Here is a 105,000-nt window from a genome sequence, read left to right on the forward strand (position 1 = left end):
CACTATTCTGGCTACATCATTCTCTCTTCTCAATTAACAAGCTGCAGTCATCTTCTATAAAGGACCACCTGCTTCACTTCTCAATTTCCATCCTTCCCACTTATCCAGTCTAAAATTTCCAAGGCAAATGGAGGAATATCTAATATCATAGTATATCCTAGTATTTGTCTACGTAGTTTAATTACATACCATTAGCCACTCTGAGTTATTTCTTGTAGCTCATTTCTGTTTCAATCATACTAAAATTTCCTTCTTGGCCAGGGTCAGTTCTGACTGAGCAGACTTATGGTAAAAGAATACAGACATTCAAACTAAACAACGAATACATCAGGATCTCAGAATGGAATGAAGTACTTATGACTTAATACAGCCATAGGAACATCCAGCCACAGAAACCATGCTAAAACAGACAATAAAGTTTGGCATAGTTTCCTGTCAAACTGTCCAACCCATGCCAGCAGGGAAAGTGGACGCTAAAACCTGTGAAATGTTTGCAACAGAGTGGATCCAAGGAGCCAGTGGTGTTAAACCAGGCAGTAACTTACGTCTGTCACACACGTAAGCCAGGTTTGAACTACAAGCTATCTGATCCGACATTCTTACAGTTCTACTAATCAATTGCCTTCGATAAGAACTTTTTTATCGACCCTGAAAGGCTAAAATAAAGTTGAGCCTGGCGGAATTTGAACCCTGAGCGCAGCGAGTCAGAAACCATCTGTCCGACGCTCTAACGACTTCGCCAATCCGCCGCCTACAAAGACCACAATGATAGTGGCTATGCAAATGTGGATGTTGCCTGTCTACGCTTAAAATAAACTTCAAAAATTGTTATTTCAGCCATTATTATAAGACCAAATTTACTGAAAGTAGTTATAATTCTGCGAGTGTCGAGAACAAGGTCCCACAGACTGCAGATTGTCCCTGTATAACCTAACACTGTTACCATCGTTCATCGATTCTATAACTTTTCTAAACGGGGTCGCCTCATTGCCAAGATATGCGGAGATTTTTAAAGGGCTGTATTATTCCAAAAGTATTTTATAAAGCTTTATAATTACTCCCTTAAAATGTCCCGTGTATTATGTTCTAAAGAGTTGTGTGGCCCATTTTTCTGATTAATACTTGACGGTAAAATATATTAGAGTCTAGAATCAGACGGACAGTGAACTGAACAAGTTTCGCAATCTGTAGTCAAGGGGTTTTCTTATAGAATAATTATGCTAGTTCGTAAAAACATTTCCACTGTCGTCCAAGAAGTCAGTAGTTATTGTAGAGAAGTTCGTTCTGCTGTGGAGTCACCCCGCTTGAAGTTACACTGTTCTGATCGATGTTTCGAAAACATAATACGTTAGCACCCATGTATGTATAATATATATATATATATATAGGGAAAGAGAGAGAGAGAGATGGAAGGATGTGTATATATTTGTTTGTAAATGCACACATATACATGTATTATACATGTGTACATATATAATATATATGTAGCCATACGTGTGTATATATACATACATATATATATTTATGTACATAATACACACACATATATATATATATTTATGTACATACATACACACACATACATATGTATATATGTATGTATTCGTGTATGCATGTATGTATATAAATATCTGCTTGTGTGTTTATATAAGAGTATAATGGATTTTTTTTTATATATAAAAGGCTCTTATAAAGGGAAATAATTTATCACATGCTGTAAGTACGGAAGTACCTATGTGATTCAAATCGATTATCCAACAAAGAAACTACATCACAAAGACAACAACAAAAGCAAGCAGTAACAAACCAATAACAAAACACCGACTACAAGAACACAAGTTCATATTCACAAAACTATTTAATTAGGTACAATTGAACGAAAGCAACGGCAACCAAGTGACACGACGATCCGTTTGACCGTTGTTCGTGGAGACGTGTCGTGTCTTCCATAGTGTGTTAATTTGCGCGCCTGTCTTCTCCCTCACATGACCTTTCAGTCTCTAATGTGTTGCTTCTCTCATTTCTCTCTCTCCGACTCCAGATGTAAACATCTCTTGTTTATTCGACATTAACCCCGTCACACAGCCACATTACATCATTGTTGCCCATCTTATTCGATTCCGACTCGATTCCAGAAGCGTTTGCTGCTTCTTTTGTGCTGTTCAAGGTAAGATCAACCTCGATTTATTTCGTCGAATCGTTTGTTTTCCTTGTGTCATGTCGATTTCAGAGATTCCCAGCTGCGTAGAAAGCGATGGCCTTCCCCGTCCTGTTTCTTTATTATCTCGACCAACCTGAGTCGACTCACCTATTTCTTCGTCTCCTCAGACATTCGCTCTATCGTCTATCCTATGTAATTACCCTCAAATTACAGACTTTTCCCAAAGAAAACCAACTTCCAGGCAGCATGCTGTCCACTGTTTCTAGGAATGTGTTTGCAACACAAAAGTCACAATTTATTTATTGTAGTTAAGGCAGAAGATATTCGTTGGCCTTTGCGAATCTGCACAAATTTTCTCCTCATTTTCGGCCACTATTACATGTATTAACATCATCGCAGCACAGACTACGAGAGATGGAACTGTCAAATATAAAAATAATTAGAAATAATTATAATTAATTAAAGATGAGGTAAAAGTCTTCGTCTTCGTTTTCCTCTCAGCAGAGATTCAAGAAAAAAACTGGTTCAATATTTTGTCTACAAATATGATTCCATCCTGATTTAACCTCTAAGGATATGTTAATCTTAACCCTGGCCCCGCTGTCCCCCATTTTAAACTCCCTAATTGTCAGTCTTTTATGGGGAGGTTGTACTCAGTCCAAGGGGCCGCAGGTGTTTTACTTTACCGACTTTACTCAGTTGTTTGACACCGAATTAGCTCTGATCGAGCAGACCTTGTAATCAAAAGACGTTCCATCTGTGACCATCCCGTCTTCCTTTCTGTGTATTTAGGACCACATTCAGTATGTCTTTCGTTTTTTGCAAGACAGTGGGGTGTGCAATTTGAGGGAGGTTTGGTTGCTGTTTCTAGCAAATGGACGAACTATATACAAGAGTCATCGTTGGCCTGCTCAGTGTTTGGTTTGTGTAGGTTGCATTGTTGTTTAACCCCAAATCAGGTTTGATCGAGCAGACAGACTATAATCAAAGACATTCCAACCGTGACCACTCTGTTTTATGGGGGATATCTTGGAGCACATTATCTGATATGTCTCTTTTAAAGACAAGAGTATAATTTCAAGTAAATTTGACTGCTATTTCTTGCAGGTCACCTAGATAGGAGCTCGGCCTTTAATCAGTGTTTCTTACACAACTTATGTGGTGGTGGTGGGGGGTTGTCATGTTAAATCATTAGTCATTAACCATGCGACTAAAGTATAAATGCTTTTTGTTTTGTTTAAGTGTGTGGTCTGTGAGACAGCATTTCTGGTGTCTTTCATAAAATATAAAATGATTTCTAACAAAAGAGTTGATCGTTTATCACTAATGTATTTTATCGGGTCCCAGCTGCACTGAAAAATGTCCAAGACTTTTGTTAATAGTAGAAGACACTGCAAAAACATTCGGTTTGGCGTTTCATAATAACAATCCTTTCTACTAAAGGCCCAAGGGCTGAAGAATTGGATGGATAAGGGGTCGTTCAGTCGATTACATCGAGCCCCTGTCCTGTGCTCAACTGCTTTTTAGTTTGTTTATCGACCCTGAAAGGATAAGTTCGATCTGGACGGAATTTGAACTCAGAACGTAAGACCGAATGAAATGTCGCGATGCATTTTGTCCGCAGAGCTAACGGTTCTGCCAGCTTGCAGCCGTAATAATAATAATAATAATAATAACAATAATAATAATTAATAATAATAATGATGATGAAAGCCAACTTTTGAAATGATTGGAGATCGATTGTATCGACTTGATTGGTATTTTATTTTATCGACCTTCGAAACGACTGAAAAGCAAAGTTGACCTCGGGCAGGAAAATGATAATCCTGGTATACGAAAAGAAAAAAAAAAGATAGGATGGTCACAGCTGGAACGCCTTTTGTAATTGGTCTGCTGATGGGTGTATATAGCTTTCCACCAGCACAGCCAGAATATTTGACCCTATTCACACACTGGAATAGAATGGTAACCAGGTTGGAAATGTGACAACAATTAATACTTATTACAAAATAATTGAAATTTCCAGTCTTCAACTGTGTCTGCCTGTTTCTAATGGTTACAGAGAATGTGGAGCGTTCAACAAAATACCTTGTGGTGTTTGCTTTACCACTCTTCACATTTCTACTTCGAATTCCGCCGAAGTTGAGACTTTTATCCGTCTGGGATCGATAAAATATAGTTACCATTTCAAATACTGCATCGAATTGATATTTGTACCTGACAGAAAGGTTAATTAATTGTTGGTTGTGATTTTTAATTGGACCTAACTCAATTACCGTACTTCGGACGTCGACAGTATTACTCTTTAAAAATGTGTCCCGAAAATTTTCCGTGGGTCCCAGAGCAGAGGTTCTCAAATTGTTAATATAAAGTATTCTCATTATCAGTGAAAAGCCTAGCTTTCCTTTATTAAAAGACATGTTTGAGTCTGTCTCCGCATGACTTCTCTTTCTGTGCCAAGACGTTGGACAATGCAAAACGTTGTTAACCTTAATTTTATTCAACAATGGGGTTGGCTGCCTCTACGGGAATCTTGAGGATAAAAGTTCGTTTTCAGAAGCCAGTTTTAACCCTAGGAGCAAAATAGATCATGGTGATCTATCTGTTGTCGTTAGGTCACTAGCAAAATATCCGTTGGTCAGTAGCAAGGCTTGGTTTTACGTTTACTTATTTATTTTTTTGTCAAAATTAAGGGCGAGGTATCTTGGGGTTTGGAGACAGGAAATATCCTAATGAACTTCAGCCTTCGAAAAGTTTATTAAATAATATTAAAGTAATTATTCTCATTATATTGGGATAAGGCCGCTGTGACGCCGGTGTCTGGTAAGCTATTTAACCGTAGGTCATCCACAGGTGATCAGTGATGTGCAAGACATCACTCTGAAATAATTTTGAGTGTCAATAATTTGATTTCAATTATGAATTAATTAATGACATGATGTCTGATTAATCCGGTCGGGTTGGTATTGTTTAGGCTCCAAGTCCAGCCTTCGTCATCATCCAAATCGTTCCAGTTTATGTCTATCTACGATTACTTTGTCCAGTGCATCCTTTATTTAAGACAGCAGGTGTAATTTGAAAGAAAGTTGGCTGCTATTTCTAGCTTATTGAATGACATCACTGGTTTGTGTCAAACAGGTAGGAATCGGATTACCTCCCTTTCAGACGTATCGATATATTTATATCTGTGTCACATTTAATACTTTCTCTCTCTCTTTCTCTCTCTCTCTCTCTCTCTCTCTCTCTCTCTCTCTCTCTCGTTTATACATATTATGGAAGTCTTATTAAAAGTATTGATCATTTATTGTTTCATTATCAAAAGATGTCAGCAGGAAAACAATTCAGTGCCTGCCAAGCAATGCGTGGGTGTTTAAACGAAACGGTGGCAACCAAACAACTTGTCTTGACGGGAGACCTTCATCAACTCGTGATGAATGCATCGCCGCGACGTGCGGCGGCGGCGTCTTGGGTCTATTTGAGACTCGGTGGGGTCCGTCTTTGTCCTGTCTCACCTCAGCCGATTTCGTGTGGAAGACTAGAGTGGGAACAGTGTTTTGGAATGAGTGTATCGATCTGATGGGGAGGGAAAAGAAGGCAGAAGATGGTGGTGGGATGGGGAAGGCAAAACTCAGGTGTTTCTGAATTGCAATTGCCGTTGGATGAAACACAGAAATATAGGAACAAAAAAAAAAATGAAGGGGAAAACCCATCCAATTCCGGCTTTTTTTTCTTCTTCTTACCCATGAGGTAATATTGACTTTTCCATTGGGTGAAGGAGGACTGACCCTAGTACTGGGTTAGTGCTTTATTTATCGACCCTGCAAGAATGAAAGGCAAAGTGATCTTGACTTTATTTGAACTCAAAAAGGTCAGAGAGCTTGAACATACCTTGAGGCATTGAAGTAAAACGTCTGACTATTAATAGGTTGGCACCTTATTCTATCGACGTTTTGGATTCTTTAGAGGAATGCTAAATAAAACCCAGTATATGACTGGTACTTCATTTTATTAACTAGGCGCAAGTGTGGTTCTGTGGTAAGAAGTTTGCTTCCCAACCACATGGTCCTAGGTTCAGTCCCACTGCAAGTGTCTTCTGCTATAGTCTCAAACTCACCAAAAGCCTTGTGAGGCCCCTCCCAGTGAAAGTGGTGAAGAATATATGTTCTGGTACCTCTGGGGAGGGGCTATGGACAATTTCGTTGTAGAAACGGAGTTGGATAGGCGGGTTCTGATGGACCCAACTTTTATTGACAGTCCAGAGTGGCCTCCGCAGGTGGCTGCTCTGGTACTGGAAAAAAAAATACGTAACTCATGTAAAAACAAGAAATATAGAAGGGATTTTTGTGACCCCGGATTGCGGTTGCAGGAAAGCCTACAGATCACAAGGGAACTGTTTGGGGAAGGGTTGTAGAGGTTGGTTGCCTCAAGTTGAATATGAATTGTATATTATATTTGTGTGAACTTTTTAAGTCCAAATATTGTATTTTAAAATTGTAAGAGGGTTAAGACCTCAGTTTATGTGTTTTGTAAAGAACAATGTTATAGAGAAGCAGAGGGTCGGCGGGCGCATTCTGGCTTCTCCCATCTTTTTCATTAGTGTATCATTATCATTCATCTCGTTAATGTTTGTGCCCAGCCTGCTACATTATCTGGGTTCTGCCTTTATGGCAATGTAAGAAATAAAGCCATGCGAATGGGTTTGGTAGACAGAAACTGAAAGAAGCTTGTTGTGTATATATATATATGTGTGTGTGTGTGTGTGTGTGTCCTATCACCACTTGACAACTGGTGTTGGTGTGTTTACGTCCCTGTATCTTTAGTGGTTCAGTAAAAGAAAGGGATAGAAGAAGTGTCAGGCTTAAAAGGATAAAAAGAGTATAAGGGGTTGATTCATTCTACTGAAAGTTCTTCAAAGCAATGCTCTAGCATGGTCGCAGTCTAATGACTGAACTGAGTGAAAGACCTGCTGACGGATGAAGATTGGTTTTGATGAGGTTTGAACCTAGAATACAAGACGAACAACAGACACTGACATAGATTTAATCTTTATTAATGTGACCCAATTTCATTTGGGAATTACCAGGTGTTTGTATGGAACTTACAGCACAAACTAATCCAGAGACCCAGTCTTCAGTGATGCTAATGATAATCCTTTTTACTCTAAGAAGCATAAAATCTGTAATTTTGGAGAAGGGACCAGTTGATGACATCAGACCCAATACTTGTTTTATTCACTTCAAAAGGATGAAAGGCAAAGTTGATCTTGGCAGCATTTGAACTCAGAATGCCACTGTGCATTCTGTCTGGTGTGCCAACGATTCAGGCAGCTCACCCCACCTTAATGTTAATAATAATAATAATAATAAAAATGATAATCCTTTCTACTATAGGCACAATGCCAGCAATGTTGGGGGAGGGGGATAGTCGATTACATTGACCCCAGTACTCAGCTGGTACTTGATTTATTGACCCTGAAAGGATGAGAGGCAAAGTCAGCCTCAGCGGAATTTGAACTCAGAATGCAGCAGCAGATGAAATAACACTAAGCATTTCACCCGGCATCCTAACAATTCTGCCAGCTCACCGCCTTTTTAATAATAATAATAATAATAATAATAATAATGTTTTCAGTGTTGGTAGAAGGCCATAAATTTTGTGAGGAAGGGATTAATCAATGAAATCAGAATGATACTTTATCACTTCTTCTGTAATAGGCTCTTGAATTGCTGTGAATCTGCTAGAGTTCCCAGAGTAGTTGGATAAGTTCAACTTCTGTGAAGAGTGAAGGATCTAATGTTTTAACTTGTCATTGATCTGAGCATGAAGGAGATAAAGACAAAATAGTGGTGGTGGTGGTGTAGGCAGCCGGCACAACAATAACACTGTTATCTTCATCATTGTTCAAAGCAATTGAAATGATCGAACTCTCTGGTGGACTGATTGTTACTCAACAAGTGCAACCCACCAATTCTTGTATGAGGTTCAGATCAGGTGTGTTTCCTGGCCAAGGAAGCCCATTGGTGAGATGGTCTGTAAGCCAGATAGTGGTTGTTTCGCATTGGGCGGAGATGATGTCTTGCAAACAACTTGCACATGCAAGTGCTACCTGTCAAAAGCTCCGTATACCAGAAGCCAGCAAGTGTATGGGGTCACCAGGAGAGAATGCGCGCCGTTTTGGGGCCTACCTCTCGACGGCATCAATGCGCACCGGCCCCCCTCACTGATATGAGGCCCTGCTAAATACTGATGCTGGAACAGAAATTCCATATCCATTAAGTAGCTTGTTGGTTGACAGACACATGAGGTGCTCTGAGATCCCTTAACCCTTTCATTACCAACCCGGCTGAAACTGGGTCTGGCTCTGAGTACAAATGTCTTGTTTTCGTAAGTTTTGAATTAAAATCATCCACCAAACCTTAGTCACAATTTATGTTCCTAACACTAGCTGAACGATAACTAAGTTATTTTATTAAATTCTTTGTTATATTTAAAGTAATTGAAAGAAACCCAGAGCACCGCAAAATAAATGTAGTAAAGAAAGGGTTAATAGAATGCCTGTAACCCTAATAAAATAAGGTGTGGTCCAACTGTTGTTACTCTAATGAAATAGAGTGGCCCAGACCCAGACCAGGTATGGAAAGGACTGGAGGTTGTGAAAATGGAAATATTTAAGAAACCTAAAGACAATTAAAAGTTGTGACATCATTGAATGTATGTGATGGGGAAAATGATGAGCAAGAAAATAATATCTGGAGTAAAGAGAGTCATAAGTACTGCACATCACTAGAAGTGACTAATTGGACGACAAGAGGCTGTTGAATTATGAAAATAGTTAAGTGTCTTATATCTTGTGGTAGCATACCAGTTGTGGCAGCTGACAATGTATGTCTCTTTTCAATTGATTAAACTGCACTGTCTTTATGACAACACTGTAATTAGTTCAAAAGTTATTAATCTGCCAATCAAAGTGTGGGGATAGCTTGACCAACAGACTCTCATTAATGTGATGCTGTGTATAAGGAGATTCAAGTATTTCCTAACCCTGACCTTTATCTCAACAAACTTAAGTCTTTGCTCTTAAAAAACTGTAGTAAACTAGTAGACAAGATTGTACAAATATTCATCAGAATTTAGAACAGCTAGAAACACCTGATACAGAACCACCCTATGAAAACACATATTTATCAGGCACCATCTGTCTACTCAATTTTAAAATCCCAACCAAAATGTAAATGAATTTCTTTTGAATTTAATGGGGTTTTTTGCTCATCATTGCAGTTTTAGAGTTATAAATCTGTTGATGAAAATATATCTTCATTTATAAGAAACATTCTTTCTTATGTGGAATAAATCAGACCAGATTACTAAAGAATGAAACCAAAACTTGGGACAATGGCTTTCAATGTTTGTCAGGCGTCTGTTTTGATGTTTAGTGGTTAATTTGGATAATCTGTAACAGTAAACCCTAAGACTACAGAAAGGCCTTTTTTTAGGTAGCAACTTGAAGATCATCATAATAATTATAATAAATTATAATTGTAATGAATATTATGATAATTGTTTCAGTTCTGTCAGTTGAAGTCATTAGTCTGTAAATCTGTTTAGAAGCATTTACTTTCTCATGGTTTATATTTAATAATAATAATAATGAAATTATTGTATACAGTGCTCAGGTGCACCACAACTGGTCAGAAAGTGCATATAAAGCATATGCAGTAATGTAAAAATGTCTGGAAAGTGAACAGTGTATGAGTCAGGTACATGCTTGCGTGTGTATGGAGGGGAGAAAATCAGGTGTAGTGTTGGCGAATCTCAGGAAGCATGGAAGTTTTGAAGGATGCAGTGCTCCGACAACTAACAACTGATGCCAGCAGTTTGTTCCACGCTTCAGCAACTCTCGTCGTGAAAAAATGTTATAAATTTGAAAACCCCTTAATTATGTAAAAAAAAAATTCAGCTTATAGAATAGAATGAAGAAATAAAGGCAAAGTAAGAAACTGTTGAATTTATGCCTGAAAAATGCATGTAGGTGTGTCTTTTATTAAAATACCAGTCGTGTATTGGGGCTGATGTAATTGACTAACTCCCTTCCCCAAATTTCTGTGGGAATATATTGCTTAAATTTGACTTTGGTTTGTTTTCATTTGTTGTAATTTTATACATCATGTCCGGCTAAAATTGATGTCTGTTGAATGTGTAAGTGTCGGAGACTGGGCGATTGACTTCTGGTTTGATGGTCATTCCTCTTCTGCCCTACTACAGGTCACTATTGATTGGATCCCTCTGCCAAAATGTCCAATATATATGAAATTATTGTGATATTTTGTTGTTAAGACTGTGTGCATAAATATAAATATGAGCCAAGACAAGTAAGTCAGGGTGGCCACTGACATAGAAAAATACAGGTATAGCAAATGCTGTACAACGTAAATTCTGGATTTGTTAAAATTATTTCTGCCCCTAGAAAATGTGTTGTGTGTGTGTGTGGTGACTAGAAGAAGCTTTCTTCCTAGCCACATGGTTCCAAGTTCAACCCTACTGTGTGGCACCTTGAGCAAGTGTCTTCTACTGTAGCCCCAGGATGACCAAAGCTTTTGTGAATGAATGTCATTGATGGAAGCTGAAAGAGGCTTTCATGTGTACGTGTGTTTATTTCCCCTCGTCTTGACATGATGTGATAATTGCAAATGAGTGTCGCTCATTTCCAATATTGTAGCAAGAGCATGTCTGGTCATGGGGAAATATTATCTTGCTTGGAAACAGGCAACAGAAAGGGCCTCTGGCCATAGAAAATCTGCCTTGATCAACTCTGTCCATTCCATGCAAGCCTGGAAAATTGGGCATTGTGATGACGATGTGTATGTTAATTACAGCACAATGTTTATGGCTAGTCTTGGTCTAATGATTTACAGATTGTGGCTGTATTGGTAAGAAGCTTGCTTCCCAACCACATGGTTCTGGGTTCAGTCCTGCTGAATGGCATCTTAGGAAACTCTCCCACTATAGACAAGCTTGGGGGATTTAGTTGATGGAAATTGAACGAAGCCCATCTGTATATGTGTCTTTGTGTTTGCCTGTTTCCTCCCTCCCTCCCTCCTCCTCCTCCTCCTGCACTTGACACTGGTGCTGGTTTGTTTGTTTATGTAACTTAGCAGTTCAGCAAATGAGACCAATAAAGTACTAGGATTAAAAAAAACAAGCCCTGGGGTTGACGTGTTTGACTAAAACCCTTCAAGATTGTGCCCTAGCATGGCCATAGTTTAACAAGTAAAAAGGTAAACCTATTTTTTGTCTTGGTTTTAAATAAAATTCCGTTTTCCAAATGATTTCATTTTCTCTCTTTGTTTTCCAGGTGACTGAGATGGTTTGACCCTGTCACTTTGATGTCCCGACAGAACTACAGAAAAAATTGCAAGATTTCAACACATCCTCCATTGTTCTACATACAATGAACATCCTGAAGTGAACCACATTTGTTTTCTATAATTAAATTAATTCTGTCCACTTTATTCACCCAGTCTGTTAATTACACTGACTTTAACCTTGTTATGTTCGGACATTCAAAGATTCCTTAAAAGAGAAAAAAAAATCAGCTTGTAAGATTTGCTACTTCCCTGTCTGTCTCGCTTTGTCATTGGAATGGTACAAAAATTGTGTGATTAGATAGTGGTGGTCATCTTATAGAAAATTATCAGACTGTTTCTATAGCAACAGTGCAGACAGCACTCTGCCAATACCCAGAATAGTTGTTTGTTTTGTAACTGGCATGTTGTCCTGGAAGTAGTTGAACATTGTAACAATGGACCTTTTCCCCATACCGAACCTCAGTGAAAGTGACGCTGGTGGGGCTGTTGCTGCTGCCAATGTGGATGCTATGATGCAGGGCTGCAAAAAGTCCAACAAGAACTTGCTCAACCCTGCGGCCACCAGCTCTCAGTCGTTTCAGAACAATATAAGCAACCAGCCATTTCAAGACAACAGCAACAGTCCACCGTTTCAAAGTAATACGACCAGTCAAGCATTTCAAGGTAATGCAAGCATTCAGCCATTTCAGAACAGTACGACCAGTCAGCCGTGTCAGAACAGCACCACCAGCCAAGCGTTTCAGAACAATAGGACCACAAGTCAGTCTTGTCAGAACAATATGGCCAATCAACCGTGTCAGAATAATATGACCAATCAACTGTGTCAGAATATTACCAGTCAGCTATGTCAGAACAGTATGACAAGTCAGTGTCAAAACAGGACCAGTAACCAACCATGTCGGAACAGTATGGCCAGTCATACATGCAGGAACAATATGGCCAGTCAGCCGTGTCGAAACAATATGACCAATCAGGCATGTCAAGACACCAGGACTAATCAACCATGTCGAAACAATATGACTAGTCAAGCATGCCAGGAAAGTAGCAGTCGACAACAATGTCAAAATAACATGGCCAACAGGCAAGCATGTCAAGACAGTTCAAGCACTCAGCCGTGTCGTGACAATATGACCAGTCAACCATGTCGTGACAATATGACCAGTCAGCCATGTCGTGACAATATGACCAGTCAGCCGTGTCGTGACAATATGACCAGTCAGCCGTGTCGTGACAATATGACCAGTCAGCCGTGTCGTGACAATATGACCAATCAGCCATGTCGTGACAATACGACCAGTCAGCCGTGTCAGGACAATATGACCAATCAACCATGTCAGGACAATAAAACCAGCCAATCAGGGGCTGTTAAAGTGAAGGTGGAGGGCGAAACAAGCAAACTGTACTTTTGTGACATCTGTCAGAATCTGTATTCTAAAGGCAACCATCTCCATACTCATAACCGGCCACATTCTGGTGAACGACGATTCAAGTGTGAGCAGTGTGATAAACGTTTTCTCCAGAATAGTCATTTGAAGGCTCACTTGCTAACGCATTCTTCGATTCGGCCATTTGTCTGTGATATTTGTGAGAAGAGCTTTAGAAAACGGTGTGATCTGACTCGTCACCACAGAAGCCACACGGGAGAGAAACCCCACGAATGCCCTATTTGTGGCTTCAGATTTGGTGAGATCAGTCATCTGAACTCCCATTATCGAGGTAGCCACACCGGCCTCAGACCTTACGAATGTGATGTCTGTGGGAAAAAGTTTGCTCGAGGCTTTGACCTTCGCAGGCACCAGCGGATCCATACCGGGGAGAAGCCGTATAGCTGTGACATTTGTGACAAGAAGTTCACAGATGGCAGCCACCTATTGAAACATAAGAAATCTCATGCGAAAATGAACACTTAAACCATATTTCATTACATCTTCCTAACGAGCCAGATGTTTTATCTTCTTGTAATAACACTTTCAATCTTATCTCGATCAATATCATCGCACAATCTCCATAAAACAACTCTTATATTAACATAATTTTCTTCTATAATGTGGTGTGTCTGTATGTCATATTGGTGCAGCAGTTAAACTGTTGGATTTGAGTCTTGACGCTGCCTTGAGCAAGGAGCAATGCATTCACAACGTCTGGCCAATAAAACAGGATTGTTGATTTCTGTATTTCACTGTGAAACCACCAGGCCCCTCTTAATCAAGAGAGGGTGAGGCTTATGTATACGAAGGGAGTTAACTGTAGCAGCAGCCCCAGCAACACACTGTAACTTGTCAAATCTCTCCAGATCCCTCTCTCCAGGTTAACTTTCAATTGAGTGACACTCAACTAAGTGGAGGAGTGGTAGTCACACTTACTCCCATTTTTGCTAGATGAAGCCAGTAATCAAACTCCCCATTTGAACTCACAAATGAACAACGCTGACAGCTTCTGTTGATGGCTGTTGTAACCATCAGCTTACGCATCAACCAACTCTCCGCACAGCAATACATTACCATTCAGTGGTCTTGAACAATGGCTGACGAATATTTAAGTTCCTGCTTCTCTTCTGGATGCAAAGCTTTCGGATAAAGGTTTATTTCACATCAGTTTCAAACCACCTTTCAAAGATAAAAAACAGAATCCAAGTTGGTGGTGGTGGTGATCTTCCCCCTGCGAAAATAGTTTCACAATGGAGTTTCTATTTTGAGGGGAGAAGAGAAAACTGATATTTCAAGGTTGTCCCTTTGTCTGAAATATTCCAGTATAAAAAGGCTCACTTAAAACTGCCCTAATTCATTCAACTGTTTGTTGGTTAAGTTTTTATCACTTGAGAAGTTTTCTTAAGGGAAACATTAAATGAAATTACGTATTTAGATGTAAAAATGATTTCTTTCCAAAATACACTCAGCCCAATTATTTCAATGAATTTTAAATGAAGAAGACAATGGTGATGGCAATATTTTGTGGATTCCATTCTCTACATCCACTAAATTATTATATAATATTTCTAGAAGGATCTTCATTTTGTTATGCAATGGAAAAAATGATTTAGAAATGGCAACAACTTGGGATTGGAAGACAATGAAAATGATATTTTTGTCAATCTGGTTTTAAAACATTTTATTTAGTTTTAAGAAAAAATGAGAGTAATTTATAGATCCCAGACATACAGTGGGGTCTTGCTTGCTTTCTCTCTCTCTCTCTCGTATCTGGGGCATTGCTGCTGTTACAAACAAATACACAGACAGCCTAGATTGCATCTGGAAACAAGCCAACACCTGACTGATTGGGCAGAAAAGTCATGACTCAAAGATTAAACTCCGGCCTCTGATCCATCGGCACATTTGTCTCTTCTCTCTCCACTTTTTTTTTTTCCACCACTGCTACTATTTTGGCCACTGCTCCTCAGAACTGGCTGGGCTCATGTCACTTCCATTTGGACATTCCTGTCCTCCTCCTTGTTGTGTCCCTACCCCCATCACTCTCACACAATCCTTCCTTTCCAGAACATCATCCCCTTGGAATTCCCTCCTTGTTGATGTCTTTCTTTGCAAAAACATTAATGACATCAACCTCACCAGCCTCCAACGGTCTGTACAGGTCCAAGGGCACTGTCCCTTCCTTCAGACCCAAGAAGTAAAAAAAAAAAAAAAAAAATTCATCATTTCAATTGAAGACATTTTTTAAAATAGAAGAAAGTTAATTACATTAATCACATAATTGTTCTTAATTTTGCTTTTTTATTTATGTCCATTATAACAAGAGTTTCACTTCACGGACTCAAACGAAGCTGTGAAGGTGTGTCAGTGTGTCTCCATAATATTTCTCTCTGTTACAATTATTGTTTACAACTGTGTGTGTGTGAATGGGAATCACCTGGATTGACGATGTTTTCTTGTCAACTGGTGGAAAGAATGGCAGTTTCAGTATAAAACTGCAGCTTTGGGAGTTCCACCGAGTTGTAGATGGAATCCCCTTTTTTTTTTTAGTTGAGAGAGCCAACAAACAGTTTTGGCTCTAACAAAATTTGAGGTCATATTATTCTGCAGGGGATCCCTTGTACAAAGAACTGCTTTGCTCCCGTTAAAGTTTCCCATTTTCAATTTGGACTGAGACAGAATCAGCAACTTTTAAAATTTCAAATTGTGTTTTGCTTTTCTCAAATGGAATCAGCTTGGAAAATGAAATGATTGCAAGTTTTATCAACATTTATTGACAATACGTTATTCAATGTATTGTTAAACAAAGTTAGAATTTTATGAGGGCAATTAATATTTTAGTGCAGAAAATTCCAAACATGTAAATTAAAGAGACTAATAAGCTAAAAAAATAGCTGCCTTTACCAAGAAGCTGTAAAGATATTTCTCATTTGTCCAACAATGTACAATTTTTCTTTAGTGTTGTTGAAATAAAAATATATTTTTTCTTCACATTTTTTTTCCTTTCTTTTACCAATTTGTTTTTCCTTTATTAATTAAATTAAGGTTGTTTGTGAAGTGGTAGATTATTCGTTAATGTGCTGGACAAAATGCCTAACTGTATTTTTTTCTAACTTCTTACCTTGTGCCAAATTAGAAGAAAGGACTTAATTCAAGACAAACTAATTATGTCTCTACGTGGTTGGTTAAGTCTTTGTATCTGGATGAGAGAGAACACCAGTGTCATAATAATGTCGCATTGTTGGTGACACATAAAAAGAACCCACTACACTCTAGGAGTGGTTGGCATCAGGAAGGGCATCCAGCTGTAGAAACCTTACCAAATCAGATCGAAACCTGGTACAGCTCTCTGACATACAAGTTTTCAATCAAACTGTCCGACCCATGCCAGCATAGAAAAACGGATGTTAAATGGTGATGAGGATAAAAGGTATGGCAGTGTACTTTGGAATTTAAAGTATGGACTTTTATGTAAATGAAGTACAATAGCTGTGAGGTTAAAATGTTGGGCTACTAACTACATGGTCTCAGGTTCAAATCTCAGTACAGCTATTATGATGTTGTAAAGTACTTAACTCTGCTTACTTCAGTTTTTCTGCCTTAACAATATCATTATAATATTTGTTATATGTTAAGTACAATGGCATTGATAAAGTACCAGTAATATATTGGTCTCATTCAAATAATGTTTCTCTTTTGATAGAACATTAGCTTTTGAATCTGCTGTGGTTAAAAAAAAACCCTGTCTCCTTACAAAGTTTTTATATTCTGTATAGTTCGTCAATGTATTTGATGTCCTAAATGGTATTAGTGTTTAATCCACAGGTCAGTTAGGGTTCAGCTGACATTTGGTTATAGGCGTTCCAGCCATGACCACCCTGTGTTTCAGTCAACAATTCGGTATCTCTGTTAGCATTCATTGTCCCCACTTCCTTCCAAAGTCAGAAAGGAGTAAGTTGAGGGAGAATCGGCTGAACAAACATTTTCTGATGGTTTTTTTTAGATATTGTGACACAAGGCAACACCAGCACCATTAGATTACACCAGTGTTTCTCAAACTTTTTTTAACTATTGCTTCCCCCCCCACTTTTTATTTGCTAACACTTTATAACAAAGTTCAATGCATCAGAAAAGAAGGATCACTTTGAAATGACTGCTTGTGCATAAATCATTTCACCATCATTGTTTAGCATCCACTTTCCATGCTGGCATGGATTGGACTGAGGACTGGCAAGCCAGGAGGCTGCACCAGGTTCCAATCCGATCTGGCAATGTTTCTACGGCTGGATGCCCTTCCTAACACCAACCACTCCGTGAGTATAGTGGGTGCCTTTTACGTGCCACCAGCATGGGAGTCAGTCACATGGCACTATCATTGACCATGCTTGAATGGTGCTTTTTACGTGCCACCAGCACAGGGGCCAGTCAGGTGGCACTGGCATTGGCCTCAACTATGATTTTGCTTGACTCAACAGGTCTTCTCAAGCACAGCATAAGCATATTGCCCGACGATTGAAGGGTGCTTTTAATCAGGCCTGTTGTACAACACTGGCATCGGCCATGGCTACGATCTCATTTGACTTGCCGAGTCTTCTCAATCACAGCATATCTCCAAAGGTTTCAGTTGCTTGTCATTGCCTCTGTGGGGCCCAACGTTCGAAGGTCGTACTTCACCACCTCATCCCATGTCTTCCTGGGTCTACTTCTTCCACTGATAGGGTGTGGAATTTCTATACACAGCACATGTCCATACCAGTGCAATTGTCTCTCTTGCCCACCACATCTGATGCTTCTTATGTCCGACTTTTCTTGCAAAGCACTTAAACTTTGTTGTGTATTATATTTCCTCAAAATATAATATGGAATGAAGAAATAACTCATTTTTACGTGATTCACACACACCTAAAAAAATTGAAAAATGTCAATCTGTCACCCCTGTTGTACCCAACTCTATACAATTCCCCACCCCACATTTTAAGAAGCAATGCTTTACATTTTGTTCTTCACTCACTGCAGCAATCACTGTCCTCCTTCACACTCCAAGCATCTTTGATCTCTTTCTCTCCTAAACTCAACCATTATCAAATCATCACTGCTCCTGTACCTATATAAAATTTGTCCAACATCATCATCATCATCACTCCATGCTGTCATGGGTTGGATAGTTTAACAGGGCCCAACACGCCAGCTGACTGCACCAAACTCCAATGTCTGTTGAGGCATGCTTTCTACAGCTGGATGCCCTTCCTAACACAAACCATTTCACAGAGTGTACTGGGTGCTTTTTATGTGGCACTCCTGAGGTCACCAAGTGACTAACAAGACCAGACACTACCTTTAAGGGTTTATTTGAGCAAATTGACCCCAATACTTATTTTTTTTAAAGTCTCTTTTACCAAACTGCTAATTTAGAGGCACATAAACGAACTAATACTGGTTGTCAAATGGTGATGAAGGGACACACACTACAGGCTTCCTCACAATTTCCATCTACCAAATTCACTTACAAAGCATTGGTCAACCTGGGGTAGAAAACACTTGGCCCCATAGTAAGACTGAAGCAGGAACCATTTGGTTGTAAAGCAAGCTTTTTAACCATACAGCCATGTCCAGAACAAAGGATGAACCCATGGCCCCAGTCAGTCCTTATTTTGAGATTTGGCTTTCCCAGACAAGTCAGGGAGATCACATCTCGTGTTTGGTGAAGTTTCTATGGCTGGAAATCTAGGAGAAACACCCCCACTCCATCTTGAAGTTGGAGGCAGACCCATTGGCCAATATCATTCTGCTGGATAGTCATGGTTGAGTTGGAAGACTATTGTGTATTTCTTTAATCAAAGAAGAATTGAAGGTAGAATAACCACTACACATTGAATGAACCAACAAGGGAGCTACTATGTGAGCTGTTTGATTTGCTAGAAATAGCATCCAATTGATATCTATCATGAAGGACATTGTAAGGAGGACGTTAACATGTTATGGCCACAGCTGTTGACTTCAAACTAACAGATATGCGGGAGGGTTGTCTACACAAATATGTGATTATGTGTAAATTCAAAGATGAGTATTGCGCAGTTTTGGGTGACAGAAATGGCATCTGGTCAAGAAAATTCTTCCTCAATGAAGTCACATCTGATGCATGAAAGCATGGAAATGGGGACAGCATTCCCCTACTTTTCATCCTACTGAGGGCAGGGGTGGTGGTAGCCTTCAGCAACTTACTCTAGCTCATAAAACCCATTTCTGTCCCTGAAAAGCAGACATTCAAATGAAGACAATGATGAGGAGCTGTCCGTTATCAATTGACAGTTACTTTATTCCCCAAATCACTGACCGAACGTAAAATACTAGAAGATATTTCGTCCCATTGTCCAAGGATTCAACAAAGCCACAGTTTCCCCCATCATCTAGTATTATTTTCGATACCGTCATCAGTTACTTCGCTTTGTGCTTTCCGTAGTCTAAGACACATTTCATCACTTAGCATCTTCCATATGCTTCATTTACGCGCCTCTAAGCTTCTCATTCATCCGTCTTATTCCTCCAAAACATCATTAATTCAGTCTTTAAATTGCTTTGTTTTTAATGGAAGGTAATATTATCCTTTATTCGTACATTATACACAGTTGTTTACCATATTTATACACATTTGTGTTGTTTTATTTCCAAGTTTTCTCATTCTATCTTTATTTCATCCCATTTAATCGTCTCCAACCTTATTGTCGTACAACTACAATATATATTTGCTTTGACAATCTCCTCCTCTCTCTGCTTTTATTAAAAACTGTCTCTTCTAAATTCACTAAATTTATTAACAAGTGATCGAAATTCAACAATGTCCAAGCATAGTTGTAGTTTAGCTGGTTAAATTCATAGCGAATCGACGAGGGTCTATTCCTGGTCGCCCAATCTACTCAAAATAGCAGCTAAATCCACTTCACTCTCTTGAGAAAAGAAATATCACTTCCAAAGATAATGTAATCCTCGGCATACTTCTGAAATGACAGGGTGGTCAAGACTGGATTGCTTTTGATCATAGATCTGCCACATCAAGACTCGCCTGGTTAAACAACCACGAACGGTACACTTTTACACTATGTAAAGAGACCATTCTTTACCTTTGTGCGAAGGTGTGTGTATATATATATATATATGTATATATATATATATATATATATATATATATACATACACACACTCTTACGGAAGAGCCATCACTACTTTATGGGGGAAAGAAAGTGTTAGGAAATGGGTTGGTTTCTTTTATTAAATTCATTTCTTTCTTTAATGTATTCCTCTCTTTCATTTATCGGGAATTATAATTCTGAAACGTGAGGCGCAGTTTGGGATTAGTTGAATTTTCTCCGTTTTTACAGGGAGTTTTTCACCATGGCCTTTAATGAGGGGAAACTTTTTATGAAGAACTTCCCCCTCCCATCCGGACCGTTTTGGCTAATTTGTTTAGCTCGACACACTTAAAAAAATCACAGCAGAAGCCTTTTCGGTTAAAAAAAAGTCTTTTGAGAATATTTCGGTCCCTATAAAGTTTAAGACCCGTTAACGAAAAGAGAAAAAAGCTTAGCCTACTAGATGTAAGAAAGTGTGTAGAAAACGAAATATGAAAAGAAAGAAAAAATGTGCAAACGAACATGGAGTGGGGAGAGGACTTTCGGAAAATTCACAAGATCCGATTTTCCCTCATAACTTTTAGGAAAATAGATATATATTTAAAAGGAAAAAAAAACAACAAAACCGACCCAGTAAGCGCTGCTGAAACAGTTGCAATATTGTTGCAGTGGGACACTTGGGTTTCTTGTGGGACAGTGGTTCCCATCTGGGACTCGAACTTTGATGGGTGAAGAGACCTTGTAAAGTATAATTACACACGAAGATATGAGCCATTATTCATTAATCATCTTTAATCTGATTGATACTAGGGTCCAGAAACTGATGATTAAAGGGCAGTGGATGAATGTAAAAGAAAAAAAATTAAGGTGATGACGGTGTGGGGTTTTCTTTGTCGTTGCATCAACTTTTAGGGGAGCAGGCAGATTTTGGGTGGAAAATACCTGAGCTCCGTTGGGAAGTAAATATATCAACCAAGAATTGGAATTTACTTAGCACATGACATGTCATCATTATCATCATCGTTTAACGTCCGTTTTCCATGCTAGCATGGGTTGGACGGTTCGACCAGGGTCTAGGAAGCCAGGAGGCTGACTCCAGTCTGATCTGGCAGTGTTTCTACAGCTGGATGCCCTTCCTAACGTCAACCACTCCGTGAGTGTAGTGGGTGCTTTTTACATGCCACCGGCACAGGGGCCAGAGGAGGCTGGCATTGGCCACGTCTGGATGGTGCTTTTTACATGCCACCAGCACGGGTATCACAACTACAATTTCCATTTGACTTTTATTTTGATGTTGATTTTTATTTTTATTTTGAGGTCTCCTCAAGCGCAGCAGGTCACCCTACAATGCAAGGCCATCCTGCAAGCCAAGGTAATTTGAATGGGCTGGGGCTGGTTGTGTCATGTATAAATGAATATTATATAGTCAGCACAAGATATTTAGTATGAATACTTTTCGTTGATATTAAACTAAATGCGAGGATGGGTTGTAAAGTTCCTAGGCTGACTCTGAAGGAGTGATGCTAGAGCTGTGAAACATTGCATGCCTTAATTTCAACACTTCTTATTAATAACGGTATTATTTCTTTCCAGGTAAAATGGACAAAATTTGGCATCGTGGTGTTATCAAGTACCTGCAGAAAAAGGGTTTAGCCCCCAAGGACATTCATGCTGACATGGTTGCTACATTAGGGGATGATGCTCCAGCTTTATCGACAGTGCAAAAGTGGGCAGCGGAATTTCGGAAGGGAAGGGAAAATCTTGAAGATGATCCAAGGTCTGGACGTCCTGCAACTGCCACCACCGAGGAAAACATTGATCGTGTTCACCACATGGTGATGGATGACAGGCAGTTGACTATAAATCAAATAGCCAATGCTATTAGGATATCCCGTGAGAGAGTTGAGAACATTCTGCATAAGGAACTTGGCATGTTGAAGGTTTCTGCTCGGTGGGTGCCACGTCTTCTGACATCTGATCAAAAAGACACCAGGTTGATCAGCTCACGGGAAAATCTGGCATTGTTTGAGGCAGATCCAGCTGATTTCCTTGAACGTTTCCTAACCCAGGGTGAGTGCTGGGTTCATCATTTTGAACCTGAGACAAAGGAACTTACCTCTCCACCTGCACCAAAGAAGGCCAAGAATATTTCACCTGCAGGGAAGGTGATGGCCTCAGTTTTTTGGGATGCAAAAGGCATTGTGTTTATTGACTATCTTCAAAAGAGGCATGCCATCAATGGAGAGTACTATGCCAACTTGCTGAGGCAGTTAAAAAGGGCTTTGAAGATCAAACGCCCAGGGAAACTGGCAAAAGGGGTCTTGTTTCATCAGGACGATGCTCCAGCACACAAGTCCTTGGTTTCAATGGCTGTTGTGCGTGATTGTGGCTTTGAAGTGGTTGATCACCCTCCTTGTTCTCCCGATTTGGCCCCATCTGACTATTATCTGTTCCCCAACATGAAAAAACACTTGGCTGGGAAGCAGCATCGCAGTGATGATGATGTCATGTGTGCAGTTGATGACTTTTTTAACCAACGGGATGAAAGTTTCTTCACCAATGGGATCCAAGCACTTCAACACCGATGGAAGAAGTGTGTGGACCGTGAGGGGGACTATGTTGAAAAATAAACCTCATTTGGTCACATTCCATGAGAGTGTGTTGGTCAGCCTATGAACTTTTCAGCTAACCCTTTTATTATATTCAGCTGACCATTTTATTATATTCAGCAGGAGTGGCTGTGTGGTAAGTAGCTTGCTAACCAACCACATGGTTCCGGGTTCAGTCCCACTGCGTGGCATCTTGGGCAAGTGTCTTCTACTATAGCCTCGGGCCAACCAATGCCTTGTGAGTGGATTTGGTAGACGGAAACTGAAAGAAGCCTGTCGTATATATGTATATATATATAAGTGTGTGTGTCTGTGTTTGTCCCCCTAGCATTGCTTGACAACCAATCCTGGTGTGTTTACGTCCCCGTTACTTAACGGTTCGGCAAAACAGACCGATAGAATAAGTACTGGGCTTACAAAGAATAAGTCCCGGGGTCAATTTGTTCGACTAAAGGCGGTGCTCCAGCATGGCCGCAGTCAAATGACTGAAACAAGTAAAAGAGAGTGAATATACAAAAATTCATTTCATGTTTCCATTTTGGTTTTTAAGTTTGTTTTCATAATTTACTCCTGAGTGAATTTTCCATTGATGTCCAAGATTATGGCCAGCAATTTTAGTGAATTTTAATTTGGAAACCCTGCTGCTTCTCGTTTGTTCAAACGAAAGGATTGTATGGTGGCATTGAATGCTCTTGATAATCTAGCAAAACGGAAAACAATAACTTGAGCCATGAAGTATGAAATCTTAAATGAACACAAAACCGGAGGAAGTGTTAAAGAATTAGCCTTAAAATTTCTTTTAGGATTTTAATGGATAAAGAAAAATATTTGAATGAAATTAGAAGGACATATTCATTAGAAATGATGAGGGTGTGTAAGAAAGAGGTGGTCAGCCTCATTGGTCACACAGAAGAGCTTTTATCAGTAACAATTAAATATGCCGAGAACAGAGTCTGTTATTTGTGTTAAGGCCTTGTCTGTTTTCAAGACACTTAAACATATGAAAGGAGGTCAATGTAAAGAAACTTCTTGTAAGCAATGGCTGGTTTCATTGATAAGAAAAAAACAAAACCAGTTGGTTGGCATCATGTAAAAATGCAAAGAGAAATTGCAAATTTTGATATTGAATCAATAGAGTTCTTCCCAAAGAAACGAGAAAATATGGTTATATTCCCTGAAATTTTTCAATGTAGATGAAACAAGTCAGTTTTGGAAACACATACCAAAAAAAAAATACTTCCATTGCAAAAGAAAATCTGCAAAGCAAGGTTTTAAAATAGATAATGACTGTTACTGCTGCTTGGAGGTAATGCAGTAGGGGACTATGTTAAAAGCATTGCAGGGGCCCTTAAAGGGCTCCATAAGAGCTACCTTTCTGGTCATTTAGAGAAGAAGAAAATAAAGATACTTGGATTACTTCACTGTTTCAAGACTGGTTTTCACATAATTTTGTATTGGAAGTTAAAATATTGTAAAGACAAAAATATTCCATTCCCTGCATTTCTGGTTGTTGATGATGCTCTTTGCCATCCACAATCTGTGCAGCGGAACCATCCAAATATTAGATCTATTTTTATGCCACCAAATATGTCACTTTTACAACCAGTGGATCAAGGTATTGCAATATTTAAGGCGTATTATATTTGGCACACATCTGATCACTTAATAAACACCATTGATAAGGAAAGGAGGTTCATCTTTAACCCTTTCGTTACCATATTTCTGCTGAGATGTTCTGTGTTTCTTTCAATTACTTTTAAATATAACAAAGAATTTAGTAAAATAACTTGGTTATCATTCAGCTAGTGTTAGGAATGTAAATTGTGACTAAGGTTTGGTGGAAGATTTTAATTCAAAATTTGTGAAAACAAGACATTTGTACTCAAAGCCAGAGCTGGTTTCAGCCAGGTTGGTAATGAAAGGGTTAAAAGAAGTTTAGGGATCATTCAATGTTTTGGATGCTGTTGAAATAATTAAAAATGCCTGGAACAGCATTGCAGAGAAAACTATGTGAATGGAACTCGTGTGGCTATCTGTCATTCGTTTGTGTCCTGCTGTTGTCTTGATGTTCTATGTCGCAATCTATATCAATGATTCTCAACTGGGGTCCACAGAAGATCTGCAAGAAATTGGTCATGCTTTTACAGTACACAAAACATTTTAACACCCTTTTTATGCAGTTCCTAATAATATAGTAAGATTTTTTATATACAGGAAATGGCCATGGAAGTCCATTGGAGTAAAATAGGAATGAAAGAGGTAAATAATGATTGAGAACCACTGGTTTGTCTGAAAATATGCTTCACCATTGAGCCATTCATTGTTGAAAGCCCTAGAGGCTGCCCCTTGGCCAATTCTATAATATTGACCAGGGTATTTTTAGGGTGGGCTGGAGGTTTTGTTATTATTTAATGAAACAAATTACAGAAAATGCAATCTTTTTATATCCTAATCATTTTATGTCTTCCATACTGGATGGTTCAACAAGACTTGATGTGTTGGAGGGCCACGTCTTGCTCAAATGTTTGTTTTGACCAGGTTTCCTAACATGAACCACTTTGCATAGAATTCTCAGTGTTGGTGCTGAGGGAAGAAAACAAGTGAAAGAGCAATTTGAGGGCTCAGGAGACAGGATAAGGATTGTGGGGTCAGTTGATCAGGGGTAGGGTTGATCCAGTGTTATCCCATAGCAGAGGTGACAATGAACTGGAGAAGCTAACGAGAGGGTCAATGGAAGAACGATAGTAAAACTGAGGAGTGGATAAGAGCATCTTGGCTGTCAACTTGTTTCGGTGTTCTCTCTGTCAGACTTGTTTGATGTAAGGTTTTCTCCTGCCCTGCATGTCTCTTGTGCTCCCTTGTCATTTCATCTGTGAAACTCAGTATTTTGAGACCAGTTTTCACTACTATGTCCCATGTCTTCCACAAGTCCTATTTGTTTGGAGCAGCCAACACTTTTTAATACAACTGTCGTTAACCAGGGTCATCTTAATGGCACACATGAAAAAACATTTGAGCTAGGTCGTTGCCAGTGCCACTGGACTGGCTCCTGTGCAGGTGGCACGTAAACAACATTTGAGCGTGGGTGTTGCCAGTACCACCTGACTGGCCCTCGTGCCAGTGGCATGTAAAAAGGACCCATTACACTCTCGGAGTGGTTGGCATTAGGAAGGGCATCCAGCTGTAGAAACTCTACCAGATCAAGATTGCAGCCATCTGGTTCACCAGTCCTCAGTCAAATTGTCCAACCCATGCTAGCATGGAAAGCGGAGGTTAAACAATGATGATTGATGATGTCATCTATGTGCATCCCATGGCTATCAATCAGTACATTCCTCTCTTCTACATAACTTCTGGTTCCCAGTTTCACTCTTGTATTCCCTCCTCCAGGCACACTAGCATCATCCTTCAGGTACAGCATCCTTGCTTTGTTTCTAGTCTTCACAATTTCCCTGCATTCAAGGTCCGTGTCTTATGATTGTGCAGCATTGCACTTAGCACACACCAGCGTCATACAATCTGCCCTTCACTCTAAAGGAGAGTCGCTGTTGGCAACTAAGGTCGAGGCTGACCTTAAGCCGATTCCTTCCAATCGGGCCCTGCGCTCAAGAGGTCCACATTCGATACTGCGACATTTCATAAAGGTAGTCTCCCTGAAGTCTTTTAAAAAAAAGAGAAAAAAACATATTTTCTAGACTTTAGTGACACCAGATATCAAAAGATAAACCCATTCATCCAAAACTGCTGGGGTCAGCCGCTGAGTTTGAAGAAATTTATTGAATTTTTAGTGTAAGGGTCAATGTGTTATGTTTGTTTGGGAGTATTTATGGGGATGTTTGGGTAAAATATTTGTGTGTCTGTGAGAGTATGTATGTGTGCGTATGTTCGTGTGTGTCAGTTTCTATAAATATGTTTAATTTTGGGGAAACTTTTATTTCATTAAAGTTTATTTTATATATAATAAATAAAAAATACACGTTAAGTACAGAACTTATCTCTCTGTGTTTATTCTTCATTCGTTGGTGATGTTTTGTTTATCTTTTTATTTTTATAATCAAATGCCATGCAGCCTTGTCCGCAGTATGTATGTATATATCGCCTTGACCTTCGAAACGTGGAGTAGATGAAACAAAGGGGAATTTTCCTTATTTTGTATGTCCTGTACTCTATTTTTTCGTTGTTTAAGAAAAATGTCCATTTCCTTGGTTTTGTGTTTATGTTTTCGTTTCTCATTGTGTTCAACGTTTTTTTGGTGTCCTGTACCCATATATGCATGTATATATATACATGTAGAGATAGGTACATACATATATGTATGTATATATGCATATGTTATATTTATTTATTAATTTGTTATATGACGGAACGCACGCATCCATTTCTAAGTAAGATTGTTCTTAGTATTTATATTTATGTGTTTGTATATGTTTAATTTTGTGGAAACTTTATTATTTCAATAAAGTGTATTTCATGTGTGTGTGTGTGTGTGGTAAGTAGCTTGTTTACCAACCAGATGGTTCCGGGTTCAGTCCCACTGCATGGCACCTTGGGCAAGTGTCTTCTACTATATTCTTGGGCCGACCAAAGCCATGAGTATATTTGGTAGATGGAAACTGAAAGAAGCCCGTCGTATATATATGTGTGTCTGTGTTTGTCCCCCCACTGATGTTGGTGTCTTTATGTCTCTGTAACTTAACGGTTTAGCAAAGGAGACCAATAGGATAAATACTAGGCTTACAAAGAATAAGAACTGGGGTCAATTTCTTTGACTAAAAGCAGTGCTCCAGCATGGCCACAGTCAAATGATTGAAACAAATAAAAGAGTATATATATATATATATATATATACATATATATGATGGGCTTCTTTCAGTTTCCGTCTACCAAATACACTCACAAGGCTTTGGTCAGCTTGAGGCTATAGCAGAAGACACTTGCTCAAGATGCCACACAGTGGGACTGAACCTAGAACCATGTGGTTGGTAAGCAAGCTACTTACCACACAGCCACTCCTGCACCTATGTCACACAGTATATATATGCATATTATAATCATCATTTAACGTCCGTTTTCCATGCTGGCATGGGTTGGATTGTCTGACAGGCCAACGAGCCAGGGGCTACGTCTGGTTTGGCATGTTTTTTCTTGTGGCCCTTCCTAACGCCACGGACTTTATACCATGGACTGAGTGCTTTGATGTGGCATCGCATGGTAGCATAGTTTCAACAGCTGGATTTTTATATTTTTACAATTCTATAGCCCTTGGTGCATGTTGACTGGGAACCCGGGGCCTGCCAAAGTTGTTCCCAATTGGGGCCCCGCACTGATTGAGGTAGTAGATTCCTGAACTTATTCCACCCTGTTCATACCCTGGATACAATGCTCTCAGAGCACCCACCTTGGTTATAGAAATCATTGGCTACTTCTAAGGATCCTTCTGGATTGTTGATAGGTTCTATTCCAAAGGAATATTCTAGTACACCTGCCACCTGTGAAGGTGTTAGCTTTGCTGTTAGTCCACCTGTGATCTCACTACACCTCTTGCTTACCCTGGGTATCCTGTATGGAATTCACACCTATTCCTTTTCTGCATATTAAGCACAGCCATTTCCCCGATGGTAGCAGTCTTGTCTTATAATTTTGATATATAAGTATTAAATATATATATATATTGTGTGTGTGCGTAACTGAGTTGTCTCATCATCGTTTAATGTCCGTTTTCCATGCTAGCATGGGTTGGACGGTTCAACCGGAGTCTGGGAAGCCAGAAGGCTGCGCCAGGCCCAGTCTGATCTGGCAGTGTTTCTACAGCTGGATGCCCTTCCTAACGCCAACCACTCCATGAGTGTAGTGGGTGCTTTTTACGTGCCACCGGCACAGGTGCCAGGGGAGTCTGGCAAACGGCCACGATCAGATGGTGATTTTTACATGCCACCGGCACGGGGGCCAGACAAGGCTGGCAACAGCCACAATCGGATGGTTCTTTTTACGTGCCACCGACACGGAGGCCAGTCGGGGTGGCGCTAGCAACGGCCACATTTGGATGGTTCTCTTATGTGCCACTGGCACTGGTCCACATGTACACACATCTTTATCACCATTTAATGAGTATTTTCCATGTTAGCATGGGTTGGACGATTTGACAGGAGCTGGCAATTTAGAAGACTGTGCCAGGCTCCATTGTTTTGGGTTGGTTTCTACAGCTGGATGCCCTTCCAATGCTAACCACTCCAAAGAGTGTACTCGGTGCTTTTAACATAGCACCAGTACAGATACTTTTTATGTAACATACACACACACACACATTGTCTGCTGAGGTTCAGTGTATTATATCTAACAGATTACAATATCATTAAATGTATTTCAGTTGAAGTAAATAGGAGTTGAGAATATCGACTTACTTGAACAAAGATCAACAACATCTTGTTCAGTTGACTTGACATTTATTTTTTCCAAACAGCATAATGTTATAGTTTGACCCCTCCCCCACAAATCTTTTATGAACTCTAGTTGAGAACCATTGTTGTAGAAGAAAGAAAGAGAAACCTATTTATGGCATAGTGACAGTTCACTCTGTAAGGGGGCTGGTGTTAACGAGGTCATCCAACGGTAGAAACTAGGCCAAAACAAACAATGGGGCAGTCCTCTGGTTTGCCAGCTCCTTTCGAATCATCCAACCCATCCATGCCAGCATGGAAAACGGACGTTAAACGACGATGATGATGTTTATCAAGACACATGAGTGAAAGCAGACTTCCACACTCAATAAATTCTGTTATTTAATTATATTAATTCTTATTGTATTCTAAGAAGATATGTTTCTGTACGTATGTAGGACTGCTGCTGTTGTTGTTGTTGTTAAGCAACAAGCCGGGTAAGGGTGATTAGGTGATGGTCTAGGACTTAGGGGCTGGAGACCCCAGACCTTGGAAGGAAAAAAAACTTCGGTCGTCTTGTTGTCGAGGGCTCTTCTTTGACGCCCGACACCACTAGGAGGTGGCCCGTGAAGTCACTGGAAATGGAGGTCTCCAGGTCCAAATTCTTGAACGGCTGCTGAACTGTTTGTCATAGTATTGACTGTTATTTTATTCCCCAATTCTTCGACGGAAACTCAGAACAATGCTTCAAAACATTTTGTCCATTCTCCAACGATTCAACAAATCATCCACTGCTTTTAATACCGTCTAATATTTTGTTTGTTTATCAGTTACTTCGCTTTGTGTCTTCCGTAATCGAGAGTACATTTAATCGCTTAGCGTCTTCCATATATTTCATCTACGCGCCTCAAAACTGTTTTTTCTTCCTCAAAACAAATATTTCCTCATTTGTCGACTTCGGTTCCAACCTTTGCTGTTCCGTTTTACATTTTTATTATAAATTCAAAGCCATTGAATTGCTTTGTTTTTAATTGAAGGTAAGACCATCCTTTCCTGGTTCATTATACACACTTGTTTACGATATTTCTGTGCTTTAATTTCCAATTTATTTCTGTTTATTTATTCCCATTCATTTCCAGTTTTATTGCCGTACAACTACGAAATATTTTTGGCTTGAAAATATCCTCAGCTTGCTTTTATTAAAACCTGTCTCTTCTAAATTTACTAAATTTATTAACAAGTGAAATGAATACAGCAATATTGGGGCCCCGCACTTCCTAAGGCCAGCTCTGATCGAGGTAGTAGATTCCTGAACTTATTCCACCCTGTTCATACCCTGGATACAATGCTCTCAGAGCACCCACCTTGGTTATAGAAACCATTGGCTACTTCGAAGGATCCGAATACTTCTATGCTGAATACAGCATAGTTGTAGTTTAGCTGGTTAAATTCTTCCCCGACGAGGGTCTGTCCCCTGGTCACCCAGTCTACTCAAAATAGCAGCTAAATCCACTTCACATCAAACTTACCACTTTAAAGATAATGTAGTCCTCGGCATATTTCTGAAATGACAGGGTGGTCAAGACTGGACCGCTTTTGATTGTAGATCTGCTCCATCAGGACTCGCTTGCTTAAACAGCTGATATTTACAACACGTGTTCCTTTACATTTATAGAAACAGTTATTTTTGCGTGTGTGTATTACTTCCTAAAAAATTAAAATTGTTATCTTTCTGTCCCCTAATCTGTCTGAGCTAGTGTTTTCGATATCCTTCGCTAGTTTCATGGTGAGTAGTTTTAAATGATTTTAATTAGATCCCCCAATGATTTTAATTAGATCTATCAATTATTTCTGAATAGCCATCACAGTGAAATGGTGTGCTCTGACCCTTGCAGGAGTCTTACTTAGTTTTGCTGTCGTAATGTAGAGCTATTTCTCGAGTAATATCGAACGTGGTGTGGTGGTGCTCAACTTTTCTCTCGAATCACAAAATTAAAAACAATTCATAAAGGTAAGCGAAGTCGAAATTGGTTGACCTTTTTGGTGTTATTTGCTCTTATTGCTATGTCTTAATTTATTGTTATGATAATATAGGTGTTTTTTATAGCTGTTTATTTAGTAAATTTGGGGACTGACTGTATATAATCAACTGTTTTCATTGGGATTGATGGAAATTTATAAAAGGTGTCACCAAAAAACAAAAACGAAATGTATTAGAATTACAGAAGTTACGTTCCGAGTTTTAGAAATTTCGTTCCAACGTTACAAGTAAAATGTTACCGAAACGAAGTCATAATGTTGTCGCTGTGAAACATTTAGATCTTTTATGGGACAGTGGTTCCCATCTGGGACTTGAACTCTGATGGGTGAAGTGTTTGTTTGATTTGAGACCTTGTAAAGTATAATTACACACGAAGATGTGAGCCATTATTCATTAATCATCTTTAATCTGATTGATACTGGGGTCCAGAAACTGATGATTAAAGGGCGGTGGATGAATGTTAAAGAAGAAAAATTAAGGTGATGACGGTGTGGGGTTTTCTTTGTCGTTGCATCAACTTTTAGGGGAGTAGGCAGAGGTCGGGTGAGAAACACCTGACCCCCGGGAAACACTCGGCCTCCGCTGGGAAGTAAATTATCAACCAAGAATTTACTTAGCACGTTTATAAAACAATTGAAGTTCAGTTTAAAGTTTATAAATAAATACATTTCATGTGTAATGTATACACATGTATGTATATATATATATATATATATATATATATTATATATGTATACACATGTATATATTATATATATATGTATACACATGTATAATATATATATATATGTATACACATGTATATTATATATATATATATGTATACACATGTATATATATATATATATGTATACACATGTATATATATATATATATGTATACACATGTATATATATATATATATGTATACACATGTATATATATATATATATGTATACACATGTATATATATATATATATGTATACACATGTAATATATATATATATGTATACACATGTATATATAATATATTGTATACACATGTATATATAATATATATATATATGTATACACATGTATATATATATATATGTATACACATGTATATATAATATATATATGTATACACATGTATATATAATATATATGTATACACATGTATAATATATATATATATGTATACACATGTATATATTATATATATATATATGTATACACATGTATATATATATATATGTATACACATGTATATATATATATGTATACACATGTATATATATAATATATGTATACACATGTATATATATATAATATATATATATATATTATAATATATATATATATATATATACATATATATATATTATAATATATATATATATATATACATGTATAGACACATCTTTAATTAAACTATTGACCGCCTTAAAACGGATTTCAACAGACAAATATTACTATAATGGATAATATAAGCATATAACTACTTACACACACATACAATACAGACACACACACATTAGTCAGACATATAGCCACATATACACACACACACACGTGTGTATGATTGGTGTATGTGATCGCGCTGGTGGTGGTCATTTGTGCAGATTTGGTGTGATTTCTTTTTTAAAAACAATAATGAATAATGCAAGAATATATTTATTTATAAAGTTTAAACAGAACATGGAATGAAATGTATTTATTTATAAACTTTAAACTGAACTTCAATTGTTTTATAAACCTAACAGCGTGGTGGTACGTAAATAAACGGCGTAAATTAACGAAGGTATAAACCTGACGGAAATACACGAAGTTGACTACTTTCACTTCTGACAACTAAAAGCATGACAGTGCCCTTAGCACACATGTATAAATGAATTCTATATCTTCAGAACAAGATATTCTGTGAAGGCGCATGGCTCAGTGGTTAGAGCGTCGAGCTCACGATCGTTAGGTTGTGAGTTCGATTCCCGGATCGAGCTGCGTGTTGTGTTCTTGAGCAAGACACTTTATTTCACATTGCTCCAGTTCACTCAGCGACATCACTGGTGCCAAGCTGTATCATGGCCTTTGCCTTTCCCTTGGATAACATCGGTGGTGTGGAGAAGCGAGACTTGTGCCTGGGAGGGTAACTTTCCAGGTGCAATCCCATGGTCATTCATGACCGAAGGGGGTCTCCTCCTCACCTTCATTGATATTAAACCAAATGAACACCTTAGAATCTATACTTATTATCATATTGTTGTAGTAGCGAATATACACAAACTTAAATTTGTGTTTCTGTATCAGTTTTTAAAATTTGTTTTCATAATTTACTTCAAAGTAAATAGCGTCAAAGAACGTAACTTCTGTCATTCTAATACATTTCGTTTTTGGTGAAACGTTTTATAAATTTCCCTCAATGAAAACAGTTGATTATACAGTCAGGAGTGGCTGTGTGGTAAGTAGCTTGCTAACCAACCACATGGTTCCGGGTTCAGTCCCACTGCGTGGCATCTTGGCAAGTGTCTTCTGTTATAGCCCCGGGCCGACCAATGCCTTGTGAGGGGATTTGGTAGACGGAAACTGAAAGAAGCCTGTCGTATATATTTATGTATATATATATGTGTGTGTGTCTGTGTTTGTCCGCCTAGCATTGCTTGACAACCGATGCTAGTGTGTTTACATCCCCGTCACCTACCAGTTCGGCAAAAGAGGCCGATAGAATAAGTACTGGGCTTACAAAGAATAAGTCCCGGGGTCGATTTGCTCGACTAAAGGCGGTGCTCCAGCTTGGCCGCAGTCAAATGACTGAAGCAAGTAAAAGAGTAAAAGAGTCAGTCCTCAAATTTACTAAATAAATTTTAGTGAATTTTGATTTGGAAAGTCTACTGCTTCCAGTAAGTTCATCATCATTTAGCGTCCGTTTTCCATGCTAGCATGGGTTGGACGGTTTAACTGGGGTCTGTGAAGCCGGAAGGCTTCATCAGGCCCAGTCAGATTTGGTAGTGTTTCTACGGCTGGATGCCCTTCCTAACGCCAACCACTCCGTGAGTGTAGTGGGTGCTTTTTACGTGCCACCTGCACAGGTGCCAGACAGAGCTGGCAAACGGCCACGAACGGATGGTGCTTTTACGTGCTACTGGCACGGGGGCCAGGCGAGGCTGGGTGGCGATGAATGCTCCTGATAGTAGAGTGTATTTGTATGTATATCTTCGTTGAGTCTCTATTGTCTTAGTAAAGAAGGCTCGTGGATTATGTTGATTAAGCAGACAGGATAGCCATGGTTGGCCTGTTAAATCAAGTGTCACATTTGACGAAACAACAACCAGCGTTGATTTATGTTCCTGGTTCCAGGATTTGTTTACATCTTGAAAAACTCTTGGAATTGGTTTGGATCTTGATAGAATTCCAGTAATTTGGAAGACAAGGGTTAGTCGAGTTGTTGTCAACCTTTATTTACCAATGGACTCTTTTGGTTCCTATTTGACCCCTACTCACCCTCAATGCTAGCCAAAGTCATCATCATCATCATAATTTAATGCCCTCCTTCCATGCTGGCATGGGTTGGATGCTTTGACAGGAGCCAACTAAGCAGAAGGCTACCTCAGACTTTTGTGTCTGTTTTGGCACTGTTTTTACGACTGGGTGCCCTTCCAGATGCCAACCACTCCATAGAGTGGACTGAGTGCTCTTTATGCAGCACCAGCACAGGTGAGGTCCAGTTTTGGCATGGTTCTTACAGCTGGCTGCCCTTCCAGATGCCAACCACTTCACAGTGTGGACTGGGTGCGTTTCATAGTGGCATCAGCACTGGTCAGGGTCACCAAGTAACTTTGCAAGACAAGGATTTTTTGAGAGGGGAGGGGGCATTGGAGGAGGTGATCTTGTGTCAGATGTTGAAAGGTTAGAGTGTGGCAGGGAAACAGGAACAGGTGACTTGCTGTAGGGGAAGTACAGGGTTACCCGGCCAGAGAGAGAGGGGGAGGGCAGAAACAGGTATGCTGCTGTAAAGGAGATACATGGCTACCCAGCCAGAGGGAAGTGCAAGGGAGAGTAAGAGAGAGAGCAGGGGAGAGATGGCTGCAAAGTGCCTGGGTATAGCTGCAAGGTATGTGGCAGGGTATTGCCGAGAAAGTGCAAGTAGGGGGTGGAGAATGCTGTGACTGGTGAGAATCTGGGTATATAGACAGGGTGGGGAAAGCAATGATACAATGAACAGGGTAGTGAGGAAGATGATCATAATGTATGAAGTGGAAATGTGAGTAAGAGGGGCAGTTTGTTGGGGGAGGGTGGGTGGAACACACAACACTTCTAGCACTCAGTTTCACTGATGTGGGTGGGTCTTCTCTAGAACCTCATATCAGCAGACATCATGGTCCATTGTCATTTCCTCTGTGAACCCCAACATCCTGAGATTGGTTCTCATCACTTCATCCTATATCTTCCTGGGTCTCCCTCTTCCACAGGAACCATCTACTCTCAGTGACTGGCACTTCTTTATTCAGCTGTCTGCATTCGCATCACGAAAATAATTTGAAGCCATATTCTTGTGTGTGTGTGTGTGTGTGTGTAACCATATATACGTTTATTTTCACTTCATCGTCACTGATTCTGGTTGTTGTTGTTGTTTTTGATTTCTCATAATTCATGGAAGAATTTTTGAAGCTGCTTTTGTTGACTCTTTACTCTTGTTAATCTTTTACTTGTTTCAGTCATTTGACTGCGGCCATGCTGGAGCACCGCCTTTAGTCGATCAAATCGACAGCAGGACTTATCCTTTGTAAGCCTAGTACTTATTCTATCGGTCTCTTTTGCCGAACCGCTAAGTTACGGGGACGTAGACATACCAGCATCAGTTGTCAAGCGATGTTGGAGGGCAAACACAGACACACAAGCATATACACACACGTGCATATATATATATATATATATACATATACACGACGGGCTTCTTTCAGTTTCCGTCTACCAAATCCACCCACAAGGCTTTGGTCAGCCCGAGGCTATAGTAGAAGACACTTGCCCAAGATGCCATGCAGTGGGACTGAACCTGGAACCATGTGGTTGGTAAGCAAGCTACTTACCACACAGCCGCTCCTATGTCTGTTTTATTTGTACTTTGAAAATTTATTTTCTTTCTCTGAGAACTTAGGATATTTTCTATGAAAGCAAACTTTTTTTTCATCAGCTCTTAAAATATTACAGTGGGACCCCAATTTACTATTTTTTGAGGGTTAACCCACCAGATTTTTATATGGACCCCAGTTGACCCTCAAACGATGAAAGTGAAGTTGATGTTAGTGGGGTTTGAACTCAGAACATAAAATAAAGACCACAAAGCATTTTGTTTGACATTCTCTAATTTCTGCCGGTTGACCACCATTGCTGTTCTCTTGTTTAATGAAATATTTCCGTTGGCTTTCAGCTGCAGCAGAAGAGAAATTTTCAAATAGGGATGCAGGCCTCCACAGCAACTGGAAATGAGGAACCAGTAACAGTTAAGAAGAAAATAATCGAAAATGGTTTTTATTGTGATGTGTGTGAGAAGGTGTTTTCATCTAGGGCCCATGCGAGGACCCATAAACCGGCGCACTTGTTCCTTCGAAAGTTGAAGTGTAGTCATTGTGCAAAACGTTTCTATCAAACGCATCACCTGAAAAAGCACGAAGCGACCCATTCGTCTGCCCGTCCATATGCTTGTGAGATTTGTAAGAGAGCCTTCAAGGTGGAGTCGAATATGAAGCTTCATATGGCTGTACATACGAGGGAGGCCAGCCACGAGTGCCCTGACTGTGGTTTTAAGTTCCATCAAGCTGGAGCTTTGACGCGTCATTATAGGAGCATTCACCTACGTCAACAGTTTTACGAATGTAATGTCTGTAAAACGAAGTTCAATCGGAAAGAAACACTTCGTTCCCATTTGGATTCTCATAGGATAGATAATCCATTTAGCTGCAAGCCGTGTGGCATGTTGTTCCCCGATAACAGTCAGTTGGTGAAACACACGAAAGCCCATCACCTCGTCATCAAAGTTCCGAAATCATCTCAGTCACAACAAAGCTAGTCAGTTGCCAGTTTTGGCATTTAGAAAACCCAAAACGTTTATAAAGTGGAATAAATTGGTGTATTTTACAGAAATTTGTGATCTTAGAGTATCTTGTTCATTTTTATAAAGATTTGAAATCATAACGACATTCTTTAGGCCCAACTCTGGACTAAAACCACATTCTGGTTGCCTTTCGCAACAACATCCTGTTCTGAAATCAAGTTTACATGGAACAATTTCTGTGATATAGTTTTTATTTTTTAAGATTACAACAAAATCTGTGTAAGGCTGGAATAATGTGAGGTGGTATATTAACCGTAAAGGATTACAGGCTCCCACTTCCTGATGGATATAACAAAACCAACACAAACCATCATAATACTAAAGACTACGTTCATTCTGTTTTTAATCTAAACTTTATTAATTTAGATTCCCCGGTTGTCTCCCTTGCCTTTGTTCATCAGAATTGATTTATTTCTCTTCACTGCAAAATGTTCATCCTCTCCACTTAACATGTTTTCCATGGGTTGAATGATTCGACAGGAGCTGGCAAGCCAGAGGACTGCACCAGGTTCCGATGTCTTCTTTGGCATGGTTCCCATGCTTGAATATGCTTTTTAATGCTGGTCAATTTAGAGAGTGTGGACTGGGTGCTTTTTTATGTAGCACCAGCACCAACAGGGTGACCAAGTGACTTGCAAGACAAAGATCTCTTGATTAGGAGAGGGGCTGGTCTTGAGGCAACTTTGTGCTGGTTGAAAGATTAAAGTATAAAAGAGGTGTCTTACTCTAGGGGTGATACTTGGTTACCCTTGTAGGAAAGAGAGAGAGAAATATGTGGTGGAAGAAATGTCTTGGGACATACCTACGAGGTAGAGTGGGGGTGAGTGTATGTGGCAGAGAAGGAACACAGGAGTATGTTCCATAAGAGTGTGAAGGGAGATAGGGAAGAGGTGACCAGGATGTGTTGGTGGGAGAAATTGTAGTGGTGGGTGGTGTCTATAGTAGATATGTGAGGGCATGGAGGGTGTGTGCAAATAGGCACATGAGGGAGAGTTGAGGGACACGCAGCAGGTGGAAGAAGATGGGTTGTAGGGGATTTTTGATAGGGGACATTGTGTGCGTGTGTCTGAAGGCTGGGGTGGAGAGTGTAGCCTGTATGGCCTCGATGTTCCTTATTTTGACGTGTCTTTACAAGCACATCAAATTATCAGTTGTCTTGGTTACTCGTCTCCTTTCTGAAGTTCAACATCTGAAGATCATTTCTCACCACTTCATCTATCTTCCTGGGGCCACCTCTTCCACATGTAGTGATTGGCTCTTCTTTTGCAGCTCTCTTCATCCATCTGCATCACATGATCATAGCAGCATAGTCTTCCCTCTTGCACACCACATCTGATGCCTCTGCTTTTTTCTATTTTTCTCTCAACACATTTTGGTGCCATTCTTTCAAGTCTTCACACGCCCTCTGCAGTCACAGCCCAAGTTTCACTACCATGTGGTATAGCTGTTCACACGCAGGCATCATACAATCTGCCTTTGAATCTGAGGGAGAGAGGCCCTCTCTTACCATCAAAGGTAATAGCTTCCTAAACTTTGCCCAGCCTAGCAGCTACGCTTTCAGATCAACATCCTCCATTGCTAGTGGAGTTACATGGCCTAGTGGTTAGAGCAGCGGACTCGCAGTCGAGGGATCGTGGGTTTGAATCTCAGACCAGGCAATGTGTGTGTTTATGAGAGAAACACCTAAGCTCCACGTGACTCCGGCAGAAGGTAATGGCGAAACTTCTGCTGACTCTTTCGCCACAACTTTCTCTCACTCTTTCCTTCTGCATCTTGCAGCTCACCTGCGACGGACCAGCGTTCCGTCCAGGTGGGGAACCTATACACCAAGGAAACCCTTATGAGCCAGGCATGGCTTGAGAAGGAACAAAATCCTCCATTGCTAATTTGGTTGCCTAGATAACAGAAGCTATCTATTCTAAGGATCCCCTTGGACATTTGAGGAAGATTCCTTGCTCTGTTAATCTTCCTGTGGTTTCTATTGCACCTTATATGTGTCCATAGCTTGCATCAGTGCTGGGTTGACCATTAAGCAATATAAGCATGTGCTTAGGACATCATGGAAATGGTAAATAGTTTATGGCACAAAAGAAATCATTTTAACCTCATTAAAATAAACCTTATTAAGTGTGTCTTCCCAAATGTGGACATTGCTTTTCATATATTTTGAACATTGGTGGTCACAAATTGCTCAGTTGAAGTTTATTAAAAATCCCATCAGATCAACTCCTCAACAAGGCAAGCTGAATGCCTTAGTAGAGATGTGAGACACAAAATTAATTTTGAGGATCTGATCAGATAAATAAAGTTAAAGTTTACAAAAATGAACACTGTTTTATGGTTTATTGCAGTTGATATTTTGAATTACATACAGGGTGCGTAAGGTATTTGAGGACAGCTTTTTTGGGGTCATTGATGCATTTTTTGCTAACTCTGTAGAATCTTTATTTCAGAAAATAATAATGGCAGACACTCAGCTTTCTCAAGAAATGAAGAGGCATACGGTTATTGTGGTTATAAAGGCTGAGCATAGCAATTTAGAAATATCTCGATTTTTAAAAGTTGCCTGATCTTTCCTCTACAAAGTTTGTAAGGAGCTAGAGACTGAAGATGGAAACGTATCACCAGTATCAAAGCATAAAAGACATTCTAAACACTTTGAAATCATCAGAACACCTGAATTTATCCAGTAAGCTCAACAGACCATTGATGACAATCCCAGAAAGTCTATGAGGTCAATTGCAAAAGATCTCCATGGGTCAGAAGGAACAGTCAGAAATGTTGTCCACAAAGACATCAGGTATAAGTCTTATATGATGAGGAAAGGTCAATTGGTCAGAAAAAGCAAAAGAAAATCACTACATCAGATCTAAAAGGCTCTTAAATAAACTGAAAAATTTAGCAGAAGATTTAATTTGGTTTTTCTCAAACAAGAAAAACTTTGACAAAGATCAAAATGAAATGACAGATGCTTATGTGCAGATCCTTCTGAAGTCCCAAGTGTTATGCATACAGAATTTCCTGCAACTGTCATGGTTTTAGGGGTTGTCAGCAATGAAGGACATGTGATGCCTCCTTACTTTATCCCACAAGGCCTTAGAGTTAACTCTGCCCCCTACATTGAGGTCTTGGAAATAATTGTTAAACCCTGGATAGACAGTGTATACAATGGAAAGCCACATGTGTTTCAGTAAGACTCTGCACTATCACACATGGCTCCAGTAACAGAATGGATGGCTGAAAATGTTCATGATTACGTAACCCCTAACATTTGGCCTCTTAATTCCCCAGATCTCAGTCCATTGGACTATTACATGTGGAGTGTTGTTGAGAGAGAGAGGTCAATGAATACACCCATAACACCAAAGATTCTATGAAAGCTGCCATAGTCAGAGTAATGTCCAAAAGGAACCAGGACCACTTGAATCGAATATGTAGGTGATTTAGAAGCAGTTGTTGAAGCTGAAGGTGGCTTTATTGAATAACATAGAAAAGAAGGTTTATTTTTACCCTCATAGAATTTTTTGATAAATATTCTTTATTATACAGTTTTCTTATAAACATAAATCTGTCCTCAAATATCTTACCCATCCTGTATATATGGGCCCACCAGAATCTTTTAAGCACCCAGGATCTTTATGGGTCTTAATCTGGCCCTTGTTTGTACTGAGTACACTGTACAGAATTTCTAGATGTCAAAGCTGACGGGAGAGTTTAGTATCTCCCGTCAAACCATCCAACCCAGAGGAGAAATGTTGCTGCTGCTGATGACAATATATATATCAATCATGTGACCGACCAGGCTATCAGATGTTGCTACACATCGCTGGTCACAATGCACTTTGCATTGTTTTAGCCTTCAAATGACGCCACTCCATTGGCTAAGCGAGCAGGCCAATAGAAGAAAGAGTGAGAAAAAATTGTGGCGAAAGAGAACAGCAGGGATCGCCACCATCCCCTGCCGGAGCCGCGTCAAGATTTAGGTGTTTTTGCTCAATAAACACTCACAATGCCTGGTCTGGGAATTGAAACCGCGAGTCCGCTGCCCTAACCACTGGGCCATTGCGCCTCGACACACACACATTATATATATATATGTGTGTGTGTGTATATGTATGAGTGGAGAGACAAAATTATTCTGGCTGTGGTCATGACTTTTAGGTACAGGGAAAGGGACCCAAGTTTTACTTCACAGCTGTATTCGATTAGACATTTTATAGTCTACCACAACATCACAGTTATATCAGCAGTGTGTAATTTGTCATAGCAGTGAGAAAACCATTGATAATCAGATCTACTTTATCCAGGGCAGCTCTGGACCTAAACAATATGGCTGTGATCACGTGATTTTAGCCCATGTTAAAACCTCGAAGGGAAGCAACTCCTACTCAAAGTAGCTTTCTTTTCCCAGTTACGGTGTGTGATTACCTTTTCCTTCTGGTTGAATGTGCAGCGATGTACAGCTACCTTGCATTTTGTAACATACAGGTGTATTTTTCATCAAAATATTGGTCGCAGAGGCTGTGGAAATGGAGGGCTGAAACACTTTGTAGGCTAATTTTACCTGACTTTGGTGACTAATCAAAAGTGCAACAAAAGATTGGATGATCACGACTGGAATGGAATAGATTTACTAGTCTATTTGGTAGCCACCACCTCAGCATGGGTAGCCAGGACACCTGTGAATGGCCTACATTTTAGTAGAGGTGCGATGGAAACCGGTCCATAATCTGCACTTCAGTTAGGCTTCACCTCATCAGAAGTAACAGGGATAGGGGGGTTGGTTGCCTACAACTCAGCTGAGTCAGTTGTCTCCACTTAGCTGGGTAGCTTAGCCTCATCAGAGGTTAAGTGGGGTATTTGTTGGTAGCCTATGCTTCTGAAGGGTTAACTGGGACACCTCTTGGTAACCTACACCCTAGCGAGGACACCTGTCAACAGCCTACATCTAAGAAAAGGCTTTGGGGTCAACTATAAATATCCCACAACCCAGCAGAGATGGTTGTAATACCTGTGGGAAGCAATCACTTCAGCAGAGGAAGCTGGGACACCTGTTAATAACCTATAATTCAGTGAAGGTACTTAGTACACCTGTGGGTAGGCTAAACCTCAAGAGATATGGTGGATACAACTGTAGTTAGCCATTACCTTCCTGGTTGATCAAATGAAGTACCAGTCACATTTTGGGGTTGATGTCATTTACTAACTTCTCTCCTTGAAACTCTTGGTTTTAAACCCCTGTTGGCTTGGATTAGATCACCCATGGGTAGCCTACTGCAGGACAAAGACTTCAGCAAGTTCTCTCCACCAGAGAATGGCTTGAGGTCATCTGACACTGCCACACTGGCCTGGCAGAAGGGTGCAGTTCTGATGCTCAGTACCCAGTTGTAGCTATAGCAAAGTCAATGTCAGTGGAATTTGAACTCAAAACATAACGACAGAGAAAATACTGCTAAGCATTTCGCCAAACATGTTAATGATTCTATGAGCTTGCTGCCTGTGATTGAAATAAAACCTAAAATTGCAATGAACAGGTGAGAATCTGAACTGGCAACAATATAAGAAGATATGTGAGAGCAAAAGATAAATGGAAGTTATTGAGGGGTGAAGGAACTTATCTGAGGTTTGGGGATGAAGAAATTCATCGCGGGGGGTAAGAGACAGTCGTGTTGTAGTCTTGGAGTGATCCAAGTTTGTCCTCATTAATTTGGTGTTTGGAGTTTTTTTCATGAAATCATAACGAGTTTCAAAGTAAAGGATTTGTATCATAGAGCAGGAGTTATTAGTCAGGTGATTGAAAAGGTGTTAAATAAAACATGAAGACATCTTAAAGACAAAAGAATGGTTAGCTTTTATTGCTAGATACCCCATTAATAAATGGGGGATGTTACAGAGTCAGGAAATTGCTCCATCTTACAATATTCAGATTGAAATTTTGGCTTTATTTGTGGATTACATAAACAGCAAACATCCTTGGCACAAGCAACTAATTTAGACACTTTTTTTTACAAGACTAATTAGAATAAATGAGAAGATGGTGGAGTTGGAAACAGGGTGGTTCGACCAAATCTCGGAGGATTTCCATTAAAGCACTTTTTGTTACTAAATTTTGAAAATCCTTTCAATACGAATAGGGTTTTCATAACCCTTTTAAAAACATATCTGACAGCAATCTGATTCAGTAAGTTCATGTATGATAGAGAAATCCGCTGGAGCCCTCCACTGCCCACAGATATTTTATTTTGCACCTGTCATTGTCTTGCTTGTTCCAATTTGAAGAACATTCTGCTATTGAAGTATCTTAACGTGTTCAGGTGTTGAACTGGAAACTAGTTTAACTACCATGGTACTCCATATTAGCAAGTTCTACTCTTGCAACTGTTACTCACTGTTTTTCAGTTGTTCAGGGTCAATAAGGTATGTACTAGATAAATATTGTCAATTCAGTCACCTGGATTCCAGGACAAAAGACGATTATAGCTCAACGGATCTCAAATGTGCACACACACACACACACATTGTTTAATAGTTGAGTGCTGATAGTATGCTACCAATGGTTTCATGCAATTGCTACCACACTTAACAGCACTTGACTATTCAAAGAAATTCTTCAGCCACCAATGTAGTGTGGAGTGCTCACTTTCTTGTTTGTTATTTATGTATGTAGATATAAATATACATAATTGAATGGCAATGGGACAAGAATTATGTAGCTGCTTATCAATATTAGTCTGCCTATGCAAAATCCTAAAATATAATTATGTGTAATGATACACACACTGCTTATTGATAAGTGGTTGGTTCTATGTTTGGTTAATTATGAAACCAGTGGAACACTGATTAAATGATTACTCAAGCCATTTCAGTAGGGTGACATTATTTTATTTCTTTTAGAAAAAGGTAGGCAGTGGATTCAAAGTTTCAGGTTAATTGCCTCCATCAGTCTGATGAAGACAACTAAGAGGGAACTTTGAAGTCACTGTCAACATTTTTCTTGCAAAAGTAAAATAAGCACACCTGAGGTTATTCTTGGAGAGAGAAAATATAATGAAAATGCTAGTTAGGTTCTCACTTCTGTCATCTTTGGAACCCTAGTTGCATGTATTGCAGTTTTCACTCTTGCCCGTTATGGCTGAACACCACTACACAGCAGCAGCAGAGAAAGAAATGATAGATCACAGAACAACAGGGACGTGGTCACTCTAAAACACATTTCCCAAAAGTATATAAATGCACCCCCCACCTTGTCCTGGTTCCTGTTGTTGGAGTGTAACCATATTAGGGTAATGCTTTCATGGGTTTTAACCTATAATACTGACCCTGGTACTTATTTCACTCAAATAATTACCATTGAAAAAGGGTTTTGACATGAAGGGACATGGCCCAAAACACCACAAACTATATTTGTTCGTTATTGTGTGCTTTCATGTTAGCATGGGTTAGACAGGTAAATAATTAAGGTATTGTTTTACAGCCAGATGATGGCCCCCACCTTTTTTTTAAGGATTTCATGTTCTGCACACCTTCAAAGGCAGGAAGCAAGAAGATGCTTTACTGCAAGAACACCAAAGCTTGAACAATTTCCAACTAAGTGAGCAACATATGTAAACACACACACACACACGTGTGGGTTTCTTTCTAGTTTCTGACTACCAAATCAACCGAGAAGACTTTCGCCTGTCCACACTGGCACCATTGTGTGTCTTGACCGAATGAAGTCCAGGACATTGAGCTGAGGGAAGCCATTGATACAATATATACCATCCAACAGCTGTTGCCATGACAACAACAATATCGTTAGGAAAATTAGCAAAGCCAGCTCGTTAGGCAATGCAGTTGTTTAGCCTTAAGTCAACTCTCTCAGCAGAAGTGCTCCAGCAAGGGCCAACCTGACTAAATATATATATATACATATATCACATGGTAGACCTAATCCATTATTTGTCAATAAGAAGCTATTCCGAACAACACTGTCAAGCGTTCCTTTTTTTTCATTTCTATTGACTGGATGTAATTTGGTTGCTATTTCTAACGGGCCAGACAACCACCAAAAGGATCCCACTTTGTTCCAAGAGATGATACATTACTTGCATGTCTGATTAGATTGTGTGTGTAAAGCTACAAATAACATAAATATTAGGTAAAAAACAAACCCTTTTGGAGAGGAAAAGTGAAAGGGCAGCCTCCAAATGTTTCTCTCCAGAGTTTTCTAAACCCAATGTTTATGTTTATGTTATTTGTAGCTTTATTTCCTTTAAGTGCCACCATTAAAGGCAAATTATATATATGTGTGGAGGCACATGGCCTAGTGGTTAGAGCAGCGGACTTGCGGGTTCGAGTCTCAGACCGGGCGATGTGTGTGTTTATGAGCGAAACACCTAAAATCCACACGGCTCTGGCAGAAGGTAATGGTGAACTGCTGACTCTTTCACTCTTTCCTCCTGCATCTTGCAGCTCACTTGTGACAGACTGGAGTCCTATCCAGGTGGGGAACCTTTATGCCAAGGAAACTAGGAAGCCGGCCCTTATGAGACAGGCATGGCTTGAGAAGGAACAAACAAACAAACATATATATATAAAATCATCATTTAACATCTGTTTTCCATGCTAGCATAGGTTGGACGATTTGACTGAGGTCTGGCAAACCAGACTCCAATCTGATCTGGATGCCCTTCCTAATGCCAACCACTCCGAGAGTGTAATGGGTGCTTTTACGTGCCACCGGCACGAGGGCCAGTTAGGTGGTACTGGCAACGGCCACGCCCAAATGGTGCTTTTTATGTGCCACCTGCACAGGAGCCAGTCCAGCAGCACTGGCGACGACCTTGCTCGAATGTTTCACATGCCACTAGCACAAGTGCTAGTAAAGCGATGCCGTAACAATCACACTTGAGTGGTGTGCTTAACGTGCCATCGGCACGAAGGCCAGCTTGTTATTCTGGCAATGATCTCACTCGTATGGCACTCTTAGCGCTCCACTAGCAACAGATGCCAGTCACCGAACTTGATTTCGACTTCGATTTCACTTGCCTCAACTGGTCTTCGCAAGCAGAGTTTAGTGTCCAATGAAGAAAAGGCACGCACAAGTGGACTGGTTACACCCCTAGCATAGGCCACAAGGTTATGGTCACACTTGCACTTGCCGAGTCTTCTGCAGCACAGTATATTTCCAGAGGTCCCCTGTCACTAGTCATTGCCTCTGTGAGGCACAACATTCGAAGGTCATGCTTCACCACCTCATCCCAGGTCTTCCTCCCTTCCACAGGTTCCCTCAACTGCTAGGGTGTGGAACTTTTTCACACAACAATCTTCATCCATTCTCGCTACATGACCATACCAGCGCAGTCGTCTCTCTTGCACACCACAACTGATGCTTCTTAGGTCCAACATTTCTCTCAAGGTACTTACACTCTGCCGAGTATGAGTACTGACATTACACATCCATCGGAGCATACTGGCTTCATTTCTTGCGAGCTTATGCATATCCTCAGCAGTCACGGCCCATGTTTCACTGCCATGTAGCATGGCTGTACATACACATGTATCATACAGTCTGCCTTTTACTCTGAGCGAGAGGCCCTTTGTCACCAGTAGAGGTAGGAGCTCTCTGAACTTAGCCCAGGCTATTCTTATTCTAGCAGTTACACTATCAGAGCATCCACCCCTGCTACTGACTTGGCCACCTAGGTAACAGAAGCTATCAACTACTTCTAGTTTTTCTCCCTGGAATGTGGCGGAAGTTGTTCTTTGGACATTTTCAGTGATATTTATAGAGCCCGATGTATATATATATGTATGTATTCTAATAAGAACTTATTTCGACCCTGAAGAACTGTCTAACCCATTCAAGCATAGCAAACAGATCAACCCACCCCATCGCTGGACCCATTAACTGAATCCCTTACTATCAGCACGTTAACCCCCCTCCCCTCACTCTCCTCCTAAAATTTCTCTTCCCCTTCTCCAACAGTGTTGCTTCCTTTGGTATTCCCCACCCACCTACATTCTCTCAATGCTCTCTCTTGTCTATAACCTACAAGGCAACCCCCACCTGGTGTCATGAAAAATGTATTCAGGACACTATAAAATGGTTCATTCTAGGAAGGGGGTCTCTGACCCCTAGAAGCCTTGCCAAAGCAAACACAGGAGCAACAAGTGGTCTTGGATACGTTAGATCTTGTTCAACTGTCCAACCCATGCCAGCATGGAAAGTGGACATGAAATGATGATCTTATATATATATATATATATATATATATAAGGTAGGCATGTAAGTAATGATAATGCATCTTATCAAGTTTGTTCGTGTTTTATACCTGTGAGTTATAAATGAACATGGTAATTATTTTTATAAGTATTATATAAGCATTGGTGCTTATGGTTTAAATGTTTGAATGTGTGCACACATGCATGTATGTATTGTATATATACACACACACAGACGTATGTATATGTATGAATGTGAGTTACAGATAAAAAAGTTATGGAGTAAACACAGATGGAAAGCTCTGTTCTTTCTATTATTTGCATGTAAAAGTTGCTTGTATGTCTGTCTTGATTGAGTGTGATACAAAACGTTAGCCATTTGTGTTTCTCTCCAACACAGATTTATATTTAAAAAAAAAACAGAATTGAAACAATAAAAGTGTGAGGTGGATGAGGATGCTGTAACACCTGACCAAAGTAATTAATGACAGGATGGAATAAAGGTAATGAAATAGCATGGTGGTACAGACATGACGGTGACACTTTCAGTTTTGTATTTTTTGTCATTTGAGGAAATTGGAAAAACTGTTTCTGCTTCCCTTTTCAACAAGGGGCATCGGGAAAGGACTAGGCTCCAGGAAGAATCTTCTCGTCAAAACACAAAAACCAAATTACACTTTCCATCTAAAGGCTTCCGAGTACAAGCTGATATCAGCAACAGACAAAACGGTTATTAGTGGTGGTTCCTAGATGGTAATTCTATGGGAGAGGAGAGTGGGGGGCGGGGGAATGGTAAAAATTGATGGAGAATAAAGTCACTCACTTTGATGCGGTGCTTTCATCTGTTCCAGCTTGCTACATCTCTGCCATGGGGAAATCCCCATCAGACAGGCCGGATACAGTGGAACTGACCCTAATAGTGCCAATTGGATGCAATTTCATTTTTAAAATGTATAAATTCTTTAAGGAAGCAATGAGACACCGTAAGAGTGAAAAAAAAATCCCAAATAATAGACAAAAACGAGTCAGACTCCTCTTGTTTCAGTTTGTCATGCGACAATAAGGAGCTGTTTCCTATATAACATATTATATATATATATATATAGATGTATGTATGTATATACATTGTATGAATGTATGTATGAGAGAGAGAGAGAGAGAGGAGTTACATTTTGATAGAATACATAAATATACTGCAACTGCTGTCCAAAAGGTCTGGTGGCAGTTATAATGCGATGGTTGACTGTTTGAATTGTAAGACTGACATTAAGACAAGAGAATCTGCTGCACAACATTTTAGGTTGACTCACAAAAAATCCAGTCCCCAAACTTCTAGATTTCAGCTTGTGTTGATACAGCTCAATGATTTCAATCAAAAATGATTATTTGTTTGCATATTACAGGGCTGACAGCCAATACTTTTTGTTGTTTTAAATTAAAAGGTTCAAATTTCCTCCACTTTATCGCCTCCGTGTTTGCATATTTTACAAGAGTTTTTTTTTGTTTCATTTCTTCTCAACGAAATCAACTCCTGATACAACTGGGTAATTTCATTCACCACATCAAATTCGGTAACATTATCCATACACAAAGTGTAAAATATAAACTGCTTTACAAAACAGCAAAAACGTCCACTGGCTGTTGATCAATTCACACTTTCACCGGCATCTTGAAATAAAACTGTAAGATAGCCATCATCACATTACAACTAGGATTGAAAAATATATTTAATAATTGGCTGCACTAATTCACGTTTCTAGGTGATGCTTACTTCTGTAACTAGAATTTTTAACCAAATTTCAATGATGTTACGTAGCTGCTACGACCAACCGGCCGGGCAACTTGCAGCAGACAGCACAACCCCGTTGAGAGTGTTACACAGTTGTCAAGTTGATCGATTGAGGTTGTATTGAATTATTGAAAATGTATTGATCAGTTTGGTTGAAATAAGGTAACCTTCCACCAAATATAGACACTTGAAAATATTTAGTGAGAAAGGAGGGGAAATGGTTGACTGTGGGAACATTTGTGTGAGTGAGAGAGAAGAGAGATGAAGAAGGCCTTGTGATACAACCTAGAAATTGTAGTGAAATGACTGTTTGAAAAATCAGGTGAACCTGTCATCAAAGCTGCAGCTGACGTGAGATAGAGTTGCGATTGAAAAGAAAAGGTAAGAGTCTTAGAAGACAACTGTTTGAGTAGATCTGTCGTAGGCTGAGGTGGAAAGGTAATTTCATAAACTACAGGTGTGAATGAATGTCCGTTCTCATGTGATTTTTGTGGGTTGAAAGTAAAGCCGAATATCTAGGTCAACTCTTTTTGTCGTACAGATGGGATAGGGTTAGGGGGTTTAGGCCACGTAGGGCTCCATCCTGAAGACACTGGGAAACCCCTGGGCCAACTGTAACTGTTGTCCCAGTGGGATGACATTTGATGGATGTAAGAGGATGACATCTGCATTGGTGTGTTGGAGGTTAAGTGGGACTGAGTCTGCTGATGGGACCCGCTGGATCGCGGAGAAAGGGATGATGATGGATGGCTGTTGGGGTCCCTGTGGTGCTTGTCCGCATTATTAGAAGAGGCAGATTGATTCGTGGAGTTGGTGTTGCTGCTGCTGCCTCGATTATGAGATGAATGGGAGTTAGACTTGGAAGGTGGAGTATCGGAGTCATGCTGAGTCAAGGACGTGGCAGAGTAGGTCTTGTCTCCTGGGGTGTTGCTGCCGCTGCCACCACCACCGCCGCCGCCGCCACCTGCCCCGGCGCCAGGTGAAACAGAAGACCCAGACGGTGGCTGAATGCTACTGGAGGAAGTACCATCATAGCTGTAGAGCTTTTCATTATTATTACTGTTGCCAACAGAAGAGACATGACTTCGTTCATGGCTCTTCAAATCTGCTTGGTGAGAGAAAGACTTCCTACAAATGGTGCAGTGGAATATGTTCGATGATGACCCTGAAGTGCGGGACACCATTCCGGGGGTGTTCTCCGACATTGAGACTGGTGGAACCACGACCTCTCCAACGTGAGTCTTCTCATGATTCAGCAATGTAGTTTGGTGTGTGAAAGATTTCTGACATATTGAGCACGTGAAGGGCTTCTCGCCCGTGTGGGTCCGTTCGTGGTTCTTCAGTGTGGTTTGATGTGCAAATGTCTTCAAGCAGGTTGTGCAATGATAAGGTTTCTCCCCTGTGTGAACACGTTCGTGATTCAACAGAGATGTTTGATGGGCAAATGATTTCATGCAGATCGAACATTTGTAAGCCTTTTCAGGTGAATGGCATTGCTCATGGTTTTTCAAGGTGGTTTGATGGGTGAAGCTTTTCTCGCACTGGCTGCATTTGTACAAACGTTCGCCCGTGTGGATTCGTTCATGAATTGTCAGTGTTGTCTGATGGGAAAAAATTTTGTCACAAACTGAACACTTATAAGGTTTTTCGCCAGTGTGTACCCGCTGATGGTTAATAAGGGTGGTTTGATGAGCGAACGTCTTCAGACACGTCGGGCAATGATAGGTTTTCTCCCCGGTGTGAATACGTTGATGGTTGATCAGCGTGGTCTGGTGAGCGAACGCTTTCATACAGATCGAACACTTGAATGGTTTCTCCCCGGTGTGTGTTCTCGCATGGTTTATAAGCGTAGTCTGATGAGCAAAATTTTTATTGCAGATCGAACACCGATACGGTTTCTCACCAGTATGAATGCGCTGGTGGTTGACCAGCGTTGTCTGGTGAGCAAACGTCTTGCTGCAGATTGCACAGTTGTAGGGTTTCGCACCAGTATGAACTCGTTCATGGTTTTGTAGAATGGTCTGATGGCTGAAAGACCTTTCACACATTGAACACTTGAAGGGTTTCTCTCCAGTGTGAACGCGTTCGTGTATCCGCAGATAATCTCGCTGGCTGAATGCCTTTGTACAATATTCACAACTGAAGTGGGTCTGACTCAAACCTGCAGCAGACGCACGTTCGTGGTTCGTTAAATTAGCCATTCTTGAAAACCCCTTCCGACAAATATCACATCGATATGGTTTCTTATGGGCCAAACTATGCTGAATGGTCATCTGTCTGTGATGATGATGCTGGTAGGAATTGTTCATAAAACTTATACTGTTGGTAATTCCTGTATTGGTTGATGATGTAATCCCTGTATTGGATGATGGCGTACTGGTAGGTGGGGTCTCTGTCTCGGGCTCCGAAGTGGGAGGGTAATTTTTACCACCATTGAAATCAAAGGTTCCAAAAAACTGTTTCCCCATTGGGGTGTATACAGACTGTACGGAATACATGTTTATGGTTTAGAAGAGTTATGTAGCGGCAGGTTTGGTTGAGGAGAGCAGAATTGTAGCGTTATAACAAGAAGAAGAACTGAAGAAACCACCCTGCCAAGTCTAGCATCTGTTATCAACTGGTTCCACAGGCTGAAAGTACTTTGGTCAAAGGATTACTTTGCTCCAGCATGGCTTTGGCTGCAGACACTAAAATAAACTAAAGAACCAAACAGTTGGATTTTACGTCAACACACATTTTCAAACACACGCACACACACACATACATACATATGTTCCTTAATTACAGGTACATAGTTGACAGGTAATTAATTATCAAAAGATTTCATCAATTCTTTGACATTTTGATTTCAGGAGATTCTCTGTCAATTGACAGTGTGTTTGGTGGTGGTGGGATCGAAGGGGTATCTCTGGGATGTCAACACCGTCACATTGGCAGAAGAGTTTATTCAAAGATCCCCTATTGACATACAGAGCAGCTTCTGCAGGGGTTTGTTAGGTGCTCGGTTTAATCCGGTGAATTACATCTGGGAACCATCTGACAGGTATCTGTTAGCAACAGAGAGAGAAGAGACCTGGAAGAATGGAAAAAAACACAAAATGAATTAATTATTAAAAATTAATGCAGATAATTTAATGAAGACATTTTTCATTGCTAAAGTAACAAGACAAAAACAAAATTTTAAATAAAAGAAAATAAAAGGGGCTAATCTTAAGATTTGTTAAGATCTGATTCTTTCTTATAATCCAAAGTGGATTAAAGAATGGTCAGCTATTTGATGGAAGTGTAAACAACCTGCTGTGCTTACCTTGGATCGTAGGGTGACCTGCTGTGCTTGAGGAGACCTATTGAGTCAAGTACATCAACATTAAAAAATCAAATGGAAATTGTGGTTGTGATACCTGTGCTGGTGGCACATAAAAAGCACCATCTGAACATGGCCGATGCCAGCATTGCCTTGACTGGCATCCATGCTGGTGACACGTAAAAGGCACCAACCGATTGTGGCCGTTTGCCAGCCTCCTCTGGCCCCTGTGTCAGTGGCACATAGAAAACACCCACTACACTCACAGAGTGGTTGGCGTTAGGAGGGGCATCCAGCTGTAGAAACACTGCCAGATCAGACTGGAGCCTGGTGCAGCCTCCTGGCTTCCCAGACCCCAGTTGAACCGTCCAACCCATGCTAGCATGGAAAACGGACGTTAAATGATGATGATGATGATGGGACTGCATGGACAGTTTCCTTGCCTCTAGAAGGATGACTGGCATCATTGTTTCTTTTTAACTGAAATTTAATTATTACTAACCCTTTAGCATTTAGTCCAGCCAGATCTAGTCCAAGTATTCTACCTGTTTTGTATTCAAACTGGATAGATCCATTCTCTCACACATACCCTACAATGCCATTGTAAAAATAAACAATCACATCATTAAAATCTCCAAGTTGCGAGATAAAGCATGATTAATTCAAAACAATGTGAATAAATAAGCATGAGTCGCCTGAACTAGTAAAAAAGATGTCACTTCCCAGAGCACAGCTGCCATCAAAGTGCTTATAGATGTATTGTGGTCCATCATTTTGTTTTTCAGCAGAAAGCATTTATGCACATTTGTGAAATATTGGCTGTCAATTTTTATGAGTTTGCTCAAAAAATATTTTAATATCAAAAAAACCTGATTTCACTGGATGCCCCATCCTCTGTATCTATTAAGACTGTTTTCAGTTTTGATGATATGGGTATACTAGTAATATGATATTAATGATTTCAAATTTTGGTACAAGGCCAGCAATTTTGGGAGGGGTCAAGTTGATTGCATTGACCCCAGTACACAACTGGTACTTATTTTATTAACCCTAAAAGGATGAAAGGCAAAATCAACCTCAGCAGAATTTGAACTCAGAACATGAGGACAGACAAAATGCCGATTAAGCATTTTTTGCTCAGACTGCGAACAATTCTGCCAGCTTGCTGCCTTAATAATAATAATAATAATAATAATAATCCTTTCTACTACAGGCACACGGTCCAAAATTTTGGGAGAGGGGTTAAGTTGATTACATCAACCTCAGGACTAAACTGGTCCTCATCAACTCCAAGAGGATGAAAGGCAAAGTCGACCTTGGCAGAATTTGAACTCAGAACATAAAGATGGACAAAATACCAATTTCTTTACTACCCACAAGGGGCTAAACACAGAGAGGACAAACAAGGACAGACAAACGGATTAAGTTGATTATATTGACCCCAGAGCGTAACTGGTACTTATTTAATCGAGCCCAAAAGGATGAAAGGCAAAGTCGACCTCGGTGGAATTTGAACTCAGAACGTAACGGCAGACAAAATACCACTAAGCATTTTGCCTGGTGTGCTCACGATTCCAATAGTTCATTGCCATAAATAATAATAATAATAAAATGCCCTGATGCAGTACCAGGCAGTGGTTCTCATGGCTTCTGATCTTAACTGATTGGAAGTGTTATCATGTACATTGTTTTGTCTTGGTATAAAAGATGGGACTACAGCAAATATTCTGCTCAATACCACAGATTTGCTTGTCGGTTGTTTGACCGTAACCAGTTGAACATGTCCCTTAGTGGCTGACGATATTTGCATCTCTGATCATGAGCAGAAGTAGTGGGGGAGCATCATAGCCACGTGTTGAGAGGAATTCTTTGGGTTTGAATAATTCACCTCTGGACACCTCTGTTCAACATCCTTAAACAACCCTTACTCAGGAACCTTTTGAGTGGGATGGGCTACTCAACTTGAAGAAACATCCTAACTGGGTGCCACCTGCAAGGTCAATGTGCTGTTTATCTTGATATGAGAGCATTATGTTCCACACACTTGGTTGTGATGTATGTGCCTGGTGTACCCTTATCAGATAGGTATACTGGGCTTCATATATTTATGCCCCAATGTGACTCTGATGGCACACACTGCTCTTTCACTCAATAATAATAACAATTATGGCCTCTCCCACTGAAGACGACGTATGAATATTCAGCTTTTGCCAAACGATTGGTAAAAATGATTTGTTTCTAGAGATAAAATGCTTGTGCCACACATCAGCTCATCCCTTCTATCAAACCAATGTTACCTGAACAGGTGCACAAGTGTACCCCACATCACGTGTTGAAGTGATCGCGGAACAACACGAAACGAAGTGATTTGCTCAAGAACACAACACACCACCTGGCCTAGGAACTGAAACCACAATCTTGTGGTCGTGAGTACAACACCCTAACCACTGAGCCATGCGCCCCATACCACCACCACTACTACTACTACTAATAATAATAATAGCTTCCAATTTTGAGACACGCCATCGATTTTAGAATCGAGGTCAGTCAGTTACACTGATTCCATCCATCACCCTGGGACTAAACTAGTATTCATTTCATCAACCCCAAAATGATGAAAAGCAAAGTCAACTTCAGTGGAATTTGAACTCAGGAGCCAGAAGAGATTCCACGAAGCATTTTTACCCAATTCACTAAGGATTCTTCAAGTTCCTTACCTAAACTATAATAATATGCATGACAAACACACACATTCGATATGTATATTATTGATCATCATCATCATTTTAATGTCCACTTTTCCATGGGTCAGACAGAATCTGCTGAGGTAGATTTTCTACAGCCAGATGACCTCCCAGCCATATTAACCCATACTTGTATCACATTCTTCCCCCCACCCCTAATACCCTTATGATACAACATTGCACTCCAGACTACAGTATCGCGTAATTTGCCCTTCACTCAGGGAAAGAGAATGCAACTAGTAAAGACAATATTTCCCTGATCCTTTCCCACAGTATCCTTGCGCTGGAAAATATACTTTCAGAACACATTTCTCTGATTATTTGGTCCCCTAGGTAACAAGCTACCAACTACTCTTAGGGAGCCATCCTGACTTCTGTACAACTGCTACACATGCAGTTCTTGCCTGTGTGTCAGTCTGCCACTGGTCCTTCTATGTCTTGTGCACCCCTAGTTTACTGTGGGTATCTACACACACACACACATTTTCGTAACCTAGATTATCCATATTAACCAGTGTCAAGGCTGCCAACATAAAGAACATGATCACTCTTGCAGAAACAGCAAAGAAGAAGATAAAACTGCCAACATCAAACAGTTTTCGAAAGAGACGTGGAACAGTTACTCGGCCTATTGATGCAGGTTAAGTTTACACTGTACCAGATTCTGTAAATGGTTGTTGTGATATGTAGGGCTGGAACATATACCACCTGACCAGTAATGGACACAGGTCAGTTAACCCTTTCGTTACCAACCCAGCTGAAACCTGCTCTGGCAAATGTCTTGTTTTCAAAAGTTCTGAATTAAAATCTTCCACCAAACCTTAGTCACAATTTATGTTCCTAACATTAGCTGAATGATACTCTTTACTCTCTTTTACTTGTTTCAGTCAATTTGACTGCGGCCATGCTGGAGCACCGCCTTTTAGTCGAGCAAATCGACCCCAGGACTTATTCTTTGTAAGCCTAGTACTTATTCTATCGGTCTCTTTTGCCGAACCACTAAGTGACGGGGACATAAACACACCAGCATCGGTTGTCAAGCAATGCTAGGGGGACAAACACAGACACACAAACAAATATATATATATATATACATATATACGACAGGCTTCTTTCAGTTTCTGTCTACCAAATCCACTCACAAGGCATTGGTCGGCCCGGGGCTATAGCAGAAGACACTTGCCCAAGATGCCACGCAGTGGGACTGAACCCGGAACCATGTGGTTGGTTAGCAAGCTACTTACCACACAGCCACTCCTGCGCCTAAGTTATTTTATTAAATTCTCTGTTATATTTAAAATTAATTGAAAGAAACACAGATCATCTGAACAGAAATATGGTAACGAAAATGTTAGCCTGCTCCATGTCTGGTGAAGAATACAGACTGTCTTAGATGCTGGTCTGTGAATTAAAAGGTTTGATTTTCCCCAACAAATACCATTCCAGGTATTTATTGATCTCTGGTCATTTTGTGTTATAGACTTTGCTCATTGACTCCTTATTGATAGGGATTACAATGGGCCTTAACCATTCTGTAGCCATGCATCCCTTTGCTCCCCTTTTTACTCTACTGAGCCCTCATATTCTTTTATTCTTTTGTTTCACTTGCCTGACTGTGGCCATGCTAAAGCACCACCTTAAAGGGTTTTCTTTAGTCAAAGGAATTGACCCCAGGATTTATTCTTTGTAAACCTAGTACTTATTCTATCAGTCTCTCTAGTTGAACTGCTAAGTTACGAGGATGTAAACACACCAACATCAGTTGTCAAGCAATGGTAGTGAGACACAAAGGCACACACACACAATGGGCTTCTTTCAGTTTCCGTCTACCAAATCCACTCACAAGGCTTTGGTTGGCCTAAGGCTATAGTAGAAGACACTTGCAAAATAGTAAATTAGGGAGCCACAGCAGTATTTAAAAGATACATTACAAAAATATTTGCTTTAGATATATTTATTTCTTTATTGCCCACAGGGGGCTAAACATAGAGGGGACAAACAAGGACAGACAAAGGGATTAAGTCGATTACATCGACCCCAGTGTGTAACTGGTACTTATTTAATCGGCCCCGAAAAGATGAAAGGCAAAGTTGACCTTGGCGGAATTTGAACTCAGAACGTAATGACAGATGAAATACCACCAAGCATTTCGCCCGGTGTGCTAACGATTCTGCCAGCTTGCTGCCTTTTTAGATGTATTTATTGGAAGAAAGAGCTTGGTCTTTTCATTAATGTTCCTACAGAGTTCAAACTGCAGGAATAGCAAAATAGGGATTTAAAAAGAAGTCTCTACAAAACTAGTTTTTCAATATCAAATGGCTATAGGGGTCCACCAGAGTAAAATAACAAACAAAGGGGTCCAGAGGCGAAAAAATGGTTGGGAACTCTTGGTTTAACCCTCGGTCACATATTCAACTGATGCTGCCAATACAGAGGTGTACAACAACTCAACAGAGATGACTAAAAAGGAGACAGAATGCTGCTGCAAGAAAAGGAACAGAGGAAGAAGAGCCAAAGGAAGAGGAAGAGTGCAGAGGATAAATGGTAAGAATTGAAAATAAAGGTTGAACTGAGAAAATGGTTTGGTGGCTTGTTTCATGCTTCTGCTGTTTTTAGCTGTCTATATGGTTGTGAGTGGACACAAACCCTGTGTTATAGACTTCCTACCTTGGATTCAATAGAACATTGAAGATGTGACAGCTGGAAGGAGAAAGGGTTGCATTGGGAGGGGGTTGTTATTCAATTTCAGCTGAGCAATGTGAAACGAAGTGCCTTGCTCAAAGACACAATGTGTCGCCTAGTTTAGAAATTGGACCCTTCAACCCATGACAGACCTTATAACCCTTAGTCCAACCCCCATAAATACTACGCTACGCTTCTTTTTAGATAAGAACTGTAAGAAAGCCATAAAGAGGAGAAGAGCATGAAAGAGATTAAGGGATTAAGCTTGGAACTTTTGAAGGCCACGAGAGATCATCCTCATAATTTTACTCATCATTTTGATATGGGTTGCACAGGTCCACCATCACATTTCTTGAAACTTTGTCACCTCAACTATAAATCTCAAACACTTCAACCTACATCATCCTTTGTTCTTTGACCACGACCACCTCCTCTTCTTCTACTGCCCCCCCCCCACTATCAACCCTCACCAGGGGTCTGTACCAGCACCATTACCTCTCCTATATACATTAGTTGACATCTTTGACCCTTTCACACCAACCCACGTTGAGACCGCTCTTGGTTCCTTGTTACTACCTTCCTGTCTTAAAGCGATCGAAATTAAAATCTTCCACCAAAATTGCCCGTCCATCCGTGCCAAACACCAGCTAAATAACGACAAAAGTATTTTACAAAACTTTTCATTCATTTCAAAAATTAATTGAAATAAAGGCAGTGTATTTCACCATGGCAACGAAAGGGGTTTCATATCCCACCACACTCTCAGCTTACTTCAATCTTGTCTTTCATATCAGTCAGCATCCACTCTGGCCTCATCTTCTCTCTTCTACATCCTACATCCATCAACACTCATCTCTTACATCACATTGTCCTGCCATCTGTACAGACGAGGTGGAACATTGCAGTGTAAGGGGACTGTACTCTTGATTACACTAGAGGTGCTGGAGAAAGACGTCTACCACTTGTGTTTGATAATCGCCAGGTGCTGGAGAAAGACGTCTACCACTTGTGTTTGATAATCGCCAGGTGCTGGAGAAAGACGTCTACCACTTGTGTTTGATAATCGCCAGGTCCTTCTCGAACGAGCGACGTAATAGAAAGGAAGTGATCCCCCAAACCCTCATCTGTTATCCAGAAATAGAACAGAACACCCTGATATGCAGATAGTAAACACTGACGCAATACAGTGGAGCGAGATGGCAGTCTTGTAAATTGTTGCCCGTTGTAGGTCCTCAAATCTCTAACCAACTTTCTTCTCTATTCACACAAGACATGAATCACGGTGCCTGAGAGACAGAAACCTCTTATCTTTTCCGACGGCAATTAGTGACTGATATCGTTTCCATAGTGAAATCACCCCTGCAACTCAATTTTTTTTTTTAAAGTCTGCAAATAAAGACCTCAAAGCCTGAAATGTTTTTAAGGGTTAGCCCTGAGCTCCGTTTTCGTGGTGTCAAGTAGAAGCGAGATCAATTTCAGGGGTTCACATATACCTTAGTGCCTCGAACTAAAAGCAAATGGAACTGGGAAGTATATAGAAAATGTTTCGTTCAGAAAAATTTTCGGTGGATTTGAACTCACAATTATAGTGTAGAAAGTCCAGAGTATAGACATGGCTGCGAGGTTAAGAGCTTTACAACTTTGTGGTTTCAGGTTTGATCCCAATCAGTGGGACTTTGAATAAGTGTTCCCTTTTAGGGTGCAGAGTAGAACGACAATATCCTCACCACCTTCATCATTATGTTCATTTTACATCTGCTTTCTATGCTGGCATAGGTTGAAGGGATCCACAAGATTTAATAAGCTAGACGACCACATCTTGTTCCAGTGTATCAGATTCAGCATGGTTTCTATAACTGAATGCTCTCCCTAACACCAACCACTTTATAGAGAGTCCTGGGTGCATTTGCTTTTTGTGGCAACAGCACAGAGGGGTCGTCACAGCTCTTCACAAGACTAAAGTGTTCTCTCAACATTGCACGTTATATCTGCTCAATTCATCAACTACTTTATAGTGTAGTAAGAACGTTTTTTTTTCTTTTCCCACAGCATCAATAGTAGCGATGTTACCTTGTCTAAAAATCCCCGCTGACTGGAAGTATGAATAAGAGAGTGATGGCTTGAGGTGAGATGTTGAAAGAAATTAAAATAGGATGAAAAGGACAAATCATTGATATGGGATGGTGGACGATGGTGAGAATGAGAAAGGAAACTGTGTCAGGAGGAGAGAGAAAGGGAGAGTAATGGAAGGGATGGAGAAAAGAGGAAGGAAACGAGATGCATTTAGAGTTAGAGAGGAACAAGGTGACTGGAATTTTGGCAGTCTATTAGTGGAACCACCCCTGTTGTTGAGAAGTAGACCTAATCTATTGCACCCAGTTTAAGCCCTTTTACTTGGCATTGAGGTGAGATTAACACAGTCCACTCCGCTACAGTTGAACCAAGTCTCTGGTCTACAGACATCTTCCTCCCGCCAGTCATGGAGCCCCTCCCCCCCCCCAAAAAGGGGGGGGTCATGAGCACCATTCTTCCTCACCTGGTTACAGGCTTAAATATAAAAACCTCATCATGGTCTGGTCAGTGGAAGAAGTGTGCAAGTATGACTGGCCAGATTATTTGAAAAAGTGCCATGCATGAAAGACACCAAAAAAGCCAGGTTAAACAGGGCAACATATTATTTCTAAACACATAAAAAAAAAAAGAAAAAAATCCTTGTGATGGATTTCTGCCCAGTTTATGTTCACTAAGAGTCAAAACTATTGAAAAGGTTGCAAGATGCAACGAAAATTTTAGGACAATAAAAATAAGAAAAAAGTGGAAATTTTACTGGTGAGTGTGTTACATTATAAGGCACAAAAAGAAAATGACTCTCCCCAGACACAACAGAATATGCTTCAACACACAAACTCATATAAAGAATCTTGCAAACCAAATCCAAAAACGAAATATGTTCACTAAATTTCACTGATATGGTTTTGGTTGATCAATAACTAGAGTAGAAAACACTTCTTTAAGATACTGTTCAGGAGGATCAAACCTTGAAATTGTGTGATTATCAGGTAGATTTCTTGACCCCATGGCCTAAGCTTGCATCCACTTCACCTCAGTCTAACCTAAATGGATGTTCAATAGGTTAATGCATTGACTATTGGACTACCAACTACTGCACCACAAGTTCAAATTCACTTTCATTCTCGCTCACAACATCATAAGCGGAAAGTGTAACTTCTCGAAGGAGCTGGTCTTCACTCCTGCTCCAGAGCGTCAGCTGCAGGGTCACTCCGAAAAGCTCTATCTGCGACGATTTCATCTCAATCGAAGGAGAGGAGCTTTCTCCGTCCGGGTTGCGGATCCGTGGAACAAGCTGCCAGACGAGATGGTGAAGATGCCAACGACCGCTTTGTTCAAAGTCTCCCTTGACCTCAAGTGGCCTGAACTCTTTACATGAACACCACCCTGTACTTAACTCCATGTCCCCCTACATGGCCTTGCTTTTTGCTTTTGAGCCAAAAAATTAACTAACTAACTAACTTCAGGAATGTGTAAGTTTCTGGATGTTTGGGGGACTTGGTACCAGAAATTCTGGGATTATCACCTGCAATAAACTGGAATCTTTTATTGGGAGATTTATCTCTCATTTACTGCTCAGACTAAATTTGATGATTTTTTAAAAAATGTCTCCTTGTTTTTGGGAAGAGCTTGATGTATCAATGAACAATCAATGGCATTGGAAAGAATCAATATTGAAGTCGTAGTTCAGAAAAAGTTAGCTGATATGGAAGACTGGAAGCCATTTGAATATCGGAAGAGGTTTACCTGTATCAGGAAGATTTGTGTCAGGTGTCAAAATGCCAACATCATTACTGCTGCTCAAGGCTTTGTGTACATTGTAAAAGTTGTAAGACGTGACATGGACAACTGCAGTGAAGACTACAAAGCTGTGGCTAGCAGGTCTTTGAGTGTGTCCCCAGTGAGAGTGAAGTTATGCTGCCCCACATCTTTGAAAAGGGTCTTAAGATAACTATGGGAAGCTACTGGAAGGCCATGTCTGGAAGCAGGATTTGGCTCCTTGCCATACCACTGGAAAGAGTCAGAAGTGGTTGTCATGAGAATTTCTAGGATTTCACAAGCCCCAATTTCTGGTATAATTTCATGGATTACTGTGTAGGGTCTGTGGTTGAGAAAGACACCAACTGTAATAGCAAAACTGAGACGGTGGCCAAGATCAAGGAGGTGTTCCAAAATCTTCCTAAGAACCTATGCACCAGGTTCTGGAGCCATCTTAAAGCCATGCTGAAAGCCAAGGGAAACATACTTCTCATCCTTGATCTGATATTTTTTTATGTTTTTTAAATACTTTTATCTTTTGGTTGGGGTATTGTGTTTCCCTTCCCTTTTATGTGAACTGTCAAATTTAGCCCAAACACTCTGTAATGTCTTAAAACTGAAACCCCTGCCCTTTATAAGAAATATTTTTAAGACACACTCACTGAATCATTTAAATTTTGTTTCTCCAACAAAACTTTGTTTTCTGTTGATGATATTCTCAACAGCTGAGATAATTAAATGACTCTTAAGTAGCTTGATTGCTCATAAAACAATCACAATTGTTCAGATTATTAACCTTGTCATAAGAGACTGAAAGATTTTTTAATATTTACACATACACTAAAGCAGTGAGCCGGTAGATCATTTGCATGCCAGGCACAATGCTTAGCAACATTTCGTCTAAGTTCAAATGCCACTGGGATCATCTTTGCTTTTCATCCTTTCAAGGTCGATAAAATAAGTACTAGTTGAGCACTAGGGTCAATGCAATTGACTAACCCCAACCCCAGAAACTGCTGGCCTTGTGCCAAAATTTGAAACCAATATTTACACTCACACACTATCATCATCATTTAACGTCCATGTTCCATACTGGCATGGGCTGGGCAGTATGACCTGGAGCTGGCCAGCCGTGGAGCTATCCAGACTACATTTGTCTGTTGTGACATGGTTTCTACGGGCGGATGCCCTTCCTGATGCCATGTTTTGATCAATCTGATCACTGATCGACATCAGGTGCCTTCTGGTGCTGGTGCTACACACGAAAATCCCCCAGTGCACTTTGTGAATGAGTTGGTGTTAGAAAGGGCCTCCAGCTGCAGATACCAAGCTAAAACAGACTCTGGACCCTAGCGTGGCACCTTGTCCTGCCAGCACCTGTCTGCATGGGAAATAGATATTAAATGATGACAGTTGGAGATCAAATGGATCAGTGGGCTACATGTAAATATTTAAAAAAACGCTTCATCTGTAAAGACGAGGTCATTAGTTTATCAGGAATAAAATTCCAGAACGTGATTCTCATCATCATCATCGTTTAACGTCCGCTTCCCATGCTAGCATGGGTTGGACAATTTGACTGAGGACTGGTGACCCAGATGGCTGTACCAGGCTCCAATCTTGATCTGGCAGAGTTTCTACAGCTGGATGCCTTTCCTAACGCCAACCACTCAGAGTGTAGTGGGTGCTTTTATGTGCCACTGGTACGAGGGCCAATCTGGCGGTACTGGGAACAGCCACACTCAAATGGTGCTTTTTATGTGCCATCTGCACAGGAGCAAGTCCAGCAGTACTAACATGGACCTTGCTCGAATGTCTTTTCATGTGCCACCAGCACAAGTGCCAATAAGGTGACGCAGGTAATGTTTCACGTGCCACCAGCACAAGTGCCAGTAAGGCGGAGTTCAATTGTTGAATGAATGAGAACAACAACATTAAAGTCACTCCATGAAGAATATGGTTTGAACATTGGAGGATTATTGCAGGAGATGGTTGTGTCTGTGGCACGACTGGCACTCCATCAGTTACAGTAACAAGAGTTCCAATGGATCCAATCAACAGAACAGCTTGCTTGTGATATTAATGTGCAAGTGGCTGAGTGTTCCACAGACACACATGCCCTTGACGTAGAGATTCAGCACAACACAGAATGTGACAGGGCTGGCCTTTTAAATTACAGGCACTGATCATTTTTGTCAACTGGGACAACGTGAAATAAAGTGTCTTGCTCAAGGACTCAATGTGTGCCTGGATATCAAACTCACAGCCTTACATTTGTAAGCTGAATACCCTAACCATTAGGCTAAGTGCCTTCGCTAATGGTAGAGACATCACAGACAGGCAGACAGCTATAGTATGTTAACATCATGGCTTGATGCATCCACTAACCATGAAATCAGTCTTAATCCTTCAGCATTTAAACTGGTCAGATCCAGCCAAAATATTCTGCCAGTTTTATGTTCAAACCAACCTGATCTGGCCTCTCACACCTACCCTAACATGTCACTGAAATCTCAAAAGAAGAAGATAATTGAAAACAATGTAAATAAATAGGCATTACATTTATTTACAGAATAATCTGAACGTTAAAGGGTTCAACTACAACAAATAAGGTGTTGCTGCTTAGCCCTGACCCCATCCTGTCTCAGCTGAACCATGGTTAAGTATTCCAGGCATGACCGTCCCATCATCTTTAGGGTTAATATACCTAGCACTCAGGGCTGTCTTAACAGCATCATAGCCATACCCCCCCCCCCCGTCAAGTAAGACACTAAAGCCTGTAGTATTTGACAAATTACAACATTCATGGATTTACAGTGGGCCCCTAGTATCTGTCCACTGTGTCCATGCCTTAAGACAGTACAGCCAGGAGTACATTATCTGATGCCCTACCATGTTTAGAATGGTAGAATATGATTTGAGGGAGATTCAGTTGATATTTCTAGCAAGAAGAGCAACCTTTTAAAAGCTTCCTTCTTATAAGATGTTCATGAAAGGTCAGCATTATTGATGAAGCTTGCAAGATACAAGATTTTGGTTTGGAAGAGCCTGTGAAGGCCCTGAATATGCCTTCCTCAACCAACCACCCAGATTACACCAACAAAACATCAGCACCTGATTCAACTTTTTGTCCCACCAAAAGCTGAAGTTTAAGAAAAGAGAAGGGTGTGGGTTGGGGTGGAGTAGACTGGGGGTAGACAAAGATTCCCAGAAGAGACTTCAATGATTGGCTGAGACTTTCTAATCAATAGACAAAAACTTAATGATCTTCTGTTTCCATCAACAATAATCAGTTTTCCATTTCAGAAAGGAATATATTGTTGCTTGTCTCAAGATCAACTCTGATCCAGCCACTCGCTGATCAAAGAGGTTCCAGCTGTGACCATCCTGCCTTTCTTCAGATATAGTCTATTTAGGGAGTGGGTTATGATTTTCTTCACTACTTCAGAGAGTGACAACCCTGCCTGACACGAGTCCCAGGCTCAGCTGGCTCTGGCTGACAGGCCCCTATCCAGGGTTACAGAAAGGAGACAGCCTTCAAAGAAATCCAGAGTGGAGCCCCATTGGTGGTTTAGTGTTCGACTTGACACTCTTTCAGCAGCTCCTGCAACCAAGCTGGTGCCAAACATGCTCTGCACTCCTTTGGACTATGTCAGCAAAGTCGAGAGAGGAATCGTGACAATTGGGCTACCCAGGATTTTCTTACATCTAGCCCAGGCCTGCGCAAAACTGGAGGACACTTCAGTGCAGCTGTAAAAAGTGGCAGATGTGCAACTCCATTGTCTCCCGATACAAAAGGATGTCAACAGGAGCACATCATTCAATGGTGATGTCATTATTTAGGTTCAAAGCAGACAATCTGTGACCATGTAATGTATTTGGCTACTATTTCTAGCTAGTTAAGCAACCACTGAGGCTCCTTGCTCAACAGCAGCTAGTTGTTGTTTAGCCCCAGGCCAACCTCAATGAAGCAACCCTATGATCAAAGACATTCCAGCCATGATCATCTCTTCTTTTTATCTAAGTCTCAGTTCATCCCACTTCTACTGGAGCACCAAGTGACTGGAGATCTTCACCCAGCAACGGTCAAACTCTGTCATGAGCTTTCTACCAAACTAGCCCTGTATCTGCCAAGCTCTCCTCCACACATCTCAACCAGGTCCTGACAAGCCTGCCTTCCATTCAAGAGAGACTCTCACAGCTCTCTTCAGGAGGATGCAAAGTAATTCCCTCCATCTGACACTGACAGAATCCCAGAGCCAACTCAATCCTCGGTTTTTCCACAACTTAATTTGTGATGAAGTTGCACCAAGAAATTCTTAGTACACTCCTAAGACAATGCCTGCAAGAGACCTCTGTAGTTTTATAGAATTTGTTGTTTGTTTCAAAATTCACAGGCATAAATCATATAAGAACGGATGTATACGGGTGAGGTTTGGCGCATTGGTTGATGGGGGAGTTGGACCATACATCATCAGACTAGAGAACTGTCTGAAATACTTCGAACAGAATGGATCCTGCTAAAAGGCCAGGTGTGGGTGGATAGATCCCAAATCATCTTACCTCCTGTCATGGTCTCTAGTCCCTAGTCATCTACAACAATAGAATAAGTTGGAAACTTACTTTCTGCCATAGATTTTTTTACAGTTGGACGCCCATACATATAGATGATCATTGCCAGGTCTGCCTGACTGCCTCTCGTGCTGGTGGCACGTAAAAAGTACCAACCAAACATGGCCAATGCCAGCACTCCCCGACAGACTCTTGTGCTGGTGGCACATAAAAAGCACCATCCGAATGTGGCCGATGCCACTGACTGGCCCCCATGCTGGTGGCACATAAAAAGCATTCTCTGAAGTGCCTGACTGGATCCTGTGTAGGTGGCCTGTATAAAGCACCTACTACACTCTTGGAGTGCTTGGCATTAGGAAAGGCATCCAGCTGTAGAAACATTGCCAGATCAGATTGGAGCCCGGTGCAGCCACCTGGCTCTCCAGACGTCAGTCAAACCGTCCAACCTATGCCAGCACGGAAAACAGACATTAAATGATGATGATGATTTTATATATATAACCATCATCATTAGTTGTCCCCTTTTTCATCCTTGCATGCGTTAAATGAAATTAAATGAGGCCTGTTTCCCACAGCCAAGTGCTCATTCTCTCACCTATTTCCAAGCAAGGTAATATTTCCCGTGGCCAGGCCTGTTCCTCACAAACACTGAAAACAGCAGCAGCTTCGGTGAATCTCTTCTCTACATCACTCTCTGAGTGTCCATCATTACTGATGTGTTACTGTCCAGGTACAACTGGACGTGCTGTTGTCTCATTACTAGGGTCATATAATCAGATGCAGTGGTTGTCAACCAGGGGCCATACGGCCCTCAGGAGTCCAGATAAGATTTTTTTTTGCTAAAATTTACAATCAATAAATTGCTTATACATCTATATTACACAAAATATTTTAAGTTTTTTTATGTAATTCTTAATAATATTTAATCATAAAAATACAAGAGGATTTTTTTATATACATCGAATGGCCATGGAGATAAGATAAAGTGAAACAGGAATCAAATGGTCAACAACCACTGAAATGTCTTACCTTATTTAAGAGAGCTCTGGCTACTATTTCTAATGAGTTGGTTGGTTATGTAGAGGTTCCTTCAAGAGGTATACCCATAGGACTGAAGACTGATTGTAAACTGTTAAGATACAGAAAAAGCATTGCTACCTGTAATGGCTGTGAAGTTAAGGTACTGGACTACAGGCAACATAGCTATTAGAAGTTCAAATCATAGATATATGATAGATAAAGATATATACATATTCAAGGCAGCGAGCTGGCAGAAACGTTAGCATGCCGGGCGAAATGCTAAGGGGTATTTCGTCTGCTGTTACATTCTGAGTTTAAATTCTGCCGAGGTCGACTTTGGCTTTCATACTTTCGGGGTCGATAAATTAAGTACCAGTTATGCACTGGGGTCAATGTAATAGACTTAATCCCTTTGTCTGTCCTTGTTTGTCCCCTCTATGTTTAGCCCCTTGTGGACAATGAAGAAATAAAAGATATATACATATGTAGGAGATGTGTGTGTGTGAGTTTACATCAATGTTGGGGTGAGAATCTCCTTTATGCAAAAGTCTGCATTTTGTGCCTTAAGAAAACAATGAAATAAATAGAAAATACCAGGGTCAATATAAGCTAAAACCCTTGAAGGTATTGCCCCAACATGGCAATAACTAAAACTAATAAAAAATGGAATTTTAGCCATGATAACAAACACAAACAAAAAATGGTTGTAAAACTGTAAAAGACAAAACACCAACAACAAAAGATGGAGTTGAAGTTGTTGGTGAAAGATTAATGAACGGAAGATGAGATGGAGAGGAGTCAGTGTTTGGGTCTGTGGAGTAGGTTTTTTAGGGTCCAGAACACAGACCTGAAGGGAGGGGCTCTATCTAAAGCCTACACAGGCACCCAGAGATGAGGGAGATGGATGCAGCCCCACACTGAATAATTATAAATAAATTGACAACTGGGGGAAAGAATTTCAGTGGGATGGCATTCTGGAGAGGAAGGACTGGGTAAAGTGGTTAGGGCAGGGTGTGGAAGAGTGGATAAAATATGGAGGATGAATGAAGGGTGAGAGACAGGTGAGTCAGGAGTGTCTAAGGGGTGGTGACACAAGGCCAGCATCTCTGAGTAACCGGGGAGAGGGAAGGGGAAGGAGATGGTAGGTATGTGAGTGAGAGGTCAGAGGGTGTTGGAGAGGAAATTCTTGCTAATCAGCGAATAGTCCCCTGATTTGGCAATAACACTCCATAGTGGGTCTGACCTGAGCTCTACAGTAGGGTGTCAGCACTTGCTGAAATATTTTCTGTCCTCAAGAGGAAGGCCTGTCTATGGCTGTGTTGAGGATGACAGATCCGAAGCGGAATGTGAATAGGATTAAGGAAACAACTGGACATCATACTACATAAACAATCTTTTGTAGCAATCAATCACTCTGCCTCTCTTTAGCTTCAACTAATGACAATCAGCTGTGTAAACTACTTAATGTGGATGCACAGCAAGCAACCAGTTGTTGATTAAAAAGCCACTCAAATCCTCTAACCTTGACATCGTTTCTACAGCCATTTTTCAATGCCTTCAGGTTTTGTTTTTCCTAATGGCATAGTTAGAGCAAAGTCCATGACCTATTTCAAGGAGAACGTCATCATTAGGTGGAGGATGCTCTGAAAGTATTCTTTTTTAGAATACGAATAGGATGGAGAAAGTTCAGAGAGCTATTACCTCTGCTGGCAACAAAAGGACTCTTTCACAGAGTGAAGGGTAAATTGTATGATGCTTGTGTACGAATGGTTATATTCCATGGCAGCGAGACATGGGCCCTGAATGCAGAGGACAGGCGTGGACTGGAGAGAAATGAAGGCAGTATGCTCCATTGGATGTGCATGTACAACAAAGTGCAAACATATTGAGAGAAAAGTCACGCATAAGAGGCACCAAATGCAGCATGCAAGAGAGAGGACTATGATGGTTTGGACATGTGATGTGCATGAATGAGGACAGCTGCATAAAGAAGTACCAATCACCGAAAGTGGATGGTACCTGTGGAAGATGGAGAGCCAGGAAGACACGGGATGAAATGGTAAGAACTGATCTCAGGGTGCTGGAACTCACAGAGGAAATGACAATAGACTGAGATGTATGGTGATATGAGGTTCTTGAGAAGACCTGCCCATGTCAGCAAAACTGAGTTCTACAAGTGCTTGTGTTCCATCCACACATAATAACAAAACTTTTCCCACATCCTACCCCCAACAAACCTAACTCCATCTTTTCTCTTTCTCACATCCCTTCTTTCATGCACTGTGCTTACCTCTCATTCCCCAATCCTGTCCTCATGGCCCTGTTCACTGTTTGATTGCTATTTCTTCTTTTACTCAACTATCTCATTTATATTCTGATCCCCATCCCCCAATGAGTATGCCTGGCACTCTGCTACCATCTCTCTCCTGCTCTTCCCTCTGCCTGGGTAACCATGTCTCTCCGTTACAGCAGCACACCTGTTTCGGTCTTAATCCCTTATCACTCTCTCTGGCCGGGTAACCATGTATCTCCTCTACAACAAGACACCTGCTTCTGTCTCTCTGGCACAATCCAACCTTTCATCATCTGACACAAGATCACCTCCTCCAATGCCCCCTCCCTCCTCAAAAGATCTTTGTCTTGCAGGTTATTTGGTAACCCTGCCAGTGCTGGTGCCACATAAAAAGCATCCAGCAGTAAAAACCTTGCCAAAACTGACCTTGCTTGTGCTGGTGCCATGTAAAAAGCACTCGGTCCACTCTGCTGGGTGGTTGGTGATAGGAAGGGCATCCAGCTGTAAAAATCCTGCCTAAACAAACATGGAAGACTGGTGCAGGCTCCTGTCAAACCGTCCAATCCAGGCCAGTATGGGAAGCAGATGTTAAACAATGATGATGTTGATATTCTTCCATCCTTGCATGGGTCGGATGAAATTTGTCAAGGCATATCTTCTATGGCTACATGCTCATTCTGTTACCAATTCTCACCAGTTTCTAAGCTAATATCTCCCATGGCCAGACATGTTTTTCACAGAAGACTTTGAACAAACATCATTGCTTGTAAGATGGTGACATTCGCTTACATCCACCATGTGATATCAAGACAAAGATACATGCGCAAACACACACATACATATGGGATTCTTTCAGTTTCTGTCTACCAAATTCACTCACAAGGTTTTGGTTGGCCCAGGGTTATAGTAGAAGACACTTGCCTAAGGTGCCATGCAGTGGGACTGAACCTAAGCTTCTTGACCACACAGTTACATCATCATCATCATTTAACATCCGCTTTCCATGCTAGCATGGGTTGGACGATTTGACTGAGGTCTGGCGAACCAGACTCCAATCTGATCTGGCAGAGTTTCTACAGCTGGATGCCCTTCCTAACGCCAACCACTCCGAGAGTGTAATGGGTGCTTTTACTTGCCATCGGCACGAGGGCCAGTTTGGTGGTACTGGCAACAGCCACGCCCAAATGGTGCTTTATACGTGCCACCTGCACAGGAGCCAGTCCAGCAGCACTGGCGACGACCTTGCTTGAATATTTCACATGCCACCAGCACAAGTGCTAGTAAGGCGACGCGGTAACAATCACACTTGAATGGTGTGTTTAACGTGCCATCGGCACGAAGGCGAGCTTGTTGCTCTGGCAACGATCTCACTCGTAGGGTACTCTGAACGCTCCACTAGCAACGGATGCCAGTCACCGAATTTGATTTCGACTTCACTTGCCTCAACTGGTCTTCGCAAGCAGAGTTTAGTGTCCAATAAAGAAAAGGCACGCACAAGTGGACTGGTTACACCCCTAGCATAGGCCACAAGGTTATGGTCACACTTGCGCTTGCCGAGTCTTCTGCAACACAGCATATTTCCAGAGGTTCTGGTCAAAATCATTTTAATGTCCATTTTTCCATGCTTGCATGGGTCAGTTACCAACAGGTAAGGGTTACCAACCCTTACCTGTTCCCAAATACAAGATATTTCCCATGGCCAGATAAATGTTTCACAGAAGACTGAAAATGAGCAGCCTTGCTTATATGACGATGATGATGCTTGCTTACGACCACCATGTAATGTCCAGGCATGGGTGCACACACACACATGAGCTTCTACCAAATCCACTCACAAGTCTTTTGTTAGTCTAGGGCTACAGGAGAAAACACTTGCCCCAGCACCCCTACAGTTCTAAGAAGAAAGAATAAAGGTTCAGTGTGTGAAGTGTAAATTGCTGTTGACATATATCCAACATACCCCATCACAGATACAGGCTGTGTCAATTTATGGATCCAATGCCCCAGTCCATCTTGCTGTGACTATCAACTGTGGGGCCTCCATCCTACAGAAGATAGTCACAGATAAAACTTACTGCCACAAGTAGCAGGTGCACTTGAAGTGCAGGTTTTGACTCCTACTGTGATTGTTGCATGAAATGTGTGAATGAGAGCCAGGCCCAGGGTCCTACAATATTCACCACCTTCCAGTTACTCAAGAGTGCACAAATAAGGGAAACCTATATGGGATAACCAACCTGCAAGAAATATCTGCTAAATTCTATTCTTTCAGATTGTACATTACTGTCTTGCAAAAGAAATAAAATAAAAAGAACCCATTTAGTTTTGGATTTAGACACAGTGAGGCCCTCGAGTATATAAAACTTGAAGGTCTCTTGTTAAAATAAACGACAACAGGAGGTTCCTCAAATATTGAAAACATTTCTTATAATTACTTTGCTGTCCTTGTGGAGGGTGAAGCCACTAAACAGGAGTTTGTTTATACTTGAATCCACAATGGACAGTGTAGACATAGATGTACAGAGGACGGGATGATCAAGGCTGGAATGCCTTCGATCATAAATCTGTTTGATTAGGACTGACTTCGGCCTAAACTGTAGTCGGGTTTAACTCCACCACCTGACGAATGGGGTCTATTTAACGGAGTCTGCTGTAAGCATTTCAGTTGGAGTATATCTTCTTCCTTCTCTTCACGCACCACTCTGGGAGGTTCTGTCTGGAAAGGGGTATGGGCATAGCCTCTGCCCACGACTACAAGACAAAAAAAAAGTGGACGAGCCAATGACGAAGCCTCTACGTGGTTACTCAATATTTTAGAAATAGCAGCTAATCTCTCTCAAACCACACCCTACAGCCGTATAAAAGTATATATCGTTGCCCTTGGCATGCACTACAGAAGAAAAGGCGATATCTCTGTGACCGGAATGGTCTGTCTATTCTTATCGGAGCGGACCTCAACCACAACCCAAAGCCGTCGATCGCTAAAAGTTGCTGAGAAATAAACATCACCTTCGTATCTGTGGGTAAAACACAGCTTTTGTTATTTGTAATGAGCTCATTATACACAAGCAACAAACGGTCGCGTGAAAAGGCTCTCTAATTAATATAATTAATAAAATCTAGGAAAATCTCAAAGAAAAAAAAACATCAACTTGCACCGTTGGGGAAAATAATGAAAAATATGAATGGTTAAAAAAACTAAAAGAATTATCCTCCAGTGATTCTACAACTGCAACACCCCCAGAATTTGTTCCATTTAAACGAAATTCAACGAAACGAGTTATTCTTTTCAAGTGAATTCTGTAGGAAACATTAAGCGAAAACAAAATGTTTTCTTCCTGGGTAATTGTCCAGGAGAAATGTTTATTTAAAGGGCGAACCATACTAATAAGGTTTCCACGCACTCACAGATAGATAGATCGACAGAGAAGCAGGCAGACACACATGTACTCATCATGGGAACCTCTTCTTGTCGGTATATTGTGCAAGTAGGTCTGTTCTCTCTTATAGGCCTTAATTTGCTGTAGTTATAATAAACGTCAGAGAGGCGACTATAGACACGCAAGGAGTAGAAGGAGATCACTTCAACAGTAGCAGTTCATTTTAAATATCACCAAACTCAGTTATTATTACAACGAAGCACACATTCTCTCAGCCATAATAGAATCGTCAATTATATGTGAGTGTGTGTATATATATACATATATATACACACACATATATGCAGTAATGAAGTATGTAGCCAAAGTGCAATAGTAGCGGCCAGACAAAACGTATCGCTAGATGTATTAAAACTTAGTAATATGTGAGGGGGTAAATACACAGACAAGCATATATACACATAGATACACACATATTTATGTCAGTGAATGTGGATGTACGGAAGTGTTCGGATACTAAACGGTAATAATAGGGCAAGCAGAGAGGTTCAGCGGGTATATAGAGGAGGAGGTGTCGAGAGGAGGATAAAACAGGCCTAGTGGGATATACGAGGGAGAGTGGAAGGGAAAATTGGTGTTAATTGTTTCATACGATTATCTTAAAGCATAACCTTCCAACTTACCTGGGTCTGTGATCGAAATTAAAGCTGGATAAATCGGCACTTGATAGATAAACAGAGGAAATGAAGGGTGTTTGTGGTAGGGTGGTTATTAATGGAAGAAGAAGAAGGAGGAGGAGAGAGAGAGATACGGAAACGGGCACCTGGTTAGGTCTGTTACAGGCGCCTATTTAGAATCTAGGAAATTGGGGGAAGTTTCCCCCACATCATCCAAGCCCAATAAAACTGCAGAATTCAGGCAGGAAGACATTGGTCCAATGATTCAATTAAACAATGGTAAACGGTGGTAATAAATTGTGAAGAGTAAGATACAAAAACACACATATATATATCTGAAACACACACAAAGCTCTGCTCATAAGTATTTCTCTCTCTCTCTATTTCCAGCTGGCCATAATAAGTATTATTAATTTATAAGAAATACTTACATTTCTCTTCAAAGTTACTTGGCTGGGTTCTTTTTTTTTTTTTCGTTTCTCGCCAATGATCAGTTTTTAGGTACCGTTCACTTCTTTGTGTTTGTGTCAATATTGTGGTAAAGCTGAGAGTCGGGCGAGCAGCGAAAGCCCTTCTAGACTAAGGACCCCTCTCTTACAGTTTACCATATTATGAAGAAGAAAAAACAACAAAAACCGAGAGAGAAGGAGGGGGGTCAGCCAAGGGAAGTAACCGCGACAGAGAGAGAGAGAGAGGAAGAGAGAGAGGGTGAGGAAGAAGAAGGAGACTTGACAGGTTTTTCTCATTTCCCTGACGGAAGTTGCTACGTCACACGCACCTCCAGTCTTCAGACTTCACCACAATCATTACAAATGTTTTAATTTACCTCTTATCAAAACAAATGACTTTCATCAAGTCAACTTCAATTCTTCTCATATATTTATTTAATCCCCTCCATCTCTCTCTTTTAAAAAATTTTTTTTTTTAAATAATTGTTTTGAATTCCGAAATATAAATCAGTCTATATAGGGAGTTAAGATGGAGAAAGAAAAAAAAAAAAAAGGAAGTAGAATAAAACAAAAAAACAAAAAAAGCAATAAAAAACTGCAGTAAAATATGTGGAGGACGGGTTGTGTTTTATATGTTAGTGGTGGCTGCTACTACAATAATTAACAGTGCCATGTTTTTTATGACGTTCAGAAATACATCTTGCTCGAGATATAATTACTTGTGTCAAGAATTTATCTCATTCGGAGAAATACACAACAGAACCATATTAAAAATGAATTTATTCACATATATACATACATATATATATATATAATATAATATAATATAATATAAAAGCATTGTACAAAGAAATGGTTTCTATTAAAACGTTAGTATTTAGTTTAATATATAAAACGCCAGTAATTAAATAACGTTTTTTTTTTACCGTTATATAGAAAGTGGGGGGTGGGAGTAGTATCATTAAATAATCGGTGTTATTTTTATCTACCATCCTTCACCTTATTTCTCGATACCAATTTATTATATTTATTTATAACTAGAGAAATTCAAATATAAAATGGCAACTGATGCGATGGGGGTGTCGATTAAAGTTTGGGAGGGGCCGAAATTTGGTCAGTGTGTGCTGGAACCGAATTATTTCTTTGGATAGTTTCGTACCCCTTCCTGCACTTCGGTTACCTGTTAATTTCCTCCTTTTGCTTGCTTCCTCTATTCTATCTAAGTTTTGGGTTTAATTTTGCGCCTTTGCTAAAAACAAATGGGAACAGCTATTTAACGATCAGATTCAATAGATATGAAAACACAACGTTGAAATTCTTTGCAATGCTTGCTTTTAATTTTGGAAATGTCATAGGTCAAGCAAAAGAATAACAATACAATAGTTTAATTCATATACTGTTGCTATGAGGAACTGGAAAAAGAAAACGCAGACGAACGTTTAATCATTAAAGCTTCTTCTAGAGATAAATTAACTGTGAGAAAGTTTGTGATTCAATCATACAGCAAGCTTTCCGACATTTGTAGGTAGGGAATTGCTTTCCACCGTTGTCAAGAAACTAGAAGCGCTTAAGTGCCGAAATACAACTATGTCACATGGCTCATTTTCCGAGAAAATTTAGGCCATACTCTCTCTCTCTCTCTCTCTCTTTCTTTCTCTCTCTCTCTCTTTTTCCTTCCTCCTTCCCTCTCTGTCTTTTTCTCGCTCTTTCTCCTTTCCTCCATCTCAGGTCTCTCTCTCTCTTTCTCTCTCCAATTAAAATAATGTTAGCCTGCTAGAAGCATTGATTTCATTTACTGATAAATACAGTTATTGAAATAAAATATATCTGCTATTAAAATACCCACCTAACATTGCAGCAAAGCTACATTCTTCATACTAATTTGACAATTCTCTTTATTTTTCGCCTTTAGAATGAAGAAAAAAGTCTTGATTTTTTTCTCTTTCATTACAGTAATAGATGTTATAAACGAAATCATTTCTGAAATGAAAATATACATCAAGCAACTAATACTGCCAAAAAAATACGGCAAATTTCTAAAAATAAGATATTTAATCAATTGTATGGCTTTTTTTTACTAAAAGAAATATATTTTGAAATAAGACAAGGAATGTATTTAGAAAGAGTTTGTTGACTAACACATGACTACAAACTGGCTATATATATACATATATATATACATACATACATACATATATATATCTATCTATATATATATATATATATATATATATATATATATATATATATATATATAGGGTGTGTATATGTGGATATATTTCTCTGCTGTTTGGGGCGACTGGAGATGCTAATTGGGAAACCATACATAGATCTGAAAATAGAATGGTAACTGAATTGTCGTATAGTTAGAAGTTCGGAGTAAAAAAAAAGAAAAAATGATTTCAATGGAATAAATTCCGTAATGAGATCGACTTTGCATCTATTAATTTCTCTTCAAACAAGTTCTTTCCTTTTTAATTAGATCTTTCTCTCTAAATTCCATTTCCGAGCCTCTAATTTTGACGTTAACTACTCATGCCAACCTAAGTTAGTTAGCAAGCTATTTAATCACCACAATCTCTTTCGCTCGCCCCTACACACGGTTTCATACGATATTGGTCTGCTCTGAATTAGGCTGAAAATTTAATGATGCATACTAATAAAATATTTTTGTAGGTGGGGAAAGTGACATATATATCTACAGATCTCATTTGTATTATTTTCATTGAATTGTTTTCGGCTCTGAAAAAAAAAACTGTGGGGAACGGCATGCGTGCCACAACTTTGCCATTCAGTTACCATAAAAATCTCAGGCTCCGTGCCAATATCAGAAACCATTAATATTGTAGAAACATCTTTATTAAAAATAAAAATCAATTTTTCTGACTCGCTTTCCCTCCTCTCACCAGATCATCTCTCGTTCCACACCCTCTTTTCTAAAACAGTTGATGTTTAATAAATAATTCACTTGTGATGATGGCGGTGGTGGAGGTGCTGCCAGCGCTGGTGGTTAGTGGCGGTGTCTGATTACCAGAAAACCAGAATTTGTTCAAAGAGGTCAGGCATTCTCTGGCTGACGACGGAGGTAATTCTCTTTATTGTACTATTTATACTTGCCTCCTTTTTACTTCCAGTCTTACCTTTGCTCCACGCCCATTCTTGCCTGCACACCAAACAGACATTACATATATATATATATATATGCATATACATATATATATGTGTGTGTATGTGTGCGCGAGCGCGTGTAGTCGATAGGTAAGGAGGTGAGCTACGGCACAGGGGGAAGTTTGTGGACGGAATGTTGTAGGCTAACATTTTTTTTTTCTTCTTTCTAACCAACAATGTTCCTGCAATGGGAGGTCGGCTGAAGCTAATTAAACTCTGTAGCGATGAAGTAGAGGGAAGTCTGGCAGGAGGAGGAGGAGGAGAAAGAGGGGAAAGATAGAGAGACAAGTAGGGAGGGGAAGAAATGACGGAACACTTCTCCTCTTCCTTCTCCCTTTTTCTTTTATGTTCCCTTTCCTTCTCCTTAGTTCTTCCACTTTGCCTTCTTTCATATCCTCATCCTTCCATCTCATTCTCATTCGCCTCCCCTTCCCCCTTCTCTGTTCCCATTTCTCTCTCTCTCTCTCTCTCTCTCTCCTTTCTGTTCCCTATTCATCTTACATCTGTATTGTGTTTCCTAGCCTCTCCTCTCACCATTCCCCTTCGACTTTAATCTCTATTCATAACGTCTTTCTTTCAATCGTTTCTTTTTATCCTCTCCTCCTCCTCCTCCTCCCACCATTCAATCTACTCTGCCATCACCTCCATCTCCCTCCCTCCCTTCCCCCCACACACACAGCCACACTATCCTCTCACCTCTCTCCCTCTATCTTCCCATCCTCTTTCTCTCTCGTCCCCCCCACTCCTCCCCCTCCTCGTCCCCCTCTATTATCTACACTTCTCTCACCCCTCACCCCCTCCCCTCAACCCCCCCCCTGCTGTCACTATTTGATAAATTATCTGATCTTAGTAAGTACTTTTCTGCTTACTAGTCTCCCCTCCACCTCTCTCTCTCACTTCCTACTCCTCCTCTCCCTCTCTTTACTTTTGTCTTCTGGGGAAGGGAGGGAGGGAGAGAGAGAGAGAGAGAGAAAGATAAAAAGAAAGAAGAAAGAATAACAGGAGAAAGGGGGGAGGGTGAAAAAAAGCCATTATAACAAATTACAAACACTTGCTACAGTAGTCAGCGAGTTGTTTTATTTTTAGATAGAGATACCAGCTCAAAATATGGACTGTATGTCTTAAGATGACACATCTCCTTCCCATACGTTACTGGGGAGGTTCTTGTGACTTTAGTCCATGGATGGATGGATGAGAATAGAAAAATCAACACCACGTCGATAATGATGATAACGATGACGATGATGATGATGATGATACGATGACGACGATGTTACGGCAAGTGTAGACCGAATGCAGATGCTTCCATCAGTCGGAATTGATGAGGTAAGCCAGAGTTTGTGATGTCTCTTACCTCTCTCTCCGTAAGTCTTATGCCTATATGCAAGGGAGGGTGTCCTGGAAACGAACCTTATATCTATCGAATCGAATCCAAATATCATAAAACTGGCGACGCTCCACACCAACTTACTTTCCTCTCTATCAAAAGCTTTCCGCAAGCCAACTCCCCCCCTCTTCTCTTCTCTTTTATATCTTTCTTTCTAAACTATAGTCTCTTTCGTTCACTGTTCCCTAAGCAGACCTCTCTCGGTGTGTTTCCCCTCTACGCCTTATTTAGCTACAAACAACTAAATCGTACTCGAGTGGCAAGAACTTATATAAATTTGCTGCAAACTGACTAAAACAAAACATGTTTTGGTTAAAACTGAAAAGAAGAAAAAAGAAGCTTCTCTCCTCTCCTCGCCCCCCCCCCTCCATGCGCGCCTGTTCTCCACATACCTACCTACCTACCTACCTACCTCGGTTCTCTGACATCTACTAATTTGACCATCTTCTTCCACACACACCAATAACTATACTGAGCGACATGTTACTTTTTTCGAAAAAGAAAAAAGGGAAGAGAGAAAAAAAAAAAAGACCATTCTCACAGGACAAACCATTCAACTTGGCGCTTTGAATTCTGACCTTTGCTTATTAGTAATTTTGCTTTATCACTATTTTGTCCTGATTGTCGACCAACAAGGGATCGACCAGGAGGAGATGGTGAGGGGGGGGGGGACAGAGAAAAGGAAAGGCCACCATCACCACCACCACCTCCACCACCTCAACTATCACCAATTAAGACATCATTATCACTCGATGCTGACTAACTAAACAGATTTCAGACACCATCCCTCACCATCAACCTACCGCTACGTTGTTTTTTTTTTTTTAAATATGTTTTTTTCTTACCTCCAATGTTTCATCATCGTTTTCCGTACTAAGTTTATATGTATATTATTGGTGTATTTCACTGCCTCCATCAAGACTTGTAAACCGTGCTGGGCCTGGACATTTTCAGAGGAGGGGTGGTGGGTAGGAGGGTTTGTATTGGAACTGACTAAACACAGGGGGGGTAGGGTGAGAGAGACTATTGAACAGAGACTGATGTGTGTGTGTTTTATTTGATTGGTAAGACGCATTTAAATGGAGTACAAAGCATCGCTGTAAAAAATATATGTAGGTATGTGTGTGTACGTGTATAAATATATGCATGCGTATATATATATACATATATATGTGTGTGTGTGCGTCTGTCTGTGTGTATATATGGGTAACAGGGGTATCGCTTTTCGTCCCGTCAGCAGAACTTAAGTAGAAATTCAAGTCGAAGCAACCAAAAGTATTTCAGATACTGTATTGTATGGAAAATAAATTATAATACGGAGTGGTGGATTTTTTTTTTTCCCCCTTTCTTCTTTCTTTTATTCTCAGTTCAATCTGTGTCATTTCCCGTCACCAGAAAATCTCATTACACACACCACACTCACTCGCAGATCATTTGTTAAGGTTTAGTGGAAATGCCTTCTCGGCGGACATTAATTATATAATTAATAGATATAAGTTGCACATAAAAACGAATATTGTTATAAGGGGGGGGAAAGAGAATAATTTTGACTTTTATCAAGTTTGTACTGGAAACAGGTACAACAGAGTTGCAAATTGACATGATTTCCTTGCCATCTGTCCTGGCTTGCTTTAAATAACTCTGACCCAACCGTAACTTATTCCTTTCCCATCGTCACATACGTTAAACAATCTGTTTTGACAATTATAGCCGACTGTAGATAGCTTTCAAGGAATAAGTAAATGTTTATCTGGAATTTCCGCTGACTTAATTAAATCAGCTTGACATGTAGTTTTGTTGATAGCGCAGTTTGAAGCTTCAGTTACCATGTGGTTAAGGTATGCTATACTTTGCTGAAGCTAGAGAAATCTTACATATACCAACAATTAGTAAGTACCTTTGCAGAAGTTAGTGGAGCTGTGGGGTTACTACTTATGTTATGCAATTAGAGTTGCTGTATTCTGTTAGATTTTATCAAGAATAGATCGTGATATTTAGCAAATATTCAGTGTCCTTAAAAATGTTGGTTAGAAGGGGATAGGTTAAGCGTTAAGGGAGTTTATGAAGGAGCTTATAACTTCTTTCAATTGAATATTTCGTACCATAGTGCAGTGTTTCAAGTCACAGACGATCTTTTCACTGACTGAAGCTCTGTGGTAACGTCTTAAGGCATGGACACACGGAGCATTTATCCGGAGACCCCACGGTTTACGCTTATAGAAATCCGTGGGGTCCCTAGGGAAATACTCAGCTTATTTACGTATGTTGTAGGTTGTAATCTAAGCAGTTTTGTAATACTGTTAAAGACATCCCTAGAGATACGGACGAGGTCAATTAATTCTGAGCTGGTTTACTGTTTGGGACTGGCACATAGGTAGCTTTTAGCTATAGATCATCCTCAATCAAGCAGATGATCTATGACCAAAACGATTCCATCCATGACCACCCTTTACTATCCGTTTTCATAAATTTTTGTTAACATTATGCAGGACTACATTATATAATGTGTCCTTGTACGATTTGAGGGAGATTCTGCGACTATTTCTTGGTGGGCGATCAAACATGATAGGCTCCGTCGTTAGTTCGTAGAGTGGTTTAGTCCTGTATCAGCCCTGATTGAGCAGATTTTATGATTAAAGCCAATCCAACTGTGAGCACCGCGCCATTTTAGAGGAGTAGTACTGTATTAAACCAATGTCTCCTTTCCTTATTTAAGACACTTGAATACGATTCCAGGGAGATTTGCTTGTTACTTCTAATAAGTCGAGTAAAAGCTAACTTCTGTATTTAGTATTTTGCTGTTGTACACTGTTTGTAAATAACTCCTGGATGGTGAATTCAATAGAAGAGCCGGCTATCTTTTCTGGTCCACTAATTGTATCCATCCGTAACAGTGGACTGGCGGGCGATGTGGAATTGGATACCTCGTTCAATATCTCTTGGGGTAATATCTGTTTTGTCTGGTTTTGCATTGGCCGGATTGGGGTTTGTGGAGTTGTTTTGTAGAGATTGAGGTTGTGTCGAAAGAGCGAGGATAGTATTTGATGTTGCGTCTGTCGCTCTTATTGAATAAACCTAGATCAAGGCTGATCCATTCCCTCCATGACTACTCCACGTGTTGTTGTTTTTTTTCACACAGTGCATATAAAACTACATTATCCACTATGTTATTTTTTTTCTAAAACGGGAGGATGTGATTTGAGGGCAATTCAGCTGTTATATCAGGCAAGTTAAACGCTTATGTGGAGGCTTCTTCGTAGGTCCGCGAGTGGGTTAGGATAGTGTTTGCCGCCTATGGATGTTGTGTGAGTTGGGACAGTGTTTATCAATGGCTCAGGACAATATCTAATATATGTAGACAACATCAAACATTGTATGGTTGCATCTGTTGAGTTCTCTCGGCTTTCAAACTGGAGATGATATAAGTGTTATGTTTTTCTTACTTTCGGTTAGCAGACTGTAACCATGCTGGAGCAATACCACCAGGGTTTCCTTTTTACCATATCAACCCTAGTACTTATTTCAACCTGGTATTTATATTAGCAGTTTTATTTACCAAACTACTAAGTCCCAATTTTTCCACACAGTATTGCTTTTACAAAGACAAATGTATATTCTCTCACCCCCTCTCTCTCTCTCTTTAATATATATATATATCAACAGGCTTCTATATAGTTTCTGACGACCAAATTCCAGCCTTAAGAATTGGTGAATCTGAGGCTACTGTAAAAGACACTTGTTTGAAGAAGTAGCTATTATTATTATTATTATTATTATTATTATTAAACGATGAACTAAAAATACCGGTGTCAGTGTAACCGACTCACCCCTTCTCTCACAATTTCAGGCCTTGTGCCTATAATGGAAAGGATTATTATTATTATTGCACGCTTCTATTTCTCCAACCCCCACATTGTACCGTTCCCAATGTATTTTTGTGAACCCTTAGTAGTAAACAAAGAAAGCGTTATTGACTCAGGCGGTGAGCGGGTAGAATCGCCAGCAGACCGGACAAAGTGCTGAGTGGCATTTCGTCCGTCCTTACGTTCCGAGTTGTTCAAATTCCGCCGAGGTCAACTTCCTCTTTCATCCTTTCGCGGTCGATGAAATAACAACCAGTTGAGGAGTCGGGGGTCGGTGTAATCGGCAATCCACCTACCCACCCATCCCAAATTTCAGGCTTTGTGCTTATAGTAGAAAAGACTACTATATATAATAAAAGACCACTATATAATATAAAAGACTACTATATAATAGAAAGAGTTGTCCAGGTATATAAATACGTATTCCAGTATACAAACATATACATTCACAAATATATAGTTTGCTTCTAAGAAACCATTCTATTTAAAATTGTTTTTAGAAAAATGGCGGCGGGGTGGTTACAAAAAGAATGTGTGTTGTGTGTGTGTGCAAGCATCTGACCGGGTGTATATTGTCTAAATGTGTATGCACGTCTGTGATTTATATTTTAATAGTTTGGTGTGAAGGCAGGGGCTGTTTCTTTAGCTTTTGCGAAGACTTTTAAGATCATCCAGCTGTAAATAACTGAGATCATTGTAGTTGCAATGAAGTAAAGACTGAATGAAGAGATGTGTGGACCAGCGGTTGTTGTTGTCGTTAAGTAAGGGTGATTAGGTGATGGTCTAGGGCTTAGGGGCAGGAGACCCCAGACCTTGGAAAGAAAAAACTTTGGTCGTCTTGTAGTCAAGGGCTCTTCGTTGACGCCCGACACCACTGGGAGGTGGCCCTCGAAGTCGCTGGAAATGGAGATCTCCAGGTCCAAATTCTTGAACGACTGGACCAGAGGTTGGAGTGTGAGGGCAAACAACTTTATGCCAAACAACCAGGTGAACCTCTTTTTGAGTTCACTGTTTGATGTGTGTATGAGTATTAGCCTCAGCGTCTCAGATGTAGGGTCTCGCTTGAACTTGGTAATAGGTTAAAAGTTGTTAGAAGCTGAAGTACTTTCCCAACTTCGAAGAAGCCGGTCGGTAATAAATCTAATGAGACCTTTTTTGTGATTTTGTGGGTTTCAGTAGTATGTTGTTCATGTTTAAACCTTCAGCATTTTAAAGTGGCCATATCTAACCTACTTTATGTTGGAACTGGTCAGATCTGGTCTCTCATACCTATTCTACAATGTCATTCTAAAAATATATAATCACATGACCAAAATTTCAAAGCTATGACATAATGTATAATTAATTCAAAACAATTTGAATAAATAAGCCAGTGCTGGTGGCACGTAAAAAGCACCATCTGAACGTGGCCATTGTCAGCACCGCCTCGACTGGCTTCTGTGCCGGTGGCACATAAAAAGCACCATCCGAACGTGGCCATTGCCAGCCTTTCCTGGCACCTGTGCCGGTGGCATGTAAAAAGCACCCACTACACTCACGGAGTGGTTGGCATTAGGAAGGGCATCCAGCTGTAGAAACACTGCCAGATCAGATTGGAGCCTGGTGCAGCCTCCTGGCTTCCCAGACCCCGGTCGAACCATCCAACCCATGCTAGCACGGAAAACAGACATTAAACGATGATGATGATGATTTGATAGAGTAATGTTTAGAGTTTTATGGAGTGTTGTATTGTTTTTTTTTTTGATGTTTGTGTATCAAACTTTTGTCTAACGAATGTGTGTTTTGTCTTTATTACAGATCCGTAACTATGTGAATGTCCAGTGTCCAACCGGACTCTAAGAAATGTCCAACTCTGACATAACATCTCAACACATCCACAGGAATTATTTCTCACTGACGTCGATATAAAACTGATCCCCACCAAACCATAAAGCTGGAGAAGTTTCCATCAGTATCCTTGACCCCCTTTCTCACCACTCCCTCCTTGCCCCAACTCATTATGGAGACCCCTATGAGCAATGAAAAACTGATGCATGCTGATTTCTATGGTAAACAGTTTTCACCAGCCCCAACTTTGCAAACGCAAAGAATAAGCCACATTTGTGACAAATTGATTCATACTGATATGTACGGGGTCAAAGACTTCCCACAAAGGCATAATCTTTCCATGCAAAGTATTCCTCACATTCTGGATAAACCTCTCTACCATCCAGAATTCGTGCCAAGGCATCATGGCTTCCAAATGCAGACCATTCCCTCCCACATCCCTGATAAATCGTTCCATCACAGCATGGTTACATATGCGAAAGAGTTCAGTCCAACACAGAACACTCTACCTTCGCCCAAACTGTTGACCCACATGGTTGACAAGTCCCCTGTTCATTCCACCAGCCCCCTACAGTCTAACAAACAGTTCCTCAGTCCCACACATTCTTCAGTACCACTACAGTCTCCTAAAATGCCTACAATGATGGACAAGATCTTTCCAGATGGTGGCCTTCTTGACAGTAGTGTGAGTGATGGTAAACAGTATTCTCACCCTCACAGATTGCAGTCGCCTATGGAGAAGAGTTACCATAGCAACGAGTCACATAGGAACAGCCCGTTGCCATGTGACAAGCAGCTGTCACACCAACTTGACCTGCAGTCTTCATCAAAGCTGAGCCCAGTGATGGCGAAACAATACTCTGACCCGATGCTTTACCACAAGTCTTTCTTGACGGAGAGTAGCCATCTTTCAGAGGCAAGCCGTAACCAATGCCAGGAGAACTGCCATGGCCACACTGTTGCCGGGGGTAACAACAGTGGGGGCAGCCATGGGTTACACACTCATAAAACTACTTCCGGTATGTCTGACAAAGCATACCACCATCAACAACAACATCATCATCATAGCAGTGGCAGAAGCAGCAGCAGCAGCAGTAGTAGTAACAGTGGTAACACCCCCTCGTATATTCCGTCAGATCACACCAACCCCTCTACACCGAAGCCCCCGGACAAGATGTACCCCCAGCACGGATCAGTGAGCATGTCTCCGAAGCTTTACTCTCCGAACCACCACAGCAATATGCAGCCACAGAAAAGCTACCTTCACAATATCATCACCAGCAGCAGTAGTAGTGGTAGTGGTAGTAGTAGTAGCAATAGTAGTAGTGGTGGTGGTGGTGGTGGTGGTGGCGGTGGTGGTGGCGATGGTGGTGGTGGTAGGGGTATGAACTGCAGTAATTCCATAACTCCTCCGACCATTACCTCTCCTAGTAGTGCCAGTGTCCCCAGCAGCAGTCCGGCCCCTTTGAGGACCGACAGCATTGTTGCTAAGCAACCCTACGAAAGCAGCATCCATGATGAACAACAGCAACAACAACAACAGCAGCAGAAACATCACAAGCAACATCAGCATAAGCAACACCAACACAAACAACATCGACACAAGCATCACAACAAGCATCATCATCAACAACAACAGCCTCAGCTACAACAACAACAACAAATACATGTACAACAGCAACAGCAACAACAGATTCAGGCACAACAACAAATACATGTACAACAGCAACTGCAACAACAGCAACAGCTTCAGACGCAGCAACAACTCCAGGTGCAGCAGCTGCAAATGCAACAACAACAACAGCTGCAAGCACAACAAATACAACAACAACAGCAACTTCAAGTTCAACAACAACTCCAAACACAACAGCAGCAGCAGCAGCAACAACAACTACAAGCACAGCAACAACAACAGTTGCAGGCTCAGCAGCAGCAACAACAATTGCAAGCACAACAACAACAACAGAGGCAGCTGCAAGCGCAGCAACAACAGCTGCAAGATGAACAACATTCACCACAGCAAACACAGAAAGCGCATGATCGCCATCAACACAAGCATCATCATCACCATCCACAACAACAACAACAACAGAAATCTCAGCAGGATCTACAAGAACAACAACAAGAACCGCAACCACAACAACAACAATACAGCAGTCTACAGAACGAAACCTCAAAATGTTACTCGCAGAACAGCGATTCCCAAGAACAAAGGGAAGACAGCAGCCCTCCAAAACAATCTCCCCACTTGCACCACCATCACCACCACCACCATCATCAACAGCACCATCACATTCATCATCACCATCATCATCACCATCTTCAAAACCTATCTGGGGGCTCCCTCCAGTCGGTAGGAGACACAAACCTAGATCTGAAAGATGTTACCAAAGAAGACCCTTGTGAGAAACCCTATGATTCTTTAACCTGTCAAATGACGAACCCCCAGAATTGTTCCGAATCTCTTGAGAAGCTCTACAACATGGATAACGAAGTCAATGAGAAGCCTTCGTTGACGTTACTCGAAGGTACCGACCAGATGTTGATGGTAGACGACAAGAAGCCGCTGCAGTCTATGTTGAACAATGAGATGGCTGGTACTGACAGGCCATCTTCATCCTCAGTGAATGCGCAGCGTTATCACTGTGACTTTTGTGGAAAACAGTTTGCACAAAAGTATGTGCTGCAGATGCACAGACGAACGCATACAGGGGAGAAACCGTTCCAATGCGATTTCTGCATTCAGCGGTTTGCTCGTAAGGACACGTTACAAATCCATCGAAGAATCCACACCGGTGAGACACCGTTCCAGTGTGACAAGTGCCCTAAACAATTTGCTCAGGCAGGGAAACTTCAGAAACACAAAAAGCGTTGCCATAACGGCCAGGCCAATTCTGTGACGGGCAACACTCAGAAGTCATTAACGCCTCGGTCACAGAATCCAAAGAAAAGAATCTCCGTCACATGTGACATTTGTTTGAAACAGTTTGCTCATCGAGATTACTTAACGATCCATAAAAGGTCACACACTGGAGAGCGACCGTTTGGGTGTGAATTCTGCCCACAGCGGTTCACTCGCAGGGACATGTTGCAAGTCCACCGTCGGACTCACACTGGAGAGAAGCCTTTTGAGTGTCCCATTTGTTTCAAGCGTTTTGCACAGAGAGATAAGCTGCACATACACTCGAGGGTGCATTCAGGGGAGAAACCTTATAAATGTCAGTTGTGTTCGAAACAGTTTTCTCAGCGTAACACCCTGGTTGGCCACTTAAGGTCGCACTCGGGAGATCGGCCATATCAGTGTGAAGTATGTTTGCGGAGGTTTGCCCAAAGGGATTACTTACGGGTACACACACGATCCCACACTGGGGAGAAACCCTACGGATGTGATTTCTGCATCCAGCGCTTCTCTCGCAGGGACACATTGCAAATTCACCGCCGTATTCACACCGGGGAGAAGCCATTCCGTTGTAACTTCTGTGGCAAAGAGTTTGCTCAGACAGACAAGTTGCGACGACACAAACGAACTCATCCCGAGTTGAAACAAGAGATCAATGCTGGTAACAACAACAACAAAGCCAACAATGGCAACACTGCAGCTGCAACTGGCAACTACGATAGCGCGGCAGCAGCTGCAGTCGCTGCAATTACAAGTGGCGTAGACAGCGACGGCAGTAAACCTATGTTGGTCCCAGTAAAGACTATTGATGAGTATTTACCTGTAAATAACTATTTGTGGCTGTTGTAAGACACCAGCCAGCGCATGGGAACTGCTAACACGCATACAGGACATATATACGTACATATATGTACACACACATACACACCTTGAACGACAGTAGAACTGTATACACTTTAATATTTTTCACAAGTGTTTATATAGATAATCTATAAGCAATCCTATGTTTTATTCTCGCCCCCCTCCCTCTCTCTCTCTCTCTCCTTCCCCTCTCCCCCCTCCCTTCCTTTCTGCCATCAGTGTGTATCAGACATGACATATCTTTGGATAAATATCCTCTCATTTTAGTAATTCCTGCTTCAAGATGCGGTCTATGGCCAGACTAGTTCCACCTCCACCACCACCGCCACCGCCATTCTTGTAGTCTTCTAGTCAAGGGAAGACAACTCAGATCGAGTGACCAAAATTTTATTTAAATCTCTGTTTATTTTGTTTGAGATTTGAAATAAGCTAAAAACGGTGGCTGAGCTAGTAATATCGTCATACGCCTTAGCAATAACACACATTGCTTTCTATGACATCTTTGTACGCCTGACTAATTCTCAATGCATACTTTATATATATATATATCATGTGTGTATACATACATCTCTATCTATCTTTTTACCTACCTGTCTGTCTATCTACCTATGTATGTATATACATAAATATAAGAGAGTAACCACCATGTGGTCTACTCTAGCACTAAAAATAGATCCGCCAGGTTTCAGCGGATCTATTTTTAGTGCTAGAGTAGACCACATGGTGGTTACTCTCTTATATTTATGTATAAAATGTATCGTAATCCGGTTTTTTTTATGCACTAAGCCACTTGGTGTTAAATGGATGTACTATTAAATTAGTATCCAACTTTCTCACCCTCATTAGTTGATATATATGTATGTATATATATATATATATATATGTATGTATATATATATATATATATATGTATGTATATATATATATATATATATATATATATATATATATATATATGCGCATACACAAACACACATGCATACATATATATATACTCTCTGTCTCATACACACACATCTATATAGATAAATACTTCCAAAGCTGTTTTTATTTTCTCATTTCTACCCATAAATTCTCCCACTAAAACCTGTCCAATAAGTTCTGGTAATATCAAACAGTTCAATATTCTTCTTATTGATTTTCATTAAACCAAATACCCTACCCCACCCTACCCTATTCCACCTACTGCTTCTTTTCCCCTCGTTATAAAATTATCCAATTTCTTTAAACATTAATTACAAAAGTGAAAAAAGATCCACCTGTTCGTTAGAGTTGCTTATTAGCTTATCTGTTGCTTTCATTGCTGACATCTTGCAACTATGACGTGACCACCACAGAAGAAACCAAGTGGATTGTGCCATGCCAAGTGCATAGAATGGTGTTTTTTTTTCCTCCTTTTTTTTTCAACTCTGTCTCTTTCTTTGTTTTCCTTCCCTGCCTATATTTCCCAAAATGAGAGAGATCTTTGAAAATAGGTTCGTTTTGTCTGTCCGTAAGCAATATGACTCTCTAAAGTTTTAACTGAATTTTTAAAAATTATGTCTTTTGTTTATTTTTTCCAATATTTTGCTCTGGTGGGAAAAAAATGTCCTAAGTCTTCTTGGATTGTTGAAGACTGTGTTTTGTGTACCATGTGAAAGCTAAGCCATTTTGATGGAATCCGTCTCTTCTCAGAATGCTCTCTGTCACCAAAACTCATTGATTATAATGTGCAACTACAGTTGATATGGATATGTCTTGAGTGGAATGGATTTAGCTTTTGAAAATTTGGATATTTTGCAAGTCAGTTGTTGAGGTAACTATTTTCTTGGTTGACTGTCCATTTTACAGTAATTATTTAGTTGTGAAAAATGGCTGACCTCTATTTTTATCTGGGACTATTTGGAGCAAGCAGAGTAATATCTAGTGAACCATTTCCTATTTATTTTTGTTGTAGCAAGAATCCCTTGCTACTCCCCTCCATCCCCATCGTTCTTTATAAGTTATTATGTCACTCAGTGTTTGTCTACAAAAATCTTTTATATATCAGTAACAGTTAAATTATGCTGCACTGGTGAGGTCCAATAAGAGTGAAACATGTCTGGAGTTATCACTACATTGCCAAAGATTAGACTCACTCCTTATTCCACAACATATGTTTTATTTAAAGTTCACAATTGTGTTCTCTGTCTCTCTTGACTTAAGCTAATCATTAAAATAATGGCTTTTTTCCCCTCGTTAAGTCTGTAATTTTAATTAATTAACATTTCTTAGCCCACTAATAGTATATTAATAAGTATATTAGTTACTCTTTTACTTGTTTCAGTCATTTGACTGCGGCTATGCTGGAGCACCGCCTTTAGTTGAGCAAATCGACCCCGGAACTTATTCTTTGTAAGCCCAGTACTTATTCTATCGGTCTCTTTTGCCGAACCGCTAAGTGACGGGGACGTAAATACATCAGCATCGGTTGTCAAGCAATGCTAGGGGGACAAACACAGACACACACACACATACATATATATATACATATATACGACAGGCTTCTTTCAGTTTCCGTCTACCAAATCCACACACAAGGCTTTGGTCGGCCCGGGGCTATAGCAGAAGACACTTGCCCAAGATGCCACGCAGTGGGACTGAACCCGGAACCATGTGGTTGGTAAGCAAGCTACTTACCACACAGCCGCTCCTGCGCCTAGTTCCCAATTTACTATTTATTTTTACATAAGGCTCACATCCCTGAGGATTTACCCCCATTGAAGCTTTGTACATCAGATTTGACCTCTTGACTTTGATACCTCCTGATTCTCGTCAGTATAAATTAGAAGATACAACATTGAAAATAAACAAGTTTAGGGCTTAATTGAGAATGTATATATATATATATATATATGTGTGTGTGCATATTACTTATGTCATTCAATGCAAATAATAATGGTGAGAGTGTTTAGACAGACTTCTTAATGCTTTTACTCCAACATCGTCCACACACAAATCGCTCATTGACAAAGTAAAATATGATATTTTAGGATCATCGTTCCTTTACTAGTCCTTTAAATCTGGGTCTATTCCTTCTACTGGTCCCCTACAACTGAGTCTATCCCACTCCCATGCAATTTCCTGACATCTTTCATCCTTAACACAGAGAGATTCTCCTCTGCTGATGGCTAGCTCTGTCTCCTTGGTTACCATCACTAAGTCATACAGCTTTATCAATGAAGATGATTTAACAGATTATTGATATTTCTACAGAGACAAACTGTGTTCTAGAAACACTGTAGCAGAGAACTGAGAGTGAATGTAAATTATTTCTGTGGATCTGATATAGTAACAAGCCCATAGATATCACAATGATCACACCCAGACCAAATTCTGTTCACACACTTATTATATACACACGCATACTTCAAGATCCACATCATGATCAATGCCACAACACCAGAGAACCTTTGTTTATTAATTGTGTGTGTGTTGAATGCTGTATCACCAACGTACCCAAGTACGGGTTTTGAAACTTCACCAGAAGTACCTTTGATGTACTCATTATCACATGTGACTTTGATGCCACAGAATGGTGCCTACCTGACATTTCTGCAATGAAAATGGCACCAAGTTCCATGTAAACTGAAGTCTCGTGATTCAATGTTTAGAATGTGTGTGTAATTTATATCTGCGTGTATATATGTATTTATGTATGTAGAAATGGTTGATATGTACATATAATTTAATTTTTAAGTGCATGCTTATACACCCATATATACAAATATGTGTGTGTGTGTTTGCATATGTGTATGTATATATGTGTGTCTAAAGGAAAGCGTGTTCAAACCCTTGCTTCTTGGCTGAGTTTAGATCCTGAATCTTTTGTTTCATAGAATCTTTTTTGAAGTTTTTTTAATGCTACACGGGTCAAATGAATATTTGGAGAGAATAATATTGCTTATGTTTTCATATATATATGTGTATATATAAATATAAATATATATGTGTATATATAAATATATATATATATATATATATACACACACATATACATACAGGTACACCATTGATCTTCAGGAACCTTTGATACCAGAGCCATTCCAGATTACTACTGAAATCTGTGAACCAATGGTGGTCACACTCTGAATTAAATAAAATAAATAATATATGTTTCCTTCTCAAGCCATGCCAGGCTCCTGAGGGCTGGTTTCAATGGCGTAGAAATTCCCCTCCTGGACGGGACGATGGTCTGTCGCAGAATTACTAATTTTTGCCAGCTGAGTGGACTGGAGCAATGTGAAATGAAGTGTTTCACTCAAGAACACAACACATCACCTGGTCCAGGAATGGAAACCACAATCTTACAATCATGAGTCCAACACTCGAACCCCTAAGCCACGTACCTCCACTTCTAAATTAAACACTAATTTACTTACATAATTAAAATCAAATACAACCACCTGTTCATTAGCAGAAGCGATACAAGTTTTTTAACACTACTGTGTGTGGCAGTGGTCAACTATTCTGGTGGACATTGGAGTTTGAAGTTGCTGCTTTGATATTGATGCAGATCATAAAAGGCATCCGGAAAATCAGTGGTATACCTGTATGGACTCATATACACTGCATTGTACGTGTAATATATATATATATATATGTATGTATACACACACACACACACACTTTCATTCATGGACATATACTATATGAATTATTATATGTAGCACACACTCCTCTTTCTCTCCCCCATCTCTCTCTCTCTCTCAATATATATATATATACACACACACACACACGTATATACATGTATGTGCTGCATAGACACACTAAATTTTATTTTATGTGCTCCATATATTCATTGTGTGTGTATATATTGCATACATTTATGTATCTGCTGTGTAATATACAAGATATGTTTTTATAAATATATATATACCCAACATGTTTGTGTTGTGTGTGTGTGTGTGTGTCACATGCCATCAAATGATATCTCAGGGGTCATAATGCTATATTCATATATACGCATACATTAAACACACAAAACTTTTACATATACACCCACTCGCATCCACACACTCTTAGTTTCACACAAACACACACACACAATTTAATACTGTTTACAGCTTTTTGTTTGTTTGTTTTTTTCTTTCTTCTACTAAAGCTGATATCTCCCTAAGGGATTTTATAGTAACTAACCCCTGCCTGCCTCTGGTAGACAAGGATGTTATCAGCTTGCATTATGGGTAATTTTCAGACCTTGATATAAATCAGTTTCTAAAAATTACATAACCCTACATTCTAAGGTTATCCTATAGTAGTAGTAGTAATAATAATAATAATAATAATAATCATTTAAGGCACAAGGCCTGCAATTTTGGCTGGTACCTTATTTTATCAACCCAGGAGGTATGAAAGGTAAAGTTGACCTTGGCAGAATTTGAACTTGAGCAAAATGCTGGAACAAATAGCTCAAGGTGTTTTTTTTCTAATGTTCCAGTGATTCTGTTTGCATGCTGCCATTATATAATAATAATAATATAATAATAATAATGGTAATGATTATACTATGTTATCACAAATATTTGATGTTTGATAAGTTTACTGAAAGGAGTTAAATGAAAGCCTAAACCTTGGGCTTCACTCAAGGCAAAAAAATATATTATTTGAAGAAATTGATTAATAAAAGAAGAATAATGAAATCACACCTCCACCTGCCCACCCCCCTTGATTACCCCCTCCCCCACTACCTTGAAATTACATCTGAAAAATCTCAAAATAAAATCCTGGGGAAAATGAAAAACAAAATTCCAGGGAAAAAAAAAACCCCCACAAAAAAACAAAGCAAAACTTGTAAATTGATAAAATAAAAGTAACAGTTGATTATATTTCATGTATGTAAACGAATCCCTTCTCATTTCTGTCCCCTCTTCTAAAACTCATTAATTACTAGTCATCTTTGTGACACTTTTAAAATTCTCAGGATACATCTGTCAAAAAAAAACATTAAAAGAAACCATCCAAGCGACGGTATTTGACCGGTCAAAACTGGTTTTTATAATGGCTGAACTCAAAAGTTTTGCACTTTGAAGCAATTTTCAGTGATTTTTTTTTCTTTTAAAACTTTTCTTCTTTTTAATTTTTACTGTTTTATTTGTTAATTTTTTAATTATTTATTTATATATTATTTATTTTTATTTTTGCCTCTTTTTAGAAAAAAACAACTTTTTGTTTATTAACAAAATATTTTATGTAACCAATTTTTATTCTCTCTATCTCTCTCTCTCAATCTTTCAATATCACAACAACAGCAAAAATGATTTCACTCTGATCTGCTCTACAGAAAAACAAAAACATTTCCTCTCCCCAACTTCCTCCAAACCTATTAAACCAGCCTTAATTCAAATACTAAGTCCCTCTCTCCTTTTCTCCTCTCCCTCTGTACAATGTCTCACAGCAGCAAATTGGTAGCTGTATGTTAGTGAACTCTCAACGCTACTGTACACTCGTATCTGTTTGACAATTCAATGTATAACCAACCACTGTATGGTGTGTCATTATATACAGTCATCACTGTATAACATCTTGTAACCCTAAAACACTTTGTTATACCATGGGAGCCATCATTTGGGAGTTGATGGGCTTGGTTTCATATACACACACATATACACACACTGGATATAGGGTGTCCATAAAATACCTTTACAATTTGAAATATTCAGAAACAAACATTGGAAAAGTATAACTCAGCGGAGTTTATTGGAGAAGATAATAAGGCAAATAAAGTTTTATTAGAAACATCAGGAAATTTCCACAGTTGCACGTGACACATACGTTTAAGAAATTAGGAAAGTTGTAACGATAATTTATGAACACCCTATACACACACACATGCATATGAATGTGTATGTATGTATATATATATATATATGTATGCATGTGTGTGTGTGTATATATATATATATATATATATATATCAAAGAAGGTAAAAAGAGAGAAAATAGAAAGTTGTTGACAATGCGGAAAATTTAATAAAACCTTTGTATTTTGGGTTCAAAATGCCATCTTCAGAAGAACAACAGTCTGGGAAATATCCATTTATGTAGGTTCCAATAACCCATTCAAATATGTTTTTGAATGGGTTTAACAGAAACTACATAACTGGACTTTTCTCAGACTGTTCTTTCCTTCTGAAGACGGGGCTTTGAACCCAAAATACAATGGTTCCATTAGACTTTCCACATTGTCAGAAGCTTTCCTTTACCTTCTTTGATGTCACAATGCTTCGAGCGAACTACATTACACATACACACACATTTATATATATATATATTTATCTAACATCCAACACATGCCAGCATGGAAAATGGATGTTAAATGGTGATGATGTATATCCATGTACACATGTGTTTATATAAAAAATGTGCATGTGCATATATATATATATACACACACAGAGAGAAAATACATGTGTGTGTAGTATATGTTTATCTGAGAGTGTATATATAGAGACATGTATGTAAGTGTGTGTCACTGTCATCACGTTGGTATGTGCTTCTGTAAATTTGTATATATATATATGTGTGTGTGTGTGTACATAGGTGTATACATGCTGTGGTTACATGTTTTCTTTACATACAGAAAAATATTTTATATATTTTATGTGCTTCTCTATATATATATATGTATAGATTATTTGTGCATGTTTGTGTGGGTGTGTGTATATATATATATACACACACACGCACACACATACTCTCGTGTGTGTGTGTGTATATATATATACATATATATATTTGCATACAGTACTATGCATACATCTGCATTTTTGTATTATATAATCAATGTCCATACATAATGAACAAGTGTATATACAAAGATCATTTCTGTACAATTTCTATCAACACACATGCAAGCATGTTTGTCTGTAGAAAATGTTCATGTGTATGTATGTATGTATGTATGTATCTAGGAAGACTGACGAATCTGTAAAGCATAAGACTACCTACCCAGAGGTCGTGAGTTGTAATTCACTGCAGGTGTGTCTCACTGTAGGTGTGTCATTGTTCATCCAGTTGATTATCTGAGACCGTTACCTGCCATATAGACTGGGATCCCACAAGGATGTAGATTAGATTTAGCCATTAATCTATGGAACCAGAGCCAAAGACTGGACCCTGAGACCTTGCAAGACACCCACATCATTCACATATTAGGGGAAACATGTAGAGTCAGTAACAAACTGAATTAAAAGGTCCTCGTTAATCAATTTGCTGTTTCAACTGGTCTGGGTTCAAATCTTAGCATCATCTGTATGAGTGTGTAATAAAATTGGTACCTGTAATATACTGGGGGGTCTCCATACACACACACACATATTTGTGTATTAAGGCTACCACTGGTTTCATGTTAAGAAAAATATCTTAATATCCTAACAGTTTCTCAAGCCAATCCCATGAAGACAAACACCATCCCTTCATGTGATTGGCTTAAAAAATTGTTAGGATATCAAGATATCTTTTCTTAACATGAAACCAATGGTAGCCTTAATATACAAATAATGAAATTCTATCCACCAATGTGGTATTGAGCACTCATTGTTCAACATTTACACACACACATACAAATATGGATACATACACATACTTTAGGTTAAAGTCTGTTGTATCTTTATAGGCTCATTAGACCAAAAGACCTTCAGTTACCAAAACAAGTGAGCACAACGTCCCTGGATGGGATGCTAGTCTATCACAAGCTTAACTCCCCAGTGACTGCTGGCATTCATTTCAGTTGAGTATGTTGTAGGTTTGGTCCCCAGACTGAACAGCATGTTATATCCTTCAGCAAGGATCTTCATTTCATGTTGCTCCTTGTCTGTCTGTGTGTGTGTCCATGTTTGTACATGTTTGTTGACTCTCACCAAGTGCAATGGCTGAGTGGATAAAAATGCTGGACTCCAGATGTCTGAGTTGTGAGTTCAATCTCTGTGTCTGCTGGTTTAGTCTTCTGTCTGCTGGCAAATCATTTGACTCAGTTTTCTGTATGGGGGTGGGGGAAATAGCTCCAGACTTATATTGCTGTGCATTATTTTGGATCACACTAGCATGGAAATGGAAATGATCAGGTCCTGGCCTAATCCCTAACTATTCCAGGACAGCCCAACCTTTACTCTCACTGGAGCTGGGTGATATCACCAGACCTGTTAGACAATGAAAGCCTTCAAATCTCCTCTCCATGTCATGTGTGTCTGTGTATCCGTACATGTATATTATGTCTATATACTTTCTAGAAGCCACATCTCTAATGTATCATTGCTTTTGAAATAAATCCTGACTGATTACAACTCTCTCTTCATCTCGTTCTTTATTTACCATTCATTCTTCTGCTCAGCTTATTCAGTGCCTTCTACTATAGCCCCAGGCCGACCAAAGCCTTGTGAGTGGATTTGGTAAATGGAAACTGAAAGAAGCCTGTTGTATATGTATATGCTTGCATGTCTGTGTTTTTACCTCTGTAATTTAGCAGTTCGGCAAAAGAGATCGATAGAATAAGTACTAGGCTTACAAAGAATAAGTCCTGGGGTTGATTTGCTCGACTAAAGGCAGTGCTCCAGCATGACCACAGTCAAATGACTGAAACAAATAAAAGAATATATGTGGTTGTTATATTTTTTTGATAACATAACAGGTTAGATAGGATGATGTCTATATTACGATAACCTATATGTTACGCATATTGGTTGATCAGTGGTGGCCCTTAAGTGCAAGAACAAAATTTGTTTTGAGGTTGCAAACGCAGGTCCAAACTTTTTACAAACGACCGATGTTTTTTTTCGATCTTAATATCAAAATAAACACAAGTGTAATAATGGTTTCAAATTTTGGCACAATGCCAGAAGTTTTGGCAGAGGGGCTAATTTGAGTAAATCGACCCTGAAAGGATGAAGGGCAAAGTCGACCTCAGCAGAATTTGAACTCAGAACATAGAGATGAGCGAAATGCTGCTAAATATTTTGTCTATCATGCTACAACATCCGCTTTCCATTCCGGCATGGGTGGGATTGTCCATCAATCAAACAAGATAAATCCAATAATGGAAAAGTAATGTTTCAAACCACTTCAAAAATGTTTCTACACTCGTTCAATTTAGTGATGAAGTTTTTCAGGAGGACGTTCAAAGCATTTTCGTTGTCTCTCAAAAATTTTACAAGGTACACTTTTACCCTCTGTCCCTGTTCCCAAGCCTCTGTGGTAGCCCACCAACACCAGTGGTTACCCACATGTATATCACTACATGCCAATAGTTACCTGTTTCCTTGGCTACCCTATTTTAGTGCCTGCAAGTAACAGGTGTGACTAATACTGATGTCTGTCTGTACCAATGACAAGTCACAATATTGTTTTACTGTATCTGTGGCAAGTCTGCTTCTAGTAGTGACAAGTTATACCTATTTCCTTACTGTCCACAAGGGGACAAACAAGGACAGACAAATGAATTAAGTCGATTACATCGACCCCAGTGCGTAACTGGTACTTAATTTATCGACCCCTAAAGGATGAAAGGCAAAGTCGACCATGGCAGAATTTGAACTCAACGTAAAGACAGACGAAATACAACTACGTACTTTGCCCGGCGTGCTAACGTTTCTGCCAGCTCGCCACCTGTGACAAGTTATACCATTGTCTACCATTACACCTCTCAAACCACGCCAGTACCTGGCAATGCAACTCTGTGCCAAGTTCATTTCCGGCCAAAGCCGACTTGGTCGTTCATTCTTTCAAGGTTAATAACAACATACCAATTCGAGGTGGTGGGTTGGTGACAATGTAAAACCGTCTGACTGGAGGCCATGCAGTGGTTGTTGTGGATCTTTGTGCTCTGTGTTCAAATCCCACCATGGCTTACCTGGGTAACAGACTTAAACTATCTCTTGGTTTAACACCATCGCCTGGCACTTCACTTTAGGTGCTCACGTCCCTGCCTCTGGTAGTGATTATTATCACCAGTCGTTTTCATAAGTTAGTCATTTTAGTTTCACAATGTTACCCTCTCCCAGAACCAGCACTATCCATAAGGCAAATTAGGTGCTAAAATCAGGGACTCCACAAAATCACTTACACAAATTTGTTAATCGAATTTGAAAAAAAGTTAAACCTTAGTAATAAAGAGAGCAGACGAGGTTATTTGTCATTTGTTGTTAAGGTACAGCTCTCAAGTTTGGAGTTTCATTGGGGATACATGTTCACATGTGGTCCCTGGTCTCATGCGCACACACTTTGGGATAGTGCTAGCCAATATACTTTCTCTCCCAGTGGGTCATTTGTCAGCAGGATTTTCAGGCCACAGGCAGAAGCATTGCTTTGCCTGCTGGAATGTTAAGATCAACTGTCAGATATGGTTGGCATTCATGAGGGATGTGGTGAACTCAGTTGGAGCTGGCTCAATCCTGGGTAAATGCTGCCACAAGTGCAATTAGGGAGTGAGGTCCCTTGGAACAAAGAAAGATTGAAGACCTGATGATGGAGACAAGGTGCAGAGTCTTGTGTGGTGTTACGATTTGTTATGATTTGGTGTCAAATGTTCCAAATTTAGTCCAGCAAAAGATTTCCTCAATGATTTCGGCATTTTCATAAAACCATAGATTTGGTATTACGGAGATGTACTTGCACAGCGAGTGACCTGATCTGAGATCGTGTGCTGAAACGAAAATAATTGCAACGTGGAAGGTGTTTATAAGCCATTTAAGAAATACACAAAACCATTAGATTCACTTCAACATTTAAATTTATTTTGTCAAAATATTTTGCACGAAGTTTTGTCAGTGAACAGGTCGTGGTCTCAAAGCGCCGAAAATATTTTGACAAATTAAATTTAAACATTGAAGTGAATCTAAGTTTTGTGTGTTTCTTAAATGGCTTATAAACACCTTCCACACTGCAATTGTTTTCATAGATTTAGTGTTTGCAAGTTAATTATAATAGTTTTCCAACTGGTGTGATTAAAATGATGATTGGAGGATCTTTTTTTGTGTATCTTTCTTTACTTGTTTCACTCATTGGATTGTGGCCATGCTGGGGTATCTACTTGAAGGGTTTTAAGTTGAATGAAATGACCCCAGTTCTATTGGTCACTTTTGCCAAACCTCTAAGTTGGGACAGGCATGAACAAACCAACACCAATTATCAAGCAGTGGTGGAGGGTTACACACACACATATATATATATATATATTCTTTTACTCTTTTACTTGTTTCAGTCATTTGACTGCGGCCATGCTGGAACACTGACTTTATTGAGCAACTCGACCCCAGGACTTATTCTTTGTAAGCCTAGTACTCATTCTATCAGTCTCTTTTGCCGTACCGCTAAGTTACAGGGACGTAAACACAACAGCATCGGTTGTCAAGCGATGTTGGGAGGACAAACACAGAAACACAAATATACACACACACACATATATATGAATGGGCTTCTTTCAGTTTCCGTCTACCAAATCCACTCACTACGCTTTGATTGGCCCAAGGCTATAGTAGAAGACACTTGCCCAAGGTACCACGCAGTGGGACTGAACCTGGAACCATGTGGTAGGTAAGCAAGCTACTTACCACACAGCCACTTCTACACCTCTCTCTCTCTCACTCTCTCTCTCTCTCTTTCTCTCTCTCTCTCTCTCTCTCTCTCTCTCTCTCTATATATATATATATATAGCTCAAGAATGGTTATGGTTTGCAGGACATTGCTGGAGAAGAAACTAGGAAGTTATACACGGTCTACCGATATGGTAACCAACTCATGGGCGATACAGTAAAGGGAGACCTGCTTCAACATTCATCAATGAACCCTCAGATGATACAAACCTCAGTAAGGCATAGTTACCAAGAGCAATGGGAAAGCATGGACTGTGGAGAGACTTTGCCAGGAACTTTTGAACATGGTCGCAAAATTATATATATATATATATGTATAGAACAGGCTTCTACACAATCCCCATCAACCAAATTCCCTCATAAGGCATTGGTCAGCCAAGGGGTGTAGTTGAAGACAGTCGCCCAGTAGAACTGAACTGAAAACCACACAGAAAAAATATTGGAGAAAGTGGTTCTCAATGTAGGGCTGGGGGGAGGAGGAGGAGGAGGAACACATTTTAGGGGTAACCTGAGGCACTGAATACCCTGGTACAACCCTTCCCTCCCTCCATATCAAAGATATTTATTTCAAATTTTGGCACAAGGCTAGCGAGTTGAGGGGAGGATAAGTCCAACTGGTGCTTAATTTATCAACCCCTGAAAGGATGAAAGGCAAATTCGACCTCAGCAGAATTTGAACTCAGAACCACTGCTAAGCAATTTGCCCAGCATGCTAAGGATTCTGCTATCTTGCCAGCCTCCTTCAATGCTACCCCCCACCCCAGAACCAGCACTATCCACAAGGCAAATTAGGTGCTAAAATCAGGGACTCCACAAAATCACTTACACAAATTTGTTAATTGAATTCATAAAAAAGTTAAACCTTAGCAATAAAAAGAGCAGACGAGGTTATTTGTCATTTGTTGTTAAGGTACAGCTCTCAAGTTTGGAGTTTCATTGGGGATACATGTTCACATGTGGTCCCTGGTCACATGCACACACACTTTGGGATAGTGCTAGCCAATATACTTTCTCTCCCAGTGGGTCATTTGTCAAATTTGCCAGCAATCAAAAATATTACAATTATGTCCCCATCATTTCTACCATTTCTCAGAATTTAACCTGTCCTCCTTAACACTGATTGTTTTTGTTTGTCTGTCCCTTCTTAATTCAATAGGGCTTTATCAACAAGGATCCTTGAACAAAACCAAACTGTTATTCTAGTAACTCAGCTGTATCAATAAGCAGTTTTATTGATCTCAACTCTATCTTTGCCTTCAATAAATAAAAATGTATTGATTAGCTGAGGAAGATGACATCTCTCACTTGTTTTCATATTAGAAAAGGAAAAAAACTAACAACAGATTCTATACTTGTTCTAGAAAATCTATTTGAAGGTAAAAAAAAAAGTCTGTAGAGGGGAATTAACTCTTTGACATTCAGGTAATTCAGTTAAATGTCATACTTTTTTACTCTTTTACTCGTTTCAGTTATGTGACTGTGGCCATGCTGGAGCACCACCTTTAGTCAAGCAAATCGACCCCAGGATTTATTCTTTCTAAGCCTAGGAACTTATTCTATCGGTTTCTTTTGCTGAACACACCAGTATCAGTTGTCAAGTGATGTGGGGGACAAACACAGACACACAAACATATATATATATACATATATACGATGGGTTTCTTTCAGTTTCCGTCTACCAAATCCACTCACAAGGCTTTGGTTAGCCCTAAGCTATAGTAGAAGACACTTGCCGAAGGTGCCACACAGTGGGGCTGAACCTGGAACCATGTGGGTGGTAAGCAACCTACTTACCATACAGCCACTCCTACGCCTGTGCTTATTTTTTCCAAATTGTTTTCAATTAACCCTTTTGATACCAACCCGGCTGAAACCAGTTCTGGCTCTGTAGTACAAATGTCTTGCTTTCATAAGTTTTGAATTAAAATCTTCCACCAAACCTTGGTCACAATTTAGGTTCCTAACACTAGCTCAATGATAGCTAAGTTATTTTACTAAATTCTTTGTCATATTTAAAATTAATTGAAAGAAACACAGAGCATCTCAACAGAAATACGGTAAGAAAAGGGTTAAAATATATAATAGAGAAACAATTCTTAACCCTTTTGATACCAACCTGGCTGAAACTGCCTCTGGCTCTGTAGTACAAATGTCTTGCTTTCATAAGTTTTGAATTAAAATCTTCCACCAAACCTTAGTCACAATTCATGTTCCTAACACTAGCTCAATGATAACTAAGTTATTATACTAAATTCTTTGTTATATTTAAAATTAATTGAAAGAAACACAGAACATCTCAACAGAAATATGGTAACGAAAGGGTCAATCATGCATAATCTTGTAGCATCAAGATTTTGAAGGATGTGAATGTTTATTATTAGAATGACATTGTAGGGTAGGTGTGAGAGGCCAGAACTGGCCAGTTTTGATATATAATAGGTAGAATCTTTTGCCTGATTTAAAAGCTAAAGGGTTGATGGCACAGACATTCCCCAAACCCAGTCATCACTGATGTGACTGCTAATTATAATTCCTTTTAATTTAGGCACAAAGCCAGTAATTTTGATGGGGGGGGGGTCAAGTTGATTGCATCAACCCCAGTATTTGACTGGTACTTTATTTTGTCCATCCTGAAAAGATGAAAGGCAAAGTCAACTTCAACAGGATTTCAACTCAGAGCATTTAAGATAAAGATGAAATCCCACCAAACATTTTGTCCAACAGGCAAATGGTTCTGCTTTAATAACAATTATTGTAATAAAAAGGGTGAGAGCTGACAGAACTTTCAGCAAACCCGACGAAATGCTTAGCAGCATTTTGTTAGTCTTTACGTTCTGAGTTCAAATTCTGCCGAGGTCGATTTTGCCTTTCATCCTTTTGGGGGTCGATAAATTAAGTACCAGTTGCGTACTGGTGTCGATCTAATCGATCGGCCCCCTGCCCCAAAATTTTGGGCCTTGTGCCTACTGTAGAGAAGAATATTTTTTTCTTCATGGGTGGCGAGCTGGCAGAAACGTTAGCACGCTGGGTGAAAAGCTTAGCGGTATTTCGTCTGCGTTACGTTGTGAGTTCAAATTCCGTCGAGGTCGACTTTGCCTTTCATCCTTCCGGGGTCGATTAAATAAGTACCAGTTACGCACTGGGGTCGATGTAATCGACTTAATACCTATGTCTGTCCTTGTTTGTCCGCTCTGTGTTTAGCCCCCTGTGGGCAGTAAAGAAATAAATATTACTTTTCTTCACTCGTAATCTATGGTATTTATAACAAATAAATTCTTCGCAGAAGTTACGATTTTTGCTGCTCAGAATCCCATCCGATTCCGTTCTTCAGGACCCACCCCCCATCGTCCTACTTTGCCTTTATACAAAACACTAAACGTAAAACTGAGATTTGAACTCATAAACTTAAGTAACTACGCTAGTTCGGTGCTCGAGATGGTCCAACTAAGAAATAGTGGTTTGCGTAGAAATATTGATAGGGGACACTACGTAAATGCTCCCCTTTTGAACCCCTTCAATGTAGCGGATTCAGAGAATGAAACAATCCCAGTGCTTGACTCCCGAAGGGACGAAAAGCAACGTCGACCTCAGCCGGATTCGAACTCCAAACGCATGAGCTGCAACAAATACTTCGCGACATTCGACTCGACACTCTAATGACCGTCAATTAATCACCTGACGTCTCCCTAATGAGACATTAAGACGTTCTTGATAAACCGGAAATATATCGGGGAAAATATTACCAGAAAAAAATTGTTTAAACTAATGAACTTTACTAGAAGAAAAATAATAATGTCCCCACACTTATTATCATTACATTCAAAATTTATTTTAAAACTTAAAAAATTTTTTTTTCACAGGTACAGCATGAGCTGTGCTCCAGCATGGCCTTTGCTGTCAAGTGAAACAAGCCAAAAGAACTAACGTAGACTATTTAGATCAATCCCGCAGTGAATACAAGGAAAGTTAAATACGAAGATTTTGAACAAAGAGTCAACTTTAGTCAGGACACGATTACCTCCCTTGTGTTTACATGCTTCCAGGCTCCCCCCCTCCTCCACTCGGTTCTCTTTATTCTTGCAATTAGCAACCCCGAGCGGCCCCGGCTATTTACGTTGTCAATGATATATTAATTCCTGTAATTACCGGCTTTTAAAAACATTATTTAACTTGCTTTTGTTTCAATGCATTATTATTTGAAGACGGAATCTAAATTCGTTCATTCAGCCGATGGCATTTAAGTGATTAAGAGAGAAAGAACCGGCTTAA

The 105,000-nt window shown here is 40.0% G+C and overlaps 5 protein-coding genes across 12 annotated transcripts in view; 4 read left to right on the forward strand and 1 right to left on the reverse strand.

Annotated features, from left to right (window-relative positions):
* Window positions 1-1,764: 1,764 nt before the first annotated feature.
* LOC115218841 (zinc finger protein 658B) lies at window positions 1,765-15,946 on the forward strand. Of its 2 annotated transcripts, XM_036509350.1 has the most exons (3): window positions 1,765-2,167; window positions 11,514-12,629; window positions 12,792-15,946. In XM_036509350.1, exons 2-3 carry the CDS (start codon window positions 11,961-11,963, stop codon window positions 13,434-13,436), a joined length of 1,314 nt encoding a protein of 437 aa, XP_036365243.1. In that variant the 5' UTR covers window positions 1,765-2,167; window positions 11,514-11,960; the 3' UTR covers window positions 13,437-15,946. The 2 variants fall into 2 exon arrangements, with proteins under 2 accessions (XP_036365243.1, XP_029644647.1); XM_029788787.2 differs by having other exon boundaries at window positions 11,514-15,946.
* Window positions 15,947-29,177: 13,231 nt separating this feature from the next.
* LOC115219436 (zinc finger protein 85) lies at window positions 29,178-37,204 on the forward strand. 2 transcript variants are annotated; one of them, XR_005002024.1, is made up of 3 exons: window positions 29,178-29,540; window positions 29,761-30,103; window positions 36,492-37,204. XR_005002024.1 is itself a non-coding variant. In XM_029789600.2 (3 exons), exons 2-3 carry the CDS (start codon window positions 36,522-36,524, stop codon window positions 37,182-37,184), a joined length of 633 nt encoding a protein of 210 aa, XP_029645460.2. In that variant the 5' UTR covers window positions 29,630-30,103; window positions 36,492-36,521; the 3' UTR covers window positions 37,185-37,198. The 2 variants fall into 2 exon arrangements, 1 of the variants encoding a protein (XP_029645460.2); XM_029789600.2 differs by lacking the exon at window positions 29,178-29,540 and having other exon boundaries at window positions 29,630-30,103; window positions 36,492-37,122; window positions 37,153-37,198.
* An 11,680-nt stretch (window positions 37,205-48,884) lies between these two features.
* LOC115218826 (gastrula zinc finger protein XlCGF26.1-like) lies at window positions 48,885-79,634 on the reverse strand. 5 transcript variants are annotated; one of them, XM_036509335.1, is made up of 3 exons: window positions 79,520-79,634; window positions 67,330-67,429; window positions 48,885-52,243 (listed from the first exon to the last, which is right to left on the reverse strand). In XM_036509335.1, exon 3 carries the CDS (start codon window positions 51,666-51,668, stop codon window positions 49,686-49,688), a length of 1,983 nt encoding a protein of 660 aa, XP_036365228.1. In that variant the 5' UTR covers window positions 51,669-52,243; window positions 67,330-67,429; window positions 79,520-79,634; the 3' UTR covers window positions 48,885-49,685. The 5 variants fall into 5 exon arrangements, with proteins under 5 accessions (XP_036365228.1, XP_029644629.1, XP_036365229.1 ...); XM_029788769.2 differs by lacking the exon at window positions 79,520-79,634 and adding an exon at window positions 74,102-74,356; XM_036509336.1 differs by lacking the exon at window positions 79,520-79,634 and adding an exon at window positions 73,677-73,695.
* On the forward strand, window positions 77,072-88,760 carry LOC115219437 (zinc finger protein 845-like). Of its 2 annotated transcripts, none has more exons than XM_036509315.1 (2): window positions 77,072-77,204; window positions 84,335-88,760. In XM_036509315.1, exon 2 carries the CDS (start codon window positions 84,537-84,539, stop codon window positions 88,110-88,112), a length of 3,576 nt encoding a protein of 1,191 aa, XP_036365208.1. In that variant the 5' UTR covers window positions 77,072-77,204; window positions 84,335-84,536; the 3' UTR covers window positions 88,113-88,760. The 2 variants fall into 2 exon arrangements, with proteins under 2 accessions (XP_036365208.1, XP_036365207.1); XM_036509314.1 differs by lacking the exon at window positions 77,072-77,204 and adding an exon at window positions 78,222-78,613.
* Window positions 88,761-104,747: 15,987 nt separating this feature from the next.
* LOC118766095 (zinc finger protein 214-like) overlaps window positions 104,748-105,000 on the forward strand; it is a 9,772-nt gene continuing 9,519 nt past the window's right edge. Inside the window, exon 1 of the mRNA XM_036509359.1 lies at window positions 104,748-105,000. This exon is cut by the window's right edge and continues 763 nt beyond it. The gene's annotated coding sequence lies outside the window, so the exon portion shown is untranslated.

Source organism: Octopus sinensis, linkage group LG14, assembly GCF_006345805.1.
Source record: "Octopus sinensis linkage group LG14, ASM634580v1, whole genome shotgun sequence".
Taxonomy (NCBI): Eukaryota; Metazoa; Mollusca; class Cephalopoda; order Octopoda; family Octopodidae; genus Octopus; species Octopus sinensis.

What these genes read in the sequence shown, in the direction of transcription:
- LOC115218841 (XM_029788787.2), top strand. Translation starts at nt 11,961, where the DNA reads ATGGACCTTTTCCCCATACCGAACCTCAGTGAAAGTGACGCTGGTGGG.
- LOC115219436 (XM_029789600.2), top strand. Translation starts at nt 36,522, where the DNA reads ATGCAGGCCTCCACAGCAACTGGAAATGAGGAACCAGTAACAGTTAAG. An exon ending in GAAATCATCTCAGTCACAAC is followed by an intron (nt 37,123 to 37,152) that starts AAAGCTAGTCAG and finishes GTTTTGGCATTT; the next exon opens with AGAAAACCCAAAACGTTTAT.
- LOC115218826 (XM_036509335.1), bottom strand. Translation starts at nt 51,668, where the DNA reads ATGTATTCCGTACAGTCTGTATACACCCCAATGGGGAAACAGTTTTTT.
- LOC115219437 (XM_036509315.1), top strand. Translation starts at nt 84,537, where the DNA reads ATGGAGACCCCTATGAGCAATGAAAAACTGATGCATGCTGATTTCTAT.